Source organism: Salvia splendens, chromosome 5 (genome assembly GCF_004379255.2).
Source record: "Salvia splendens isolate huo1 chromosome 5, SspV2, whole genome shotgun sequence".
Taxonomy (NCBI): Eukaryota; Viridiplantae; Streptophyta; class Magnoliopsida; order Lamiales; family Lamiaceae; genus Salvia; species Salvia splendens.
This window is the reverse complement of record NC_056036.1, coordinates 40024063-40146608: the sequence shown is the minus strand read 5'-3', so window position 1 is coordinate 40146608 and position 122546 is coordinate 40024063. Positions and strand designations below refer to the sequence as shown.

At 37.2% G+C, this 122546-nt stretch overlaps 14 protein-coding genes and 2 pseudogenes across 19 annotated transcripts; 9 read left to right on the top strand and 7 right to left on the bottom strand.

Annotated features, from left to right (window-relative positions):
* The first annotated feature begins 19608 nt into the window (after positions 1–19608).
* On the top strand, positions 19609–23180 carry LOC121801928 (cytochrome P450 734A1-like). The gene is made up of 5 exons (XM_042201399.1): positions 19609–20064; positions 20348–20571; positions 20650–20894; positions 20981–21359; positions 22406–23180. The coding sequence occupies exons 1-5, from the start codon at positions 19782–19784 to the stop codon at positions 22829–22831; spliced, it is 1557 nt and encodes a 518-aa protein (XP_042057333.1). The 5' UTR covers positions 19609–19781; the 3' UTR covers positions 22832–23180.
* A 5511-nt stretch (positions 23181–28691) lies between these two features.
* Positions 28692–32615, top strand: LOC121805970 ((6-4)DNA photolyase-like). 2 transcript variants are annotated; one of them, XM_042206026.1, is made up of 14 exons: positions 28692–29124; positions 29573–29644; positions 29811–29891; positions 29983–30162; positions 30236–30307; positions 30555–30641; positions 30723–30821; positions 30890–30973; positions 31268–31354; positions 31462–31536; positions 31616–31729; positions 31809–31896; positions 31986–32081; positions 32237–32615. In XM_042206026.1, the coding sequence occupies exons 1-14, from the start codon at positions 28786–28788 to the stop codon at positions 32413–32415; spliced, it is 1653 nt and encodes a 550-aa protein (XP_042061960.1). In that variant the 5' UTR covers positions 28692–28785; the 3' UTR covers positions 32416–32615. The 2 variants fall into 2 exon arrangements, with proteins under 2 accessions (XP_042061960.1, XP_042061962.1); XM_042206028.1 differs by having other exon boundaries at positions 28696–29124; positions 31465–31536.
* Positions 32616–33131: 516 nt separating this feature from the next.
* Positions 33132–36816, top strand: LOC121805971 (putative cytochrome c oxidase subunit 5b-like). The gene is made up of 6 exons (XM_042206029.1): positions 33132–33453; positions 33594–33673; positions 33748–33798; positions 35619–35685; positions 35785–35864; positions 36470–36816. The coding sequence occupies exons 1-6, from the start codon at positions 33303–33305 to the stop codon at positions 36536–36538; spliced, it is 498 nt and encodes a 165-aa protein (XP_042061963.1). The 5' UTR covers positions 33132–33302; the 3' UTR covers positions 36539–36816.
* A 5419-nt stretch (positions 36817–42235) lies between these two features.
* On the top strand, positions 42236–42946 carry LOC121803423 (late embryogenesis abundant protein Dc3-like). Its single transcript, XM_042203090.1, has 2 exons — positions 42236–42359; positions 42440–42946. The coding sequence occupies exons 1-2, from the start codon at positions 42306–42308 to the stop codon at positions 42782–42784; spliced, it is 399 nt and encodes a 132-aa protein (XP_042059024.1). The 5' UTR covers positions 42236–42305; the 3' UTR covers positions 42785–42946.
* Positions 42947–48542: 5596 nt separating this feature from the next.
* On the top strand, positions 48543–52025 carry LOC121802522 (biotin carboxyl carrier protein of acetyl-CoA carboxylase-like). 3 transcript variants are annotated; one of them, XM_042202208.1, is made up of 9 exons: positions 48543–48683; positions 48997–49185; positions 49789–49868; positions 50535–50594; positions 50717–50944; positions 51027–51089; positions 51385–51453; positions 51601–51646; positions 51758–52025. In XM_042202208.1, exons 1-9 carry the CDS (start codon positions 48674–48676, stop codon positions 51826–51828), a joined length of 816 nt encoding a protein of 271 aa, XP_042058142.1. In that variant the 5' UTR covers positions 48543–48673; the 3' UTR covers positions 51829–52025. The 3 variants fall into 3 exon arrangements, with proteins under 3 accessions (XP_042058142.1, XP_042058141.1, XP_042058143.1); XM_042202207.1 differs by having other exon boundaries at positions 49786–49868; XM_042202209.1 differs by lacking the exon at positions 48543–48683 and having other exon boundaries at positions 49087–49204.
* Positions 52026–52850: 825 nt separating this feature from the next.
* On the top strand, positions 52851–54447 carry LOC121804288. The gene is made up of 4 exons (XM_042203787.1): positions 52851–53045; positions 53292–53427; positions 53473–53654; positions 53920–54447. The coding sequence occupies exons 1-4, from the start codon at positions 52851–52853 to the stop codon at positions 54445–54447; spliced, it is 1041 nt and encodes a 346-aa protein (XP_042059721.1).
* Positions 54448–56174: 1727 nt separating this feature from the next.
* Positions 56175–57377, bottom strand: LOC121804287. The gene is made up of 3 exons (XM_042203786.1): positions 57283–57377; positions 56554–56764; positions 56175–56456 (listed from the first exon to the last, which is right to left on the bottom strand). The coding sequence occupies exons 1-3, from the start codon at positions 57375–57377 to the stop codon at positions 56175–56177; spliced, it is 588 nt and encodes a 195-aa protein (XP_042059720.1).
* Positions 57378–58554: 1177 nt separating this feature from the next.
* Positions 58555–63396, bottom strand: LOC121802883 (peptidyl serine alpha-galactosyltransferase-like). Its single transcript, XM_042202571.1, has 8 exons — positions 62882–63396; positions 62343–62513; positions 61254–61497; positions 60888–61088; positions 60329–60807; positions 60064–60228; positions 59705–59948; positions 58555–59619 (listed from the first exon to the last, which is right to left on the bottom strand). Exons 1-8 carry the CDS (start codon positions 63184–63186, stop codon positions 58915–58917), a joined length of 2514 nt encoding a protein of 837 aa, XP_042058505.1. The 5' UTR covers positions 63187–63396; the 3' UTR covers positions 58555–58914.
* Positions 63397–64140: 744 nt separating this feature from the next.
* On the bottom strand, positions 64141–66507 carry LOC121802240 (TSET complex member tstD-like). Its single transcript, XM_042201862.1, has 6 exons — positions 66351–66507; positions 66160–66220; positions 65954–66067; positions 65310–65389; positions 64915–65039; positions 64141–64547 (listed from the first exon to the last, which is right to left on the bottom strand). Exons 2-6 carry the CDS (start codon positions 66210–66212, stop codon positions 64476–64478), a joined length of 444 nt encoding a protein of 147 aa, XP_042057796.1. The 5' UTR covers positions 66213–66220; positions 66351–66507; the 3' UTR covers positions 64141–64475.
* Positions 66508–67488: 981 nt separating this feature from the next.
* On the bottom strand, positions 67489–75951 carry LOC121805967. 2 transcript variants are annotated; one of them, XM_042206023.1, is made up of 19 exons: positions 75791–75951; positions 75128–75491; positions 74702–74944; positions 74194–74366; positions 73917–74088; positions 73607–73744; positions 73340–73529; positions 72846–72988; positions 72256–72432; positions 72047–72157; positions 71562–71681; positions 71304–71460; positions 70742–70905; positions 70539–70625; positions 69572–69900; positions 69261–69333; positions 68900–69039; positions 68203–68473; positions 67489–68040 (listed from the first exon to the last, which is right to left on the bottom strand). In XM_042206023.1, exons 2-19 carry the CDS (start codon positions 75440–75442, stop codon positions 67726–67728), a joined length of 3318 nt encoding a protein of 1105 aa, XP_042061957.1. In that variant the 5' UTR covers positions 75443–75491; positions 75791–75951; the 3' UTR covers positions 67489–67725. The 2 variants fall into 2 exon arrangements, with proteins under 2 accessions (XP_042061957.1, XP_042061958.1); XM_042206024.1 differs by having other exon boundaries at positions 68203–68449.
* Positions 75952–78929: 2978 nt separating this feature from the next.
* On the top strand, positions 78930–80996 carry LOC121804285 (serine/threonine-protein phosphatase 7 long form homolog). The gene is made up of 5 exons (XM_042203785.1): positions 78930–79020; positions 79218–79740; positions 79821–79908; positions 79987–80418; positions 80487–80996. Exons 1-5 carry the CDS (start codon positions 78930–78932, stop codon positions 80994–80996), a joined length of 1644 nt encoding a protein of 547 aa, XP_042059719.1.
* A 10786-nt stretch (positions 80997–91782) lies between these two features.
* Positions 91783–95436, bottom strand: LOC121802175 (peptide deformylase 1A, chloroplastic-like). Of its 2 annotated transcripts, none has more exons than XM_042201765.1 (4): positions 94913–95436; positions 92525–92614; positions 92374–92456; positions 91783–92185 (listed from the first exon to the last, which is right to left on the bottom strand). In XM_042201765.1, the coding sequence occupies exons 1-4, from the start codon at positions 95270–95272 to the stop codon at positions 91945–91947; spliced, it is 774 nt and encodes a 257-aa protein (XP_042057699.1). In that variant the 5' UTR covers positions 95273–95436; the 3' UTR covers positions 91783–91944. The 2 variants fall into 2 exon arrangements, with proteins under 2 accessions (XP_042057699.1, XP_042057700.1); XM_042201766.1 differs by having other exon boundaries at positions 92374–92441; positions 94913–95431.
* Positions 95437–100012: 4576 nt separating this feature from the next.
* LOC121804284 lies at positions 100013–101581 on the bottom strand (annotated as a pseudogene).
* Positions 101582–102766: 1185 nt separating this feature from the next.
* Positions 102767–103180, top strand: LOC121804283. Its single transcript, XM_042203784.1, has one exon. The coding sequence runs from the start codon at positions 102767–102769 to the stop codon at positions 103178–103180; it is 414 nt and encodes a 137-aa protein (XP_042059718.1).
* A 5068-nt stretch (positions 103181–108248) lies between these two features.
* On the bottom strand, positions 108249–109319 carry LOC121802266. The gene is made up of 3 exons (XM_042201893.1): positions 109009–109319; positions 108820–108925; positions 108249–108640 (listed from the first exon to the last, which is right to left on the bottom strand). Exons 1-3 carry the CDS (start codon positions 109161–109163, stop codon positions 108395–108397), a joined length of 507 nt encoding a protein of 168 aa, XP_042057827.1. The 5' UTR covers positions 109164–109319; the 3' UTR covers positions 108249–108394.
* A 2790-nt stretch (positions 109320–112109) lies between these two features.
* LOC121804282 lies at positions 112110–117080 on the top strand (annotated as a pseudogene).
* The last annotated feature ends 5466 nt before the right edge of the window (positions 117081–122546 follow it).

The following is a 122546-nucleotide window of genomic DNA, read 5'->3' as shown; positions in this document are numbered from 1 at the left end:
ATAAATTTGCCGCTAAAGAAAACACATCCTATTTAAATTATGAATGCATATCTATTTTTCTTATAATTAAAATTCATTCGACCAATTAGACTATTTCAAATTGCACTCAAGTTGTCTTAAACCAATACATTGGTAATTACATATATTTGAAGTTCAATAAGTATAATGTTTCCATCCCAAGACACATGACATTATAGATAATATTGAATAAAACCGAGAAAATGAGGACATAAAATATGATGCAAGGAGAAAAAGACATAGCCTGAAAAGCAGAGATGTGAAAAAGCAAAACAAAGCATGGTTTTAAAGAGACAAAACATTGGTTTAGTTCAGGGGGTTACCCCTATTTATTTAATTTCCCTTTCACATCTTTTCTGCTCATAAAATAACAAATAATCATGATTAATACTACCAACATTTTATTTTATTTTATTTTATAGTTTTTATATAAAGTACTTAATATTTACATGTGACAACATGCCGCAAAAGTTGTTTTCATAACAGACAAATCCAAGGCTGCTGTTCCCTGCCTTTTTCATTTGAAAATATTTATTTAAATCTTTTTAAGATTGCATTTTATAAATTTTATCCAAATATATAATGGCCACTGTTTTGCTTTTTGCTGTTATCTTCTCGTTGGCTGCTACGAAACATTAATTTGTAGGCTGCTTTATGCTTTATATTTATATATTACTATTACTATTACTATTACTATTACTATTACTCATAAAAGGAATATTATTTTTAGGGCTCGAGATAAATTCACATTTGATGAGCTGCATGACATATAATAATTGAATTAATTAATTAGTTCAATACAATGATTGAGCTAACCTCAGTTATAAACTTATTAATTAATTCCTAACTACCTATCGCATCAAATTAATAGCGTAGATGGCTATATATAGTCACATATTTAAATAGGTTGAGTAGTAAAGTTAAGATTCTCAAAACTGGTTGGTGTGCATTTGGATTGAGAGTTTTGATTGTGAGTTTTATAGTTGAGTTACATTAATTCAGAGATTTAATGAGAAGTCAAAGTTGTTATTAATTTTATTTTGGTTTTCATGAGTTTTTTGTTTCTTTTTTATTTTTTTATTTTAATTCTTATTTTTATCCATGATCGTTAGAAATCGCTTTATATTATGTGTAGTCTGCAATTTACTCTTGGTAAACGACCCAGTAATTGTTCGGTGTTAAATATTGGAACTTCTCATTATGTAGTAGTAATAAAAATCACTACACTTTGGTGGATGAGAATTGACATATAATATCCTAATAAAATTTTCTTATAATTTCTCTATTGGTCTTAGATAGATCACTTACATTATTATTTTTTATTGTTTATACTCTACACTAGATTACTAGCTCATTATCTCTTTTGACTAATATATACTACTTGTCTTCAATTTGCAATTATCTGATTTCACTTCCAAATATTCGTAAATAACTATCCAAAAAAATATTTAATTGAGGTAATCTCTTATGAGTAAGTTATAAATGGACTCTCATATGTTTGCATGTTTATTATACTTCAAAATACTAGTAGTAAAGTTAGTTTATAAAAATATTGTGATGGCACGACATATATTAATATAGCCAAACATGATATAATTTGTAATTAATTTTATGACCTCCAACTAACATGATTATTGTAGATGAGCTTTGTAACCAATTAATTTCATGAAATGCATAGCCACCACTTTCACATCAAATTAAAGGATATGTAACAAAACCGGACCAAACCTTTTGTGGAAATAAAGGAGGAAAATGCATAGCCACCACTTTCCCATTATTATAAGATACTAGTAATAATTATTAATATATATTTATTAATATATGTCGGATCAGAGATTAATTATATTTCTTCGTGGAGTCATTTAGGGAAAACAAACAAAATCGTGATATGCAATTCTAACAACTTTTGCTTGAATCCAAACCCTTGTCATTTCACTTAATTAATAGCACATGGCTACCCATATAAATCACAATTCACAAAATTAAAAAAATATAAAAAATTAAAATATCTATGTCGTCGTTGACATGAAAAAAACAAACAAAGGCCATTGAAAAATTTTCTTTCACAATTTTTATCATTTTTTGTGCTGAAAAGACAATTAATAAAAAATAAAAGGTGTGACAATGGAATAACTGATTGTCAGAGTTTTTGCTGCTATAGCTATGACAAATTGTGGGGCATCTACTGTGATTTTATGCTGCTGTGAGAAATGATTTATTTATTTTTGTAGACATTACTTTTGAAGTAAAGCAATGAGTTGGAGATGGAATGTAAGTTTCATTTTCTTTATTTTATTATTGTGACATAGAATTGGCAGAGCTTTTGTGGCCAATTAATGCATATATCATCATTCAGTTTCTTGGACTTTTACTTGCACATATTCCAATTTATATCTACATAAATACTTATGATGTAAACTCACAATCTCCATGAAAAGTGTGGGCGGAGGTGTGGGGCGCACATGTTAGAAAGTAAAAATAAGTGATAGATTTTTTTAGAAAAAAATTAAATATAAAAAAGGTCCAAAACAGGAATTATGTTCTACGTACAATATAAATTCCACATTCTTGATAAATGAAATAAAATGATAAAGCTATCAAACTCCTTATAAAGAGTATATAGTATGTATGTATTGAAAATGAGAGGTCTCCTAGGCCTAAGATCTTTGGGCTGTGATTAGATGTAAATTTTCTTATTTTATGTGTTATGCAAAGTTCTTTAATTACTTCCCTTTACCATATAAATAGGCTTGAGTTAAAATGGTATGATGACAATGTCAATGACAAATACAATTCGAAACTTCTTCAAGTTCAATAATACCTGATGGATTTAATTTAAAGTGCTTATACATAAGAGGAGAAAGTCGTTTTAACTTTGGAGATAGTACGAAAATCTGAAAGACATAGCTTGAAAGTAAGCTATCTTGCGTAAGGAGGATTAGTGCTTTTCTATCATCATCTCATGATGAACTTTTAATTTACAGGCTATCTAAATGCAAGAGTTTAATAAAACTACTTGAATATCCATTTGAAGTGAACCTTACTTTCAATAAGAGACTATGAAAGAGTAAAACAAGAACTACTAATCATCCAATTGCTATACATTGTTTTTTTTAAGGTGAATTACTATTGTTCTTAGTACTAATTTCCAGTAGTGGAAATACTATAGTAGTATTATTAGTAATGAATTTCCTCAGATTTGATATACAACTAAGTTCAAATAAATATCGATTCATGTATAAGTGGTTTAGTAAAAATACGTAATTGAAAACTAAATCTAAAAAATTGTGGCTTGTCGTATTAGAGCATCCACATCCGTGCTCTTGCCAACGAGCACGGATGTGGGCCCGGCCCCAATTTTTCTGCTTGCTCTTAGGCAAGAGCACAACACTCACATTCGTGCTCTTTCGCAAGGACGAGCACAAGGGTCCCACCATTCCATTATTCAATTTAAATAAAAACATTTCCTCAAAATTAAAATGCATTAAAAATACCCGGAATGATATTACAAAATACATTAAAAAATAAAAATTACATAATTAAAATCCTGAAAAATAAAAATTACATAATTAAAATCCTAAAAATTAAAAATTACTTAATTAAACTCCTAAAAATTAAAAATTACATAATTAAATTCATAAAATTAAAAAACCCACTACTCGTGGCCGAATTTCGCCCACATGTGTTTGATTAGGTATTCTTGTAGCTCAACGTGGGTTCGGGTATCGCGCATTGTGTGTCTTATTTCGATCCTCTCACCCACCGTCGTATGCACACCTCGGCATGGGGGAGACCTCGCGCTTGAGTTTTTGGCTTCATCCTCGTCGTAAAAGCTAGTCGCCCTCGGTCCTTCGTCGGCTATAATCATGTTGTGTAAGATAATACACGTGTACATGATGTCGGCGATATTTTTCACGTACCACAGCCGAGACGGGGCCTTCACAATGTTGAATCGGGCTTGAAGGACCCCAAAGGCTCTTTCTACGTCTTTCCGCGCGGACTCTTGACGCTGCGCAAAAAGAACCCATCTCGGGTCTTGCGGGTTGCTGAGCCTCTTCACGAAAGTCGACCACATTGGGTAGATACCATCGGAGAGATAGTAACCCATGTGGTATACATTTCCGTTGACGGTGAAGTCGATCGCCGGTGCTACACCATTCAACACATCATTGAAGATGGGTGAAGAATAGAGCACGTTCAAGTCGTTGTTGGATCCGGCAACACCGAAATATGCATGCCAAATCCATAGGCGGTAGTCGGCGACCGCTTCAAGGATAAGTGTTGGGTCGCCGCCTTTGTGGCCGCTTAAGTGTTGCCCCGTCCAAGCAGTCGGACAATTCTTCCACCTCCAATGCATGCAGTCAATGCTGCCAAGCATACCGGGAAAGCCATGGACTGTTTCGTGAAGACGAAGCAACCGTTGGCAATCATTCATCGCCGAAAGCTGAACGAACGTCCTCGCACAAATTTTTAAGACAAAGGATTCTAGTAGACTTACCGACGTGCAAATACTCGTCGAAGAGGTCGGTCGTTTGCCCAATAGCGAGTTGTCGGATGGCACACGTACACTTCTGCAACGCCGAGAGACTTTGCCGACCGGCTGCATCTGGACCTGCTTGGAAGTATTCAACACGGGCGGACAATGTGTTGACAATACGCATGAACAAGTGCTTTGACATGCGAAAACGGCACCTAAAGCAATATTCCGGAAACCGCGACTGGTCGGAAAAATAGTCGGCAACGTGCCTTTCGTGGGCTCCCTCCCGGTCACGATGGATGTAGCGGCGAGTTGATCTAGTTGGTTGAGGAGGAGGGGCGGGGGTATTCGCTGCGATATATGCTTCATAAGCGACGCGATGTTGTTCGTAGTATTCTTGTTCTTCGGCTTCCGCAATGAGATGGGTGAAATCCATTTGAGGTTTTGAGTGAGAGATGAAGGTGTAAGGTTGTATGAAAATATGAATGAGAGATGAATGAGAGATGATTTGATGTGAAAAATGGATGATGAATGTGTGTATTTATAGATGATTTTGGGGGAAAAAATAAAAAAATATAAAAAAAATACAGAAAAACGGGCAAAAAACGACCATTTTTTTGGGATTGTGATTTTTTTTGGTATTATTTTTTATTTTTTAAAAAAATGATTTTCCAACGGATATGTCGTTGGCTAATCAGAACGAGCCACGTCGCCTGCTCGCTAGCACGGACGTGCTCGATGCATCGAGTAGCGCCGTGCCAGCGGCAAGAGCGCAGCGGCGGACAGCGGTGCCGCGCCACTGGAACGGACGGACGAGCAATTGCACGCAGTTGTGGATGCTCTTATGACGGCATTGCGTTATAAATTTATGTGACAGAAGGTGTAAGCAACACATGTTTAAATTTATGAAATCGAGGAAACCTAGGTAAATTAGAGTGATAATCATTATTCACACACAGCATCAATAGTGCTATTTTGCCTTTTAGTGAGCCAAGGGTCCCCCATAATCCCTGTAAAATACAAGAGTTTTTTTGTTTATATTTATCATATTAATACTATATACTAAGTGTACTAGTAGTATATTTAATTTTAGCATATCATCGTATGCCTAGTGACTACGATTTCACTTTCATTCAATATATATATACTTATTGCTTTTTCTAATGTTTCATGTGATATGATCATGTCACGACTCACGAGTGAGCATATTGTTTACAAGTTTTTTTTTTCTCGAGATTTTTTAAAGCACATCAAAGAGTTGCAAACGATTCTCAGAAGAAAACATTAAAATAAAACAATTCAACCAAATTACAAAATTGCTTTCTGTAAACTTTGGCACTTTCTTTTAAATGGAGGGATGGGATTATACATTGATTCCTATTCTAACACATATTCAGAAATATATTGTACTTGTAATTAAATCTGTTTTTCAGAATATTCTAACTTAATATAAACTTCTTTTCGTCCCTTTTTTCTTAATAAATCAAGATGCGTACTTTATTTACTTAATTACAAGCTAATTAATCTATAACTAATTCCCATAGACTAATCTCTTCAAGGGTATAATGGTCTACAAACACACTTTGATGGATGCATGTGACGAGACAAGTCCAGAATCTTAGTAGTTAGAAAAATACTAGCAATTGTTATATCAAAAAAGTTGCTAACTAGATGGTGAAGATGCCTACTGAATTATCAATTTAAAAATGAATAATACTCCATCACCAAACTAGTTTTCATGGTGCAGAAAATTGATATAACAAGAGCTGTAGAGAGAGAGAGAGTGACAAAAGAGGCCAAATCTACATGATTGGATGATGCAGCTAGCATAAGATGATGATAAGAATACAAAGACAACAAACAGCCCACAGTGGTCAGCTTTTGAGAAGTTTAATTATATCTTCATATTTTAATTTTTTTGGAAAATGTTGTTAGATTCTTTAATGTTGGAAAGGAACTGAATTTCAGTTGCAGCTTGGCAATATGTAGATGATTGCACTGCAGAAGATAATGATGCATGATTGATCCTTGTTTGTTTTTGAAAAACCATAAAATAATGTAATAGGGCCATTCATTTTTCATCCCCCTTATTTATCCATTTTGCAATACTACAATACATTACAAATGATAACCAAATCATATTTAATAAAATAAAAACAATGGCTCACTTTTGCCACTAGAATTAGACCTTCTGATACGGTACCACAGACCGTAGAGCCGTCGCTGCCGGCTGAACCACGTCGGGCCGAGGGAGCAGAGGAGCGACCGAAGGAGGAAGCCTCTATCGCGACGTTAAAGCCCAAACGGAACGTGAAGCCGCCAAGAAGATGGGCCGACTTCGTGCCTACGTAGTCAGCTCTTCTTAGTAATTTACTTTAGTCTTTAATTGTTTATTTTGAACTCTTAGTATTTTTTATTATTTTCCAGTCGAGTCGGGTTTTCTTTGTTGATTCTTTCCCGATGGATATAGGATTAGGTCGAATCAACCCTAGGGTCCGTAGTCTATAAATAGGGCTTTTGTTCACACATTATGGGAAAAAAATAAAAATTAGTGATTGCCCAAATATTACTTTGTTATCGTGTGAAACAAGTCACGAGCTTGATTGCCTGACGGGGAAGAACTCCCGCACACAATCCGCTCGCTAGCCGACGGACCCGAAGCGGGGCGCCGGCCGATCGAACTCAGCCGAGAGAGAATTCGGCACGGTTAAGGGAAAAGGCCTTAACAAACTGGTGCTTTCATTCAGTACTCATGAAGCGATACAACAACAACTACAACACGAACAACGGCAAGGCCGTATGGGGTTCGGGCCGCCAGGACTCCTTTCCGCCATCAAGATTTGGGGGGCGCGCACCGATGACGGGGGGCCGCCGCGATCAGGGAGGGTTTCAGCGGCCGATTATGGAAACAAGTGAATTCGACGCAAGATTGGTGGATGAGTCAACCACGGAGGATCCGGTTAATATCAAATTGGATCGCTTACTCGAACGATTCGACAAATTGGACGTTTGGCGGGACGAGACGGACCGCCGTTTTGAGAATCTAGAACCGCATGCAGCCCGCGACGCTGAGGCACCGTGGGGCATGGGGGACGGCGAGGATTGGGAGGACGACGGCTACCGTGGGCGCGACACGGGAGACAGAGTCACACGTCCCCGATTCTCTCCCCAAGGCAACCGCGAGAGCGGGATGGAGTATAGGGGTCGCAAGGAGACTAGGAACCGCGCAGGGTTCGAAGGGGACCAATCCGGCGGGTTCGCTCAACCAGGGGATCGGGCGCCATCATGCTGGGACCCCCCCAGCGTTTCCAGGCCGCGGGTTTTGATAAGCAGGAGCGGGTGAAGATGCACCCTCCTCGTTTTGACGGGACAGATGCAGCGACATGGATTTCGAAGGTCCAATATTATTTCAACCACTTGATGATGCCCGAGGCCCAACGTTTGCATTATGCGGTCATGTTGTTCGACCAACCGGCGGCGGAATGGGTTTTCAATTATTGCTCAAACAATGATTTCGTAACTTGGCGCGAATTCTTGGAGGACGTCCGCCACCGTTTCGACCGACAAAGTTTCAAAAATTTCTATGGGTTGATAGCAAAGCTGACACAGACGGGAACGGTGTTGGAATATCATGATACGTTTGAACGCTACCTAAATCGCGTTAAAGGGGTTCCGGAATCTGATCTGTTTACCCTATTTGTCGCGGGCCTTAAACCCGAGTTGCGGGAGAGGCTGGAATTGCACCGACCCCAATCCCTGGCGGCCGCCATGGCCCTAGCGCTAGAGCTGTCCGATACCATGACGGAACGTATACCCCAGCCGGCGACGGGTGCGCGACGCCCCTGGCCGACCCGAGACGCGAGGGGCCGGACGGTCACTGCCCCACCGCAGCAGCAGTCCCAGGCGCCGGGCGCGCCGGCACATCCACAGGGTGGCTCGGGACGGCCGGCCGTCCAGCTCCGATTACCGTTGATCCGTGTTTCGCAGGCGGAAAAGGCAGAGCGGGCACGGTTGGGCCTTTGTTATTATTGCCCCGATAAGTGGGTAATGGGTCATGTGTGCAAGCAACGTTTATTATGCTACGCGGAGGAGGACGGAGACGTTAACACTGACAGTGAATTACTACCGGAGGAAAGTGCGGCAGCGGATATCACCCATATCCAAGCCATGCATGGGGGCCAGAGATCCCGACCCCTCAAGGTGACGGGTTTGATTGCAGACAGAGAGGTCTGCATCTTGATTGACACGGGCAGTGACAGGGACTTCCTACACCCCAGGATTGCGGAGGGACTTCACCTACCTCTATCGCCGATACGGCCTTTTCGAGTGGTAGTCGGGAATGGCGAAGCACTACTATGTACTCATGTTTCACGGCGTACACGATTGGAGGTTCAGGGGACGGTATTCATGGTGGACTTGCATATTCTCCCTATCCACGGTCCGGACGTTATTTTGGGTATGGATTGGTTGGAATCCTTAGGGAAAGTAACGGCCGATTTCGTGGGGAAGACACTCGAGTTCGTTCAAGGGGGCAAGAGTATAGTCTTGAAGGGGATTCTACCCCAACCCAGGCGCGTCAGCCTACATTCACTGCTCGCTTTGTCGTCCTCTCAGGCAGCCTGTGAATTTTATGAAGTGTTGCTTTTGGCCACGGAAGATACTGCCCTAGCAGCCGTCGCAGAGGAGGGGTTCCCGCCAGACCTGCACCCGGGGGTCACGGCCGTGTTGGAGCGTTTTCGGCAGGTCTTCGGAGTGCCGGAGGGACTTCCACCAACGAGACAATTCGATCATCGCGTCCACCTATTGCCAGGAGCGAAACCCGTAAATGTGAGACCTTATCGCTACCCATACTTTCAGAAAAACGAAATAGAGCGGCAGGTTAAGGACATGTTGGAGCAGGGCATTATTCAAAGGAGCAACAGCCCCTTCTCATCGCCGGTCCTCCTAATCCGCAATAAGGATGGGACCTTCCGTTTTTGTATTGATTATCGAGCACTAAACAACGCCACGGTGGCCGACCATTTCCCGATCCCGACGGCAGACGAGCTCTTCGATGAGTTGGGCAGGGCAAGAGTGTTCACTAAATTGGATTTGCGATCGGGGTACCATCAAATCCGGATGAACGACGAGGACGTTTTCAAGACGGCCTTCCACACTCACGACGGCCACTTTGAATTTCTGGTCATGCCGTTCGGTTTGACGAATGCCCCGTCAACGTTTCAGGCTGCAATGAATGCAATTTTCCAACCAATGCTGCGGAAATTCGTGATAGTTTTCTTCGATGACATTTTGGTGTACAGTCCGTCGACAGAGACCCATGAAGAACACTTAGCGGCGGTCCTGTCGGTGTTGCACAGTAACAGCTTCTTCGTTAAACTTTCGAAATGCTCCTTCTGTAGCACGACGGTGGATTACTTGGGCCACTTGATCAGTGACGGGTTACTGAAGGCCGACCCAGCCAAAATTGAAGCAATGACGGCGTGGCCGCAACCGAAGAACGTCAAGCAGCTCCGGGGATTCCTGGGCTTAACAGGGTACTATCGTCGGTTTATCGCAGGTTATGCTATGATTGCTGCCCCATTGACGGAGTTATTCAAAAAGGATGGGTTCGAGTGGACAACCGAGGCCGGGGCGAGTTTCCTAGACCTGAAAACGGCAATGACATCAGCACCGGTCTTGCACCTCCCAGATTTCGACCGACCGTTTTGCATCGAGACGGACGCGTCCGATTTGGGCATAGGAGCGGTGCTTCTGCAGAATAACCACCCCATTGCGTATTTTAGCAAAAAGTTGGGGCCCCGTCGTCGTGCGGTGTCCACCTATCATAAAGAGTTGTACGCAATAGTGGAGGCGGTCCAGAAGTGGCGACAGTACCTACTTGGTCGGGAGTTTGTCATTAGGAGTGATCAAAAGAGTTTAAAGGAATTACTCCAACAGGTTGTCCAAACCCCGGACCAACAACTATATGTCCGGAAGCTCATGGGATACAAATTCACCATCGAGTATAAGACGGGGAGTTCGAACAGGGTGGCGGATGCCCTGTCGCGGCGCGAGGAGCCAGAGATGGAGTCGACCGAGGGCTCCGCGACGCTTGCTGGAGATTCGGCGCCCGAGGCCGCCCACGACGCAGCGCTGTTGGCAGCGGCGGCCCAGCCCGTGCCGAAGCTGCTTGATCTACTTCGCAGGGAAACGACATCCTCCCCAGAGCTAAGGGAAATCACGCGGACCATAAAGGCGGGCACCGCACCAACCCATTTGACTTGGGCGAATGGTCTGGTTTATCACGGGCGCCGGATTTTTGTCGGGTCGCGCTCGTCGGCGAGAACGCCTATCCTTACCGAATACCACAGCTCGCCATCAGCGGGCCAACCGGGGTTTGAGAGGACCTTACGGCGGGTGAGCGGGGATTTCTATTGGCCTAACATGAAGAAGGAGGTAAAGCGTTTTGTGGAGTCGTGTGTCATCTGCCAGACCACGAAATATTCCACGCAGAAACCGGCGGGATTATTACAGCCTCTGCCCATTCCATCGCAGGTATGGGAGGACGTATCCATGGATTTCATCACGGGACTTCCGCCGTCTCGCGGGTACACGGTGATAATGGTGGTGGTGGATAGACTATCCAAATACGCGCATTTCGCGCCCCTACCTACTAAGTTCGACGCCATGAGAGTGGCGCACCTGTTTGTCAACACAGTAGTTCGGCATCACGGGTTTCCTAAAACTTTGGTGTCCGACCGTGATTCGGTATTCGTCAACGACGTCTGGAAGGAGGCAATGCGACTTAGCGGAGCCAAGCTGAATTTCACTACAGCTTACCACCCCCAGTCAGATGGCCAGACGGAGGTCAGAAATCGGGGCCTAGAGCAGTATCTACGAGCCTTCACGGCTGACCGACCCTCAAAATGGACCAACTTCCTTCCGTGGGAAGAGCTGGCCCTCAACTGCTTCCACCATGCAGGACTAGGCGTTTCTCCATTCAAGGCACTATATGGCCGAGAGCCGCCAAGCTTGGTGTTCACGCCCCCTTCGGCTACGACGCCGCCCTCGGTGGCGGAAGTGATCACCCAGCGGAGCGAGCTCCTTGTGGAACTCCGACGCAATCTCGAGCGCGCGCAGCAGCGAATGAGTGCCTCGGCGAATAGGCATCGCCGTCATGTGGAGTACGCGATCGGCGATAAGGTGCTGTTGAAGCTGCAGCCTTATAGGCAGCATTCTGTAGCCCGGCCACTGTCGGCGAAATTAGCACGACGCTACTACGGGCCCTTTGAGATCGTGGAGCGCATTGGGCAAGTAGCATATCGGTTAAGGCTGCCGGAGGGGAGTCGGATACATAATGTGTTTCACGTGAGTTTGTTAAGACCGTTTGTGGCGGGCGACGGCGAGGTGTTGGGCACCGATTTGCCTACAGAGTTCTGTGGGGATAGGCCGTTAGTCTACCCGGTCCGTGTCCTAGATAGGAGAGTGATGTGGTTAGAAGGACGGCCGCAAGACCATGTGCTCGTCCGATGGTCCGACGGGTCGGAGTCGCCAACATGGGAGCCTTTGGAGGTCGTGAGCCGCAAGTTCCCTAATGTGCTCCTTGAGGACAAGGATGTTGCTATCGAGGGGGGAGTTGATACGGTACCACAGACCGTAGAGCTGTCGCTGCCGGCTGAACCACGTCGGGCCGAGGGAGCAGAGGAGCGACCGAAGGAGGAAGCCTCTATCGCGACGTCAAAGCCCAAACGGAACGTGAAGCCGCCAAGAAGATGGGCCGACTTCGTGCCTACGTAGTCAGCTCTTCTTAGTAATTTACTTTAGTCTTTAATTGTTTATTTTGAACTCTTAGTATTTTTTATTATTTTCCAGTCGAGTCGGGTTTTCTTTGTTGATTCTTTCCCGATGGATATAGGATTAGGTCGAATCAACCCTAGGGTCCGTAGTCTATAAATAGGGCTTTTGTTCACACATTATGGGAAAAAAATAAAAATTAGTGATTGCCCAAATATTACTTTGTTATCGTGTGAAACAAGTCACGAGCTTGATTGCCTGACGAGGAAGAACTCCCGCACACAATCCGCTCGCTAGCCGACGGACCCGAAGCGGGGCGCCGGCCGATCGAACTCAGCCGAGAGAGAATTCGGCACGGTTAAGGGAAAAGGCCTTAACACCTTCTCACATTCCCTTTAATTTAATTAATTAAAACATAAGTAATTGAATGAACGATTACGACATGAGTAAAAATTTAGATATGCATAAGAATTAAAAACTTGACTACTATAAATATCTAAGTTAATGCTCAAATATACTCGAATGGGAAATTATTGAAGGAATATTGCTGTTTTTGAAAATCATGTTTGGCGTTCAATGAGTCGATATTCTAAAAAGTACGTACTATATTTATCAAAAAAATTGATAAAATGCAAACTCATATATTGTACAAACTTTATGATCTAATTAAAAACTTGACTACTATAAATATCTAAGTTAATGCTCAAATATACTCGAATGGGAAATTATTGAAGGAATATTGCTGTTTTTGAAAATCATGTTTTTCGTTCAATGAGTCGATATTCTAAAAAAGTACGTACTATATTTATCAAAAAAATTGATAAAATGCAAACTCATATATTGTACAAACTTCAAACTATGATCTGAACTGTTGGAAAATATCAACAGATGATAAAATAGTAGCAACAGAAAATTTCATTAATGCTATGTTGACATCTTTTGTTGCAACTATTTTGTCATCTGTTTACATTTTCTAACGGTCCAGATCATAATTTGAAGTTTGTATAATATTTAGAGTTTGCATTTGATTACATTTCTATTATAATAATAGTTCCCTTCCATGATGATACGACAAACATGCATAATAGTAATAATTAATTTTATTTAAAAATTTCCTAGTTTGGCCGTATGCATAATAGAGACACGGCCTAGCTAGCTAACCAAAAAAATAGAGATTCACTTTTTAATGTGAATTACTAAAATTTAACCAATTAAAATAAAAGGGGCAATGAGTCTATTACTACAATCTTCTCGTATTTATAAATACAAGATATTAAAATAATTACAACAAACCTAGATAATACTATAGACGGAGTATAATATAATAAGGGGGTGTTTGGTTTGTAAGATTGTATCCGATATTAAATTTGTAGTGTGTTTGGTTCATGAGATTCAACCCTTCAACTTAATCCTAGATGGATAGTCTCATGATAATTAGTCATAGTCTCCCCCCTCCAACTAAAATAATCTCACAACTTAATCCTAGATGGATAGTCTCATGATATTAGTCATGGCAACCGAACGCCACCTAAGGAAATTTACCTGGCGAACTATTCGTTAATATTGTCGAATAATAGTAGTATTACCGTAGGTTATTGATGTGATGGAATGAAAGGAATAGGAGGAGTATTTCCATGTTTAATAATCTCATTTCAATGGTGATTTGTAATTTACGTTTATTAAAGATGTTAATTGGTACCCCACCTACATCTTAAAAATCGTCTTAATTCAATTTTGGTGTCCCAACTAAAATTAAAAGGCACAACTCAAAAATGCAAAAGATTTAAGAGTGTAGTGGACAATTTGCATTCTCAATTTAAAAAAAATAAAAATTAATGCAAATAATAATAGTTGTCACTCTTTAATTAAATTGAAAGTATTTCTATCTCGAGAATTGATTCATCCGTCATTTGTGTGAGCTTACCCCCTAGACATTCGTAGCCTTCTAACGATATAAGCTAGATTTCTCAACCTTTATCGAGAAACAAGTATCAAGGACGTACTCAAGAACACATAAAAACATCTTTTGAGATTCTTTTAGATTTACGTTGTGAAATTACAATTGTATGCATCAATCCATTTAGATATATGTTGTGAAATTACAATTTTTCGACCGAACCTTCTATGGTGTTTGAACACTATCTACTATATACAATCAACGTCGTTTTTTAAATAATCAATTAAATAAATAAATAAATGTCCATAGAATAACAACCAAACAAAAAATAATATGATCACCTGCGGATAAGTATTTTCCATGTCATATTAGAGATGACCCACTTTTATGAATTTGTCCCGATGAAGATGATAAAATTTGTTTTTAAATTTATCTCAACGAAGATGATTTACTTTTTCTTCACTTAATATACAAAACAACGCAAAATCTCATATCTTTCCAAAAGGAGGCCATCATCATTAGGATGAAAGGAGTATTAAAATATTTGTAAAAATAAGGATCTCCCATACACAACCAACTTTTCATTCCCCTTTTCGGCGTTCAAAATCTTGTCGATGTAGCATTTAGTTGTAAGACGATGAAATATGTTAATTCCTTAAAAGATAACTTCTTTGTGGAATTATATAAATTTACAAAATTGTGTCAAAGTTGATATCAAAACTATCCATCTTTCAAAGAGACTATTACTATTAAAAAAGTATTAGTACTATTTCAGAAGGGATTAATTGACAAAATATAAGATTATCTGACCTACCAATTTGACATAAATTTCCCAACACCACACCCACTATTCACTAACACACATTAAATTCACCCCCACCAACTTAGTGGTGATTTATTGTTAAAGTGTGTGGACAGAATGTTGCAATTTTAAGCAAAAACTTCAGTTTAGGTGGAAACATTCTTCCGAATCAAACAGCAAATATAATCCAAGTACAAATCAAAGTAACTATTTATAACACACGTCAAATTTAGTGTAGTAGTACAAAATATTTAGAAAGGAAAAGAAAATAGATATAAAGTGTAATTTTAAATCGAGTATTTTTGGTACCAAACTCAATAAAAAAATAAATGAAACAGATGGACAAATGTAACGGATTGGTCAGTTTAATTGCACAACCAACAGGTAGTGGACTGGCAAAGAGTACAATCAAGCAATTCTGTGCTCTCTTCCTTTATAAAAAGCACATGCCATTCACACATCTACCAGACAAACTCTTCACAGGGCTGTACTTATTGTTGCATTTCTATTTATTTTTCCAAAATAATTAGGAGTACAAAAAAAATGAGCTAAGGATAGGGATCAGTCACCTACACTACTACCTCATGGGAGGCCCTCCACCCATCCCATGCTTAATTCTTGTTACTCATTGAATTTACATTCTATCTATGTATGTCTCTTTGCTTTGTCTTCACTTATTCATTGGAGTAACTATATATTCACTACCTACTAGGCAACCTGCCCTCTGTTTAAATAGCTTGGTCCACTTTGTTTTTGGTTAGGTAGTTTCTTTTCAAGTTATCACTCTACCAAGTATTCAATGCTTAGTTACGGACTTGTCCCACGAGCTATCTCACTTGATAGGCCAGTGTAATCGTCGATACATAGCACAGACTGTGAGCGAATCGTACTTAAAAGTTGAAGGAAGCTATGACATCGGACACTTCTAAGATAGGTGACCCAATGATAAGTTTTTCATACGTGATTGTGAACAAATTACATTGTAAAGACTTGAATTGGTATATAAGGATAACCGTCAATTTGGAAGTCGGGTTGTTAATGCCAGTCGTTTGGATGAGTTGTCGTGGTTGGCTAATAAGTTGATGCTTTCATTAATAGGCCCAACGACTTGGAGTGGTGGCCTATGAAATAAGCCAAAGTATGGTGAAAAGATTTGTATTGGTCTGTAAGGACAACTGTCAGTCTGAAAGTCGGATCGCTACATCCAAAAAATTTTAACAAGTTAGTTTGTTTGACTTATAATATTGATGCTTTTATTGAGAGATCCAACAACTTGAATGCCGACTTACGAAATGAGCCGGCATGGCCGATGAGTATTTGACAGCTAACTTAGAATATATATTAGTCAATGTGGCTCATGTTATATAGCAAAGGCACCTTTTGAAGAGTAATGTAACTGAAATAACTGAGCATATATCCATTAAAGCTCACGTTCGAAATATTTATTGATTTATAAAGGGATAGTAGTGTAATTGGGTCTAATCAACCCTAAAATTCACGCTTAACTCATTTATTATCAAATCGAATTTGAAATTTATTTATCACATATTGCAAGGGTGAGCTTATTAAAAACGTTTATCACTCCAGAATAAAAGGGTAAGGGAAGGGGTTTGTTGTTGAGAACTCTAAAGTCGAAAAGAACTTTGAGAATAAGTAAGGTATGGAATTGTAGTCTACATAGGAAAACAAAATTTCAATATTTAATACTACTATAAATTATTTTTAAAATTACTTATTCTGAAAATATATACTCCACTCTGCCTTATACTCATTTACGTACGTAATAACATTTATTATAATTAATTAATTAATTATGAGATTGCAAGGTTAGCAAAAGAGGTAGCACAAGGATTTTACCTACATATAATTAATTTGTTAAATACATGTAGTAGAGACAAGAGACATATTAATATACATATTCTCATTTTTATAGGAAAAGGGAAAAACATATGCTAACCAGTTTTCTAGCACTGCTCTCTATTTCTTGGAAAAGGAGACACCAACTCTGCAACTGTTTTGGAGAATAATGTGTTTATATAATTTGATCTCATATCTTATTCTATCAAAAATTAAATATTAATACATCAACATCTAGAGTGTGTTATATTGCTAACTCATTTTTAAATTGCTAACTACAACTAAATGATAGTCATTGAATCATTAAATTAAGGCACAATATCATACAACCACGAATATCAATACAGTGTACAAAAATGTCAATTAAGAGTATTAATGTCAATTAACAAAAAATTAGTTATAACTATCCTTTAAATAATATCTCAAAACTTTAAATAATTATAACTATCTCAATTTAAATAATTTTTTCACACAACATATATCAAATTAAAGATAATTTTATAAGGATTCCAACGAAATCTTACATGCATATGTTTCGATGTCAAAATTTTAAAAAAAATCGTAAATGTTCATGTTTTCGACAACCAGCTTAATATCAATATAGATAGCATAATATGTCAATATAATATGTGTACAATGTCAATATTAAATTGTGTTGACATATTCAATGCATTGTGTTTATATCTTTAATACACTATATTGACATTGCGATTCAAAACCCTAAATGTGGTAGTTAATCTTATTTTTTTAATATTAACAAAATTACACATGGAAAATTATAGACCATTAGATCTCTTAATTTTTATGGTCTTAAATTAGTTGTAGTTAGCTACTAAGAAGTGAGTTAGTAATTAATCACGCCCCTGAACCTCTATATTAGTAAATTATAGCTTTAGAACAAAAAAAGTACATAAGGGTGGCATGCAGCGTAGTGCCAATCTTTTATATTTTGGTAAAAGTAATTATAAATGAAATAACAAAATAGAACTTATAGAAAACATATCCGAATATAAAAATTACAAAAAGTAGTAAAAAATAGGTGCCCAATGTTCTAAAAAGTTGTGGGCCCCGGGCTGTTGCCTCCAGGCCCATCCAACGCCCCCAACCAAGCAAATAAAAAAAACGTATACCCTCAGTTTTTTTGTTAATTATCTAATCCTCAATAATATTAAGAAAATTAAAAGGTTAACTTACTATTTTATCATAATAAAAATATATGTACAAAATTTTGAAAGCATTAAATAAATATAAAAATGGAAAACATGGCATAATCACATTCTCAAGTTTTGTAACGTGCGATTCTCCAAATAGCATCCGACAGTAGACATTCTTTTTTGTCATTTTAATTTATCTGTTGTTAGAGTCTCATCTCAATCATATTTTGATAAGCAGACTCTACATTTCAGTAACTCATCTCAATCATATTTTGTTTTAAAATATATTATTAAAGTAGTATATAACAGTTGAGTTGTTAACTTTTTCAACCTCATATTAATCCGATACATTGTTGCTGGGTTTTGAGCAAGAAAATAGAGTAGTGAATAGGAGAGAGAGGGAGGAGAGTGGCCCCATGATGTTTTGGGAGTATTAAGACAAGATTAAGAGAAGTGGGGTAGTGATGGTTTGGGACAAGCAAGGCACATCCCCCCGCTAACACAGCAAAAGGGGTGCAATAAAATAGACACCCTTGTTCCCATGTGCATCAATTTAAGAGCATCCTTCCAAAACACAACTCCTCCCTTGCCTCCTTATTTCATTAAACTAACCACTCTCCTCCAAACACCCCGACCTCCTCCTCTTCCTCCTCCTCCTCGTCTTTCCCATCCAACTATTCAATCACGCCCCTTCAAAATTTTTTCAAATCAAACACCATACATACACATCGGCATCGAGTTTTTTCTTCTAAAAAAATATTTATTTTTTAGGCTTCACGCGTAAACATTATTGAAGAATGGGGGCAGATTTGCATGACATATATAATAGAAAAAAAGTGGGGAGGGGATTGATTAGGTTTGAAATCATAATTTTGTGAAACACATAAATAAATGGGAATATATCAAATCAATTGAAAGGGAGTTTTCTCACTTGCGAAATGGATAATTTGTTGTTATAATCTAAATTTCCTGTCATTATATTAGCTAAAACGTTGTGGAGACCCCCTTATATAAACTAGGGTCAAACATGCATGTGCCTCTTCCATTATTTCCTCCCCAAAATATGTCACAAGATAATTTTATATAGAATAAAATAAAAAAGATTGCATCATCTTTTCATTTTAAAATATGAAAGAAGAACACACCAGAAAAAAAGAGGCCAAAATTAAGCATGAAATTTCATTTTCCAAATAATTTTAGTGTAACATATACATTCATAGCAAGGCATGGTATCTATCTGGTGGGAAAATTAAAAGCTTTTCAGGTTGGCCAAAGTGTTGCTTCTGGACTCATGACATGATTAGAGCAATGGCCATAGCCTAATATTAATGTATGTCTCATAAATGAAATTCTCATTTATGATCACTGTTTTCTCAACCCTCTCTTCTCCACAATTCCCAAACCGGAGTATTATTTTTTGTTCCTCTCATTAAATCAGTAAATTAGAAATCAAGAAAAGTCTGCGAGGCCAATCTCGTCTTTCCATTCCATGGAGTAGGACTGACTCGATTGACATCCCTACTAGAAAGTTTTCCCCGGCGAAGGCAAGGCAGGGGTAGTGTTGTCATTGGAAAGAATTAATATAGAATGAGGACACCTCACTTTCATTAATTTCATTTGCTCTCTCAACTAGTTGACCTTAAATTCTTTTAGGTTGCTTCTCCCCTCTGCCTGTTTAAGCCCATCTTCATCCTGTTGTCCTACACAACAGACAAGAAAGCTCTACTTTCTCTTCTCTGTATAAAAACAAACACAATCCATCCAGCCACCAAAACAATATTCTCAACCAACACTTAAAGAAAAATGGAAGATAGCCACTTCCATTTGCTATGGCTTCTTCTCATCTCATACATTCTGTTTGTGGTGGTGCTCAAAGCTGTGGTTCATCTGTGGTGGGCACCAAGGAGAGTTGAGAATTTCTTCATGAAACAAGGAATCAAAGGCCCCAAATACCAGCTCTTCTTGGGGAATTTGAAGGAATTAGCCAGCTTGAATATGATGGCTTCTGCTCAATCCATGCCCCCTCTCTCACACAATATTCTCCCTAGAGTCCTCTCTTTCTACCATCATTGGAAGAAGATATATGGTATGCTTATGCTTCTCTCTCTCCCCCTTCACTTTTTTGCCACCCAAAATCTTCTTTTCCCCTTCACATGTAACATATACATATACATATACATACACCTTTTTTTTCAAAATGCATACACACATTTGCTGAGCCAAATAAGTTGGTGTGAGCTGTGAGGAACATTGTTTGTGTAGGGTCTACACTATCCATTGCCTTGGAGTAATGTGATTTAAATTTTGACCTTTTTTCCCCTCCTCCATGCCTTTCAATTTCCCCATATTAAAATTTAATGAAAATGCAGGCTCCATGTTCCTAGTGTGGTTTGGGCCAACAGCAAGGCTGACAGTGTCTGATCCAGCCCTGATTAGAGAGATCTTCATCTTGAAATCAGAACTGTTTGAGAAGAATGAGTCACCACCACTGGTTAGGAAAATTGAAGGTGATGGCTTGCTCAGCCTCAAGGGGGAGAAATGGTCTCACCACAGGAAGATCATCCAGCCAGCTTTCCACACAGAAAATCTCAAGGTATAACAATTAAATAGTACTACTACTTAAATTTTCATTGAAATAATTAATTAATTTGGAAAAATGAAAATTTGGCAGCTGATGATGCCAATGATGGGGAAGAGCATGGAAGCAGCAATGATGCAATGGAATGAGGAAATGAGCAATGGTGGGAAAGTGGAAGTGGATGTATCAGATTGGTTTGAGAAAGTGGTTGAGGATGTGATCACAAGAGCTACTTTTGGGAGAAGCTATGAGGAAGGAAAAGCCATTTTTGAGCTGCAATCTCAGCAGATGGAACATGCCACTGAGGCCTATCAGAAAGTCTTCATCCCTGGCTACAGGTAAATTCAATTAAATAAATCACGTCAAATTCCTTTTCAAAATCGGAAAATCAAATTTCATTTTGGATATTAATTGAATTGATCAGATTCTTGCCGACGAAAAAGAACAGAATATCTTGGAGACTGGAAAAGGAAATTAGGAAATCGCTGGTGAAGCTGATCGAAGGAAGGAGGAGGTGTCAGGGGGTGTCAGACGAATGTCCGAACGATTTATTGGAAGTGATGATAAAGGCGAGCGAGAGAGACGGAGAGGAATCGGCGATGGCGATGACGGCGAGCGACGTGGTGGAGGAGTGCAAGACGATATTCTTCGCCGGAAAGCACACGACGGCGAATCTGCTGACGTGGACGACGGTGCTGCTGGCCATGCATCCCCAGTGGCAGGAACAGGCACGTGAGGAGGTCCTGAGGGTGTGCGGATCACGTGATTGCCCTACCAAGGATGATCTCCCCAAGCTCAAAACGGTATTAATTCCTTTTCTTGGTCCCCTATATTACTATGATTATGTTATCTGCCTTGATTATTGTGTCCGGAACAATATACTTTTTGAGTTATTAAGAAAAAATTAGTTAATTAATTAGAATGTCCAACACCAAATCTTGGGTTTAAACTTTCCATTTCTTTACTGTCCTAAACAACAGAGACATTTCACAAAAATTCCCACCTCCAACCACGCCTCTTCACGCCTACCTATAAAGCGCACCTACTACTATCCTCTTTATGCATAACTCCTCAAATCATTAACCAATAGATTACTTAATTCATCCTTCATTATTGCACATTACTCTAGTTTCACAAATATAATCACAAAATTACCATTTTAGTTCTATCCACCAAAAATAAATTCTATACAATTTATAAGAAATAACTTATAGCAGTAATTGCTGACATTGTCATTAATGCACACACTAAGAATGGAATAGGAGCTTAAGCCCACATCAATTTCTTTTTTATATTTTTTTTTATATTTTTACATTTGTGAAAATTATCAGAAAGTATCTTTATTAAACTGATGTCTAGAAAGATTAAAAAATTGTTGAGGTATATCAACATTTTTTTCTCTATGTCCATCATTGGCACCAACAACGGACAAAAGAAATTTTTCTGGTAGGAACTATATTTCCTTAATTTGTCTAGTACTGTATTTAATATTTTTAGATGAGTTAGATAAAGGATAGGTAGTTTTGTATGATAATTTACATATGATTTAGTTAAATGTAAAGTCTTTATTAGTAAAAATATGACTTTTAGGTGCTTAACCAATTAGCCCCTTTGAGGTTAACATAAGACATTCTCCACTCACATATCTCAATCACTTTTTATTTAAATTCATATTGCACAAATTGTCTCTTACTTTTAGTGGATGAAGGGAGTAACATAGTAATTTAAGTAAAGGAGGTCGGATCATGAATATTACCAATCATCAAAATCAAATGCATTTTGATAAAATGTAAAATAAATGGATATTTTTTTAATTAGAAAAAGGCTAATCTGGTGGTTGATGGTGCAGCTGGGAATGATCCTCAACGAATCACTGCGGTTGTACCCGCCAGCAGTGGCAATAATCAGACGCGCGAAGCGGGATATGCAGCTGGGTGGGCTCCACATCCCCCGGTCCACGGAGCTCCTAATCCCAATCCTAGCCGTCCATCACGACCCGACCCTGTGGCGCCACGACCCGCACGAGTTCAACCCGGCCCGCTTCTCCAAGGGCGTCGCGCACGCCACCACCCACCCCATGGCCTACATGCCCTTCGGCCTCGGCGCCCGCCGATGCGTCGGCCAGAACCTCGCCATTTTCCAAGCCAAACTCGCCGTCGCGATGATCCTCCAGCGCTTCTCCTTCCACCTCGCGCCCACCTACCAGCACGCGCCCTCCGTGCTCATGCTTTTGCACCCGCAGCACGGCGCGCCCATCGTCTTCACTAAATTATAATACTAGCAATTTTTTATTATTTTTAAAAGTATTGTTATTATTATGAAGAAAAAAAAAAGAATTTTCCGCTAATTAGGGGGGTGTTAATTTCTTCTAACTTGGGATGGGGAGTGTTTGGTAGGATTTCATCTAACCCTTTTTCACGTGTTAATTAGCTCAGCCCTTTAATTTACTGGGGTGATGGCTAATTAAGTTGGTGTTAGGTCATTTTGTCAAGGATTGATGGAGTGATCAAGAAAATCTATATATATAAATGTATCTTCTCTATCTTTTGTATTTCGAATATGTAAATTCTTGGTTGTACACATCTTGATTTTTGGTTATTATATTGGCATTTCAGATGTCTGCATTTTGATTTCTTTTAATTAGGTAGAGATGTTTGGACACTCTAGTTGTCGTTTCAATTGGATATTGGAGGATTTTATTTAAAAATAAATCCAATAATCACTACTAAAAATTTAATGATACGAATATATAATATATTAACACGTAATAAGTCTAGTTAATCATTCTCATAAAAAGATAAATATATTTTTGCTATTATGAGTTTGTGATTGATCAAACTAAATACTACTATCATAATAAGTTCAACTCACTAAATTTTTATTCCCATAATCATATTCATACCTTTGAAGGAGCACATAGTAGTCTGTCCATTTAGTTATGAACTTATGATGTTACTAGAATTTAATCTTTTTAATTAAAAAAAGACTAATAACTTCATATTCTTGATTTTTTTATTGTGGGCCCAGTGGCCCCACTACCATCCTTCTAGGTTCGTCATTTTGCCATGAGTCATAAACTATTAAAAGAATGTTGAAATTTAAAACTTATAAAAAAAAAGTGAGCCTAGCTAATTTGTGATTTCTATTCCTCCTTACAAAGTAAAAAAAATGGGAGCCAATTATAGTCGCAATTTATGAGATTTAAATAAAATGAAAATGAAATATAAAATGCTAACATGGACTAAACTAGTTGTGTTTAAAAATAGTACTACTATGTAGTGTATTACACTTCATACCCTTTGAGGTTATTGACAATTCAAACAAACAAAAAAAAGAAATGAAATAAAATAAAATAAAATAAATAAATAGTTCAAAATAATGACTGGTGTCTCTGTTTCTTTTCCTCTATGAAGTGTCCTTGCTGTCAAGACTATTTCTTGAAGTCTAGAAATCATATTCTTGGATCTGCCTATATTGTACAGTAGATAGCATGAATAAAGAATACGAATACAGCTATATATAATGCCTATAAATATAACTTAGAACCACAGTTTTGTATTTATGAATAGCTGTTCAAGTGTCCCTTTTGTACTAATCTTCGCTTCCATTGCAGTTTATTTTAATTACATTTCATTTTTTCTTCCATAGTTTGCTTAAAATTATGCAATTTAAATTACATTAGGCTTGCTTGTCGGAGCAGTCACAAGGTCTTTGAAATAATTTTGCTGGTGTAAAGGTCAGTTGATGTATAAACAATTAAATAAGGAATTTATGATCTAATGAGATCGCAATTTTGGAATAGAAATTCAACTTCTTTTATGGAGTCTTGTCTTGGTTTCAATACTTTTCTCTTTGTCACACCCTTAAGTATGATGATGTCACAATCTATAATATATATACTGCTCTAATAAATTAGCTAAATCATCTTTGCTTTAAACTTTGTAGAAGCTGCTGTTGATGCTACATATATATGATGCAATTGTTGGATATTTTAGTGTAATTGGATTAACTTGATTGATCAACGTGATTATAATGAGACATCAAATAAGTTGGAAGTGCGGAGTGTATACTTATTTGAATTTCTTATGATTAGATGGAAGTTCGGGGGCAGCGCCCCCGAGTAGCGGGGTCCAAGGGGCAGAGTCCCTGGCTGGGGTCGAGCTGATTAAAGTTGCTGTACAAAAAATTCATTAAAAGACTATTTTGCAATTTCTTATTCCCGCCAAAAACTGTTAAAAACAGTTATGAAATGAAGAGACGCGACTCTTCGTTTTCAGCCTCTTCTTATGATCAATTTATGGGTTCAAAGTTTTTTACAGAATCGATATACGAATATCTTCGAAACCTGAATTGTATCCGATCAAATATTGATAGAACCGCCAAATTGATTTGATCTGAAAGTGTTTCACGCCTTTCATGACATCCGATTTGTTCACATTTTATTTAAACTCCCTTTAGAGGTATGGTTTAATTGTTATTAGCCTCTTCTTAGTTATATGTAGTTATCTAATTTCATTGGTGGTTTGTATGTTATGTCATTTTCTTTCTTTAGTTGGCTTGATTGGGGGATACTTTGACATGCATGATGTGATGTTTCTTGGTTGAATCCGATAGTGCTATGTTGTGATATTTTCTCCTTCATGCTTACCTTCTTCTAGGGGGTCATGTTCTGGTTTCAATGCTTTAATTTTGTCTTTGTCTTCTACATTCATCAATTTCTTTTATTTTAAAAGTATTTTTTGTGGTTATTGTTTACTTCATTATTTTGAGCTTTCTATTCACCATTAGAGGATTTTTACTTCATTCATCATAAAAAAAACATCAAGAGGTCCGTTTGATAGAGAATTTTAGATATTTATGAAATAAATTCTCATCTAATTTCACATAGAATGAAGAATCACCATAAGGTCAGCATGATTAGATAATGATATTCGATATAACATATTGGTAGAATATTATATGGCACTAATATGATAAAAATGAGTGATCATGTGTTATACACATGCACCTTATAATAATGAAACACAATAATATATCAAAGTTGAAAATCCAACTAAATTAGGTATATTTTGCAATATTGTGTCTATACAACACGCATTGACTTATCATGATCGGATTAGATGTATTGTTGTCATATCCTGTGGCATACTACCAACATGCAACCGATGGTTCAATAATTAAAAATTTTACTTCAGAGCTCAGTTTTTTGTTTTATTCGATTTTACATTATTTTGTTCAGAAGAATCCTGGCACAAAATGTAAGTATTTTACAAAGTTTTTATCATTTCCACAAACGATTAAAAAATATACAAATACAATATATCAATATAGTATGTGTATGTGCCGAATTTTGCAAATTTTGATATGCAATGATTATCTTATTTACCGCAAAAATAGATACACAGACAGCCTGTCTAAAGAATATATACAATTTATAATTGGTATTTACATAAATATCGTGGCATTAATTAAGCAATAATTGATCAATAATTTGTTGCAAGGAATTTATCTCCAATAATGCATTACTCATTTAGAGTGAAAAAACATGGGTAGTTGACTCTAATTAATTTATTTCAACTGTATGCTGAGTTATTAATTGTTATATCATGGAATAAATACTATTAAATGAGGTTCTGAAATTATAAAAATTAAATTCGGTTTCCCTCATAGGAACAATTAAATTACTTCTTTTGATCAGTTTTGACCTTGTCTTGCAGAAGAAATTATGCTTGTTTTATGAATACTTTAATTATTCTCCTCCAACGCTACATATATTTTGCTTAATTACATATAATTTCTAGTATTATTATTATTATTTAGTATTTTAAAAGGACGATGATGATATCTTATTTAGTCCGTCAACATTATTCAAATTATACTACTACTAATTTTCTTCAGTATTTATATTTGAGGTAATTTATAGGGAGGATTTGGAGGGAATACATTTTACCAATTATTATACTGTCTTTTATAGGCCAAATTCGAAATATTCATTTTGGATTAGAGGATTTAATTTGGATTTGAATAAATTTCTTTTGTGGAATCTTTTTGCTTTAAAGAAATTGAACCATATACAGAATCTGAGAATAGGAATCTTGAATACTTTACGTACGAAGCCACATTTACTGCCAACCAAACGAAATATAAGTGATTTTACATTCCACAAAATTTTCTACAAAATTCTTTGTATATTTAATTTGAAATTTACTTTCTTGAAATTTTCTGTTCAGAATCATCCAGGCATTTATTTATTTGTTCTGTGTTCTCCCAAAATTATAATTCACACAAAGCATATTTAATATGCAATCATTTACACACAAAGATTATTTAATAAGTGAAGACTTACTTATTTGTGCATAAAAATATCAAGAGACAAATCCCAGTTATAGTGCGATCGAGGTCGGCCAAATGTAGCACAATTCGATCGAAGCAATCAATTTCTAAACAAAGAGGGTAAAAATCGTCATTCTAATTATTTTCCTAATCGGATTCTGCTATTTTTGTTATTAATATTAATATTTATTGTTATCGCATTGCTACACACCCACTCTCTCAGTTTTGATCTTGTCTCAACAATGTTAATATTAATGTCATTGTAGTTATAAGTTACTAAGCAATTTCTTGGAAAGTCGAGTTCCTTATTTAATTTTATCTCAACAATGTTTTTGTACGAACAGAGAAGTTTTATAAGGCATCCCTCCTAGTTTTACCCTAAAGTAAAAAAAAAAAACTTCTAATAATTTTATTTGATGAGCTTAGCAAGTGGTTATTTTCTTTTTCATTTAGACACAATAACTGTATTATGGTCCAATAATTCGACCGTGGGCCTAGTGATTAGTAACTTGTAAATCATACATACGGCTCAATAATTAGTGTTGCACTCTCATACTTTTACAGACATTCATGGATAAATATTAGTGTTGAATAAATTAAATGAATGTAAAATAAATAGGAAAGGGAAGAAAGTAGGAGCTATGAAGAGAGAATAAAACAAATGATGCAATAAAATAAGAGTGATTGAATATTTTATTTTTTTGTTAAAAAAAATATGACTCAATTTTATTAAGACCTCTCAAAAAGAAAAACGTCTCAACTTAATTAGGACGAAAGGAGTTAAAAAAACGTCTTCTATAAGAATTAAAACCAATGTTTTAAAAATCAGACCGGACCGGTCGGTTCGACCGCGAACCGGTAGGCAGTCCGGTCCGGTTCACCCCTAAAACCACTAGCACATTGAACCGCCATGAACCGGTGGAACCGGAAACCGGTTTTTCAATTTTTCAAAATATTTTTTTAAAAAAAATTTATTGTTGCTAGGACTTGAACACATGACCTCATCTCTAAATATCAACTTCTTTACCACTCCACCACATGATCATTTTGAAATATTATGAACATTAATTATCCTTATACATTAAATCTGAAATTCTTTTTCCACCAGAACTAATAATTCATATTAGTTTTGTATTCTTTTAAGATAATTCATTTTAATTTTATATTCTTTTAAGATAATTCATTTTAATTTTATATTCTTTTAAGAAATTGTTAATTATAACATATTTCTTATATTTTAATTATATTTTTACAATCACTAATATTTTACAATATATGAGTTTATAATTATACATAGAGTTTAATACTAGTTTTTATATTGTGTATTATAGTTTATTATTGTATTCAAACTTAACGTCATTAAATATTCTAATATACTAGTATAAGACTTGTTTTCTATAATAATACTATTAAATGTATAATACTATAATATTTATTGATAAAACATTTAATTAAATTTTATTATTTATGACTAAATAAATAAATATATATGTATAAACAGTATTACGGTTCACCAATGGTTCGATCAGTGAACCGGTTGAACCAGTGAACCAGTAACGACGCCGGTTCGCTTGTCGGTCCGGTTTTTAAAACATTGATTAAAACCACCATTTCAAAATCTAGTCATAAATAAATGCTGAAATAGCCATTAATAAAGCGGTAGGCTTTTTGCGCAGACGCTACGTGGCATTTTCTCAGCCAATCCAACAATTTACCTCTCTAGCTCCACTATCCTGCGCCAAGTGCGCATCGGACACGAAAAACACCTCTTTAAACGGCTACTATCGAACCACCTCACTAGGCGCATAATAGTTCAGCCCCCTTCTATAACTTTATGGCGGGAAACAAGTCAACAGTTTAAAAACCGCTCACTTTCCGAATTCCAACTGTCACTAAATGCGCTTCCCCGGTATCCCGCCCCCGACGACAATGGCATCATCCGGGTCGAACTCTCTGATTTGGTTCAGGAAGGGGCTCCGCATTCACGACAACCCGGCGCTGGGGTACGCGGCCAGGGGGTCGACCGCTTTGTACCCGGTTTTCGTGATCGATCCGCGCTACATGGAGCCCGACCCGAGCGCCTTTTCCCCCGGGTCGAATCGGGCCGGGTTGAACCGGATAAGGTTCCTGCTCGAGAGTCTGGCGGATCTCGACCTTAATCTTAAGAAACTAGGATCGCGTTTGCTGGTGCTCAAGGGTGAGCCCACCGACGTCTTGTTTCGCTGCTTGAGTGAGGTACTCAATTTAGCAATTTTCAGATTTTTTTTCAGAAATTGAATCTGAGTTTTGAATTGAAACAGTCGATGCTATATTTGGCGAACAGATAATATTAAGTAGTAGCTTCATCAAAAGTTTGATCTAAGCTGGAGTTAAAATCTGCTTTCTAATCCCTATTGTGGGAATTCTACACTTTGAACTTGTGCATTTGGAGTCAGTGGATGAATATGTAACTACTGCCTGCTTTTCTTGAAGTCTCGTTGATTATGATCATAATTCTGCACCGGGAAGTTATATGTGATATTAAAATTGGGATTTGGGACAAACTGAACAAACAAATTCGTGTTTGTACATCTTAAGTTACCGAGCTCTAGTCGACATGATTAGTCTGCACTGCAGTGTATTTCTAACTTTGTATGTTGTAAGTGTATATCCTAATGTCATTTATTTCATTCTGAAACACCAGTGGAGCATAAAGAAGCTGTGTTTTGAGTTTGACACTGAGCCGTATTACCAGAGTTTGGATGACAAAGTCAGAGTAAGTGTTTTCGGAATCATAATGCATTCTTTGCTAGTCATAATGTTACTTAGGAAATAGCCATAATGTGTTCTTTGAATGCACGAGGATTTAGCAGTGAGGATTTAGCAGTTTTTGACTTTTCATCAATATTCTATAAGAAGAGGTTTAACATTGGTTTGTACAGAAATATGCTACTGCTGCCGGTATAGAGATTTACTCTCCAGTGAGTCATACACTCTTCAATCCTGCAGATATCATAGAGAAGGTTAGTATGCTTTGTTTAAAATTTAGTGGTTTCCTACTGCTCATCTTTAACGTATTGTTTTCATTGACCCCATTTCATTATTTGATCCTAGAACGGTGGAAAGCCACCTTCGACTTATCAGTCTTTTGTCAAGCTAGCTGGGGAGCCCTCTTGGATCTCATCTACACTTCTTAGTGATCTAAACCGGCTCCCATCAGTTGGAAATGTGGGGAATTGCCCTATCATTGAAGTCCCATCAATCAAGGAGCTTGGCTATGAGGACACACCGGAGGTATGCAATGACTTCTTCATTAAAAAGTTTGCCTAATCCAAACTCTTTGTAACAAACAAACACCGATTAACAGGATGAAAATACCCCCTTTAAGGGTGGAGAATCAGAAGGATTGAGAAGGTTGAAAGCTTCTATGGAAAACAAGGTATTCATGAGTACAATCTCCATTCTCCCAACTCTTCTTAAAGTTGCTGTGTTTATGGTGCATATATCTGTCAATCTGTAATAATATATTCTGAAATACTCTTGAGCTATGACTCTGGGCACTAAGCCTGTATTTAAAGGGTTAACCTCGGAATTTGATAAATTTTAGTACTCCATAGTTGAGATTCTGCTGGCTTCCCTTTAGTCTACACATATTGTACATGATATTCCTAATTCTCGTTTTGCAGGAGTGGGTGGCTAATTTTGAGAAACCCAAGGGTGATCCATCTTCATTTATAAAACCAGCAACAACTGTTTTATCACCCTACTTGAAAGTAGGTTATGCATAGTTTTCTCATTTTTTTTTTAATTTTCTTGAATCCCCCTAATCTTTTCTGTTTCCAAATTGTTGGAAGTTTGGCTGTGTTTCTTCCAGGTACTTTTACCAATGTATACAAGAGGTTCAGAGAAATTGCAAAAAGCACACATCTCCCCCAGTTTCCCTTCTTGGACAGGTTAGTTTATTATTTGTATAACAGCCAATGTCATGAATACGTCGAACTGACACTCTGAGTTGTTGTAGCTGTTATGGCGAGATTTCTTCTACACGGTCGCCTTTGGTACTCCTAATTTCGATCAAATGAAGGACAATACAATTTGTAAACAGGTACTGATAATGACTACTACATTTTATGTCTTGAATTAAAAAACATGATATATCCAGGAAGATTGTGTCTCTCTGTTGTATCTTTTGTTCTTTCTTTGAAATTAGACACTCATTTATTTGTTTCCTGCTGTCATTCTTGAAATAATATTCCATGCTTTGTCTCAATCGCTACAACTTCTGAGTGGTAATGGATATAAACATGTTACCGAAAGAAATCTACCACATATAAAGAAATCTCAAGAGTAGACAATGTGTTATATATCGTGGTATTTTAATTTAAATTATTTTGTACAGATACCATGGAAAATTGACGACGAACTGCTGGCTGCTTGGAGAGATGCCAGGACTGGATTTCCTTGGATTGATGCCATAATGATGCAGGTCAGATTTGAAATTTGCCAAAATTTTCAAGTCTTTCGACTTGTCTGCTAGTTCTGTCATGGATTGCTTTGGACAACCTTTACATCTACGCTTACTTTTTGGTCCAGCAGCTTAGGAAGTGGGGCTGGATGCACCATCTCGCCCGACACTGTGTTGCTTGTTTCCTTACCCGTGGAGATCTGGTAAGTAACTTCAGAAACATCGGTAACATCCAGATACATATATAGTGTTCGGTTGACAATGTTGTGGCTATCTTCACAGTTTGTGCATTGGGAAAAAGGACGTGATGTTTTTGAAAGGCTTCTTATTGATTCGGACTGGGCAATCAATAACGCAAACTGGATGTGGTTATCATGCTCATCTTTCTTTTATCAGGTCTGGGAAAAACTCTTACCTATTTTCTACATAGGTGATAAACTGAATTCTGATCATCTTTCTTGTCTTTCTTTCCCAGTATAACCGTATATATTCTCCAATTTCTTTCGGGAAAAAGTATGACCCTAATGGCAATTATATCAGGCAGTTTCTCCCCATACTAAAAGGTATGCCCATACATTGCTCTACGTTCTTCAAATTTTCATGCACGATGGGTTTGAACTTTGGAGCCCACGTTTTTATTGCAAATTTGCAGACATGCCTAAGGAGTATATCTATGAGCCATGGACAGCTCCTATGAGCATACAAGTTAAAGCAAAATGCATAATTGGAAAGGATTATCCAAAGCCAGGTTTGTTGCCATACGATATATTCATACTAAAATGAAATCTTCTCATATTCTGTCATACCAGACCTTTTGGTATAACATGGATCGGCATTTATGGAATTTATACATACTGGTTTTTAGGTTTTATTTAAAAAAAATCTTGCTTTATCTGTATGCAGTGGTAGACCATAATCTTGCTAGTAAAGAATGCAAACAGATATTATATGAAGCATATGAGTTAAACAAAAGGCTCAAGGGGAACTTGAGTGGAGAAGATCTTGAGAATCTGAGGAATAAACATGAGGAAGACAAGAGGCCGCCCAAATCCAAAAGGCTAAAACAGACCACCATCGACTAAGAGGTTCAATCTGTCCTTAATTTGGAGTATTTATTTTTGCATGAAACTTTTGAATATCTTGTATGTCTGTAATCTTGAAGCAGAGGGGAGAGATATATGTGTAGTTCCATACAGTGATAATATATCTATGTAACTTTTGTGGAACTCACGTATGACGGAGCTGTCAATTAATTCGAGCTAGATGATTATGCCGCGCTACATGTTCATCACATCATCAACTAAACAAAATTGTAGTGTCTCAAACACCATAACAGCACTAGGGCAACAACTTGAATCATTATATATGGTTAAAGGGTTTGTTTAATTATCGCTGAGTGTTGTGATACTTAAACGAACAATAAATAGATGTCGTGTACCAGGCTCTTAAAATATGATAACTCACAATTATCGTTAGCTACCAAACACTCGATCAAGATAAATTAACTAATCGAAATTATGATAATTATCACTATTTGTATCATGTATCGTCGAAACATCCAAACAATGCCTAAATGAATAGTTGCAAAAAATTACACGATGATAAGGTACAAGATTTAACAATATGATGATCGTCAAAAGAATTAACAAAACATTTTATTTCAAAAATAATACTGCTACTCTAACTAACACTTCAAGCGGTTACTTTGAATTTTATTTTGGAAAACAAATTTAGTCAAAATATTTGATCCGAGGTTAATGTAGGGGAAAAACACGTGCGACAATCTCCACGCGTGTGAGTCAACCGCTAAAATTGAGCCACCCTACCCCTCTGCCGCCGCCGCTCACTCGTCTCCCAACTTTTACCTTTCTACCACCAACATTTTCTCTTCTAGAGTGAGAAACAAGCTGTCATCAATCAAAGGGGGGTGACCTTCGATCACATCCGAGACCACAATCGGATCCGAATCATGTTCAGACGGCTCGCTGTCCGCCTCCGCACTCTCGCCCCGCCCCGATCCGCTTCTAAAACCGCCCGATTCTCCGTCGGATCTTCCAGAGCATCGGAGAATGTCTTCCGTTCGGCCCCCGTTTTTTCACGCCTCTTCTCTTCTGAATCCGGTGTGCTTCTAAACCCTAATTTCTGCCCTTTTCAGGATCTTATCTATTCGATTTCGGTTCGCATGAATGTTATTTCAAGTGGTTGCGCGTTTTTCCTTTTGGCTGTTTGGTGATTATAAGGCAATGCTGTTTTTGGATAGGGAATGTGCCTAAAAAAGTAGAGGATATAGTGCCGATTGCTACTGGTCATGAGCGTGAAGAGCTTGAGGCCGAGATTGAAGTGCGTCATTTTTGCTGTTTTTGATTGATTGTTGCTTGGTTTTGATTATCTTACCAGAGTTTTGTTTGGTTCAGGGAAGGGACATTCTGGAAATTAACCATCCGTCTGGTCCATTTGGAACAAAGGTCAGTCCATAAATCATATTGTTATAGCTACAGTTTCGGTCGATGTTTTATCTGCTACGAGATTGTCTTAGGCTCTTAATAGTCTAGTAGTAATGAGAAGTTCTGTGGTGTATTAATTTGTTGAGAAGGGTATTTAAAGTGTGACGTGGCAGATCAATGTTGGGTTTAATGGGAAGGCGTCCTATCTTAGCTCGGACTTAACGTGGACTTGTATCAGACACCTGTGCTGTAAGATTATGTTTTGAATTATGAATATAGAGACATGCCACAGGAGCCACAATATAATTGCTGTGCTTATAGCTATTGTGGCTCTTTAAAAGTTAGTAAGTATTGTTTATCTAGGAGTGTTATGTTTGGAAAATCTGCTGTTTAATCTTAATAGATAGGTGCATAAGCAAGAAAAATCTGAAGGACCATCTTGAGTTGCTTTGTGGCCTTTTTACATCAATATATGTCTCATATAATACTCTAGTAAATGATCACAAAAACTCTCTGTGTGTGTGGAGAGAGAGAGATGAATAATCACTTTAGTCCATTTAAAGGTATTTTCAAAGTATTGACTCGCATATTTGCACCTTCTTATTAAACTAGTGTTACATGCATGTGAATGTTGATATGTTTACCTGATGCAAAACAAATGTTTCTAGGCCTTGTCTCATGGTAGTTAGTAGATATATGTGTTTCCTCTTTCAGTTACCCCTCATACCAAAACGAGTAACAATGAATTATGATACTTAAATATTGAATTGAAATTTGGAAGTTCCATATCCGGATGGTAAAAACAAATGTGTTTCTTTCCTCAAATTTACCACCAGTGTGCTGGTTCAGTAGACGAAGTGAAATGCAATTTTGATCCCCAGTCCTACTTTTGGCATGCTGCATTTACCCAGGTTTTCTTGGTTGTGTTGATTAAAGAGGCAATAATCAATGTTCATCCTTCCTACACCTACCCTTTGTCTTTTAGTTGGCTAAGTCTATCTCAGCGAAGTGCAAATCCAAAACAATCGCGTCAAAACACTGAGCTGCCTTATTATGATTGAGAAAGTAACCGTTTTGGGGATAGTTATTGAGTATTGACTTAGTTGAAATCCTGCTAATACCATTCAAATATTGTTGTATGTATTTGTATGATGAATATCTAAGCTCATAAAATTGTGTGCTTCATTATGTGTTTGTATTGTGTATATCTATGGTCATAAAAATGTGTACTTCATTAGCTCTCACATATTTTAGCATGGAAATAATATTTTTAACAAAGATTATAAGTATATGTTTAGTGTAAAAGATTTACATGACTTTGTAAATTTCTATCTGTTATTTATTGTAATTATAGCATTTTTAATGAAGTAATGGTCCTTGTCAGTAACTCTATTGTCTCTTATTTAGAAGATTATGGTGATATGTTTCATTAAATGCATCTTTTATATTCATAAAAATAAAGCAGGTCTAACATATTTCCCAAAAAGGCCTTAACTTGAGTAGGTGATGAACTAAGTCCATCAAAATCTATATGAGAGCCAGATCCCTTCCCTATCCTATTAAGCCAACCTTAAACCCAACCAGTTGTAATTTCTGTGCTTCTATTTTAGTGGTTTGCTCACGGGGAACTAGCAACTAGTCTGGTGACAGGTGATCTCTGGGTAGAAAGCCAGAATTTTGTATTTAGCATCTAATTTGGTAGTTTGTGTTGAGTAGTCCATCCCGATGCATTAAAAAAATATTGGAACAAAGAATTACCTAGGCATTAACCTATGGATGAAGTCTGTGTGTGACTGTGTGTATTAAATTTTATGCTCATCTCAACCTGTGGTTGCTGGCAGGAAGAACCTGCTGTGATCAAGTCTTATTACGACAAAAGAATTGTGGGATGTCCTGGCGGTGAAGGCGGTAAGCCAATATACGTCTATCTTTTGTACTATACAAATATTCTATTTCTGCATGCACCTTGAGTCTCTGACCATATGATCTGCACCTGTAATTTTGCAGAGGATGAGCATGATGTTGTTTGGTTTTGGCTGGAGAAGGGTAAGCCACATGAATGCCCAGTATGCTCACAGTACTTTGTGGTAAGTCCATGGAGCATTAAATTAGTAAATTTACTAGCATATGTGGGGAATATGCCAACCTCATGGACTTGTTAACAATTCATTCATCCTTAGTCGTTGCATGACATATCTACAGTTTTGCAGTTTTGCTATATTTTTTATCTAATGAGCGTAACTATGATTTCATAGCAACAATTTGTTTTACCATTCTTTAGTATCAAACTAGGTGCAGTTTACCTTTCTTGTTCGTTTTCAGACCTGATTAGTCCTCAATGCTGAACCACCTTTGATTTCCGGTGTTTAAATGCTGGGAAGCATGAAAGATTTAATACCCTGCTTTTGCCTCTATTTATTTTATTGTAAATAGCTTGTCTTTTTATGCCATGTGAAAAAGGAGGCCTTGTTAGACATTCGAAGTTCTATAAGGAAACCGTTTGTTAATGTCATTGTTATTTGGAATGCTTTTGCTAATTCTTTGCCTAGTGTGCCCTGGACTTTTAGGAGCATATTGAAACAGAAATTAGAAATTAATGTGTTAAAAGATAAGCCATTTTATTCTTATGTATGCTTTTGGAACTCCACAGTTATTGCCCTAAAAATGTCATGACCCCTTTATTTGTTGACAGCTGGAAGTGGTGGGCCCCGGTGGACCTCCCGATGGACACGGGGATGACGAAGATGATCATCACCACTGAAATTCAATACGGTCATAGATTTTGCTGGTAAAAGAAAGACTTGTTCAGGCGAGAGAATGATGGATCTTGTAATATTATTCAGGACTAGAAATATTATTGATTTTGCTTGGTTTTCTAAAGGATATGTTAGTCTTGGTGTTGCTTTGGCAACAATTGAAGCTGTTTCTCTTGGTTTTGGGGCTTTAAAGCATGATGGCTCATTCTGCCACTCCAAATACACTCAAAATAATTTATGCCAAATATATGTCTTCAAACGTGAAGATATGCATTTAGAGCTACCATGCTTGTGCATTTTCTCTATGTTTTTTGTTTAGAATTAAATAAATTGTCTTATTAATTTCAACTTTATATGTGGAATGATATTACTAATCTGTTTTCAATTTGTTCGATTATTTCAAAAACCTTTCTCAACCTTTTAGTTTTCTAGTTATGCTATTTATCTGCATCTCATTATCGATATTATGCTCATCTCATTGGATAAAATATATTTTGAAGATAATTCGAGTTGTAGAACATAAATCAAAAGGGAAAAAGTTCTAGATATTATTTCTAGCTTAGTAAAAATCTTACATAAAATATCTGGAAATAGTTTAGTCAAAATTTTAACCAAGTAGTAATGATCAATGGATCAATTGTGTTGATGATCTTAGTCATTGACCTAACACGTGTAAGCCTATAAAATGATATCAAATGAATTCAACTTTGTTTAAACAGACTACTTTTATCTAATACTTTCTCCATCTCATGTTACTTGCACTGTTGCTTTTCGGCTCGTCACAAACTCCTTATACTATTTACAATTTAAGTTAGAATTAATGCATTTAATTAATATGTTAGTTTAAGTTAAGAGCTCATTTATTAAGTGATGTCTCATTACACTTAAAATTCTTTTTTAATTACACTAAAAAATCAATCCCAAATTTACGGCCTAAAATTAAAAGTGCGAGTAACATGGGACGGACGAAGTATATTAGTACTACTTATTGCCAATAGTAAAAATTTATATAATAAAAATATATATTACTGCTTATTTTATGAATTTAATAATTGTGCATTGAATAAGAGTAAAACTAGTTTGTATTTTGTTATTGACGTGAATAGTTGAGACATGAATATTAATGTTGGGCCTAGAAGATAATGTTGGATAGCATCCATGAATTAGAGATGAAAATTCTTTGATTGTTTGATTAATATTGGTCAAGAGAATGTTAGGTACCATCTCATTTCGAATTGAATGGTGACTCAGGAACTATCAAGAAACATGTTAATTTGGGGTTGTGGGTAAATTGCAATCAAGTTGTTATTATCGCAATTCTCTAAAGATGCTCATGACATTTTACACCGTCCCAAATGTTGGGTACCTTCCATGACTTGGGGTGAAAAGCTCTTTGATTGTTTTCCATCCTTGATTGTTTTGGGAGTAGTTGATATGTTGTTCGCTTATTTGGTGAATGCAATTTTTTTGGAGTGTTATGGGGAAAATATAAAGTAAGTGACAATTATTTGATTGTTTTGGGAATGGGATCAAGCATCTCGTTTCTTAAATGGTTCTCCAGTTCTGGGTTAATTGGAACCGGCCGGTTAATTGAGGAACCGAGAATCAGAGAATTGGTTCTGACGGATTATTTTTTTATATAATTTAATATACTACTCCATAAATCTAACTTAATAAAATTAATATTGAATTGAAATAAAATAATTTGAATCACTGGCGGATTTTTAGGTCTAAACCGTGTTAAATTTACGAACTCTATTTTCTAAAGTATTTAAAATGTTTACACTTTTATGCTTTGAATGATCTACAATTATTTTCCATTCAATTTGATAAACTAACTACGGAGAGTAATATCGTAAGTTTGTTTTTTCATAAGTACAAGATTATTTGAAATGATAGAAATTTAATTTTTTAACAAATTTGATGTAACAATTCATTTAACATGCGATTAACTTGTTTGTGAATAATTTATTAATTGTTCTGTTTTAAGCAAAAAAGTCACAACAAGATTATTTAGTATTGAAAAATGAAATTTCAATTTAAAAACTTCTTTATATAAAAAATGCCAAATTTTAAAACTTCTGTTTTTTTAAAAAAATTTGCCAACATAAACTACTCTGACATACTAATTGTTAATTCGTTTGATGATTCTTTACGAAACAATACACTTGGTATCACTATTACCTATTAATTAACGACATGAATATTGTTGATTGCAGGTTTGTATTTTTTGTGTTTATTTGAATTTTTAGGTATTAGTATTTGTTTTATTTCTAGATGTTGAATTGTTAAGCTTTTTAATATTTAAATTATTTAAAATTACAAATCGGTTCCACTAATTATGAAAAATTGAAACTGGTGAAATAAGCAAGTCTATCTCTAAGGGAGGCACGAAACATATTTTGCAATAGATTTAACTTTCCAACTGTACTCGAATTCATCCAAACATCTTAACTTAAAAAAAATTGAGGTTACTCTTATTCCTAATCCAGTAGTGGTAAAAAGAAATGTTTTACAAAATCTCTAATAGTAGTAAAATGTGAAATATTTTATACTTCACAACTCTATTCATAATCCATTAATTTAAATTATATTTTAATTTATTAATTAAAGAATAAATAATTTAGCAATTGAAGTGTGAGTAACGGTAATTATGTTTTTCACCAACAGTATTTGACTTTGACAATGCATGATGTACTTGTGATTATGCTTTTAAATTCTCACATATTCTATTGGTTGACATTTGATTATGCAATTATATGCTTTTAACAGTTCAAATGTTTCAGAGTTCATTTGCTAAAACATTGAGGTTTGGACTGCCTCCTCTTCAGGCTTCTACAAATGCTGTTACTGCACTGCATTTCCTGCCTCATAACAACCATTGTCTTCTTAGTGCCTCTCTGGATGGGACTGTTCGTGCTTGGGATTTGTTCTGTTACCGAAACTTTAGAACCTTCGTTACCCCTACGCCTAAGCAATTTGTTTCCCTGGTAGCAGAGCAGAGTGGTGAAGTCATTTGTGCTGGAACTCTTGATTCATTTTGAGGTGTACATATTTGCTATCCATAGATTTCAAAGTTGAAACTTTCTCTGGCATTTCTCTATGATTTACTGATAAGATTACATGTAACATCGACTCCGGTCATTACTCCATCCTCTTGACGTTCAACCTGCACATTTATAAATACATGCAGGGCTGAGTACATGAGTACTCAGTGGACACATGCCAAAAATCAAAACATACATTATATAGTTGTCATCCATCTACAGTATCGCACGAGAGTTTTTCTTAAAAGGCCCGAGCATACTAAATTCTTTTGTGATCTTAAAAGTCCAACTGCAGTCTAAGTTCTTTCAAAACTCTCGCCAAATCTGAGAAACGTGTACCGTGAAGGTGGCCACCTTCAACGGACACCATGGCCGGCCAACCTTGGATGGCTCACAGCACCTGTGCACGTTATTCCGAACAGGATTTGCGGTCCTATTGAGAACCGAATTCGTTAAACTAGGATTGGCATCGCCAAAACCCACATGCATCTAGCCCCTAACAGATAGGCCTCAAAACAAAACATTTTATGGCATGACAACAACTTGAAAATAATCACTGCACCATTTTGAGAAAAAAGGATTTTTCATAATTTCACAAGTATTTGCTTTATATCCACACTATAATGCGGGATATTAAAAGAAAGCCCACATGATATGCTTATTCCTCAACTTAATTACTCGCTTTAGCCTCACTCGCCCTTGAGCAATTTATCATTTGAAAATTAATAGCGTAGCACACTAATTAGTACTTGAACTATTTCTTTTAAGAAAGAATGCATGCATTTCTCTTTTCATCATTTCATATTCTTCCCAATCTCCCAAATTAGGAACCCTAGATTGTGAAGAAGAAACAACGGCGTTTCCTCCGCTGCCTCACCATCACCGACCGGCCTCGCCGGCAATATACCGGCGTTTTCCCCTTATTTCTTTCTCTTTCCTTCCCCATCACTTAACTCCAAAACAAATCCCCAAATTTCCAAATCCCTAACTTGGGAATCGGAGATGCAGCGACGCCTACTCCCCCTCTCCAGCGAATTCCCGAGGCTTTCGACGAGCCCTGCTTCTAACCGGCTACTGCGCCGGTTCTCCCTCTCTGGTGGGGTCACCGCTGGTACTGAGGCGTCGCCTCTCCCCTCCGTTGGCTTCACTGGCATCGACACATTCTCGTTCGAGGAGTTGGGGCTTTCTCCGATCCAGGAGAATCCACCGGCGACAGAGATGGGGGGAGGACAAGGCGGGGGAAGGGCAGGGGACGGGGCGTCCCGGTGTACGCTGCTGACGTGGGGGAAGGATCCAGCGGGACCAAGAGGACCATCTGGAGCACAGACGAGTGCATCGCGGTGGCGAAGGCGTGGATCAGTGTGGTTGAGGATCCATACGTCGGGGCGAACCAGCACATCGACCGGATGTGGTGGCACATTAGCCAGAGCTACCTCCAGTTCAAACCGCCAACGAGGAAGCCCCACAACTCGGAGCAATGCCTGAAACAGTGGGATCGGTTGAAGTCAGCCGATTTGCCGGCATTTACACAAACAACCTCCGCTCGGCAACAAGCTGCATGTCCGCCGAGGATGTGAAGCTCCTGTCTCACCAGCAGTTCCCCGACGCCGAAAAGGGCTTCGGGGAATTCCGCTATTGGGATGTTTATCTCGTGGTGCAGGATTCACCAAAGTTCACTGCGGGTGTGGAATCCGGTTGGCCGAAGCGGACGAGGATCAGCGCATCCGGAGAGTACAGTAGCAGTGCTGGTTCCGCTAAACTCCCCCCCCCTCGCCGAGGCAGAGTTCCCCACTCCCTCGTTGTCGGCCGGCCGCCGTCGCCCGATTGGGCAAAGGTCCGCGACGCGTTTGTCGAGGGGAAGCACCAGCGGTTCCGCCGCCGAGGCCCAATCGGCAGCACCCACCCAAAACGATCCGGATCCAGAGAACCCCTCCCATACCCGCATCGCCACACATGACGCCTTGTTACGTGGGATGCAGGAATGGCGCTAAGCGACCGACCCCCACTACAAGCGGAAGCTTAGACCCCTCATCAACAGTATGCGCCGCGACTTGGGGTTCGACGCGATGTCGGATAGCGATTGCGAGGCGGGCGGCGGCGGGGACGGCGAGAGGGGCGGCAGCGGGGACGGCGAGGGAACTGGCGGCGGGGAATCCGAGGAGTGAGGAGCTGGTTTTTATTTTAAAAATAATGTACTTGTTTTAGTAATTATGTATTTTTTTTAATCAAGTATGTTTTTTTTAAAATAAAGTTGTTGAATTTTCTCCGTATTCGTGTCGAAATTTTTAATTCCGTACATTGTATAAATCCGGAAAGTATTTAATTTGTTAATTTGTGAATTTTGTTTGTTGTGGGAATTCCATCGGAAATTCCGCAGGGAATTCCACCACTGTGCAGTGGAAATTCCGTATGATGTGGCTGAAGAGTGAGAAGTCCTTATGACGTGGCAGGAGGTGTTTTTGGGAATTTCGCGGGGAATTCCACCGGGAAGTCCGCACCACTGCGGATGCCCTAAAGTAGAAACAAAGTAAAAGCTGAGTGCTGAATCACACGTACACGCGTCACACTGTTAAACACGTGGCAGCTCCTTGTTTCCCAGGAAACTCTTTATATGTCCAATGCAATTCCATTCCTTCTTACCTCAATATATTCAACTCTTTTCTTTCCAACAACAAACACCTTCAAATCAAAGTCACACATTTTTTCACTCAAATCATCCAAAAAAATGTCTTCTCACGAGCAAAGCTACAGAGCCGGTGAAGCCAAGGCCCATGCTCAGGCATCTCTCTCTCTCTCTCTCACGATTCCTCGTATCACTATTTTACATTATTTTAATTAAATGTTTATAAATAACTGCAGGAGAAAACCGGGCGTGCGATGGACACGGTGAAGGACAAGGCTCAGGCGGCGAGGGACAAGGCCTCGGAGGCCTCAGACGCAACGAAGGAGCGCGGCCGCGAGACCAAGGAGCAGACGGGGAGCTACGCGCAGGCGGCCAAGGACAAGGCGTCGCAGATGGCGGAATCGGGCAGGGAGACGGCGGCGGCTGGGAAGGATAAGACGGGAGGGTTTCTGCAGAAGACCGGGGAGCAGGTGAAGGGAATGGCACAGGGTGCTGCCGATGCGGTGAAGCACACTTTCGGGATGGCGGAGGAGGATGATGAAGATGTTGTGCTTAAGAAGAGAGATGAGACTAATTATTAAGTTTGGTTTTATGGGGTTTTCTTCTTGCTTTTTTTTAGTAAGAAACCGACTTTGGAAAACTCTCTCCCTCTTGCGTTAGGGGGTGTTTAATGGGAGGTTTATTTTAAGTGTGTTTGAAATAAAACCTGATTCTTCTCTTTTGTTTTTGTTCTGATTTAATTTTAATTTGTATTCAACTTTATTAAATGGCATGTGATCACTTAAACAGTTGAATCAATTAGTTGTCATGTTAAAATGCATGTCACTTTAATAGTTGAATCAATAGGGATAATAGGATCATATGTTCATAGATGTTGGCATATGTTGCAATGCGTGTTATCATTAATTTATTTTTTTATTGATACATAATATTTTTCTTCATCAAAAATTGATTTTGTCAATATAGGGATGTATTCAATTTTTTTTTACTTTTGTTCTTTTTTTTTTCTTTTTAATCTCAGTCCCACGATTTTATCATTCGGGTGCCACGTGTCATTTAATAATACAGATTTTTAGTTGAATAGTGCACCCCGATTTTCTTTTTTCTTTTTTCTTTTTTCTTTTTAATCTTAGTCCCACGATTTTGTCATTCGGGTGCCACGTGTCATTTAATAATGCAGATTTTTAGTTGAATAATGCACACCGACTAATAATGTACCATTACAGTGTAATAATGCAGATTTTTAATTAAATAATGTACATCGACTAATAATGTACCATTATAGTGTAATATTGTAAATCATCTGGACCGTTGATGAATGAGATCTAACGGTCCATATTAAAAAAAATAAATGATCTAAGGGATGAATAAGAGAATAACGCTCCCCTATCAATATATCCTTTAATTGTTACTAGGACTTAATTTTATAGTAAGTGATTAATCGAAAAATAAATATGAATGATTAAATATTTATTAAAAATATTCTAAAATAAGAGTAAAGGATATTTATATGGAGGAAATTTTAAGAATGTATGAAATTGAAATATTGAAGGAGGCAACGAAAGTGGAATAAAGCCATATATCTATATTCAGCAATAAATAGGATTACGTATTTCTTGAACGTTGGCAACTTGGCATCATGGTTGGTGAAATTTGTTTCTTCAATATGAAGTTCCTTTCTTGATTTGACGACTGTCAAAAGTCGCGGACCATCTCTACCCAATAAAGAAGATGACAAAATCGTTTAATCTTATCCAAAATGTTACTCGCACACCTTTCATTTTAGGTAACCCGTAAATTTGTGATTGATTTTTTAGTCTAATTAAATTAGAATTAATTTTTTAGTCTAATTAAATTAGAATTTTAAGTGTAATGAGACATATTAATTAAATCAGAAACTCTTAATTTAAACTAAGATATTAATTAAATACATTAATTCTAACTTAAACTAGAAACATTGTACGTAGTTTGTGACAAGCCGAAATGGAACAGTGCAAATAACATGAGACGAAGGGAATAATGCAAGTAACATGAGACGGAAGGAGTAGTACAATATGAGTTCGAGCACACATGTTACTTATTGAGTCCTCCCACATGTGTCGTTTTCATTTTTAGTACATCCAATGAAGATATGTCACACTTCATTTTGTGAAAAGAGCCATCACTAAAATTTTATTATCTCTCTACATATTTAAATGCATACTCCTATCATCTCATCTCATCTCATCTCATCTCATCTCATTCAATAAGTGAGACATCATTTTTTTCTTTCTAGATTTAACTATTTGTCGATATTTAACAAATTAGACATCTTAGTCAGTCTTGATTTTGATTTGATTGAATTTGTCACATGTCTAAATTCTAATACGATGGATTTTTTTTTAAATTTGGTTTGTTTTAGTCTAAATGACTACTCCTTCCGTTTTTTAAAAATAGGGAACATTTTTTTAGATCCACAAACTTTGCTAAAGTATCATTTTAGATCCGTGAACTTTAAAAATATCATTTTAAGTCCATCAACTACAAGTAATATCATTTGAGGTATTTTGAACTTTTTTCGGACGAAAATGCCCTTTATGCATTTAAAGGGCTACTTGGACAATTCTTTCTCCACTCATCTTGACGGTAAATTTTTATATTTAAATTTAATTTGGATAGTAATTGATCTCCATTCTGAAATTCATATAAATAATACTCCAAATGACAATCCAAATTAATGTAGCTATCTAATTCCAAAAAATTATCTCCATTCTGAAATTCATATAAATAATACTCCAAATGACAATCCAAATTAATGTAGCTATCTAATTCCAAAATAAATAAACTAAATATAATTCACAAATCCATATAAATAATACTCCAAATGACAATCCAAATTAATATAGCTATCTAATTCCAAAATAAATAAACTAAATATAATTCGCAAATCACCTATAGTAAGTTCTTAAAATGCAGTTTAAATTGAAAAAATAAAATAAAGTATCAAGTCCCAATTCACTATCCATAAATAATTGGTCATCTAATAATTGAAAAATTAACACATATTTTTTAAGGCAAATTTTAATTATATTTAAATTCAATTTGGATGGTAATTGAATCAAATAATAGTAAAAAAATTGTTGGACTCTAGGTTTTTGATGCAAGATGAGTGACAAAAGAATTGTCCAAATTGCCCTTTGAAGGCCTTAAGGGTATTTTCGTCCGAAAAAAGTTCAAAATACCTCAAATGATATTAACTTGTAGTTGACGGACCTAAAATGATATTTTCAAAGTTCACAGGCCTAAAATGATACATTGGCAAAGTTCATGGACCTAAAAAGATGTTCCCTCTTTTAAAAATAGCAATTATTTCTATTTTGGGTCATTCCTTAAAAATAGAAACTTTAGAATCTTTTTATTTTAGGGCATGGACCCACAATCCACTAATTCTACTTTCACTACTTTTTCTCTTCCTCTCTCTTAATTTACTTATTTTTTTTTCTTCCCACTTACTTTATCAATTTTTCTCATTTACTTTGCCAACTGTGCATTAAAACTCGTGTCGTTTCAAATATTTCTATTTTTTTAATACGGAGGGAGTATATGTCTATTATTTTCCTTTTGTTCAAGGAATACTCAACCGAACTTTTTTTTGAATTCCCATCTCTGTTTATTACTCTTATTTTGTCAGTGTTTACTGTTTAATTAATCACAAAAACAATTTGCTGAATAATAGGCCCGCATAGAAGTTGTTTATTAAAGTCATACTAATGTTTTTTTAATTAAAAATATTAGTACTATGTGAAGTCTACTCCTTAATGTAAGAGCATCAACAGTGGCGCGGAATTCCCAAAAACACTTCCTGCCACTTCATACGGACTTCCCACTGCACTGTCACGTCATAAGGAATTCTCACTGCACAGTAGCGGACATCCCCAAGGACTTCCCACAATTAAAAAAATTCACAAATTCACAAATTAAACAATTTTCGGAAGTAAGAAATTTACGGAATTAAATAGTCGACACGAATACGGAGAAAATGCAACCACTTTATTTAAAAAAAACATACTTCATTATAAAAAATACATAATTACTAAAAAAAATTACATTATTAAAATAAAAACCGGCTTCTCACTCCTCGGATTTCCCGTCGCCGTCCCAGCCGCCGTCACCCCCCTCGCCGTCACCATCCGACATGTCTCTGAACCCCAAATCGGTTTAAGCGACCGCTTGTAATGTGGGTCGGTCGATTGACGCCATTCAATAATTGCACGTAACAAGGTTTCATGTGTCGCGATGCGGGCGAATTAAGGGTTCTCGGGATCGTTTTGGGTGGGTGCTGCCGATTGGGCCTCGGCGGATCCGATGGTGCTTCCCCTCGCCCAATCGGGCGATGGCGGCGGACCGACAATGTGGGTGTCGGGAACTCTGCCTCGGCGGGGGGAGTTCTGCCGAACCGGCACTGCTACTGTACTCTCCGGAGTCGCTGATCTTCGTCCGCTTCGGCCAGCCAGATTCAACGCCCGCAGTGAACTTGGCCGAAGACTGCACCACAAGATACACCGCCCAATATTTGAATTCCCCGAAGCCCAATTGAGTGTCGGGGAACTGCTGATGAGACATGAGCTTCACATCCTCGGCAGACATGCCACTGGTTGCCGAGCGGAGGTTGTTTGTGTAAATGCCGGCAAATCGGCTGAGCTGCCTATTCAGCAGATCCCACTGTTTCTGGCATTGCTCTCCGTTGTGAGGCTTCCCCCCTAGCGGTTTGAACTGGAGGTAGCTTTGGCTAATGCGCCACCACATCCGGTCGATGTGCTGGTTCGCCCCGACGCATTCGCCAACGCGACACACTCGTCCATGATCCAGACGGTCCTCCTGTTCCTGTTGGATCCCTCCCCCACCTCAGCGGCCCCCTCCTCACCACCGTACATCGGGACGCCCCGTCCCCTGCCCCTCCTTCGCCCTGTCCTCCCCCTCCTCACTGTCGCCGGTGGTGCGTCGGTGGGAGAATACCGGATCGGAGAAAGCCCCAACTCCTCGAGCGAGAACATGTCATTGCGCCAGTGAACTGAGTCTCGAGATGAGAACTCGTCGGGTTGTCCGTCGATAGTATATCCATATAGGGCCGATAGACGTTGTCCACCGGCGATTGGGGGACCCCCTGCCTACTCCCCCCGCAGCGACATGCGATCCCTGCATCATCCCGGGCATCATCATCCCCGGCATTTGGGGCATCATTCCGGGCATCATTCCCGACATTCCGGGCATCATCCCCGGCATTTCGGCACTCGCCCCGGGATTCTGGGGCATCATCCCATACCACTGCGGGTACATGTTGTAGTACCCGGGCATCATTCCCGATGACATTTGAGATTGGGGCATCATCCCCGACATTCCAGCACTCCCGCCGACGGGAAAATAAGGCGCCGGTGAACTGCGGTGTCTTCGGCTGAATTCCGTATCCGTGCATACCATGCACAATGGGGGACGTCCGCCGCGGAATTCCACCGGGACGGGCGCCATTGCTGATGCTCTAAATAAAAGAAAAAAGAGGGTTTTAATTGAGTATCCACAATAGCGGCGAGCGCACCAGCTCGCCGATTTTTGGCGCTCGCCGATTTTTGGCGCTCGCCGAACTATTGCAACCGGCGAGCGCCAAATCAACGAGAATTTCGGCGAGCGCACGCCAATTCTCGGGCGCTCGCCGTTCGGCTTGGCGCTATTGCAGCCTCCCGATCGGCGAGCGACCGGCGAGCGGATTTTTAATTTTTTTATTTAATGTTTTTTTTATGAAACTCATTCTTGGTTGTTTCTCTTTTATAGAGACATCTGTGAATGTTTTATGTTCCACTTTCGATGTGGGACAAACTCATTCTTGGTTGTTTCTCTTTTATAGAGACATCCTTGAATGTTTTATGTTCCACTTTCGATGTGGGATAAAATCATTCTTGGTTGTTTCTCTTTTATAGAGACATTCTTGAATGTTTTATATTCCACTTTCGATGTGGGACAAACTCATTAATGAGGATGTTGTAATGTTATTTTAATTTTAATGAAGTGTGTTTTTTTAATTAATGTACTTTTTAAAATTTTAATATTATTATTGAATTTTCCCGTATCTGTGTCGTAAATTTAATTCCGTATTTTGTATGATTGTCAATTATTATTTGTTTTATATAATTAGGAGTGATGTGGCTAGGCTATTGTTAGGCTATTGCTGAGCTATTTGCTTGTCTTGATGATGTGGCATGAGAAGTTTGTGGCTGGGATATGGCTGAGCGAAAACCACTGTGGATGCTCTTATTCAAAGCCAAGTCAGGAAGGGAAAGAAGTCAATAGAAAAGCATTCTAAAAACAGATAACCAAATCAAGAAATTGGCCCACTATATATTGCAGCTAAGCTATGGCTCTCTTCTTCGTTAACGTCGTCCACTGCTCCTATACTGTTTCTCCGCCACCACGATTCTCTCTCTTTTCTCAATTTTCCAATGGCTGCGTGTAAGCTTTCTCTCCCTCTCTCAACTCCCACCGCTTCTCCATCTATGCTGTTAATGTTTAATGCTGTTACATCTCATGCCGTGCCGATTCCTTTCCAGCTATGTCAATCCTTTGTTTATGGATCGTGTTATTGTAAAATTTGTATAAATAGGTTTTCTCTACTATCGTGCATTTAATTACTTCCTTGAATTTTGTTTTTTTCGGCAGTTTTAGTGTGTATTTCTTGTTAATTGTTGAATTTGATTATTATCGTGCATTGGGGAGAAAAAAGATTTAATTTTTTGCTGAATTTTGTGGTGGTTAATTGTTGCAGGTGGTATTGGGCCTTCAGGTATTAAAATAAAGAACTTGGATTTTGGCTGTGAAAGGCCAAAATTGACAACTCTGCAACTATTGCATGGTTTAAGAACGCCCAGAATTCTTCAAGTTGATGGTTTAATGTTGTTGAATAGACCGAAGAAGTCAGTCGATGCATTTCGAACTTCAGCTATTGAGGATGGTTGTGAGTACATTTTATATTGGTATTTCAAGATCTATTTGTGGTGGCATTAGCCTCTCTGATTTGAATTTAAGTTTCATTGTTGATGCATCTTTGTTATGTATGGCCTCGTGTTGACACTAGTGGGAGAATTTACTAATTGTAATGTACTCAGTGTAAATAGTAGGTTGTTTTTTAGTGAATTGGAAAGGGCTTGTCATTGATAGATGAATTCTCCATAAACTCAGCCAATCATCTCATATCTACTGATTGTTTCTTGGACATGCTTTTATCACAAGGATTTAGGGAATTATGTTCTTTTCTTCTTGAGAATTGACTAGTTATATATATTACATCAACACAATTGCCAACTTGATATTTTAGCCTATCAAGTACACTCTAATCAAATGGAGTGACATATTTAAAGTAAGAGAACTCAGATTCAAGTTCAGTTGATTGTAAGCATAAACAGAAGTAGTAATGCATATGTTTGGAAGAAATAAGGTAAAATCCTTCTGTATTCATTTGACATCTGCTGGTCCAAATAAACATTTTGTTGCACAGCACTATATATGTTGCACCCTTCACTTTCTCTTTCTAATGCAGCTTCTCTTTCATTGACAGCAGTAAAAGCCAGTGTGGGAGATGATTCTAAAGAAACTGTAGCAACTGATGCAGTCAGCCCTCTTATTCCAAATGCATTTGAGGTAAGTTGCTCAAGATTTATACTTATATACATCAGCTTTATTTAGCCTTTTCCTGAATGTTGAGGTATTTTCCATGCTGTGGCTTTATTGATTACTAAGATCTGATATCATTGAAAGAGAGATTTTAATAATTTGTCTGTACCATCTGCTGTGAATACAATCAACCATCTACATTTTGTAGTCTTCTGAAGAAATATCTAAGAAGTCAGATACTATGTATTTTCTCAAACATTTTTAATATGGAAGCAGCCTCCTAGGAGGAGTAAGATAAAGTGAAATAGGAAAACCAGCTTCTAACTGATTCAAGATTCATTGCATACTAATTGGTAGTAAGCTAAGAACATTGAATCAGCTAGGAAAACCAGCTGCTAACTCATCAGCTAGGAGAATAAGGTGAATGTTGTCAACTTTTTTCTGCATCTTTTATTTTACTTTTCTTTTAACAGCTAATGGTGGATTTATATCGTCTAAATTTCATATGCTATTGTTAAGGCTCATTGAAAGGGTCAACTAACCTTTAGTTCTTTCCAAAGTACATACTAGATGAAATGACTGTTATGTATAAATGGCAGTTTTTTTATGCTGCTCATGAAAATTTGTAATGTCTGGTCATTAGTCCTCATCACTGGTTGGTTGCAGCCATCTTATTGAAATCTCATTTTCCAGGTGGAATCTCTTTTGACGATACTATGTGACACAACATCAATTGCGGAATTTGAGCTTAAAGTAAGCTATTTGGCCTATTTCTCATATGCTAATTTTGTTGTTGTCTATGGTTAGCTTGGCAAATCCTTTAGGCTTGTAGTTTACCCTTACTGTTTTGATTTATCCTGTATTTTAATGATCAGCTTGGGGGATTCCGGTTATATGTCTCAAGAGACCTGGCCGAACAAAGTGCACCTCCACAGATTCCTGCTCCTGTTACTGCTCATGCAGTCGTTGAGACATCTGCTGCAAATGGCTCAGCCTCATCACCATCGTTGGCACTCTCGGTACCAGCTTCTGCCCAAGGTGGAGGCCAATCTCTGCTTGATAAGGCAGCAGATGATGGCTTGGTGATACTTCAATCTCCTAGGGTAAATATCCAATGGTTATTTTCTGTGAAGAATGATGGAATTTCCTCGGTGTTTGCATCACTAACTATATATTTGGATGCAGGTTGGGAATTTTAAAAGATCCAGGACCATTAAAGGGAAGAAGGCTCCTCCTTCTTGCAAAGAGGTAGCTGTGTGTGTGTGTGTGTTTTCCTTTATGGAGTTGGTAGTATTTGTCTCATGTGTTTGTGAAATGGTGGCTTTTATAATGATTTTGTGACTCTTGCTTCTAGAAAGTGTGCAATTTATTTCATTTTCTCAAAATATTCTCACAATTTTATTCATTTGTAGCTTACACATGTCGTTTTTTAACTCGATGATATGGAATCAGTGTCACAAAGAAGATCTAATCTGTAGTTGGAGATATTTGCATTCCCTATTGAGTATTGACTTGATCGGTTGTCATTGTTGTTGCATAACAGAAAGACGAGGTAAAGGAGGGACAGGTGCTGTGCTATATTGAACAGCTAGGCGGAGAGATCCCCATTGAGGTTTGTGTCATCTTTACTCACATGGTTGAGTTCAAACACCATCATGTTCATTTTTTTTATTTCAACACCATTAGTTACAAATAATGCAGTTAGGATGAGATGTTGAGAGCTGACCTGTTTCGATTCTCTCTCTTTATTTTTGATCAGTCGGACATATCTGGAGAGGTGGTCAAGATACTTAAAAAGGATGGCGGTATGCATCTTCCTTCCTTTTTGCTTTAGTTGATGAAAGAGTTGGGCATTTTTATTCTTCACATATGACATAGTATGATAATAATCTGAGTGTAACTCTTGACATTCGCAGAACCTGTTGGGTACGGTGATGCCCTTATCGCTGTCCTTCCTTCCTTCCCCGGAATTAAAAAGCTTCAATAGGTTGACATACGGTCCTTGCAGCACTACTTCTCTTGTTCCATTCCGTTCCATTCCATTCCATTCCATTCCATTCCGTTCTCTCTCTCTCTATTCTATGTGTGAATGATATTCTGTGATGTGGATATTGTTGAGAAATCATTTTGGTAGAATCTCAGATTATTTGAACTTGGAAATGAAATAGAATATTTATTTTCTCATGCTGCCTGATGCCTTCATTTTTGTTAACATGTTAGAGGCATGGGCTTTATTTATGCATTCCAATTTCCATATATTTTTTTAATCAATTCAAGAAAAATATTATAAATCGATGAGCCACAAGTTGTTCTATTATCAACAATATTTCTTTTGTCAATATAATTTGGACATGGAGTGATGTTTTAATTTGAATCAAAATAAGATATACATATACTAACGTTAAAAATGATACTCCCTCCGTTTCACTATAGTTGAGGTGGAACTTTTCGGCACGGAGTCTAAGAAAGGGATGTTTAGTGGATTAAGTGGGTAGATGATAAAGTAGATGAAGTAGGTGGACTTTTTAAATGTGAATTTCAATTTTGATTTGATTTATTATTTGAACTCAACTTACATAATTCTTTTTTTAAATGATTTATTTATTTGCTAATTATTCACAATAAATATTTAAATTCTGTAAATAAAAAAGAAATAGACATGGAAATTGAATTCTGTAAATTTTCGAGCAATACAATAAAAAAGCACTGAATAATCAAACAAGTTCCTTTATTCATTCACATTGAAGTAATCAAACAAGTTCCTTAATCAAAGCATGAGGAGTTACACTTTTCAAACACTTAACAAAATTTTTACTCCAAAATGAGGCGCCACTTTTCATTTAAATGTGGCGCCACTTTCTATTCACATTAATAAAAGTCCATTCCCAACCACTGCCATTCCCAACCAAATGGAGTAAATGCTCTCTTTCCAAAAATTGCTTGAATGCTCTATACACAGCCACAACCACAGCCACAGCCACTGCTCCACCACTGCATTGAATGCTCATAATGGGGCATCAAGAGTACTCCTCAGAATTCAAGAACCAAGTGGTTCAATTCATCATTGGAAGGTGCGTCGGCATTGTTCCTCCTCGCGGCACACTTAAGGAGGCACAACTCAAATTCAGAATCTCCCTTCAAACATGTACACGATGGTGGAATGCTGCAAAGAAACAACAACAAAGAGGACAATCAATGCAATTGGTAAGTCTAAAAAAAGTGAGAACTTACCCCAGAAGGTTGCATCTTGATGTTGAGGTACTCAAGAGTATGCATTTCTCAAAGAGATGCAACCTCTTAAGTGTGGCAGCCGGTTTAGGTTGTTCAAAAGCCACAGTTTGGAGGTGGGTTAAGGCTGGCCTAATTAGGCCACACACATCAGCCATTAAGCCCAGCTTAACAGCTGCAAATAAGTTGTTGAGACTGAGATTCACAGTTGAATCTTTACAGCTAGACAGGATCTTGAACAAGATCAAGTTCAGGAACATGTACAACACCATACACATTGATGAAAAGTGGTTCTACATGACAAAAGGAGCTCAAAGATTCTATCTTGCTCCAGGAGAGGAAGAACCTCATAGAACATGTAAAAATAAACAGTTCATATAAAAAATTATGTTCATGTGTGCAGTGTGTAGGCCCTTGTTTGGTGTTAATGGTGAAGTCTTGTTTGATGAAAAAATTGGAATTTTTCCATTTACCAAACAAGTTCCTGCCAAAAGGTCAAGCAAGAACAGAATGGCAGGCACTTTGGAGACAAAATCCATAGAGAGTATCACAAAAGATGTGACCAGGGACTGCTTGATCAACAAGGTAATGTTTGCATCTCTTTAATGCAATTAATTTGTGCACATCAGCCATTACATACTAGTGTATCTACATACTCATGATACACTAGTAAAATCAGCTTTGTAATGTTGTGCAAATGAGGTAATGTTTGCATCTCTGTAATGCAATAAATGTGTGCACATCAGCCATTACATACTAGTGTATCTACATACTCATGATACACTAGTAAAATCAACTTTGTAATGTTGTGCAAATGATGATATCATGCATGGCTACTTGTTGGGAACAGATATTACCTGCCATCAAAGCCAAGTGGCCCGATGGGGCAACTAAAGTTCTCAAGATACAACAAGACAATGCAAGACCACACATCAAAGACAATGATCCAGCTTTCAAAGAAGCTGCACAACAAAGTGGTTTCTCAATATCACTTGTGCAACAACCACCTAACTCACCTGACACTAATGTCAATGATTTGGGTTGGTTCCGAGCAATACAATCACTGCAAACTCAGACTGCATGCAAAAATGTGGATGATTTAGTGAATGCAGTGGTGCAATCATTCAATGAATTACAGCCACAGACTTTGGACAATGTTTTCCTAAGTCTTCAAGGATGTTTCATGGAAATCATGAAAGTTCAGGGGCATAACACATACAAACTGCCCCACATGGGGAAAGCACATTTAAGGAGGACTAATCAACTTCCAAAGGATCTAGAAGTTCCAGTGGAGCTGGCTATGCAAACAATTGCTTACCTGCGGGACCAAGGGAGCAACGAGGGATTGGAGCTGATTGCTCAGTCATTAGGATTATGAAGGTATAGTAGAAGCTTTTTTGTTTTTTGGATAGGCTGCCTTTGTGCATGAATGATGCATTGAGTGAATACACATGAATGCACATATCATGCTAGTGTTTTGAATAGGCAGTCAATAGGCTGAAATGATGCATTTTGTGTTTGAACAATGTTGTATCTGTGCATAAATCATGGATGCTGTTTATCTAAATGCATGTAACTATCACAACAGCACCATCACCACCAAAATCAACAACACCATCACCACCACAAACAACGACCCCATCACCACCAAATTCACAACATCAAAACCACCCCATAACCATCACCAACCATTATGCACAACATCAACAGGTCCATCAACAACCAAAGACAAATCACAGATCACACAGACATAACAAAAGATCACATATCAAAACACAAATGACAGCCCACTTACTATAGTCAGCATACACAAAGATCTCACCAACCAAATTACGGATCCAAGCAATTTTCACCGAAGAGTACCTTCACCTCCCTTTCTGCCTCGGCCTTGTTTCTCTCCCATGCTTCCTTGTCAGCCTCGGTGATGACATATCGCCTTACAAACTCTTCATCAGACATTACCGGGCTGTCAGTCACCTCATAGGAGGCGTCGCCTTCACCACTAGCAAGAACTCCGGTCGGGGTGGCGCGGCCTTCACCTCCAGATACGCAACCAGTCGGTGAGGCTTCGTCTTCACCAATAGCAACACCTCCGGTAAGGGAGGCGCGGCCTTCACCGCCAGGTACGCCACCAGTCTGGGAGGCGCTGCCTACACCTCCAAATATGCAACCGACCGGAGTTCGGTTGCGGTCGACACCACCAGCAAGGCCTCCGGTTAGGGGAGAGGCCTTCACCGATGTGGGAACGGCCGGAGTTTCGGCGAGTTCGCCGATGTGGGAACGGCATATGAACGAGAATAGATGGTGGATTAAGCCTTCATCATCTCGGGCCGATTGTCGAGATCTACGGCGGGAATTGCTCAAAATACGACCTCTCCCCCGGGAACTCGCCGAGATACGACCTCTTCTCCGGCAAGCGGACGAAATCAACCCTCTCCCGCGCGACCCGGCTGGAACGCGGGTGATGCGAGGGTTAATCCATCCCTCGCCATCGGGGTGGTTCAATCGGTCCATTGTGTGTGTCGGCGAAATCAGCGAGGATGAAAGCGGCGGATCTAGGGTTTGAGAATTGGGGAAGAGAGAAGGAGGAGTAGTTTAGATGAGAGAGAGAAAGCAGACGCGTAAATGACCCACACCAAAATAGGCGATTTGTTTCTCCATTTAATTACACTAATTAAGTGTCATTAGGGAAGTTAAATAAAATGCCTAAATCACCATTAAATCTCCTAATTCTTTCCTTTTTTGGAAACGACTCAACTATGAAGAAACTTCCCGAAATTGTAAAATGACTCAACTATGGCGAAACGGAGGGAGTACTAATCAAGGTAATAATAGAATAGTTAAAGAATCTCAACTATTGTATGAGCCATCTTCATTATGGTTTTATCGATTCCTACAAGAATAATTACTCCCATCGTGACAATCGAGTTTTATACTATGAAGTTGAAAATGTACGTTTCTAAGTACTAACACTGTATCAGTAAAATTGACAAAAATCTGTTATGAAAATACAGAAACTGCAACAACAAAAAATATGCATATTTTGCTCAAAGCAGAGCAGTACATCACTACAAAAAGTGAGGAGTTTTAACCAAAACACAAGACTCAACTATATTTGGCTTTGGACCGATTCTTGAGACGTCTAGCAAAGCGGCCGGGCTTGCAACATTTGAGAAGCTTCCTCACGTCCCGTCTCATAGACAAGAACGCGATAACCATAGTCATAACCATCTCCGGAAATAGGCAAGCACCTGATGCATGTTTACCACCAAACATTTCCTTCGCAATGCCCCATAGGACGAGGATTAGGCCGAAGTAACTCATTCTCCCGTGCCTCAGCAGCCCTAGAAAGGCCCCCGTGACAGAGAGGTAGCTACCTGCAATAACCTGTGGTGAAAGTGAAATGAATCCACACATCACAAAACATTTAATCATAATCCCAAATTTCCAAGATTTAACAAAATATGATAGAATGTACACAAACCTCCAACTGTTTGAGATCAGTTGGTTTACCCTTCTTAAATTTGTAAGGATGCAGCAGTTGATCAGGGCTTGGAACGGCTGCGCCCTTCATCAGAGACCGTTTAACTGCTCTGGGGTAGAGAAGGGCCTTCACCACAAATTCGGGGAGAAATCCACCCGCGCAGGCCATCACCTCCACCGGTGTTTGGCAAGTGCCTATTCTACATGGAACTCTGAGAATCCATAAAAGATAACTATCAACCATTCTTCAATCATACTACTCAATAAGCTGTAAAACTTCATCACAAATTCATGTATAAAATCTTCACAATAGTAACTCAAAATGCATCATTTTCTTCCCAGCCTTAGTCAATTAAACATTTTAACATCATATAAATTTGTCAATACATATTAAACATTACATTTTATCAAGAGTGATAAATGCCACAAAATTGAAAATCATGATTCTACCAATTCTAACCCAATTCCCAGCTATTTCTAAGGTCAAGATTATTCTATAAAAATGAATCATAATAATGATAGAAAGCATATGCTTCAAGGGATTAATTAAGAAATTTCAACGTTAGAAAAAGGGTTAGAATCATAATCAATGAGCCACATTGCCAAATTCAGAACCCTAATCTATAAATACTGAATTTTTAATCTTGGAAGATCTTGTAATCCCCTTTATAGTTCATATCATAACATTCATAAACACTTTCGTTGAAAAATACACAGATAAATAACGTACCTGAAAAGTGGGACTTGAACAATAATTATGAAAAAGTACAAAATGGAGGCGAAATTAGATATGATATGTGCCCATTTTTTTGATGAGAATCCCATGTTGCAGAAGAATTGGAATGTATAAAACCTAATACTTTTTCTTTTTTTGACAGTTCCACTAATATTGATTATTTGATTATTGATAGAGTTAAGATTAAAGAAGATAATACAAATATGCAACGTGGTTAAGATAATACAAATATGCAACGTGGCGACGTTGCATGGCCTCTGTGAAGAGATCCCAAACAGAATTGGGAATCTCTTGTGGTCCTTCATGGACGGTTAGCATTGCTGTCACTTTCTAGATCCTTCTTTCATCTTGTATAAATTCCTAATGTATTATTGAACAAATGAGCAATGAAATAGATAATATTTGTCTCTTTCTCTGCTTCCATTTATGGAGTCTATCTCTAAAGCTTTCAATTATATAGTGTGATACGTTATAAAAGGAAATAATTATATTATGCGATCCTCGTTAATTTCACACCATTGCACAAAAATTGTTCTAGAGAATTTTTTAGGTACATAGGTGAATATAGTAGGAGTAATATATTGTTCATGATTAATTCTTACGTATGTAAAGAAAAAATATTTAATGTTATTTGGAAAATGTAATTGTATGCCATTGTTCCATATTGTTCTTATTTATTGTGTATATATTTACTTCACAAATTATTAAACAAGAATATTTAGTAAAATAAGATTTTTATGATAATTCAAATAAAGAAAGTGAAGTATAACGTGAAATTTTTCAATATATAAAACGTTGTACAATGCCCAATTCTGTAACCCTGATTGGACAAAATTTCAAGCTATAATATTTATATTAAATGGGCCAAATGTAACCCTTGGTAAAAGAAAAATAAAAACTTCATTAGTTTTGGAGTTTCAAGGGTTAATTTCTTAAATGTTAGTTAAACTAAACAAAATTTTGTATCAAATCGGTACTAATATTTCATTTTCACTCAATAGTAAAATGTTTACCCATTTTTTAACCTTATAAAAATCTCACTTATCATCAAACTCTCAAATGAAAAAACATTCAATATATAAATTATAATAACAATAATTTTCAGTAGGCTCACAAAATGAGACCAATCAAACTAAATATACCGTTCTATTGAATATGACTCTGGGTTTGTTTAATGCTCACTAAAGATAGTTGTTGCTGTTTTTAATGAAAAAAATATCATAGTTTATGCATCTCCAATTTTTAGCTTTTTTTCCAAAAAATATGTTTGGACACAAATTTTTTCACGTTTTATTTCCAAAATCCTCGACAAAAAAGTTTGATATAAATGACAATTGGAAAAAAAGCAAGAAAGTTTCTCACATTCACATTTTATTCATTCTGTATAAATATCTTTCCCGCAAAGAATTAAACTCCGGGTATACTGTGGTTTCAAGATCATTAAAACTTGGATTGTAACAATGGAGCACAAATCACACCCTTCGAGCAACCGGATAGACGAGCCCGCCATGGACGCCCGTCCTTTGCCACGCTTCAGATACAAGCGCGTTGCTCCACTCGGCTTCTCTGCAAGCAAGAAGTGCGCATTAGCAAGCGATGAGTCGTCGATCACAATATACCAAGGGGCTATGCCATGTCAGCATTCCGATCCCACAGTCCCATATACGAGCTTCGTCTCTTGATCTTATACGGTTTCCCACGCTTCCTCTGCCCTCTTCGACTCCAGACCATCACATACATGACTACTACAAAACCCGCGATGGAGAATGCCCAGAGGCACATCATCCAGACTCTCACCGAAGTGAAGGCCTGGTTCGTCTCTGCTGGCGGAGACAACTCATTTGTTTCGTTATTCACCTCCGAATCCTTCCTCGAGACATCAATTTTCTCGACATTCCCAATCTTCTCCCTGGTTGTTATTTCACCAGCACTCTCGGTAGGAGGATCTGGCGCCTTCTGAGTCGTAATTGTCAAGGAAGGAGGACGACGTGCTTCTCGTGTTGGAGGGGGCAAGGAATTGGGATCGGGGCATTTCTTTCTATAATAAGCACGTAGACCCTGGTTTAAGGAATTTGCACACTCTATGCTAAGCAAGTCGCGCTGCAATGAATCCTCGTTAGACTGGTCGAGCGCTGATGCATCCGGAGGGTCTGGAAACGTAGCCCAACATTTGTCAGCAACGTCCATATGTCGCCATTTAGCTTTGTCGAAGCTCCAGTTACCAACCCTAAACTCCAGGCCGTAGTGAAATACTCTGTAGCTCACACCGCGTTCTGGAACGTATCCCGGGTATATCAGGATGCCGTTGCTTATGACATGCCGTATATTCAACTGTGTCGAGAAATTAACCACACACGTTTAAAACGTTATCGTAAAATAAATCTGCATTTAACAATTTAAGAAGTGTTTGAATTACCTCCGCTGCAGCAAAGGAGTAACCATACATCTCACTGATCCAACCAGCTTCATAAATATCGCCCGTGAACTTTTTAGGCCAATGGCCCATATCAGCTCTGACTTCCTCCGTTTTGTGCAACCAACGCAGCGCAAATTTTCTGAGATCCGCTATGTGCATTATGATCACACCTCCGACCTTGTCACAAAGTTGAGGATTGCGAGTGTGGACCTTGGCAAGCTCATTGTCACAGCCAATAAGGTAGCTGTTATTGCATCCAACAAAATTCAAGTAAAATTGAGTAATCCTTCGTTCTTATAGAAATTTTTTAAAGGTTGATCGAGCAATTCATGGCTAATATGCAACAGACGAAGTCTTACTCATAGGGAGTTGAAACTGGTCTGCCCTTCGCTGCTTTGAACTCCCACGGTGTGATTGGTCCTCTCATTATCATGTCGGCATCCAGGATCACAATGTATTCTGCATCGGTCTTTACATGGTTAATCCAATGCACGACCGCAGCTGGTTTATTGATTGCTGGATACCTGCATGAGCATTTTACGCATCAAATATTTGTCGAATTTTTCATTCATCAGTAGCTCTCAGCATATTTTCGAACCAATGTTATTTTTAAGAAGGCATTACCAGTCTCCTGTTAATGGATGCCGGCTCATAGATGGGACATAATGAGTGGGAGCTAGATCGCGTCCTTTGTATTGCTTCAAGTCCTCGTCTGTACAACTTAGAAGCCTCGTGATTTCCCCTGGCTGGCCGCTCTGGTTGAAACTATGGACAAGACCCAAAGTTTGCCAATCGAAGTAAGGAGTGCATTCTGTTGAGAAAATAGTATGTATTTTTGGGTGAGGCTTTTCCGGCTCACTAATGTCTTGCTTCTCTTCGTGAACATCCTCCATCATCTGAAGGCTTTCCCGAGTCAGTTTTTTTGGTTGTGTTAGTTCTGCGAACGTTTTGCTCTTCAAGAAACTCAAATATTTCGACCACTTTGGCTTCTTACAGCCATGTTTTTCATGGTTCAACAATAGGCCCTCATTTATGGTATTTATGCATTCTAAATTAAGAAATAGAGCCCGTCGTTTGTGTGCATCCCTTTCCATTTCTTTCACCTGCAAGAGAAATATTATGAATTAGACATCGCAGAGCAGAAATCAAGTTACGTAGCTTGGTTTATGAAATGCGAGCATACCTCTCTAGGATAAGGAGGTTCGGGAAAGAGGCGCCCACAGTCGTACACAATACTGTCTTCGTGATGTTCTAATTTACTAAACGACCAATTTCCAACGCTAAAAGGTAAGCCATAGTGCATGAGGATGGGCTCAACACCCTCTCTAGGAACATAGCCTGGATAAATCATCAAGTTATCATTTATCTTGTGACGAAGTCCCACCTGATGAAGCAATTCACAAAGTCATCTATATACATATTTATGTATAAATGTAATAAAAATAACACATTTATAGGCATGAAGTAAAGATGGGTAATATTAGCATCCGTGAGGACGAAATCAATGAAACGCCTTTCAATAATTGATATATATAGGATTAAAAGTTACCTCCGCAGCACCGAATGAATATCCATACATTTCACTGATCCACCCTGTTCCATATATATCACCAGTGATATTGGTAGACCAATGAGCTTTATCTTCCCGTACTTCTTCAGTTTTCGATAACCACATGGGGGCAAAAACTCGAAGATCATCAATGTGAAAGGCTAGAAGCCCACCAACCTTGTCACAGAGTTCAGGATGCTTTGTGTGTAACTTAGCAAGAATATTGTCACATCCAATCAAGTACCTGCTCAAGGTATGTTACATGACAAAACTGGAGAAGTTTATTCGGAAGAAAATCTTTGTACGTGGTAAATGAACAACAAATAAAAAAATGTCATATTTTTTGTGTTGTTGATCTGTTTATGATTCGTCAAAATATGTAAACTAAATAATGATTGCAATGCACCATAAGATATGTAACCTGCCTTGGCAAAGTTGTACTTAGGGAAACACAACCTTCGGTAATTAAGTTGAAATGAATAAATTACCATATGAATATCAAAAAGGTAACAACAGATTTAAAATTGATGGCAGATTTTGATCAAGTCTGAAAGCTTACGATAAAGAACAAAGAAAATACCATTGCTAAACTATATTTTCTCAATCTTCTAGCAATATGATAGGCTAATAACTTTCAATTTGACATCCAGCTTGATGAATGAACATCCTAATTATGAAAACTTAACTACAAATATATAGAACAGAACATCTGTCTTCTAGTCAAAATAGAAGCTTAGATCATAACTTGATGGAAAGAGTGTGAAACTTATCAGTCATGTAATTTTTTATTTGTGGGATCTTACATCGTAAATATTTCTACCAGATAAAATCCAAAGGTGTGAGATTAGGAATATACAAGTTGCGTACGACAGCAAATAGCTGCTCTCCGAGACATATAACATGGTTAACGAGGGATGCCCAAGAGAGGACGAAAGATAGAGAAGATAAGTATGGGAATGAAGGGGGGAAATTCCATTTTAAGAGCAAGTTTAATCATTTCACCTATATAATGGAATTTCAAAACAAAATAACCGACGATTAAATGACTATAACCATGAAACAGTTACTAATATGAGTTACTACAATTACCCATAATATGCAGCCACTGGTCTGCCTTTCTCAGCACCAAGCTCCCAGGGCAAGATTGGACCTCGAACGATCATATCAGCATCTAATATAACCACCCAATCAACGTTTTCCTCTTCTTTGCTATGTTTAAGCCAGTGGGATACACCGGCTGGTTTGTTGATCGCCGGATACCTGCCATAAGAACCGAATAATACAAATCAATCATTAACAATGCCTACATTATGTTCTTTCCTCTCTACTAGGTATGTGTAGCTATTCCTCCACTTAAACATTCTGATTTTCTTGAATCTATCAACATAAAAATGAAATCCAATACCTTAATAAAATCTACAAAGATGAGCAATAAAAGAAACAAAAATCCCACTTCTCAATATCAAGAATCCAACCCCAAACTAAGCAATAAAAGAAACAAAATACATAACATGCAAGCTGATGGAGAAATTAAACTCGTGATGATAGAAAAGATGACATTTTGATGGACTCAAACTCACACATATATGTGTGCAAGCAAAGACACATTGGAAAAAAATGGAACTGACCAATCACCAGTCTTGGGGTGCAAACTCATGGAAGGGACCTCAAAGGTGGGAGCCAAGTCCATGCCTTTGTAATTCATCCTCTCTTGCTCAGTGCAGCTCAGCAGCCGGGTAATCGGGCCGGGCTGCCCGGCCTTGCGGAAGCTGTGCATGAGCCCCACCGTCTGCCAATCGAAGTAATTCTGACACTCCACCGAGAACAGACTGTGGATTCTGTACGGCGCAGTCCCAGCCACCACCGCCTCCGCTGCTCCGCCTCCGATCGCCGCCGCGACCAACGCATAATACAGAAATCTAACGACTGACATTGTCGCATTGCCGAGAATCGAAATGGGCTTTTTCTAAAAGGATCTGAATTGTTAATTTTTGCAAAAGTTAGCTACCTCTCTCATAATTTTTTTTCTACGTGTAATTAATGTGGGAGATTAAATAGGGACGAAATTTGCAGTGATCAATAGTTGAAGAAATGCAAATTTTGGTGGTGAAGGTGATCTAGTTTTTGCTGACACAGTGTGAAGCAGAGAGGGGATCATTATTCTCGTTGACTAATCGAACGACGCCGTTTTGTCCGATTATTACCTGCAATTTGTTGCTACATAAATATCCGGTCTAAACATGATTTTATCATTGTATTTTATTTGGAAAATACTAGCTTACAGACTTACAGAGTGATTATGATAAAATGATGATATGCTATGATATTTTTAATAAGAAATTGAAACGAAATTGGAACATCTCTTTTATTTTTATTTATTTTTGGTTCAAACAATTATTTTGTCCTTAAATAGAGGCCGAGCCTTGGATATTTCCATCCCGACGATGTTGAACTTAAAAATTTGAATCACAAAATGCAATGTTGGGTTTATTTGATTTTTCACATAAAATTAAATTATCCAAATTCAAGTCTGAAACGGTCTATGTGATTTTGGGGTAATTTGGTTTTTGTGGATATTAAATAAGCGAAATCCAACGTGTATTATAGTTCAAAATTTTAAGTTTGGCAGAAAAATTAGTATATTTACATATAAATAACCCATATAAATTTGATGAGTTAGACTAAAAAATAATTGGGATCAAAACGGTATTAATCCAAATTGTACAATACACTATACTAATCGATGTATAGAGCACGTCATTTCTAAAAGATGCAAAGCATAAAGGTATCAACATTACACCCCCTCCTTTTAATTGGAATAGTGAATTCTAAACAACGTGTTTTCAATAAATAAAAAATTGTCTTGGATAGATAAGGCAACGTATCATTCAGCTCTTAAATCATAGATATATATATGTAGCTGCGAATAGATAAATGTAACAATACAAGGCAATCAAAAGCACGCCCAAACACTTAAAATGCCAGTAAATTTTCGAAGAAACTTGCAAGCCTCCACAAAATCTAAAGGTATGGCAAGAGTAAACTAATACTAGAACACGGAATTAATATGCAACAACAGCTACAAGTCTACAACCACACGAATACAGACCGAATAGCCAAATAAACAATCTGTAGAGAGCATTACGAGACAAACCCATGAGTGTGCATCCACGCAGCAATTGTAGCAAGAAGGCAGGCCCTTTTCTTTTGAACACCAGGAGATTAGAAGTCAGTTGGTGGTTTCAACCGTATAAGTCTCTTGATTCTGTCTTTATCCGTGTTCTCCAGCAGACCCTTCGAGAATGGAAAATATGTTAATTGCACCATTCATGACTGTCGCTCTTAATTTGCAAACTATGAGAATATTTGCAACACAGATCAAAGAATATATGAAGATTCAGTTACTGATAATCTTGGATCATAACTTGGTACACATATAGTTATCTATCATAGCTATCTTAATAAGATGGAACCTCAAAAAAGATCTTAACAATGCTAATAGCTAGATATCAAGATTCAAGGCCGCTTCAATAAAGTTTGTTTTCTCCGGAAAAAAGCTAAAAAAGTGGTAACTGACAATAGTTGCATATAGATTTCCCAGTATTTCCACTAGAAAGTATAACAAATGATTGTAAACCAGAAAAAGGTCAAAGAGCCTCACCTTCCAGACAATCTCATCCAGGCACAAGCATATTTTACCGTATTTGTCAAGGAAAAGGCGTTCAGTTGGAGGTTTTCCACATACATCCTTAAGAGCTGAGGTTATTACAAAGATAGCTTCTGACACTAGAAGAAGAAAAATACAATGTCAAGATAGAATTACAAGGAAATGGATATGCCTGACACTCTGAAAACTCTGTGGTGGGATGTATCGAACTGAGTGGCATATGAAACATACACACAACATCCAGAAAAGTAGATGCGTACACATGGAGTATTGAATTGTTTAGTAAGGGTATATTTATCATAGAATAAGAAGGAAAATAGTCCATCTATAGGCCATGCCTCTTAATAGAACATTGTATAGAACCCTGCCTAGCTGAATGAATTACTCACAGGCAAGTTCGTCATATTCGTCCTTGCCAACAACGAATATACTGACATCACCAAGCACTGTGTATACAATATACACCGACCTGTATAACAGAAAACTCAGAGATTATACAAATAGCAAAATAGTTGGAATATCTAGGTAGTAATAGTATATTCTAAATTGCACATTGTCTCTAAATTAAATTACAAAAGCAGCAGGATGTCACTAAACAGATACTTATCCAGCTGAGTAAAGTAGGCCCGCTAAAATAATTTCATTATCCAACTTCTCATCTTCAATTAGATAGTAATATCTAACCGAAGATAAGTCCAAACAGAGAATGTTTTCTATAACCATAGCTACAAAAAGTAACTTGAGTTGAAATTTGGAGGGGGAAATGAAGCACAATATAATTATGGAGCAATAAAACTAAAGACAACAACAATAGTATAATACTATAACTTCAGGTATTTCAGATGTTAATGACATACTAAAACAATAAACTGTACACTGTGCCAAGGCATGAATGTTCAGATATACACTGCTAGTAGGGTTCTTTCAGGAACACGAGATAATTCAGGTTCAAAAATCAACAACAAAATTTTTAGCATTTAACGGTTAAGTTTGACAAGAAAAATGATAAGAAGATACATCACGTTTCACATACTTGTGATTAGCAACAAGGAGCTCCTCATTCTTGACTCCTCTAAGATTATCCACACCCAGTTTCACTAAGAAAGATCTCCAATGCAAACGCTCCTCTGCTGGAACACCGTTAAAACTAGGACATCCAACAATCCAAAAAAACCAATCAAAAAAACAAAGAGCAACAACAAACTGATGGCAGCCGATCTAGTTTGTAGGTTTTCGTACCGTTCGACAAGAATATTGCCTTCCGAATTCGCGATCAGGACCGCGAGCAACATTTTCTTCTCTGCAGGTAGTCGATCAAATGATTAATTTCAAATTTCAAACTGTATAGTGCTGAATTCTGCTTGTGAATGAAGTTACGATTTGATTGCATCAAATAAAAATTGAAAATAGCAGAGCGAGTCCTGAGTTACCGTATTTTGTGTGTGAGAAGATGAATCTAGTAGCACGAGCTGGATTTGGTTATGGAGGGGAAAAAATGAAAGGGGATCCCGCCGAAGCAAAGAGGAATGCTTGTTTTCGGAGAAAGACGAATGCTTGTATTTTCTTTTTCCGGATATTGGTCCCAAAATTCATAAACTTTAGGCAAATTTTAGAATTTCTCACTAACTATTAAAAAAAAATTGGTCTAAAAATATCATAAACTTGACATTGTTTGTTAAGTATTTCTCAATCCAACTCAAATAAACTTATTCTACGCGGATAACTGTTATAATGTTTGTGATATTTTAGATTGTTTTTTAAGTTCGTGGCAAATAGAATAAAAAGCCACATAAAAAACTACGTTGATTTAATAATACCAAGTAGATAAAAAAAATATACGTAAATTAGTCGGTAATTAACATGTCATGGGAAATGATAAACAAAATGTAAACCTTGTGATATTTTTGACGAATTTTAAAGTCCGTGGAAAATACCAATATCTGACCAAAGTTTACGGTTTTAGACACCAATATCTCTTTTTTTCATGTTTTCCTTTTAGTAATAAAATTATTCTTCTTTTTTAGTTATGTAATTATTTGATTGTTTTAATTTTTAATTCTACACACTATTATTTTTATTGTTTTGTGTACTATCCTCAAATAAAAAGAATCCTTCATATTTTAAATTGTTTTGATTTTTAATATTTTTTCATGTTTTCTTTTTAGTTATATAAGTAATCTTCTTTTTAGTAATGTAACTATTTGATTCTCAAATAAAAATATCCTTGGTATTTTAAATTGATTTCATTTTTATTATCTTATTCTTATTGATGTTTTACTATTTTAAAATTGTTTTAGTAATTTTTAATATTATCCTTTTATTGTTTTATGCAATATCCTCAAATAAAAAAAAACTTGCTAATTCTAATTGTTTTAATTTTTAGTTAATTTTAATTTTATAGTTTATGTATAATTATTTCTGTACAATTAGTACCCCAAATAAAAAAATTTCTAGATCCACCATTGCCTATGTAGATATATTGAGAGTAATATGATGTAGAATAGTATAGAAAATGAAAATTAACTAATTTTTATAGAGTACAAATAGCCAAAGCAGGGGATGTGAAAATAAGTGACAAATGAAAACAAATCAAACTATAGAATTAGTGACAATCCAAAAAGTTTCTAAATTAGTTCAAAACTTTTCTGCCAATAAGAGACTAGAGACAAGAATGGCTAAGGAGTTAATTTCTATCAAAATTTAATCATGTACCAACAAATACACATTTCTACAACATCACAAACTCAAAGTTCTCAGTTGCGTACAACAGGTAAGAACTAATCCCTCAACCGCAGAAGAACTGAATCAATGTCTGTGGGAATGTTTTCTGTTGCGGTGATATGCCTCGCCGTTCTTCCTCTGTATGACTCTGAAAGCGAAGGAGACGACTCCAATTCCAGCCATTGCGTAAAACACTCTGTAGGGAGCTAATGCCAAGGCTGAAAAATAGGAAAAATATCCAGCAACAAGATAAGCAAAGCTCAGTCGGATTTCCCAGGATCCAATGGGAAAGAGATAGAAACTGAATTCGGGCTTGGAATTGCATAAACCATGCAGTACGACCCCAATACTGAGTATAGAATCCCAGAACCACGGAAGATTTTGACCAATACCAATCCGCTGCATATGTAAAAGCACTGGGTCAGCAGTATAGACTAGAATGTGATTGTTCTAAAACTTAAGCTTGAAGTCCAAATCACACAGAGACACGAGGAACTAGGATTTAAAGATGAGCAAGCGATGTATATTTTTCAGGTGAAGATCTTGTGTTGATTATCATACCTGAAGCCAGGCCACAAGTGAAGGAACAAACATCAATACTGCAAGCAAATGTAAAACAAGCAACCCATGCCGGTGGTGGAAAATCTCTAATTGTGCATCACCATAGCTTTTTGTGTATTTGGGGCTATCTCTACGTGTCTCATTTGTCGGGAACAGCTTGCTATTGTTATCATAACTGGAGTTATGTAGCATTTCAGTACCTTCACCTTCACTCCCAGATTCGTAAAATTCCTTGGTCTGGACATGGCTGCGAAATGAAGCCATCAAAAAACTGTTTACAAAGACACAACAAAACTTAGATTGTATTAGTAATGGATAAATGTAATAATCCATTACACCACTACAAGAAGAAAACAAGGATGTATCCAAACATAATAATCAATGGCTAAAATATTTTGGGGCACTAATTTAGCCACTAAACACCGAAAAAAAACGTGTTGTATGTTCACGATTTCTCTAGCACTAAAATCTTGACCCATTGAATACTCAAAACCTTTTCCTAACATTCTCGATATGTGAGCTTTCTCTTAGGCTATTAAGTATTAACATGGAAGTAAAGAGCTTGCTGGACAATCATCACACATAGCAAGCAACTTTCTTGTACTAGCATTACATGTCCTCATCATGTATACACTACCACAAGAAAATTTCAAAATAAAGTATTACTGTTATATGAAAATAAGGACAGTTTAGAAACCTGGATAGAGCGCTGTGGCAGCCCGGAACGTGTGATAAGAGCAATACAAACAGGCCTAGTGCTGGATGCACAAGACACACCAACGTAATAGCAAGCAATGATGTGATAAGCAGAGCATTCGCCATCAAAATCCTTATCACCTGCCCCGTGGAGGATTGAACAAGGAATACAAAAGTAACACTTAATAGTTCTATCTCGGATCAAACTAAAGATGTTTGGGTTTTAAAAAGAAAACAGTACCAATTGTCAAGACTAATAAGCGATGTGGTTACAGGTTTAAGAAATGTCAGGGGTGGGGAGGAGGCAACTCAAATTCAAATCACAAATTACAGCATATACGAAGTGAAACATCAAATATTACCCTGGTAGATGCAAAGCTGGAGGAGATCCGTTGGAGAAAATGAAAGGAGAAGTTCCTTTCACAAACTTGCCACCTGAAATATTATTTTGGTTTAGCTTATGGTAAATATAACAGTGTCCCCATATTAGTTGCTTCTAGAACAGAAAGTTTGAGATGAAATTGCTAACGGTTATATAGGGACTCCATAACAAAATGAGATATGACTATCTATACAACTACAACTTTGAATAAAGTGTTTATGGGTAAGCACATCATTTGCATGCAAGTGAGAGAATGTATATGCAGGCACACAAATAAAAAGAATTACTAACCATTTCTTGACAGCTACATGTAGAATGCCGGCTACATAGAAAAGCATTTGGGAAAGTAATATCAAGAGAACTATCGCGCCATTTGCAAAAACATAACAAAGGATTGCGACAACAGTGAAACTTATAATTGGGGGAAGGACTTTAGAGCTTAGGCAAGACAAGAGGACAGCAAAGCAAATAGGCAATATGGCGAGGAAGAAAAACGCCCTAGGGATTCGCAAGTTTGATTCAACAGCAGATAACAGCGATGGTATAGGCTGGTCAAGTTCCCATGCATATGCTTGCCGCATCAGAGCAAAAAATGCAACAGCGAAGCATAGACCACTGATCTGCATGAATAGGTTACAATTAGAGCAAAAACTGTAAGCAATGTGAAAAAAGCTTAATGAATAAATGTGATGGATAAACTGTAATAAGCAGCATCAACTGATCAACTAATATATTTAAATGACAAATGTCAAATTTCAGTGATATATCCAGATTAATAAAAATCTTCATTATTATGAACCAAGCATTATTGTAATAGATAAAAGAGTTAAGTAGCAAAACCACCCTAACATTTTCCGCAAAAAAAAACAAATAGATTCATAAAGTTGTTCTATGCAACTTGTCACTAACATTAACATCGATAAGTAAATAGATTCTCTAACGCTCACAAATTGTGGAAAATAAGTTCCTCCATCTAACAAATTAGGGGTATTTTTGCTACTTAATTTATATATATAAAGATATTATTATGTCTATATATATTAATAAATATAAATATTAAATTATAGTATAATTTTTCAAATCAAAAATTTGATTGTAATGTGTCTTCTTAATTTCATACTACTAATTCTAATAATTTTATGAATTTATTGCATTAGGCATAATATGTGCATTTACTCAAGATAATTTATGTATAAATGCATAAAAACCATCTGAAAGTTCCGAGTTCGAAAAATATAGATGCTAAGAACAAATGTACCTGAGAGAAGTATAAAAGCAAGAATCTACCAGCACTAGCAGTAACGGAAACACCAATAGTGCTTGTGTAAGAGCAATGTGGGTCTATCTGAAAAGAATATAAAAAAACGTTAAATAACAAAAGTAAATGAAGAATACCTCTAAAGTACCCAAAACAAATTTCAGACAGCAAGTTCCCATAAGTATCATTTTCAGTCACAATACCAGTAACAAAACATTTGTCTTGTCAGAATTTTGAGAAGAACTCCAGAGTGATGGAGAAGAATCCACAACAATTGTTTCAGAATACAGATTAGGGAATACGTGCAGGCCAGATATCGCATCCCAAGCAAGTGCCACAGGTGGGAAACAGCGTCTCTTACAAAGTCCTGCATTCACGAATTAATTCAATACAAGAACAAAAACAGATGAAGCAACAAGATTGAGTTCTATCTAGAGAAGGCAGTAAGATATTTTTTAAAGAATATAGCAAAGCTGTCAAGTACAGAGATTCTAAGTAATTAATCTAGATGGAGGATTTTAGAATGAAACTGATGTCCAATATGTGTCTTGCAACCAAAAAGTCAATTTAAAATAATGCACAGATTACACAAGACGCGCGTGAAGCCCCTGCTGAGTCAGAGGATCCACTTTCTCTCAGTTATTAGGGTGGGTAGATGGGCAACTGTAATAAGAGTTTAACAGACTGGGCGAGCTCAAAGATTAAGTTCAAAAAATAACCTATGGAAATTGTGATCCGTGATAGGGGGTATGAACAAACACTTACTACTTGTTTCCTCGTCTCCAGACTCTTCAATGGGAAATTCTGATTTTTTAATCCCACAGCCAGTTGTTTTGATAGATAAAGAAACAGGAAGAAGACCTAAGCTAGCAGAGAATGTAAGACTGACAGCAAGAGGATGATCTTCCTTCAAAGTCATATCCTGTTAAACAACCAAGTTATGAATATCAAGAAAATTGCTACCCAGGATTTGCTGAATTACCTACCATCTTCAGTTATTAAGCTATATATCAGAATCTTAACCTGTTCTGTGTATAATGAACTGATCAACTGGTATGAGGAGAAAATTTTCTCTCCATCCTTTGGATTGAAAAATTGTCCGACTCCCATGGATGCAGCTGGTGGGGGTCTCCCTGAAACAGTCTGAGAACAGGTAGTTTCTCAATGTAAACATACAAAAATAAAAAATACTCCTTCCGTCCCCAAAAAATAGACTAGTTTTACCATTTTGGGCCGTCCCCCAAAATTAGACTAAGTCTAAACATGGAAAGTTTTCAACAAATAATAATCCTACACATCATTTATAATGTGGACCCCACAGTCTACTAACACTCATTCCACTACTTTTTCCCTCTCTCCCTCTTACTTTTTCCCATCTCTCTCTTACTTTACCAATTGCACATTAAAACCAGAGCCATTTATAAGTTTGTCTATTTATCGGGGACGGAGGGAGTATTATAAAGGGGGATCTTATTGCTACTTATTACAAGTTGTAAGATAGTACGTACAGGGCGGGGAGCCACAGAAACTGTCAGAAACCGAAAGCCATGCATATCTTGAGGACCCAACCAAAATATTGCAGATGGAGGAGCTTGTTCAGTTTGACTTCCTGGCTCAATCTTACAGGACAAATGGATATGTTCAGAATGGGAATATATAAATATGGGTTCACCGCTCATTAGCAAATGCTCTGGCCAAAATAAAGACAACATAATACCTGCCTTGGAGCTGGTCCAGATGGAACATGCACCATTTTAGCTGTTACTTCAACAACCCGTTTGTTCATAGAAACTTCTGAAGCTGAAGTTTCCTTCTCTCGCCAAAGATGTAGTCTCACACCAGAACAAGGTGAAAGATTTGTGACGAAAACAAAGTGGTTTTTTCCATCCTCACCCTGAAATTCAAAAGAGTTCTATCAATCCTGATCGACAGTTATATTACCATTTAATGAGGTACCAATTTTATCAACAATCCCTACTATAGCTACCAATTTTCCTTATCTGTTTCTCTCTATAGCTATTTGTAATGATATACACTCCACTATGTACAAATTTTCTTAAACGGTGAACCCATTAATAATAAGAGAATACTAAAGAACCAAGCCATATAATTTCTTATACTTATACAGGGTAACATGACAAACATATGAAAAGTTTACAACCCTGGCAGAGTTCTAGATTTATGAAGCTATGGAAAAGCCCTATATAACAGGGGAGATCAAGTTATCTCAATTTCAGACCCTTTCATCCCTATAACCTTCCTCATAGATCCAAATAGGAGTAGTTCCTAAAGTCCTTTAAAGCTAACCAGTTTTTGAATGTCCAACCATCGTCTTCTCCCATCCATAGCTAAAACAGTGATGGTACTGGTTTGGATGTAGAGGTCTCTTTCAAGTCCATCTTCACTCCATTGGCTACTACTTGGGCAGCCAGATACTCCAGAACTCAGTCCTTATTCATCAAAAGCAATTTAGAAGCATTATTTACACCAGAAGATCAAGAATAACACTACCAAGAGCTTATTCCTTGCGCAAGTACCATAGAAAAAATCAAAAATGATAATGGATAAACTTAATACTAAATAATTTACGCAACTAAGGTTATTTTAGGAGATAATATAATTTTTCATGAGTGCCTATATGCTAAACAAATAGTTAAGATAAATAAAAACTGTCTGGGGCCATTGAAATAGTTAATAGCTATTGTTTCTGACACAAAGTATAATTGACTAATGAAGCAAAAAAATTTAAGCCGGGTGATTCAACCAGCTTCTGCATAAAACCATGGGAAAAAAGGAAGTACCAGGATTCACTTTCTTCTTTTTATCAGGAATATGGTCAGATTTATGTGCTTGTTGCAGTTGTGTCGATGCAAAGAAGTTCTTCGGAATGCCACTATCGAGCATTTTTTTGAATATTCCAAGTCTTTGCTGTACATCATTTAAAGGTTGGCCTGTCTTCGTGTCTATCAGACTGAGGAGAGTGTGGGACATCTACAAAAGAAATTTTGGAATTTAGGGCCCCTTACACTGTGATAGTACTCCAGTATATCATTATCAATATGACTTACTTGCACAACTAGCTGATTACACCATAAGATAACCTGGTGCTCCATTGATAACCACACGTTTCTCATGCCAGTACTACTTATGAAAAAGCCATGTGTGTGAGGAACAATGCCATCAAGGGACTCTAATTTCGAGCGTACCTGGAATTGGAGAGTAAAAATATGCAGGGAAAGTAGGATAACGAAATACTAAGACAGGTCTATGACATGATCCCACAATAGAAAAGCTCTCGTCTGAATGTGAGTTCACACGTTTCAATGAATCAAACCTCAAGTAGGCCAATATAATATATGCAAGGACACATTTATTTACCTGGTAATCATTGTATCCACCAGATACAGAGATGATGACAACATGGGAAAGCAAAGGATCTGACAAGTAGTGCCCAGTTCGAGAGGTTTGGACCTCATATCCTTTCCTCCATTCCTCATTTACTTGTGCATAATAGTGTCCCAAGGATGGCTGTAATGCCACAGGAGGAGACCTGGAAAAAATTGATACATTGCTGACAACTGTATAAACTATCTAAGATTTTTTTTTAAATACAAAAAGAACTTCAGGGAACACATTAAAGAGATTATAAATTTACTGATGGGGCGTAGAGAGCGTCAGAATAGTTTCAACAGCAAACTTTCTCAAATGGGGGTGCACTACTGCAGCCCTAGCAACAAAACCACCCATAGAGTGACCAACCAATATCACGCTTTTAGGGAGACCGCCTTTCGCATGCACAGCATGCGATTCTTTATATAGATCCAAAATCTGCAATAATAAACAAAATAGCCATTTACGGAAGTATAAGATAAATTAATGTTATATGTTTTCATTGTATAAATAGAGATAGTATGGCCAGTTTGAGCCTAAGTCAAGAAGTAAATTATTTTCTACATCAGGCTGCAGCTGTTTTGAGAATTAGAACCACCAAGTACCACAAAAATAGGTATATGAAATATGTCCAGTTAAAGTTGAAGTGAATATTTTAAAGCTAAAATAGGTATGTTAATATGTATGCCTGTATTGATTAAGGTTGCAACTTTTATCCAGACTCGGCATGCCTGCCTAATCGTAATTCATGCAATTAGCGACGAAAGCGGTACCGTGTGAATGGCATATACTACATATTCTGCGTGTTCTTGAAGAATCCGACCATCCATTGCAGAATGTTCACCTTCAAGATCCACAGCGTACCAATCAAGCATGGAAGTATATTGACTAGGTAACAAAATGTTAGTCAAATCAATATCAATGCCCTCTCCAAAAATTGGATAAGCGTGGTTAGAGTCCCATTCAAGTGGACCTCCTCGATAAGCCCTATCAGACTCTGCACCAAGGGATCTGACCTGTATAGACACGGGAAAACATCCATATGTAAGAAGCCAATAAGGTATATAAATCTCTGCTGCATAAGCAGAAAAACTTAAATCATGGTATATGGCTAATCAAAATGACAAAAATGTCTGATATGTCGGGATGGCATAGTACAATTGTACAAAAAGAAACACCAGTTGAAATAAGAGGCTCGCCTGTTTGTAGCTTCCACCATTGCCTGGGATAAAAAGAACTGGCACACCATTTATATTCTTAAGGTGATCATTATAATCAATCTTTCTCCAGCCTTCATGGTACAAGAATAAGCCATATTTATTAGTCGACACATTCTTGGGCGTGGGAAGAGGAATGTATGTCGGATACATATACGTCATGACACAACCATTTTCTACTGGCTTCAGCAGATGATACACTCCCGGAAGCCCAATCCATATGGATACTATAACCACAGTTGCTACTCTAAACTTCGCCCTCAGCGCTTTCATGTCTACACTATCTCTAAGCCCCATCCTCCAAAATCCAATCTCCAATCACCAGCATCAGTAAGAAGCTTCCATCCTGAACCATCAGGAGTACAAAACAAAACATCATGCCAGAAGTAAATAGCAGATTCAATCAAATTACGCTACCAACGAGCAATCCAAAGGATCGCTACTAAACATCCTAACTAACTAATTTGTAACCAGCAACTCCGAATCCAATAGATGCAAAACTTTGAAATCATTATATTCGAAGCTCGCACCCTAGAAATTAAACAAATCAAGCGTAATGAAGACAAATCCGCAGCTCGAACACATTTTCTACCCAAAAATAAAAGACAAAAGACAGAAAAAGGAAAAAACGGAGAGTTAGTTTACCTCAAAGTGCGAGATCCAGCTGAGAAGTATTGGAGAACAGAACGTTGTGTGGGGATGGGGGGAAGCGAGCTGATCGGAATTCAAATGAAGAGATTTTCGCTCAGTTACGGAAGTAATTGAGTTTGAATCGTTACAAAGATCAAAAAACAGCGTTTCAAAGATTAAATGTTTAAGAATTAAGGTCATCCACTACGCTGTCTCTATACCGTCCCTTAAATACTATTTGACTACTATTTGAGGGCCCTACTATCCTTTTTTCCTTCATCCCTTAACTAAGGGACGGAACCTGCAACGCTCCGTCCCTTAACCGTCTCTTAATTACTATTCATTCAATTTCATTTTTTATTTTTTTTCTCAACCTAATTCAATTAAAACAAACACACTTTATTAAAAACACACTTTATTAAAAAACACACAACATAAAAAAACACACAACATAAAAAACACACAACATAATTTAAAATACAAATTTAAAGAAAAATAAAAAAACTACTCCGCCGGCTAATCATCCTCCGGAGGCGGTCAAGGTTGAGGGGGAGTCGGAAGGCCAACTTGTGCTGCCATATACACAATTCCGTTCCACCAGGCCGTGAATTGGGCGTACGAGACGCGGGAAGTGTCCGCCATTGTGGCGGTCATGTACGCCACCATAAGTGTGTCCGAGCCTCCCCGCGAGCCCGATCCCGAGGCCGGCTGGCTTGATTCGCCTCGGCCCTTCCTTGCTCTAGCCGCTTTCGCCGTCTTCGTCCCTTGCGGCCGACGGCGCCCACTCGCGGATCCTCCAGCATAATCGACCGTACCCGCAAACTCCTGGGATTCAGCCTCAGGTTGGCTGATGCCCTCAGCGGTGTCACCACCAGACGAGTATTGGCCACTCGCCGTATGCTTCGTGCGCTTCGAGGTTGAGCCCGAGCTGGAGCGAAAACCGCCGGCCCACCGTTCCTCGTCCTTGACAGCCTGCCAAACATCAACAAATCTGAATTGATGACGTTCGTCCTGGTAGTATACGCGCAAAGCGGACGTCAAAATGTCGGTTGCCGTTGCGCCGCTTTGGTAGCGCGCCTCTTCGGCCGAGTCGATGCCGCAGAATTTTTTGACCTGTCGGTCGACTCGGTCAAAGTGAGAGCGGAGCATTTTAAATTTGCGCTTGCGGGAGCCTTTCGGCTTTATCTGGTGGTAGACCTCGCAGACCTTTTCCCAGAAACACTTCCGAGATTGTTGATTCCCGACGATGGGATCGTACGAGACGGTGATCCAAGCATTGTACACCGCCAGCGTTTCGAGGTTGTTGTACGGATGCCGGCCTAGATCCTCTTCCTCTTCTTCCTCTTCCTCCTCGTCCTCGCCCGCCTGGGGTTGTACACCGCCTCGGCCACCTCCACCGCCTCGGCCACCTCCCGGCGCGGGATCAACGGGAAAATCCTCCCGGATCTGGGATAATCCCTGCGAATACCGCGGGGCGGAGGGACGGACATATGCATCAAGGTCAAAATTGGGTGGTTGGTACCCCCCTGGCGTCGCCGAACCCTGGGTCCCCGGCGTTGACGAACCGGAACCGCCCAATGTGTTGATCATGGTCTCCCAATCGCCGAACGCGTTGAGATCCCACCCGCCGGAGCCGGAACCGCCGTAGTTGCCGTCGCCGTCGCCGGACATCTTGAGTTGTTATATGAAAATTTGAGAGAAAATTTAGATGATAGGAAGAATAGATGTGTAGTTGTGTGTGAAATGAGGATGAGTTTAGGAGTATTTATAGAGTAAAAAAATTAATTAAAAATAAAAAAAATTAAAAAAAAAACAAAAAAACGGTATTATTACCGTTACAATTTTTTTTTTCTTTTATTTTTTTTTTATTTTTTTTAAAATTCGAATTTTAAAAAAAATATTTATTGCGACAGCACGTGACGACGCCCACTCGCGGGCCGGCGAGTGGGCGTCACGCACGACGCCGGGTCGCGCCACGTCGCTTAGGCGCGTGGCGAGACAGCCCGTCTCGTGGCTCGATGGGACGCGACGCGGGATGAGACGCGGGACGGCGCGGGACAGGACGGAGAGCTGTAATGCGTCGCGCCGGGGTCCCGTCTCTCCGGGACGGGACGCGAGACGCCGGTGAGACGCGTAGTGGATGGTCTAAGAGCCCAGAGGAAAATTTAAAAAAAATATACAACTAAAGAAAAGGGATTTAATAGTTGGTCCAATAGAGAATTGACACGCGTACTACTTCTTTGGTGGGTGATGTGATGGCGGATTCAGAGTTATTGGGAAAATCGGGTTTCTAGGCCAGTTGGCCTCAGAAATAATGGAAATGTACCCATTTTATTATCTGTTCCATTTATGGGAAACACGCCAACCGCATAGGCGTTTACACGCCAACAACAGTGGCGTGTTTAACGTAAAGACGCCAACAAAGTTGGCGTCTTTTAATTTCATCGTATTTTAGTCGTATTTTTTAAAAATACAGTTTTGAGAGTAACACGCCAATGGGATTGGCGTTTATACTTATAAAAGACGCCAACGAGGTCGGCGGGTTTAAGAGAAGACGCCAATACCAGTGGCGGCTTTATACAGATATGATATATCCCCTTCTCCTCCCCCAAATCGCGAAAAACTCAGCCACAACACACACACAATGGCGATTTTATCTGCTCCACGTGAATTCGCCCTCCATCCATCTATCGGTGATATTTTCCCCCAAATTTGTATATTATTTTCGGTTAGTATGCTTATCTTTTACATTATTTGAGTAATTGTTGGATAGTTAGCTAGGGTTTGTAATTGGTTGTGAATTGAGTTGAAATATTGTGTTGAAATATTGTGTAGATTTATTATTTAGCATATTTGATTGTTTGGATGACATTATTGTTGCTTAATAGTTGAGATATTGGTGTTGAGTTAGGGTATAAATATGGATTAACAACCTAAACCCTAGTGTTGTTCTTGCTTAAAATTCGGGCAACTTGTTATGATTTATATGAGTTTTAAAGTGTATTGCATTATTTGGGTTCAATATTGACAAATTATTGAAATTGTTTATGTCGATGTATTATTGTGTAGGCGAATTGTTATTAATTTTGCGTAACTTTGTGTAGGCGAATTATGACATCATCTTCTAGTGCTCGCAGAAGACTATTATGTGGTCATGAGGACCCATCTGTACTATATTTTCAGAGACAACACGTCTCTAACAATATATGGGCTGGAGAACCCTCACAAGACCTACGCTGCAGAAGGTACGAAGGTATCATTTGGGATGTTCCCATACATCCTCGTGTCTTAGCGATTGTAGACAGGATGGGGTTTGGCGGGATGTTGAGGTGTGGTAAACCGAAAGATATTGACCACCATCTCATCACCGCTTTGATTGAACGTTGGAGGCCAGAGACGCACACGTTTCACTTTCCAGTCGGTGAAGCGACTGTGACATTAGAAGACGTGGAGGTCTTGTGGGGCCTCAACACTGACGGTGAAGCTCTGACGGGTTACATCCCCACTAATGATGTAAACCATTGGAAGGAGGTTTGTCTGGATTTTCTTGGCTTTATTCCAGATCAAGTTGATTTGAAAGAAATGAACTGGAAGCAGACAGCCTTATCAGCTCAATTGAGGATTGGGTTGAGTGATGATCACGAAGAGTACATGTACGCGCAACGTGCTCGTGTGTATTGTCTGTTGTTACTTGGCGGTCTGTTGATCCCTAACGCATCTGGTAATAAAATTCCATTTTTCTACATTCAATTTTTCATGGATATAGAACGATGTAGTACCTATAGCTGGGGTGGTGTGACTCTTGCATGCTTGTACCATAATTTATGTGAAGCTGCACTTGGTAAGAGGACCGATGTTGGGGGTGCTCTTACATTGTTACATTTGTGGGCTTGGGAGAGAATCCCAATTATTAGGCCGACAATGCTAAATCCTGTGCCTATAGACTACCTACCATGTGCAATCGCGTAAGTTGTTAACTAATTAATTTTTAAATCATATTTTTTAATAATTGCCGTATTATTCGCTCATAATTTATTTTTTGTAGATGGACTGGTCCGGCCTCTTATGTAAAAGCACCCGGGCATTGCGTTGAAACTTTCAGAGAGCAGTTCTCTAGAATGCATGCCGACCAAGTAATTTACGTAACCTAAATTGGTGTTTGTATGACGTTTTGGTTGAACTTGTTTTGACTAAATTTGTGTCTTATGTAGTTTATTTGGAGGCCGTATGTCCACCGAAACCTGCCGGATGTTTGTGTTGCCGATCGTCCTATATGGACGTCGAGCACAACCATTATTTGCTGGAATCTGGTTGAGCCATACGTGCCAGAGCGAGTGTTGCGACAATTTGGGATTGTCCAACCCTATATCCCGCTTGTCAACAGGTTCCACGGTGCTGATTTTTTGAAACAGGATCGACGTGGCAAAGCTGGACGGAATTGGGTTGACTGGCACGCCAATCATTTACAGGCTTGGGATAATATGCACGACACGGTGTACGTGGATTTGGAGTACTCAATGGAGCCTATTGCACTTGATGAGTACATGGATTGGTTTCGCCGGATAACTGTGGTGTACATAACAAAACCTGACGTGCATGCTCAGGAGGGCTTGCAGCAAACGGCAGCCTCTCATAACTACGCGGTAAATTGAAACAACTATTCATTACTTTATTTCATATGATGAAATATATTTAACTTAAAAAATTGTAGGTGGAGACGCTGCATAGAATATGCCACTATCTTAATCAGCAAGACATGTCAGGACATCCGGCTTTGTACACTATTTCGAGGATGGTTGAAGACGGCCTGCACATATCTGGGGAACCTGAGATGATGGACTGTCGTCCTTCCCAGCGGTCTGAGCTGGACATTGACATGCCCGTGAGGCAAAAAGGGAAGCGGCGTGGTAAGAAGAAAACGGGTGAAGAGTCGTCATCCGCAAGGATGGTAGTGTATTCCGATGACGACTTTATGCCTCCACCTCCACCAAGCTCCGTCGTTCTAGGACGGCATTCAGTTAGCCACACTGGTGGAACCGGTGAAGATATCGGTCTAAGTGATGTCCCCCAATCTCCACCTCGTTCTTCTGTACGAGACGACTTCTTTGGCGCTGATTTACAGAACATGGTTGTGCAAGATACTCCTCCGTCTCGTCTCCCTACCTCCAGAATCGGGAAGGGAATCCGTGGTTTGTTTATTCGGAAAAGGCGAGACGATTGAACATTTAACAAGTATTTAGTTGAATTGATCATTATAGCTTTATAACAATTTTTGTGTTCATTTCTCCAGTTGAACATTGTTATGGTTTATTAAAAACGACACTCTCCCTGACGTCTGAACTTTTTATATTAGGAATTTGATACATTCTCTTGATATTGGTGTTTTTTCATTGTTTTGGATAAATGAAATTAGTACTCCCTAATTATAATGAAAAAAAGAGAATAAAGAGATAGAGGAAAGGGCCTCTTGAATCGGACATTCTGTAAAAACGCGCCAGCCACATTGGCGTGTTTCATAACACGCCAACTATATTGGCGTTTTTGTAGAAAAACGCCAATCTTATTGGCGTCTCTAAGATGGAGTCGACATTATTGTAGAAAAACGCTCAAGTGAGAAGTCTATACATAACTCGACTGTTTTCATGGTTTTAGCATCTGCTTATCATTTCATTCTTAGTAATTCCAGTTTTAACTTAGCGCGGTGTATCAGTTAGAGCTGATGCATTGTAGTGTATCAATCCATTTGTTCAAATAAGCAATTCAAATTGTCATTATTCTTGTAATATCTGTGCCTAAGATAAAGTGTGAAGTCTGGATCTAACTAGACTGTTTTCACTGCCTTGCATCTGTTTGTCATTTGGTGTTGGTTGTTGGAGGAGTCATATGAAGTGTGAAGTCTAAGATAAAGTGCTGGTTGTTGGAGGAGTCATATTTGGTGTCTCTCTTCCAAATTTCATTGGTTCACTTTTTTACTACAAAATCCAGGTATTGATGAATATTTGTATCATGTGGAAAAACGCCAATCACATTGGCGTCTCTAAGATGGATAAATTTTTGCCAATTTTTTCGACGAAAGAACCAGACATTCTGTAAAAACTCGCCGATCACATTGGCGTTTTTTATAACACGCCAATCACATTGGCGTCTCTAAGATGGATAAATTTTTGCCAATTTTTTCGACGAAAGAACCAGACATTCTGAAAAAACTCGCCGATCACATTGGCGTTTTTTATAACACGCCAATCACATTGACGTCTTCTTTGAAACCCGCCGACCACATTGGCGTATTTCATCAAAACGACATTCTACCCGGCGTTTCTACTTGCATAAACACGCCAACTTAAAAGGCGTTTTATATGTATACACGCCAATGCGAATGGCGTTTTACACTCAATACTGTATTTATAAAAAATACGACTAAAATACGTTGAAATTAAAAGACGCCAACGTAGTTGCCGTTTTAAATTAAAAACCGCCAATGATGTTGGCGTTTTTACTTATAGAAACGCCTATGCGGTTGGAGTGTTTCCCATAAATGGAACAGATAACAAAACAGGTACATTTCCGTTATTTCTAAGGCCAACTGGCCTAGAAACCCGATTTTCCCCAGAGTTATTTATCCAGTTCATATTAAACCTTCATTCCTTAAGAACGGAAACTGCAACATCACCGCCAACTTCCGGCAAATCCTACCCACCGGATAATACTGTCTATAATTCTTCCCAGTTTCAGACTCCAAATTCATTTTTATCAATTATGTGATCATCAATCCAATCCAAATTACGAATGGAAATGGATGTAGAGGATTGGTATGTGAATGAATGAAGGAATGGTTTGGAAAATGCAGTGTGCAATCCGAATCCAGTGCTTGGCATTTCCGAATCCAGTGCTTGGCATTTCACGACTTAAAATTAGATAACGAATTCCACGATTCTTCGCGCATCGGAAGGATTGACGGAAATCGAATCACACAATGATAGTGATATATCAATATTCGGGTTATCTTTTAGCAATCAACAAGGATGAATACATCGAGAAAAGACAATATTCTAAAGAGGGAATTTTTTTTTTCCACGAACTTTGCCAAAGTATCATTTTAGGTCCGTGAACTTTAAAAATATCATTTTAGGTCAGGGAACTTTGAGTTAATATCATTTGAGACACTTTTTACTATTTCCAAGTTTTTTGGACGAAAATACCATCAATACCTTAAAGTGTATATAATTTTAATAAATGAGGGAACATCTTTTTTGGTCCACGAACTTTGCCAAAGTATCATTTTAGGTCCTTGAACTTTGAAAATGTCATTTTAGGTACGTGAACTTTGAGTTAGTATCATTTGAGGTACTTTTTACTATTTCCAAGTTTTTTTGGACGAAAATACCCTCAATACCTTAAAGTGTATATATTTTTAATAAATTTATCATATACTCATATTTTTTATAAATATCTTTACAATATATTTTGACAAATTTTCTAAATATAATTTGACCTTAAATATTATCACTTAATTTTGTGACATTCAAGTAAAATTGCTTCTTCAATTTTTTATATTAATTTTTTTTAAAATTGAATAAAGAACTTTTCTTTAATAATAAAAAATTGAATAAAGATCTTTTTATAAATACAATATATTTTTGACAAATTTTCTAAATATAATTTGACCTTCAATATTATCATTTAATTTTGTGACATGCAAGAAAATATTTTTATTCAATTATTTATTATTAAAGAAAAGTTCATTATTCAATTTTTAAAAAAATTAATATAAAAAATTGAAGAAGCAATTTTACTTGCATGTCACAAAATTAAGTGATAATATTTAAGGTCAAATTATATTTAGAAAATTTGTCAAAAATATATTGTAAAGATATTTATAAAAAAATATGAGTATATGATAAATTTATTAAAAATATATACACTTTAAGGTATTGAGGGTATTTTTGTCCAAAAAACTTGGAAATAGTAAAAAGTACCTCAAATAATACTAACTCAAAGTTTACGGACCTAAAATGATATTTTCAAAGTTCACGGACCTAAAATGATATTTTGGCAAAGTTCGTGGACCAAAAAATATGTTCCCTCTTAATAAATTTATCATATACTCATATTTTTAATAAATATCTTTACAATATATTTTTGACAAATTTTCTAAATATAATTTGACCTTAAATATTATCACTTAATTTTGTGACATGCAAGTAAAATTGCTTCTTCAATTTTTTATATTAATTTTTTTAAAATTGAATAAAAATCTTTTCTTGCATGTCACAAAATTAAATGATAATATTGAAGGTCAAATTATATTTAGAAAATTTGTCAAAAATATATTGTAATGATATTTATAAAAAGATCTTTATTCAAATTTTTATTATTAAAGAAAAGTTCTTTATTCAATTTTTAAAAAAATTAATATAAAAAATTGAAGAAGCAATTTTACTTGTATGTCACAAAATTAAGTGATAATATTTAAGATCAAATTATATTTAGAAAATTTATCAAAAATATATTGTAAAGATATTTATAAAAAAATATTAGTATATGATAAATTTATTAAAAATATATACACTTTAAGGTATTGAGGGTATTTTCGTCCAAAAAAACTTGGAAATAGTAAAAAATACCTCAAATGATACTAACTCAAAGTCCACAGACCTAAAATGATATTTTCAAAGTTCACGGACCTAAAATGATACTTTGGCAAAGTTCGTGGACCAAAAAGGATGTTCCCTCTATTCTAAATTATCCCTCACTCCTTGAATAGAAATTTCATTTTTCTATTTTGGCATGTCTGATTGATTCATTTTTATCAAAAATGATAATGGACCCCACATTTCATACTTCTATCAACTCTTTCTACTCACTTTATTTATAAAACAAAAAAGATAATAAATAGTTAGAGTGAAAAAAAAAATATCATCTTCACACGGCCGAAAAGAAATAAGTATCTCATTTATAGTGGAATAGGGTAAGTATATACAAATGAGACTCATATACCACTAACTTTTTTACACCCATAAAAAGTGCCCAATGGATCCACCTACAATAATTTATACTCTATCTCCTAATATGTATTAGGAGATAGAGTATGAATTGTTGTAGGTGATCCTTATTGAATAAAGTGTTAACGAAACGTATAACTTTGTACAAATCTTTTCATTTTCCAAGTCCATAAAATTTCTTAACGATTCTTAACACCCATAGATGGAGTATCAAATACTTCAGCGAAGGAAAGAGTAGTATATTTTTATTAGATGTGCGTATTTGGAAATTCAACGTACTACTACTAGTTTGTTAGTAATTAATTAATGGCTTTAATGGTTTCAAACTTTCAATCATAATTATGGAACATCTTCCTGGTACATTGGACCACAAAATTACAACAGACGTCATTTTCTTTCGAACCATTATGTTGGTGACATTTTTTATTTCATTTTTTGTGCTGAAATAACTGAAACTTACTGAGTTGAATTGGAGAAAATCAACAGCATCATATTTTACCTCCACCAATATTTAGACACAGTTTATAATTTTACGTGTATCAATCACATTTACCATTTAATCAGTGCTGTAAAACCAGTTTAATTTCTACTACAGCTCAAAACAAAGAACGATTTTAATACTAGGACCTCCAATCAAGTCAGTCAGTGAGCTCTTCCATTTGGCCCTGTTCATATCAAGTCAGTTTCAGTCCAATTGCCACAGAAGAAGTGATTAACAGATAAGTTGCAGAGCTACCTGAGTGATGTATTGCTCAGCATCAGTTCGTCATCAATTTTATGTATAGGTGAAAGGAACAATGCAGATAAGAAATGCTCTTAGACACTCGGTTGAGCATTACCGTGACCAAATATCTCTGATTAGACCTGGCCAGGTGAATATTATTTCGGTTTAGACTTCATTTATGAACTTAGTATGGAATTAATTTGGCATTTGCATTACTGTTTTGTAGTTTACCTGGACGTCATACGCACATTGCATACTATCTGACTACTGCATTGATGTGAATGGATGCTCTTTGTGCGAAACCTACTTGGTATGTTGGGCCTATGTCGAGGCACATGAGCCTGGACGAGTGCGGCGACAGTTCAATCGGTATCAGGATATACCTCAGTATGTAGACATGATGCTAAGGAACGCCGATCATTTGGGCAAAAATGATCGGCGTAGTAAGAAGGGCAACAACTGGGCAAACACGCATCAGTTCTACATTGGGGAGTGAGACATGTGGTACGAAAGGTTCCAAGTTGCCGAATACGCAGCACCGATGTCCATGAATAGTCCCATGAGCCCGGGGTATATGGCGTGGTATAACAGGATTACCGTGACATACCTGACTCAGCCTGGGGCACGGGCCACTGCTGGGATGAACGAGTCGGCTGCTTCGATGAGACTATTTGTAAATTTGTTATATTAAACTATATGCTTTCATGTGATATAGATTGTTTCGTATTGAGGGTTTTATCAATTTTTTGTCTAGGTTGAGGGTTTTCAGCAGGTTTTCCATTTAATTACGGAAGACGAAATGGACCCACGAGTGCGCCAGATTCGAGAAATTGTTAGGAATGTCCTCGAATCTACGAACAACGCTGATGTCATGGAGTACCCAGCTTCTCAACATCAGAATGTGGTCATGCCTTATCAACCAGAAGTAGTTCCACGGCGTTGTGGAGTGCCTGGTGTTCGGACTGGGGGATACGGCTACACAAAGCAGTTTAGGATGTCCCAGCCGCATCCCGATTATGTAGCACCAGAGCCGCAGTATCAAGAGCATGACCCACCCCAGTGGTATTCATACCCGGCGCATGAGTCTCAGTCACAGTGGGAGCGTCCCCTGTATTCTTCTAGCCAGCCTGAGCCCGATTGGAATCGTCGCCCATATTCACAAAGCCAAGACGTGCCGCAATGGAGTGGGGCCCGAGCGTCGGTCGATTCCTTCTTCCAGAATTATCAGATCGTGCCTCCTGTACAAGCTGAAGAAGAGGACGATGATGAAGGAGAAGAAGAAAGTGACAACATTGTCGAGGCACATGAGGAAGAAGACGTTGTTCAGAGCATCCATGTCCAACCTCGACCAATTGCGGAGGGTTCATCACGCGGCGGGGTTGAGAAGCTCGTGAGCAAAGTGTACAAGAGACTGTCAACGAGGAAGAACAAGGGGATTGAACCGTCTAAATACACTCTGTCGTCGTATAAGTAGCATGCAATGGATAATAGTGTATGAACAATTGTGGTTGTTTTTGCTGACTTTTCAGTGAATGGACTTCAAGATTATAATTGTGATTGTTGCCTACTAATTAATCAGGGAGCTTACTTTGTTAAAATTTTTTAATTATCATTATTTATTTGTGACATGCAACAGTAATGCAAAATGCATCATTTGTCCATATAGTTAATAGTTTAAAATCGGAGCTTAACACAAGTTATTACCCAATCACTTTTGTTATTTAATATTAAGCAAGTTATTACCCGGATGAAATGTGTAACCCGTGTGGACTCCAGAACTAACACCCGGCCGGGTGAATTTTCAGTTGCAAAACACCCGGCCGGGTGAAATGTGTAAGCCGTGTGAACTCCAGAACTAACACCGGGCCGGGTGAATTTTCAGTTGCAAAACACCCGGCCGGGTAAAACGTTTAAGTCATTCGTGAAATTTAAAAAAAATAAAAGACGCATGAGAGAGATGCGTCTCTCCCTAATACGCATGACCCTCATGCGTCGTTTAAAAAAAAGGAAAAAAAAGAGAGACGCATTACCCTCATGCGTCTTTATGAAAGACACATAATCGTCATCCGTCTCATTAAAAGGAGACGCATGAGGGTCATGCGTCTCTCCCAAACCCGGAACAAAAAAAAAGTCTAGTACAAACACGGAATGATATCTCTATTCTAGCGCAAAAAAAAAGAAAAAACCCGCTGAAACCGCTGTGTGTGTCCATTTTTACCCTTTGGAATTCTCCAATCGAAGCAACCTTCGCTCCCGATTGATGGTGTGGAACTCTGGTTCGACACAAATTCAGGTGGTGTATACCCGATCGAAGCAACCGTCGCCCCCTTCCGTGCACAAGGTAAAGTGCACTTCTCCGACAGATGCAATTTCGATCTGTGGAGTTTTACCTGGATTAGGGTCCAATTCCCGCTCCAGTTGGTGATGTTGTGTTTGGCGACGGCTTCTTCGAGGGTCTGGAGGAGGACCAGCTCTGAGAGCTCAGTGTAGTGTGAGTCTAGGAGGCGACGAGGACGGAGTTGTTGGAATTGATCTGGGCGGTGGAGTTGGAGGGCTTGGCGAGGGTGAGATTGAGAAGGAAGAAGAGGGTTAGTTTAGTCATGGCCTAAGGCTTCTCAAGTCGAATCAAACGAGCTTAACCATCAACTTTGGAAAAGCCCATTTCCCTGAAAATAATTATGTGAGCTACCAGACAGGCCCTAAGAATTAGTTATCATACATATTTATATACTTATCACATACATTTATATGGCTACCACATCATTATTAGGAAATTTTAATTGACAACTTTAGGTATTCCCCGTATTATATTGGAATCAATTTTTACGATTAATAATCTATTCTTTTTTACTAACTTGTTCTGTTCAACGATCGAATAAATAAAAAAATTATCAAAATAAAAAACAAAGAACTTAGTTTAAATAGTACAGTAGTATACTGAAGAGTACACACACTATATATAAATACATTTACACAGAATCAATCAGACAGTTTTAAGTTTTAAACAAGAAGCCGAAGCTGAAGGCTCTAAAGAAAGAATCTCAGCCTCCGGCCGAGATAGAGAGAAGGTAGCGAGAGATGGCTCGACTTGTAATTTTGTCATTGTACAAAAATGAATCATTTTTTTCGTGAAAAATATACCATGCTATTTTAATTTTCAGAACGCCTAGGCAATTAATGTTCAGTGACAAGTGACTTTTTATGAAGATCATCGTAGTTTTGGTGATTTTTTTAGAGTTTTATGGCAAGATGCACAACTACGAGCTAACTTTCTCAATCCTTGATACAATCATATCTCTTAGGATCTTCTAATTATTTAGTTTTCCCTTATTCACCATATCTTTCCCATATTTGTTTAGATATTTGTTTCTTGTTCATTAAGTTAGGGTAGTAGTATTCTAGTATTATAAATATGAGAGCTTGTTATCATTTTATTAATTCAATGAATATATTATTTTCCACAAACTTGTCTTGAGTAACAAGAATATCATATTTCGTTTCCAAATTGTTGTTCATCGGAGAACGTCCGAAAATCAGCAATTCGTGAGCTTTCCTTCGAGCACGTCGAAGGTTCGATCACCTTATCTCTCCGAGAAGTTAGCCATCCGGCCTCGTTACGGAGAACGTCCGTAACAACTGGTGCTTTCATCCCGTACTCATCCTCCATATAAAAAAAACAGCCGCAGCACCACCATCACCGCCACGCCTAATCCTCCACCTTCTTCCTCCATAGCCCATATTTCACCAACCAAAAAAAAAATACCACCGAACCCTCCACTCCAACTTCATTTTTTCCCTTATTAGTTATGGATACTTACCACCAATATCAGCCCCCTCACCAGATACACTCAATGTTTGCAAAATTTGATCGCCTATTGGACATGATGGAATCCCGTATGGACGCAGTAGATCGGCGCGTGGAAAATCTTCATCGGAAACAATACCCCAGCCCACACCAATCTGGGCGGTCACGCAACATCTCCGACGGTTTTTTCAGCCGCCATCCGGAGGATGCAACCAATCGCTGCATTGGCTACCCTCGTGCACCTCCGCTGCGGGAGCCACCGCCACAGCGAACCCGCCGCAGCTATCTGCCCCTCAGTCAGCCGCCGCTCGCGCGCTCTAGTTCCAGCGGGTATACCGCCCGACAGTATGCCCACCAGCTGCCTCTCAACGCCTCCACCCCTGGGGACCAGTTCGTGGAGCAGGAACAGCCACCCCGATAGACGCATTGCGTGCGCAAAAGCCCTAAACCGGGTTGGTTTTCGCAGGAATCACACCAGCAGAGGTTTCTGCCTCCGAAAAAGCAGACTTGCTGGGACCTGCCAATCCCGAGACAGTATGTGGGGTCTCCAGTCTCTGACGCTCCACCGGCGCGCCAAACCTGGCGTTGGGATCAGCGTGAAACCCGCATTCGGCAGCGAGTGTTGGCTTACGAACCACCGCCCCCGACCGGCTGGCCTCCGCAACCACAACCGTCGTCCGTGCGCCAGCCCACCTGCTGGGACCCACAGGAACAGCAAGGATACCCACCACATGAACCACCACCACGGGTGGAACCCCTTGATCATGAGTGTGCCAAATTTCAACCTTTGTCGCAGCAACTGCAACCACATCGCTACGGGAATGAGGTTGATAAGGACAGGTGTTATGGAGAGGTCATTACTCACACATATTCCCCAACACTTGACGTGAGTTTGGGTAGCTATGTGAGTGGGTATGCAAATGAATTGACGGGCCACAAAGAAGTCGATTCTTATTTATCGAGTTTGGATGTTCAGATTGCATATTCATATTCAGACTGCGTTGATGATCGTGGTAAGGGTGAAGAGGAGCTTTGTGATTCAAAGGATTCCATATTCGAGACAACAGTCAAAGAAGCCATGGATCGTGGCTTGCCTAGTGAGAATAAGAGATCTAGGGAAAGTAGAGATGGCAGACCCGAAGACCAACAAGTTTCATCTTTTGTGAAAATCTTCATGTCTTGCAGCCTCGATATGAGTACAGAGAAGGAAGTAAAGACACTGTTGAAGGATGAAGAGGAGGACGATTACAATAATGAAGTGAAGAAGGTCGTCGCCTCACTCAGTGTTGTTCAAGTTCCATCCAAAAATGTTGTTGGAAATTGTTGGAGCAAGAAAGGATATGATGCTTACATCGGTTTGCGCATAATTGCTGGTGTCTATGGGGATTTGATTATCAGTGATGTTACAAGTATGATTCATCGATCAACCTCGCTCGATACCGATGCAAGGTTGATCCCTCCGCGCAATGACACGCTAGATCCGAACATTCTTGGAGGCGTGGACAAGCTTTTGCTTTCAACTCTCGTCAATGGTTCGTGGTTCCCACCTTGAGGACAAGGTGGATTTCAACCGTGGGGGAGTTGATACGATCATATCTATCATATCTCTTAGGATCTTCTAATTATTTAGTTTTCCCTTATTCACCATATCTTTCCCATATTTGTTTAGATATTTGTTTCTTGTTCATTAAGTTAGGGTAGTAGTATTCTAGTATTATAAATAGGAGAGCTTGTTATCATTTTATTAATTCAATGAATATATTATTTTCCACAAACTTGTCTTGAGTAACAAGAATATCATATTTCGTTTCCAAATTGTTGTTCATCGGAGAACGTCCGAAAATCAGCAATTCGTGAGCTTTCCTTCGAACACGTCGAAGGTTCGATCACCTTATCTCTCCGAGAAGTTAGCCATCCGGCCTCGTTACGGAGAACGTTCGTAACAATCCCACACACATGTTTAGTAACTGCGAGCGGACATCCTCGATAACTGCAATTCCGAGAACGTCTGGTCGTGCACTAGAGTGATAGAAGTCCATGGGTTCCATCCTAAAACCAATTGGTGATAGGAGGAGGGGCCCATGAGACTTATATACTATTTTCAGTTTTATCTTGACACCGATGTGAGACAGTTATATGTTATATTTTTAGTTTTAATTGCCAACATAGAGTACTATGGACAACTCATACCAGTCTGAACCAACATGAGTAATGTTTTTTTTTTCACGTTCAAGCATGTGATACTCTAGCTATTTGGCGAACTCGATTATTGCATTTGGATTCACGGAAGCGATTAAAATTTAAGTTATCTCTCAAATGTTTACAAAGAAAGATGGCATAAGGATTAAGATGGCATAAGCGATTAACTGCACATTTTCAGGATCCGCTGGAATAATTTCATGTTTACAAATAACGATGTCATGATCAACCAATGCTAGTCAAAATTTGAGTAAACAATTAATGAACCCCCAAAAAATTCACATAACATGTCAAAAATATCATCAATGAGCATGTCTGTCACAATCAAATTGGGCTTAGCTTTTACTCTTCGGCATACATCATTTTGCTGAAGCAATGGTACAAAAAGAAGAAAAAACAATTTCCAATAGATTTATGTTGAGTTTCTTCAAGCAAATGGTTAGCGAGCACCTAATTTAGGGCAACCAGCAGCGAGTGGCAAATCCAAATTTTCTACAGTTCGGAATGTTCTTGGCACCATCTTGTCGACGTAGAGTGTTCCATCTAGATGATCGCATTCGTGTTGAAAAATCCTAGCTTGCCACCCCGAAGCATCAACTTTGATTGCTTGGCCAAATCGGTCAAAACCTGTAACCTCGACCTCTGAGTGTCGTTCCACTATCGCTCTGAACCCATCAACGCTGCATATAAATGAATCCATCACATTTGAGCAAGACAAGGAAACGAAGACCTATGACTCTAGCATGTTTCAAGTAATATGTGGTGCGGACTGTCTATCAAGGTTCGAGCAAAATAAAATTGTCGAGTTCCAGCTGATGATGTCGCAAGTACACAAATAACGTAAGTATAATGTTCCCTTTTGTCTTACCTCAAACAGCCTTCGAAGAAGAAAGCACTTTGGTTGCCCTTCTTTTTCAACTTGGGGTTGATCAGAACCTGCACTAAAAGAGCCTTGGACTTCACCCTAAAATTGAGTCTCATAATCATATCAGCAGATGCTCGATTTGATATCTACATACCAGAAGATCAAAAGGTTGTCTGTTTTGTGCCTTGATCTCTTCCTTTGTTGTATATCTCATGTACCCTATTGTATCTTCCAGAACAATTATCTGTTTGCAGACAAACAGAAAAGGACTTTCAACTCTACCAATTCAACAAATGCAAACACAATTACGAGGAAAGATTAGTCCAATATTAGCTTATTAATCTGGACCAGACAATGTTATCTGACTTAGTGTTCGGTAGAAGTAACTGATAAGACGCGAGCACTCTCAACCCGTCTCTGGTTCATTATTCCTCCAATGCTTATAAATCTCGTCTCGGCCTTTTTGTAAGATTTTGATTTTGGTATTTGGTTCGATTTTTATTTGTATGTTCGGCAGGGGAAGAGGTAGCTGCGCTAAAGCGAAGTGGAAGCTGTGGCAGCCTATCGCACACAGCTCTCGGCTGTGTGTGTGAGCACGGCAGCAGTAGTGGCAGGTGGACAGGGCGAGTGTCCGGAAAGGACAAAAAACGTAATTATACGGCTTAATCTACTAAACAATCAAGGCTACAAAACACCTCACTAATTCTATAGTAGTATTCCTTGTTTTCAATTTTATCTATCAAACCAGCAGCATACTTTTTATATCTTGGTTTTAGCTCACCAGGGCTACCAAATGAGCCATTAGTAAAATCATGATTTTTCATATTTCTTCAACAATATGGAGAGATTAGAATAAAAGTGAATGTAATTGATGAACTATAACAGTTCAAAAATTTAAGGGATGAGAGGAAATCACAGCAAATGGTGCTGTGGTTGAAACGCACAATTTTGTGAATGAAACGCAAATAGTGCTGCATGTCTTTTTTATTCGTTTTTTATATGGTATGTTTAGTTAAGGGTTTACTTTTTATTATTTTCTTTCTATAACCATATTTTTGTTATATCATGTATATATAATATGTTTCTTTTTTATTATATACTATATTATAATATTAGATATTATGTTTAATAAGTTTATATTATGGGGTATGTAATATTTTTTATTTAAAAATTCAAAATACTTTAAAATTTAGTTAGAGCTTTAAATTAAAATGCTTATTATATATGTATATATAATATATGAGTTTCACTATATGCAAATTCACTCCTTATTGTAGAATCGCAGAATTAGACAACATTAGGTTTTTAGATCTAGTTTTTTATGGATGAGATGCGCAAATGTATAAATTATTTCCGCCTTCATCACAAGCCTATTTTACTTCAGCCTATGGCAAATAAGTCATAAATATTATGAGGATTTAACTTCATAACAGAATATATTACTTCATATATTACTTCATTCAAGTAGGTTTTTACTTCATTCCAATATGATTATTACTTCATTCCAGTACATACAGGTTGTTTCGCGGACGGAGACGTCAAGATAATCCCGTCGACGTTGTGATAGTCCCGAAATTCCACTATGACTACAAAATGAAGTGATAGCCTAATTGAAAGGTGTAATAAGCACATTGAATGATCTAATAAACTATTTGAATAAAGTATGTGTAGAAACATCTGAAGTCCTACTGGAATGAAGTAAATATCTTATCCAATGAAGTAATAACATTTTTAATGAATTAATAAACCTAATGGAATGGATTGTATTTTTTTAAAGTGAATAAAGTAAAAACCCAGTTCAATGAATTCAAATGAAGCATGTGTTGAATCATTTTAAAACCTATTGGAAGTAAGTAAAAACATAATGTAGTTTCAAGGTTTTACGTACTGGAATGAAGTAATAAACCGACTACAATGAAGTTGGGCTTGTAATGAAGGCCGAAATAATTGCGTATCTTATCAAAAAATTTGTTCGGTCTCTAAATTAGTTCGACATTAATCACAACTCTATAATATACTATCTATATTATGTAATCAATTATTTTGTTTAAATAATTTTATTTTTACACATACTTAATATCTAATCTTAATATAATAAATAAAAATATATAAAAAAAGAAAAGAAACATAGTATTAGTATATATTGAATAATACGTCGGAAAGCAAAACTATGCTTTATTGGCGTTTGATTAAAGGTTTGATAAACAGATCATATAAAAAAGAATAAAAAGGACATAGCATTATTTGCGTTTCATTCACAAAATTGAGCGTTTCAACCATAGCACCAAATGCTGTGATTTCCTCAACAGCAGCATATCTCATCCCAAACCGTACCTAATTTCTGCTCCAATTCAATCGAAGTCGTCCAATCCTACTAACTAACCTTTTCAAAACATATAATTCCATATTGTCACTACCTAGCTTAACAATTCCAATCAAATCACAAATTCACCCCCAATCTGAACAGCATTTTACTAAAATTTCAAATCATATCAATTTCATAAAAGAGGTGATTGAATTAATTCAGATGAAAAATGAGTACCTTCAAAGGGATGCCAATTTGCGGAGCAGCGAGGCCAACCCCAGGCGCCGCTCTCATCACCTTCACCATCGCATCTATAATCTTCTGGATCCGATCCGACCCGATTTCCTCGGGTCGAACCTCCTGAGCCGGTTCGTGGAGGACCGGGTCGCCGGCTTTCACTATCTCCGGCAGCACATCCTTCTTCTCGCGCATGCCCAGGAACCATCCGGCTCCGGCTTCCCAACCGGAGCTCCGGTTTCTGACAGGAGGTCCGAATGCGCCGGGTCGGGTCAGAATAGGCATCCGCGAAATGGGTTTGAAGTAGTGATGAGTTAAGGGAAGAATGCGGTGAGTGAATCTTTGAATGGATAATTCCATTGCCAAGCCAATTTCGCAGTTCTTTGGTTTGCATTTTATTTTATTGTTAAAAAATAAAAAATATATATATATTAGTACTACTATTCCATTTTTTGTGGGCTTTAGTTTCTTTTTAAACAAATCTTGTTTTCGCACTTGAATTTGAAATTACATTTTGATCTTGAGTTTCTTTCTAAAAAAATCTTATTTTTCCCACTATGATTAATCATTCAACTTATATTGTTACTTTGAATGAAGTTTTTGTATTGATCCTCGACCAATAATAAGTCATACCTCAGTAATATAATTTGTCCAATTTTCATACTGAAAATACCAGACCCATACGCTCAATTAGTCAATTAATTGTTACTAAATACTTTATTTAGTTGTTACTTGTTAGACCAAAGGTCCCATGCTAATTTTTGGACACTTCAACAAATAAGATAATTAAGTTAAAGATTTAAAATTATTCTATACTCAAAAATAGGATTAAATCATTGACCATTTAATGAAAATTGGATGAGTCACATATTACTTGATACTACCGTTTATTGTTATTCATTACTCATACAATATAGGAGTACTACTAGTATATTAAATTTTGTTATCTAAAAAAATTATATTTGTCGGGAAATTACACGTATTATGTTAAGATCGAGCGCCCAACGCGTTGGGTCGGCGATTGATCCGGCGGGGGGCGGCTGAGCGCGAGAATGATCTCGTCGGCAGCCTTAAGAGGGTTTCTTGAATCACAAATATATGAGTCAATTTCACGATAATTTCATATATTTATTGACTGAATAAAATGATAACAACCTATCCCTATTTATAATACTAGAATACTAGCTTATGGAACAAGAAAACAATATATAAAAAGATACTATGAATCAAAAGATAACTAAATAAAAGATATGGAAGATATGACATTATTGTCTCGAATCAACTCCCCCACGGTTAAAATTCACCTTGTCCTCAAGGTGGGAACCACGAAGCAACAAAGAGAGTTGAAAGCCGACTTTGGCGAGACATCTCCTCCTGGATCAAACACACACCGAACAGTTGAGCGTCTCTCTTCATCACCTCCGTAAAAAATCAACAAAGGCGGACTGATGTGGTCATCCAAATTCAATGCTAAAATGGAAAGCTCTGCCACACATCCCTGAATGCGCAAACACGGCTTGTTATTTCGCGGAGGAATCAACCTAGCATCGGTGTCGAGCGATGTTGGTCGATGAATCATACTTGTAACATCACCTACATTCAAATCCATATAGACACAAGCCATTATGGGAAAACTCGTGTAAGGACCATCTCCCTTCTTACCCAATTCTTTAGACTTTAATCTCAGCTCATCCATTTCTACTATAAGGTCCGATTTTGTTGTCTCAATTGCAGCCTTATACTCAACTATAATATTCTCAATCTCCATCATCTCTTCTCCTTCTTGTATATTCGTTACCCATTTTTTCTTCATTGAGCTCGGGATAACAGCTTGTGGATGCAGATTAGACACCGAAAATGGTGCTGTCACGGCCAGTGAGTGCAAGGGCTGGAAAGGTCCCGGAGCGGTGCAGGGTAGCAGCTCCAAAGGCGGTGAAGGACTAGGCCGCTGCGGCTGGCGATCTGATTGGGGCAGCGGCGGCGGCGGTTGGTAATTTTGGTCGGGCTGCTTTGCGGCAATGGTTGCTGTTAGAGGTGATTCCAAACATTAAGGCTGGCGAGTTGTAGGTTGATCCGATTGCTGAAATACGAGCGACCGTCGCTGGATAGATGGGTTTCCCTGAGGTGGTTGGAAATCCGGCCTAAGATTTGTAGACTCGGTGGTGCTGTGTCGCGGTGGAGCTAATGAGACATTGGGGTATAAACCCGACTGCCCACGAGAAGCCATACTATTTCTCGATGGAGGGTATTCTAGCGTCCGGCGCGACGAAGAAACATCTGGCTGATCGGGCCGCAATAATGATCGGAATTTGCTCACCCGGTGATCTGTGGCATCGACATGAGTTGCCTTCCTGTCCCATACCTCCAACAAGTGACCTGACTGCATTAATCGGGCCCTCTAACGGAATACCTTCTAAGAAAGGTGTGCAGCGGCGCCGCTGTGTCACGCGTCGTGTAAGGTTGATTCCGACGTGAGTTAGGGACAGGGGTCAACGGTTGATCATACACCGAGACCTCGTTGAAGGGGCGTTGCCTTGGTGTCTCTCGATAGACAGGTGGGTCCCAACAGGTAGGTCGGCGCTTGGGCGGTGATGGCGAGTACATATCTAGCTCATAGGATGAAGAATGTTGATATGCAGTGGTCCGACGGGTCCATGGTGGGTCCCAACAAGTGGGCTGTCGGGTGTGGCAGGGGTGAAACGGCTGCACGGGTTGAGGGAAATTGTATTTACGATAGTGGTATCCGGTGTAGTCGTAGGACATGTTGGCGACAAAGGCGTGGTTGTGGTTCAAGGTTGCTACAAATTTGCTTGCAAGGGCACCGACGAAAATTGTTGGTTATACTGAAATCAAGAGTCGATGACTTCTCACTTCGATAGAAAGCTATATTCCGCAGGCAAGAGGGGGCAGATTCTTAAACGGAGCTGTGTGCAGAATAATTCCGGCAGGCAGCGGTGTGGCTAGTTGTTGTGCGCGGGTGGATTTCCGTTGGGCAGCGACGTAGCTGTGGCTCGATCGATGTGGCTAGTTGCTGTGCGCGGTGGATTCCCGTCGGGCAGCGACGTAGCTGTGGAGGATGAGTTCACGATGAAAGCACCAGTTGTTAAGGATCGTCCTCCTTAACGTTGAATTCCAGTTACAATCAAGAAACGAGTGCCGAAGGTATCGAGCGCCCAACGCGTTGGGTCGGCGATTGCTTCGGTGGAGGGCGGCTGAGCGCGAGAATGATCTCGTCGGTAGCCTTAAGAGGGTTTTTTGAAGCACAAATATTTGAGCCAATTTCACGATAATTTCATATATTCATTGACTGAATAAAATGATAACAACTCATCCCTATTTATGATACTAGCTTAGGGAACAAGAAAACAATATATAAAAAGATACTATGAATCAATAGATAACTAAATAAAATATATGAAAAATATGACATTATTGTCTCGTATCATATTAACACCTGCTCAAAATTTTCAAGTTTTAATTAATGGCTACTTAATTTGATCCAATCATAAGATATTGACGAGTCGTTTACGATTTAAAAAAAACATGATTAATGATCAGACTAAAAACTAAAGAAATAATCATACCTAGAGGAATTTAATCCTAGAAGCAATTGGAAGCACAAACACGTAAAGCTAAAAACTAGGTAATCCAACGTGCATTTGAATCGACAAACAACGCAAAATGTGGTGATAAGTTTGCAGCTTTCGGCTAATTAGCATGGATTAAGCCGCAAGATTTACTTTTCTCAGTTGTTCTAAATCACATTCGTGTGGATAATTCTTACTTTAAAATTCTAGTTATCTTCTACCCAAATATCTCAAACTCAACTTCTTTGACTTTTAACTTATCACTATATCAATATAATTCAACTAATATATTTTGAAAAAATATATATTCTGATCATCCGGATGATGGGATGGGCATTGCTATAAAATTACATTAATAATAATTGATGCAACTGATTTTGCATTGGCACCAATCAATTTACATTTAATACGCCATTTCTTTGAGATTTAAGCCCATCCTTTCAAAATTAAAGCGATCGCGTGACATTCAATGCGTGCATGCATGATTTGAAAAATAAACGGCTTCATGTACAAATAAATTGAAAGGACAAGAATAAAAAATGAAAGACTACATTTTTTAATTTTTGTTAACGTCGGCAAAAAACGCAACTTCAATTTCACGTCTATAAATAGAGACAGCCATCCCAATTGAATCAAACAATTACAAATCATCATCCAAGAAAGAAAGCACCAAAAAAGCTAAAATGAAGAGTTCCATAAAATCAGCCTTTCCCTACCCAAAAATCAATGAAAATGGAGAAGAAGAAAGATCATGTGGCGAGGAAGGTGTGAGAAAAGTGGCGCCGCCGCCACCAAAGAAGCTGGAGAGGAAGCCAACAGAAGATATCAACGCAAGCGCGGAAGCGTTCATTAGGAAATTCAAGCAGCAGCTGCATCTTCAGAGGCTCGAGTCTCTTGAAAACTTTGAGCAAATGCTTAAGAGGGGAGCTTAGATATTAACTTCTAAATTTCCCATAATTATTGCCTCATCCTAAGATCTACTTCAATTTTTATTTGTTATTCTACTTATGTAATGCAATTTATATGTGTTATAATGCTTATTTTGGACTGTGGTTGGTTTCTTAGCCAACTATTGTTGATCTGCATTTTATCATGATAGTACTTATTAGATTGGAAAATATGTCGTACTAGTGTGCTATTTTTTTTAGTTGATCCAATTTCTGGATTTATCCTACTTTTGAATGGACAATAGCTTGCTTGGATGTAGGTTTGGTAATTCAGTTGTTTCGATTATTAATTGTATTGATTCGAGTGTCTTAATTAACCTTAAGAGTACTACTGTCTCATCCGTGCAATGCACTACTCATTTTATTTTCTTCACTCTTTTATACCGTGAAATAATTTTATCAAATGATAAACAATATTACCATCATACGATCTCTAAAATTATAAATATATGTAACAAAAATTTATCATAAAAACATAATCAAATAACTTTCGAAAAAAAAATGTGCATGTTTTTGTTGATATTATGATCATCTAAATTAAAGTGTTTATGGAGTACTATTTGTTTTAAGAATATTCGAATTTACAATATTAATAAATTAATATAATATTAGTTTTAGTGAAAGAAAAATAAAGAGTGTTGATATATAAATTGGAGTATGTCTAGGTGTGATAATGCAACTAATGAAAATTATATATTTGGAAAGTTAAGGTTTGCAAATAAATTTTTGTTAGGTATGAAAAAATAAGAAAACATGTTATGAGCTATCTTCTTTGTAAATAAACCGCCTCCATCTCTTATTTTCTGCTCCAAGCTCTGCTGTCAACCTCCATCTATCTCGGTAGTCTTCATATTCTCCGGCCATCGTCTCCAGCATGTTCATTGTTGAGTCTCTATATGCAGGAAGGCCAAATTTCAACCATATATTTGTAGGCTTATTCATTGGAATGCAGCAGGCCTGGTTTTCTTTTCTTATACGAATGGCATTCATCCTCTGGTGTCTACCACCACTCATCACATATCCCAGAGTCTCAAACTTGGAAATTTCATCAGCACAAAGCCCCACTTCTCCCTTGCTGAACATACTGTGCAGTAGCATCACCTTCACCAGGCCTAATGTGCCCTTCCGCCCTCGTCCAACCTCGTCTTCCAAGTTTTGTTTCTTTCGTGACTCCATTTCTTTAAACTTAAGTATCTCTTCATTAACATATCATCATCAGCAACTATGACCTCACTTGCCTTCCTTCTCTGTTAAGTCCTCTGCACCCTCACTTGAATGTGAAATCTCAATATCCGTCTCTTTCTTCTTCTTGCTTCCTTTCGAGGATGATCTCCGACTGCGCTTCTTCAACTTCACATCATCACTCATATCAGAATCCTCATCTCCGCTCTCACTTTCACTTGTTTTGCCTTCTTCCTGTGACTTCTCTTACTGCTTTTTCTTCTCCCACTCTTTCTTATCCGTTCTTCCTCAGAGTCATCCGAGCTCGATTCTTCCTCGGACTCACTTCCACTCTCGGATAACCAAGGCGATCTCTTCCTAGATACACGTTTCCTACCCTTCCTCGACCTAGAATCATCGGATTCGGATGCGGACTAGCTTCCACTCTCAGATAACGATGGTGATCTCCTGGAGACAGATTTCCTACCCTTCCTCGACCTAGAATCATCGGATTCAAATGCAGAACCATCCGATTTAGACTGACTCTCTCTCGGCTTTTTAACTTCCGCTTTCTCATCTTCACCTCCAAAATCCTCTTCCGGATCTGGTCCCTTAGGGGGGCTAGGAGTGCAATTCCAAATACAATTTTTCAGAGACTTTCTCAGTTTTTGGCGCTGCGGTGCTCTTCGTAAGGGAGGCCTTTCAATTCCTCATCAAAACTGGCAATACATACAAATTGCTTCCTGGAGAGGAGACGGTTTGTCATGAACTTCCTGGTCCTGATAGTAACGAAGAGGAAATATTAACATAATTCACCTCGATTTGATTTCCAACAGAATGGAGAAGACTATCCTACGTACTATTTAACAATGCAATATTAAAAGAAAAATCTGAGCGACAAAGAATTCGAGAATGTTCAAGCAGATAGCCGAATGCCGCTGCTCTTGATAAGCTGAGATGCGTCGATTTCTGCTAGCGAGGCGTCTCTGCGTTGAATGAAGGCGAGAGCTTTAACCCTTCATCTATATTGGTTCTGGGCTCAATTAGGCCCAATTGATGGGATATGGAGTTATATTTTTAATATGGGCTTTAGATGTAGCCCAATTTCAACATTGTTGGTCATAAACTTTTTTTGCGTTGGTAACCTAATGGTAAAAGGAAACGTAAATATAGTGGTTTAGTGCAGTATTATAATTTGATTTTTATAGTCATTTTAGTTTAATAAATTATTGAGGTATATTATTCAACCTCAATAAATTATGGACTACTACATTTGTCCCATTTAAGTGGAGTATTTTTATTCTGATACAAAATTTTATATAGTATAGGTTAAATTAGTTTTGTGTGTTAAAGTGAAAAAAATAATTAGACTAACCTAAATATTCATATGGAACTTGATTTGATTTCCAATGCCGCATTAATTTCGAACTGAAAATCATTTTTTTGAAATAAAATTGATACGCACCATTTTGTTATAATGTGTGTAATCAATTTGATTTAACTACCATAATATTTTAAAGGGATAACTGCCTTCAAAGTCACAAACTTTGCCCGAATTCCGGTTTTTCCCATGAGCTTTAAAATTGGCGTATAAAGTCACGAACTTTGCATTTAGTCTGGTATTTCCCAACCCGACCCGACCCTGTGTTTTCCGGCAACTCAAAATCCTATGTGGCATGCCTGAATATTGACGTGTCCGGCATCGGAAAATCGTAAAACGACGTCGTTTCTAACACCTAAAACGACGTCGTTTTCCCAGCTGCTTCCTCCCTTCCTCCGCCAGCCCTCTTCCTCCGCCGCCCCAGCACCGCCACCAGCTCCATCGTCGACAACGCCACCACCAGCTCCGCAACGCCTGAAACCTCTCTCCCTGTGTCGCCAAGTCCCCCACCGCAGTCTGAATCCTCCCAGCCACGTTCCTCAGCCAATCGTACCTCCGGACTCCCGCTCGTAGCCAAGGTGTAAACATTATCGTAACATAATCACGACATCTTCACCATTCGCTTTAACTCCATATTTACATATTTCTCTCTCTATAAAAGCTTCATCAGTCTTCTTCTATTCCAACACTCTCTCTCTCAAAATTTCTACTAGAATCAGTAAAAACAAATTAGAGACAGACACAATTTTGAATTCAGCGGGAAATCGGAATCGCGGAAATGGTGAATATTCCGGCGAGGTTCGGAAGGATGGCGGCGGCCTTCGACGAGATGTCGACAGATAGGTCGTTCGAGAGTGGCAGCAGTGAGCACTCCGCCGATTTGTCCGATCTCGTCAATTCCTTCTTCGAGAGAGAAATTAGGGAGCAGAGAATCGGCGGAGATGGCGATCGAAACGGAAATCCAGTTGAGATCGACGATGATGAATTTGAGAGTGATTCGCAGGATTCCGGGTTTCATGATTGTTTGAGTAAATTGTTTGATCGCGACGACAGTGTAGGGATAAGCATTTCTACTGCGGTGGAGAAGGCGATGGAAGTCGTCGGCGGCGAGGATTCGTCGCCGGAATTCAATCGGCGGCTAATGGCGCGATTGCGAAGTAGTGGCTTTGATGCTGGTGAGTTTTTTCATTAATCTTACTTCAATCTATAAAAATTGAAAACAATATAGTACTGTATGATTCTTTGTGTTTTAAGTTTTTTAAAATTTTATGTTTTTTAATTTTTTTATTTTGTGTTTTAAGTTTTTTTTAAGTTTTTTAATTTTGTGTTTTAAGTTTTTTAAAGTTTTTTCTATTTTTTGAATTTTGCTTTTTAAATTTATTTCTTTAATTTTTTTCAGAGTCACTACATGATGCCCATGTAAGCTGCCACGAGATGCCACATCATTTAAAAACGGCACGTCAGCTCAACATTTCGCCGGAAAAACAATCATGGGAAATCGGCGACTAAATGCAAAGTTTGTGACTTTATACGCCAATTTTAAAGCTCGTGGGAAAAACCGGAATTCGGACAAAGTTGGTGACTTTTAAGGCAGTTATCCCTATTTTAAATGGAAGCTAAATAGTGTGCGCATAAAAACACATGTAAAAATTGACAAATGACAACTATAACCAAATCTCCAATAATTGATTCTAAAATTCACCACGTATTGTATCTCTGTCAATATCTAATTTAATAAAGGCTAAAGTCCAATTTTGATCCCTTACATTTGCCCTAAAATTCTTTTTGGTCTCATACATTAAGTTTGTGACGTTTTGGTCCCTAACATATTGTTTTGGTACATTTTGGTCTCAAACAAGGTCGCAAACTTAATGTATGAGACCCGAAAAGAATTTTATGAAAAATGTATGGGATCAAAATTGGACTTTAGTCCTAGATTATAATTAAGTTATTAAATTGATCAAACATTTTGACGGTTAATTTTAACAAAAAATGGTTATTTTGGACCAAAACAATATGTTTGAGGCCAAAAGGTACCAAAACAATGTGTTAGGGACCAAAAGGTCACAAACTTAATGTAAGGGACCAAAAAGAATTATAGGACAAATGTAAGGGACCAAAATTGGACTTTAGTCTTTAATAAAATCCAGCCAACTAACCAACAAAAATGCGCATATGTAAAATAAAAATATGAAATTAGTATTATAGCAACTTGTTTCTGAGATATCATCGCAAATTCTGTACTCCAGTAACATTACTAAGATCAAACAAAACAAACTACTAAAATATAGAAAAATTTAACTAGTATTAAGCATTTGAATGCATCTAAGTAAAATTTGCATCCGAATCAACCAGCAGCGTCCACAGTGCGTGCACGTCTTCGCACGAACACGACTTCACATCCTCGTACAATACATATATCCCTCGCCCTAAAACAAGAAACACACTTTTCAGTTTGTTACAAGAAGCTAGTAGTACAGAAGCAGTTTAGAATATAACCATCAACGAAGAAATAAGAAAAAAAACATTGTAAACCCGATCATAACAAACACAATGTATACGAGAGGAGGAAAATAATGATTTTTCAGTAAACTTACGCGTTCTTCGGTTCTCCCGGAATCTGCCCCAGAATTTCTTCAATGGAGAAAGAAGAGAATGAAACCATGCCATCACTATAAGGTGAGGAGAGACCCGTTTTCTTCTCCACTTTTGTTTCAAAGTTTGGAAGGAAAAATAGAATGGGGTTTAATTTAAGACTGTAGGTTTCCTCATGAGATTAAAAATAAATTTGGACATCACCACTGTTTCATTAAATCTACTTTTTTCCACTAATGTTGCAGCCAAGAATGTTGTAATAAAATCATACTACTATCCCTTTTCTTTAATAAATCTTTTTTTTTGTCTTGGTGTGATGTCCCTATCACAACAACAGATATTATTTATTCTCTAATTATGGGAGGTGGTAAAGTCTAATTAAAATAGTAGTCAATTGAAAATTTTGATACTCTATTGCCTAGCTTGATTAGTGTAAATTGTAATCATGCCCATCTTTTTAATTTTTTTCTTAAATCAAAAGACACTTTCTTTGCTTTGATTTGAGAGGCCATATCATTATACTTCATGAATTTAGTATTTCTTGATTTGTTTGATGATGGCCTTTTTCTTTCTTTCTTTTTTTGTTTAATTTCCTAAGACCTATTTGTAGTTATCTTCTTATTGACATTTGAATTAAGTGGAGTGTGGATTAGGAGGTAGTTATGAGTGATGGTGTTCCAAGACCCAAGTAAAGATGGCCTAATTAACTAAAATATTAAGTTTTGGATGAAAATTGCCACTTGTAATTACTTCAAGAATGGCTTCTTCTTAAAGCATTGGGCAAGAGCAATCTTCACAAGACAAGATATTGTTTGGCTTTCTTTATTCAATAGGATAAATTTAGGCAGGATGGAGTCATGGATGGAATTTATTAGACTGAATTTTAACTAAATAAAAGATGTATTAATGATGAAAAAAATATATGGTTTTAATTCAAATTAATTGGTGATAAGTGGACTAGTTGCGATGAAATACGGTGAACTCAGTTAATTCTTTAAATCGAGATGCGATATTTTATTACTTCATATGTCAATAATTGATAAGATAGATAATTCATATAAGTGCACCAAAAAAAAACTACGTAATCAGTTTAAACCTTAGCTAAAAAAGGGAAAAAAAGAAATCAGTCATAATTTTAGGGAAAAAAAGGTCAGAAAACCATGTGTTCTTTGTAAATAAAGTGTGTGCAATTTCCACTTATAGCAGAAATAATTTCTGCATCTTCAGAGGCTCGAGTCTCTTGAAAACTTTGAGCAAATGCTTAAGAGAGGAGCTTAGAATTAAATTCTAAATTTCCCCTAATTATTGCTTCATCCTAAGATTTACTTCATTTTTTATTTGTTATTCTACTTAAGTAATGTAATTATATGTGTTTTAATGCTTATTTTTGGACTGTGCTTGGTTTCTTAGCCAACTATTGTTGATCTGCATTTTTATCATGATATATACTTATTAGATTGGAAAAGTTGAGTCGTACTATTGTGTTATTTTTTTGAGTTGATCCAATTTCTGGATTTATCCTACTTTAGAATGGACATTAATTGAATTGATTCGAGTATTTTAAACTTAAGGTGATGTTCGGTTTCCAAGATAAAATAATACTAAGATACGATCTAGGATTGAATTGTGAGATTATTTTAGTCTTAGGGGGTTAGCTATGACTAATTATCCCATGATTATCCATCTAGGATTGAGTTGTGGGGTTGAATCTCATGAACCAAACACACTGCAATGCACAACATTTTATTTTCTTCACTCTTTTATAATGTGTAATAATTTTATCAAACGATAAACAATATCATCATACGAACTCTAAAATTCTAAATATATATAACAAAAATTTATCATAAAAAATATAATCAAATAACTTTCGAAATAAAAATGTACACAAATATATTGATTAATGAATTTGGCAAAAAAAAGTGCATATTTTGTTGATATTATGATCATGTAAATTAAAGTATTTATATTTGTTCATTGTTCAGTCTCTATCGTCCAATTTGTTGGATTTGCAGGAAGGCCAAATTTCAACCATATATTTTTATGGATCAATAGCCCAAGTTCAAAAATAAGACATCGTGCTTTAAAGCTCCAAAACCAAGAGAAACAGAATATTACTCCAAGATCTATCATTCTCTAATCGTTAAAAGTCTTTATTCACCAACAATTTAACCCAATGTTAATAACTATTGTTACATCCCAATTACCAAGTGGGCCTGGTTGAATTGATTTAACATTTATCAACGGAAACAAAGCCCAACTTAATCCACTTCAGAAGTGGGTCTGGATCAACCCAAACCTCAAACTTATCGTCCCCAGATGGGCCTATGCTAGACTGGACTGGCCCGACCCACTTTCCAACTCTAACTAAGTGCAGAAAATAAAACGACTCTATTAAGGCGAAACAGAGGGAGTACTTACTCCATTTGATAAGATTTTTTCAAGTGCCATAGGTATGGCATATTCGCACTACAGCAACAAAAAAAAACCACTAAAGACATTGTTTAATGCAATTAAAAATGATAATTTGTGTTTCGAAATATATCATCAACGTTTCAAAAGTCGTCTTTATTGTTGGCATCCCAACTAAAATTAGAGGATGCAAATGAAAACGTACTAAAAAAACAAAAGATTAAGTTAACTTGTCCTTAATTTAAGAACTTTCTTTTGCGTCATAAAATTGTTGCTATTTTTAAAAATTTTCTAACGCTAGTAATTGCGTCTTGATTTTTGTGCCCTTAAAAGATACAGTAAGTTTTTTGTAGCATCCATATGATGCCTATTCATTAGTACTTTCAACCATTTAAAAAATTGATCAATAATAATCATTATTTATCATTATGTAGCGTGTGTTCACTGCAAAATACATGAAATATCTTTTAAGGATATAAAAATTGAGACACAATTATTAGTATTTGAATTTTTTTAAAAAATAATCGCAATTTAAGACACAAAAAAAACATCCCTAAGTTGAGGGTAAATTATCTTAGTTTTTTTTATCTTTTTAGAACACTTTTACTTATGTCATCTAATTTTAGGTGGGACACCAACAATAAGAACATATTATAAAGCGCTGGTAGTATAATTAGAAACGTTAATAAACATCCTTAATTGGACCAAAAAAATATTCTTAGTTATTTGTATTGTTGTAGTGGTTGTTATTATTATTAGAACTCATCATAAATTGATCGATGAATAAGTCGCGACTAGAACAATATATTTGGTATGATAATGATGGTACTATTTTCTTAACTCCCATTAGTTACACACCCATTCACATGTAGAATATTTTATACTATAATGTTTTTCTCAATTAATATGTATGTGTAAAACTAATCATAAATAAATGACCGATTGACTAGACCAACATATTTTTACTTTATTTGTTTATTTTAATTATTTATTAGTAGTTAGTATAAAAAAAGTGTAATAGTATCTTTTATGAAACTGAGGAAATATTATTTTTCTATCTATGTTCATCCATATACACAATACATATTTTTCCTTTCTTTCAAAATGTGTTCCAAAAACCCATCATAGAGTAATAAAGATAAACTAAAGTGTGATCAAAAGGTTAGAAAAAGCACAATTAAATAATGTAATCAAGTTGAGTTACTAGATAAACTAATTGTGCCAAATTGAAAAGCTATGAAGTAGTAGTAAAATTAAAATGGAATTCCCAAACGGTTAAAGCATCTTATTACGACAAGAACAAAGTGAAGAAGATAACAAGCAGACAAAAAAAATAGAGTTGGCCAAATCGAATTTCTAGTGTTGTTATGACGTACAAGTCCAAACAACCCCCAGCTTCCTACGGTTGTACCACGGGGAGATGGATCTGCTGCGGCTCCAGATTGATCCTCGAGCACGAGCGTACTACTTCCCCAGCCAATGGTACCATCGGGATGTTGTCGCAATTGCATATCTCGATCATGAACCCATCCGGATCGTGGAAGAATAGCTGGTCCACGTACACCCCGCCTTCCTCTACTCTCTGCCGCACCAGATCAATCCCCATTTCTACTAGCTTCTTCTCCACCATCGCCATGTTCTCGCACTGTCATCAAATTTCATTTCTATTGTGATTTAAACTGCTAAATAGATATTGCTCTGTTCAATTAATTAATTAATTAATAGTAATTCAGATGAAGAAACTCAGAAATTTTTTTTATCATCGTAACCCTCAACCTCAAATTAAGTATTTTTATAAGAATTTTCTAGAAATTGAGTAGCTACCTGAAAAGAAATATGATTATCTTTGGGATTAATCACAGTTTTCTTGGGCATTTTTTGTGGATCATCTGATTGCAGCAGATGTATCCCAATCCCGTGACCAAACAGCCTGCAAAAAATGAGAGATTAAGTTAATCAACAGGAAAAAATGATGATAGTAATTATTTTAATTTAAGATGAATTAATTATTACCATGCGCCATCAAAATCAAATGAACCAGGCCTTCTAACTGGCACAAAGCCAAGAACATTCTGATAAAAATCAGCAGATTCTTCAACTGATTTGCAAACGTGGGAGATATGATTCAAAGAAGAGAGACGTAATGGGTTTCCCTTGTTATCCTTCATCTTCAACAAAAATATTAATTAATTTCTAAATTCTTAATTTTGTTCAACCCAAAATCTTAATCAAATCAAATGAAGATTTTGGGGAAATAATCAAATGAGAGAAATAGATTGATAAGAACAAGGGAGAAGCGATGGACCGGTAGAAATTAATGGAGGAATGAGAAGCAATTTATAGAGCAGTTTTGAGCTCTGTTTGGACAAGTGTAGGGTGTTTCTTACATGTGACACGTAGATCCCACGTTGCTGACTGAGATTGTGAGTTAATGGATTGTATTTTTGGTAACAACTTGGATTAAACCAAACTATTCTAAAGAGATCATTGTCAGTGATTACAGCTAATCACCTATCAAATTGTTGGGTTAGGTCCCAAATTTGTCGGCGTGTGGGCCAGAAAGATAAAATGGTTTCACCTGACATAGCATTTTCAAGAAAAAAATAGAAACATTTTTTGGTTTTGGAAACCTCTAGAACCACAAAAGTTAGTTCTTGCCTGATTTTAATTAGATTGATTTGGAGGGAGGTTTTGGAAATTAGTTTCATGCTTTGATTATAGTTTGTTTCCTGTTACTTTCAATCTCCTCTTTTTATTTCAACTAGAAAATTACTCGCATAAATATACAAACGAGTGAAGTATTTGAAGGTTTGATATGTTATAAAGACAGTCAGGATCCATTTATTTTAAAAGTAGTCTATACATTGTGTGCGCGTGCACGACGAGCTCATGGTTTTTCGGAGGAGGAAAGGGTGTACATGTGCAGTGAGAGAGTGCGTGTAAGGAAAAAAAATTACCTTTAGTATTCTAAAAAATTAGGAATTATAGTACTATATAATTTTATATTTTTTTTGTCTCACTTGACCTATTTGCGAGGATATATCTTGATTTGAAAGGTAAAAAATGAACCATGCACTTGTAGTTAATGTACAGTTGTGCTCATGTCTCTTAGTATACAAAATTTTGTTTGATTTCAAATTGTTTGAAAATGTTTGTTGGGCTTACTAGGATGCTTATCTTGATTGTTGAATAAATGAGTGAAATAACTCTTCCAAACACGGAACTAGTAAATCTTAGTTTATCTATCGTTTGACGTTTTTTTGTTTTGATATTTCTTCATATTTGAATTATCCCAATTGCACATTCAAATAATGTCTCAAGTTATAGATGCATGGATACAACATGACATAAAAGGTTAAAAACATTATTTGATCAGTTGACTATATAAAAATAATAATCTTATTACGTAATCCATAAAATTATTCGTAGAGTAAAAAACTGAAATACTTATATTAATAAATCACCAACTGCATTTTTCACGTTAATTAAGTGGAATTATTTAATAATTATATTATTTATTTTATTACGAAGGGACGATGAATTATTATTAATTAATCTCATAAGAAGCATATTTCTGTTATGCACATGAAGAACAAAGCAGCTGTCTGTGACGTAAAAAATACAGAAGCAGCAAACACAAAATGATAAGAGTGAAATGATTCGGTAGCCACTTGTTTAACACTTTAACTAATCAAAATCATAATTAATTAACCTTAGGTGTCTATAATTGCACTTTACTTAATTTGCATGGTCGAGCTGGCTTCACATCGCACTGATGCAAGTAAAGAAAAATATTAATGAAAGACTATATTATTTATATATATAGAGAAAGAAAAAACGAACTAACAAAAGGCTAATAGATTTAAGTGAGCTCAAAAGCCTCATTGTGTGTTCATCACTTCAAAAGCTTACTAGTGTAAATCAAAACTTTAGATTCATTTCTTGTCAAAGTTGGTATATAGTTGTACCCTATATTTTGAAGTGTGATAATTAATGTTAAGAATTTGGGTGTTGTCATTGTCACACACTCTATAGTGTAAAATTGATACGTGTATTACCACTCCTTTGTGGGTAAAGTAAAAAGTAAAAGGTTAAAGAAAAAGGCGGTGTAGCACTATGCATTTAACTTAGTGAAATGAAATTTTGATTCGTCACTATGCATTTAAGATTTAACTTAATGAAGTACTATGTAATTATCATCACCAGTTTTCCGGTAAACTTAGCACGTGGAGTATTACCAAACAGAATGCCGATCAAATAAGTTCTAATTAATCGTCAAAATGATTAATAATAGTAAACGGGAACCGTTATACTCCCTCCGATCTCCATTAAATATTCCATATTTCCTTATTTGGACGATACTTAATAAATGTCTCTTTTCACTTCAATTAAATTTAAATCATAAATTTGTAAGTTCTAAAATTTGACTAATAATCTGATTAATAACATTATTACTAATCGAAATTTAACCCCCATTGCTTTCAAGACGTGCATGGTTTCTTGATTCCGTAAACGTCAAATTGATCAAATGATTGAAGCCTCGAGCGGCGACGCTCGTAGAAATTTATAGAATTATATAGCTAATGATTTCAATAATGAAATTGATTCTCATTTTGACCTTTTAAAATAATTTTTGTGCATGAACATTATATATTAGTCGAATTAAATTATGTTGATGTCCTTTTCATGTTTCACCTTCTCCAGAGGCAACATACATTATGAAGTGGCAACATATTGAAAAACATTAAGAAATCGCTTAAGTAACCTGCTCATTACTCATTAGTAATATAATATCACTAAATTTCAAGCGAAATTCATCATCACTTTGACAAATCGTATCTTTTGGTAGGAACTAATTATATAAGTATGTATATCTAAGCATTACCTATACTGAAACTATCATAGGTTAAACTAAAGCAATTTTCAATTCCAAATTCCATTTAAAATTCAATGTGGGTTACATTATACTAGTATATTAATTTTTGGCCCAGTAACAACCATATTCTTATCTTGTCCTAGTGTTTTTTATTAAAAAAAAACATCACTCAAATAAAATCAATTTTTTTGTATCGATATGAAATAATAGTAGTACTACTATATTATTTTTTAGCTAAATGAAACAACGACGGATAACTTTAGGTAAAAACACCTTAAATTAAACCCCTCCGATGTGCTCTTCCGCCTCTACCGCGCCAAAGCCAAATCCTCCATAAACGGCCTTGACGAATCACGATTCACCCCATCACCACCAACCCTCACCAAATTCAGCAGCACCTGTACCACTTCGAGATCGACGATGAGGACTGCCCGCGGTTCTCTACAGACGGAACGGCGCCGTCTCGCATTTGGAATACGGCACCACTCTCGAGAGCTTGGGCTTAGAAAAGGAGATTTTCCTGACGGAGGAAGGAGGAGTTGAGACTGGATGGAATCGTTCGAACCGTCATTGCTCTCAATTGCAATAGGTAACTCTTTATTTGGTGCTTTTCTAGATTGGTTTTGTGGTATACATGAATTTTGGGAGGTTTGTGTCGTGTGATGTACTATTTGCTTGCTTCTGTGGACTTGTGCAACAAGATAGGATGCTAAGAGTAGTGGATTGATCGGAAATTCTAGCATGTTTGCAGATTTTCAAGTGTTGAATTGGTTTCTAACTTATTTTCATCCAATCTAATGATCCTAAAATATAGAAGGAATAGATTAGTTTTGCATATAATAGTTTAAAACCACTTAAAATCATGTGAATTGTTGAATTAGGAAATGACATACTGCGTTTTCAGGGAGGTAGAGTAGATGATCTTGTTGTTTTGGACTTAAGCATCATTGGCCCAAGGTTGAGCATATTTTTTTTATTAATAGATGAAGAATCTAGATAGAACTATATTTTGTTCTTACTGAATATGAATTTGTTACAATTTGAATCCTTTTCTGCTTACTTGCAAACCGCAAGTATGTATTTTTGACACTGTTTATGATCTTAGGGCCCTTTTCAGTAATGGTGTCTAGTGATACACATCTTTTCAACTAGCATAGAATCTCTAGATATGCTTCTCTTGCTGTAGAATTTGATATTTCATGGTTATGCTTCTCTATTTGCTTTCAGACATTTAGAAATATTCTTACTCTTTAAATTTGTGAACCTATAATATCAAGTACTCCTAATCTTCACATCTTCAGATATGAGTGGGAGAACTGATGCATTGTGAATTGTGATTCCAACGCTCACCCGAAATTTTAGCTTATATTGCAATATGCATCATACTATATGTTATGAAAAAGATTCACTTGACATCAAGGTTACCCAGACGGCCAGACCTAGTCCATGTTTGAATATTTAGGGAGTTTTTGCTTGAGCATATTTGGAGTTGGACAAATGTTGTGTGATTGGTTTTCTTATAACTGTGCACAGATATGACTACAAATATCTTGTGCCTTGGGGCGATAGAGGGTTGTTTTGGAAGGAAATGTTCTTAGGATTATGATGTATGTATCATTTCATTTTTTTTGCTAAGATTGGAGGATTGGAAAAGTAAATAACATTGTGCTAAAATTTTCTAAAGCCTGACAGGTTTATCAGATTTGTCCTCTATCAAATAAAATATGGTCTCCACAATTTTGAAAATCTAATTCCCGTAATCGTTCAATGATATGCTACATATCAAGCCTAAGATAGCATTTGAACGATTCCATACCAGTCATGTCATTTGGTTCTCCAAAATGATGAGAAACTTAGCCTACTCATGGCTCCATTTGGGAGTGAGAAAATGAGTGGTTTGATAAAGAACAAAATATAATCCGCAAAAATTGAAAAATCAAAATTTTATATTTTGAAAACTGAACCGACCATGACTTGTATCAGAAACAAATTGAACCATACTAAAATTTATGTGAGGTTTTGACAGTATTTTCTGAAGGTGGGAGAAGGCAAAGATAACTACCAGCCTAATAGGCAACCTAAAAGAAACAAGCTCCACAGAACAGTGGATAGACTGTTTAATAAGCAACTTAAAATATTTGATGAGATGCAGCCAGTTCTATTTTTTTCACTAATTTTTACCAATGTTATCAATCCCGTATGGCGGCTTATGGCGGTTTGCCTAAAAACCGCCACAGGGATATGGCGTATTAGTATGGCGGATATGGCAGTCAAAAATTAAATAAATAAAATAATACTTACATATTTATATATAATTCAAAAATTTAAAAATATTAAAAATATAACATCTAAAACACTTTAAACAATTAATAAAGCATAATATACCACTCTAACCACCATGTTTCTTGCATAATGCCCTATTCCTAAATGCAGTACACACGCAATGTTGTCAAATGTCGGATATGGCGGTGCTATGGCAGCGACATGGTGCTATGACGTTTCCACCACCGAACGCCATGCCATAGCGCCATGGCGCCGCCATATCCGCTATTTGATAACATTGATTTTTACTATGAAAAAACTGAATCAACAGAATTCTTATTTGGTTTTGGCTAGGTTTCGCTCCACCCCATTCCTTTCCATTGTTATTATATATCGAAATGTTAAGTTTGAGGTTGTGGAAGCTTGCTCTACTGAATATTTTGGAACAAGTCTTGTGGTACAAGGCTGGACAGAAGTGTAATATATGCTGGGCTATAACAAAATAAAACAAAACAAATTTCTTTTAAAATTTTTGGTGATTTGCTATTTGGACCAATTCGTTTTGAAGTAAGCAGGTTGTAACCCCTTTTTTCAATTGAAATATATATAAAATTAATTGTTTTAGTTACAGATTTGGCATAAATGCTCCCTTTTATTTTAAATAATTCTGACAACTTAATCTTAAAATGACATTTAACATACGAATACTTCTAAATATATCTTGTGAGATAAGCTCATAAGCTCTTCTAAATGAGTTTGTGCCTAACACCCTTTTAAGTCCCTCATGCTTTCACCAATTTGGTTAATTTGTCACTTTGGTAAAATTGAGATAGTTAAGTCTGCAACAACATACAAGATATACAATCTATTTTAAGAATTTACATGGTTTTATTGATGATACATTAGGTGATGGGCACTCAATGTTAGTATTCACCATCATAATTGAGAAACACACACATATCACTTGTACATATGCAAATGGACAATAGGCACTGGTCCTTTTGTAAAATTTAAAGTATAACATATTGACGTATGAGTCTAGTGTTGGTAAATTTTAGATGACAGGAAGTTCCAGTCTTTCATAATTATCAATGTATCTTATATCATTGTCCCCGTCATTGATATCTACGTGATATCAATGTTATCAATCTCGTATGGCGGCTTATGGCGGTTTGCCTAAAAACCGCCACAGGGATATGGCGTATTAGTATGGCGGATATGGCGGTCAAAAATTAAATAAATAAAATAATACTTATATATTTATATATAATTCAAAATTTTAAAAATATTAAAAATATAACATCTAAAACACTTTAAACAATTAATAAAGCATAATATACCACTCTAACCACCATGTTTCTTGCATAATGCCCTATTCCTAAAAGCAGTACACACCCAATGTTGTCAAATGTCGGATATGGCGGTGCTATGGCAGTGACATGGTGCTATGGCGTTTCCACCACCGAACGCCATGCCATAGCGTCACGGCGCCGCCATATCCGCTATTTGATAACATTGCCTGATATATTATCTAAACTGCACTGGATTGGCAAATTCATGTTTAGATCAACAATTTATCTAGAATCTGCCTCGAGGTTGTAGGTTTTTTTGGGCGACTAAAGCTTTATCTTAACTACAATCCTTTTCATGAATTTTAGTACTGAAGTTGAATGACTATTGACTAAAAATCCACATGGGGAGGTTTCCATAGAGACTTCAGATGTGAGGGACATTCGTTGTACAGTTGTCAAGTTTTCAGAGGTGCTATGTTTCATATCTTATCAGTATACTCCAATGAACATGCCGTTCCTTGAAAGATCGCTCTTTGACAATTTAAATGCTTATGAATGACATGACCCCTGTACTTGATTTACCCTGATAATCTCCCTCCCTCTCTCACAACCACCTACTTTTCATCTACAAGCTTTTCTGTACTTTTCACAATTGGTTTGAAGATTGAAGCTAGTTGACTGTATAGTTTTATATCAAATGGTATCAATTGTTGGCAATAAAATCAGTTCTGGAAGAAAAAGTAGGATTTGATTGACTGTAAAAGGTTACTTTATTGGTGAAAAGAATTTAAAGATGGTATTTTCTGTCTTTTACACTGCAAAATGCTCCCATCTCTATCTTTCTCTGGCTTTCATATGATTTAAGTCCTTCGTGTCATTCTTGGTGGTCCAAATTTAGTGAGCATGATGGGATATGTCTCATACTATTTCTGGTTTCATGACTTGTCTTTAGCACCCTTTATTTGATTTTACGTCAAGGGGCGCTTTACTAGATTTACAATACATAGGAGATTGAGTGTATGAAGTATTACACGATTAAACAAGCTTAAAATGTTCGATCCATAAAATTAAGTGGTGGATTAGTTTTTAAATAAATCTTAAGTGATAAATTCCCGAGTGGTCGTTTGTTTTCCATTCATGATCTTACTAATGCATGGTTGTAATTAATTTTCGGACAATGAAGGTGTGGCGAGCCAGCTGCGCAGAGTGTCTACTCAAACTTCACACTTTTGCTGTGTGAAGAGCCCATAGCCGAACCAGAGACCATAAACATGGTTATGATGTTTGGAGAAGAGAAGTTTAAAACTTTTAAAGCAGGGGAAGATGATGATGCTTCAGTTGTGTTTTCCTCCGGAAGAGAAAGTCATTGGCATCTCAAAGAACGTACGGGATCTCATACACGTTGAGATCACCATTAGCGCCGTGTGTGATCCTAACTGCTGAGGTTTGTGTCTGAAATGTGGTGCCAATCTCAACAATAGCAAGTGCTCATGTAGGCAGCACAAGGTTAAGGGAAAAGTTCATGGATCCCTTGGGAATTTACGAAAACAAATGCAGCTAACATGATTTGTTTGCTCTGTAAATGGAACAGGGGTGTAGTTGAAAATCCAAAAATGAATTTGAATTTACATTAAATTTCATGTTCATATTTCAAATGCACATTTGTAATTTGGTTGAGTTACAAATATGACATTGCAATATAGGTATAGGGATCTTAAATCCGTTTTGCTATAAGATGCTTTGATTTATAAAATTCAAAATAAAGTTTGAGAGGTCGAGCTAATATGTACTTATTAATCATAATATGAATGGATTATTATAAATGGTTTGAGCTTGTAAGGATGTTTTTGACAAAACTAGGAAACTAATCGAGCCCTTACATAGTGCACTTTCAGTCCGTTATTAATTATCATAAGTGACCTAGGTCAGGTTTAAAAAATATAAGGGAAAATAATGAAAAAAATTAGTTGAATGTGATCCATATTTATACAAATATCTTTATAATAAAAATTAGTATAATAAGAAGGTGGGTAACAATATAAAAATAATGGTTTCTTGTCTCTAGTTTCTTTTTTGGTCAACTGACCAAAAATGAAACAAGTGACAACTAATGACAGATGAGGGAGTAAAGAATAGATTCTAAAAATGTTTTTCTTGTAATATTTCGACCTTGATATTTTTCTTTATCTTCTCTACATTATTCCTAACAATAATCATTTTCAACAATTTAATTTTCCTATAAGAATAATAAGTTAAAGATGACTCGTGACTCAGATAAAATATTTATAACTAGCAAATAACAAAAAAAAATAAAATACAGATTTTTTCTACCAAGTAACGATGAAATAACAATTGGCAAATAGAAACAATAAAATTCATATCTAACCTACTTTTTAGGTCTTCCCCACTTGAAATAACATTTAGCCCATGGTAAAGCTAAGTGAAAGGGGCTGGATTTGATTCAGAGAAATCTACACCACATGGCTTTCTTATCCTAATTCTGCAACTTTTCTTCAAATACTTTGATAGCTCCAATTACCAATTTTTCTCAGCTTAGTGAATGACTTATTATATTATACAGATAGGCACCACGTTACTTTTAATTCCTACCATTTTAATGAACTTAGCATTCAAGACACTCAAAAATCTCACTTTCTTTCTGCTAATTTAGCTGATCGTGACACCACACTTTATCATGCTTTTTTTTAAAATAGTACTTGCACTAAAATATCAATCACATACATTTTATATATCTGTGTTGTGATTATGTCTTATGTGTATTTTGTATAGTTATTAATTGCATCATAATTATTCTCGATCGTGTATATGGCAGTTAGAGATTTGTAACCACTTAATTTTTTATTTAGAGAAAGATTTGTGACAGCTTTGACAAAATTGCAACATCGGAAAATTGATCTTTGTATGATTTCTCCATCGGTTTGGGGACTGAATATCGGTTATTGGATGTGAATTTTAGACTGCCTTGACCGAGACATGTGGCAAAACTACATAATTAACTGGAGAGGTTGTGGGAAATTTATAAAATATGATGTCTTGTTGTATATTATTATTCAAAAATATGATTAATTGTTATGTTGAAATAAGATAATTTATTGTTGCTCTAAATTATGTTTTAAATTGTTGATGATAGTACTGATTCATTTTTGAAGACAACTGAAATTTTATTGTACCGACTATATATCCTACTAATTAAATATCTCAAGGCTTTATTAAATATAACTCTCTCGATTTCGATTAATTTTTACACGCCATATTTCACACTAAATGCAATCTTCTGAGGTTCAACGAGATTCAAACGAAATTCATTCAAATAAAATCTTATTTGAATATTCACATGAACAAATGTGCACAAAAAAAAATGTAAGAATCCCGTTGCATTTTCAACATGCAATAAATCATATTTCGGCACAACTACTATATATATATAGGGTTGTATTATATACCAAATTAGTTTTAAACACTAAACGCCAAACACATCATTATATAATAATGCGAAGTTCATTACAACTTTATTAGTAGTTCATTATAGGGAATTCTGAGATTTAAAAACAATGATATCATCATGCATAATTTAGAAATCTGAAGTTCATTATATGTTTGTTATTAGTTCATTATAATGAACTCCATGTTATCATATAATGATGTTGTTCGGCGTTTAAGGTTTAAGAGTGGTTCGGTATTGATCACAATCATATATATATATATATATATAGTTGTGATCAAATACAAACTCTCATTTATCATGCAAACTACAAACTACAATCACACACCATCTTTGTATCTAATCTACGGCTGGTAAGGGGTTACTAAGTCAATGTCACCGGGTAGTTCAATTTATGTCAGCGGGGGGTGTATATGGAAATCTTTTTGTGCCAGCAGTTACATACATCCTCATTTCACTCCAATCTGGTATAATCATAACTAGAATTATTTGTAACCGTTCCTAGGCGTGATCACACCATGATGACTCCCTAATTTATCTCCATTCTCCCAAACTACTATTAGTATCATTTTTTGGAAAGTTATTACATTACTCATTCAGCCACAAAACGTAACATATCTTAATTATTCAATATAGCAATATAAACTTTGATCTCATGTTGAAAGTCATATCCAAAATCTTCTCCGGCGTGCTTTTTAGTGTTCTTCTCCGGCATAAGGTCAACGTCCTCGTTTGTGTGGAAATGGAAATGTCCTACGAAGCTCAAGGTAGATTCTCTGTCGTGTGTACAGTATTCTGCCAATTTGGTCGCTGACATTCCGTGATGACATTCTTGGATGATGCTTCTCTATCGTGTGTACAGTTGTAGTTAGATTTCGAAATGGTTAATGTCCCTATGCTGAATTTTCTGGCATTTTTTTTGTTAAAAATTGTTGAATATATAGTATAGAAGTTGTTGTGCTTGACTGAAGAAGACATAGTACGTAGAGTATATTATGCATATGCATTAGGTTATATTCCGAAATGGTTGATGAATGTGTTTTCGAAATGTAGACTTTGTGTAAGATTATCTAATTTTTTATGCTTGTTCTGATGGTGTATATATAATCTGTCAGCAATGTGTTTTGTCTGATATAGTGTGCAATGATATTATGCCAATGTGTTTTAATCCCCCCATTTGGGAAACCAAAAACAAGCTCGACGTCTTTCGTGTCAACCTCTAACTCAACATCATTAGGCAGCATAAGACTGCACCGTAGGTGGTCAAAATGCTCCAAAAGCCAATACGCTAAGGTTCTTGGAACAGAGGTAACGTCAAAATCGAGAAGTCCTCCGAAGCCGAGCTGCCATAAAGCATTTTTCTGCCTTTCGTTCAGAGACTTCAGAATGCGCAAAAAAAAACGAGTAGTTCTCTTGATCCTTAACCGAGGCCTCTTGGTTTGTGCAGGGACGCCCCCCACAGATTTCCGCTTCCCACTTGACTCACCATCGGCTACAGCTTTTCCTTTTGCTAGACGTCTCGCTGATCAAGTTGCAACCATCAATAAGTTAAGTCAATGACCAAAAAACAAAAAAAATAAATAATGTCCATAACACATTCTGCCGCTCATAGGCAAACTTTCACTCTGCATGAAAACATACAACAAAACTAGATGTTATTGACAAAGTTAAGGAATGGTTGGAGTGAAATGAGGGCTTTTTGTAACCGATGCATGAATCACATTCCATAAACACCCCCAGTGACATAATTTGTGTTAAGCGTTGACATCCCCATATGCATCCCAAACGCGAACCGTTGATCAATTACAAGGAGTGTGTAGGATTAAAGTTTGTAGTTTGTATTATAAATATGAGTTTGTATTTGATCACACACCTATATATATATATATATATATATATATATATATATATATATATATATATATATATATATATATAGGGTTTTGATCTATGCAAAACTAGATTTAAATACAGAAACGCAGAACAATATCATAATTAGGTCACTTTTAGGTCATAATTAGGTAATTTTTAGGTCATGCTAACAAAGCATGACCTAAAACGATCTTAGCATGACATTAAACCCAAATATTATAATATGACCTAAAATTGCTTAATTATGACCTTCCGTATTTTTGGTTAATTATTGACCATTAGATCATCTAATCCTAGGGCCAAGATTTGGTCTGCATTTCTGGATTTAAACACATACTTATTTTGATCATCTCCCTATATATATATATATATATATATATATTATCATGTTTCATTTGTGCTGATTCATGATTTTGTGTTGTGTGAAAATATGATTCATTGGAGAAAGTGAAGAGAGACAACTGAAGTGAGAAGGAGAGAAGGATAACTGACTGTAATTAAATTTTAATGTACTACTATAATAATCCATATGATGTTGTATCAATGCAAGCTACGCCGCTATAAGTATTTAAAATCATCTCATCAATCTTGCGCTACAATTTTGTATCGTTGATCCAAGTTTATGCTGATTTTGACATAAGAAGGTGGTCTGATACAACTCTATCCATATTTTTATTAATGATTTGTCACACATTGCATATATTTGGGTCTCTATATATCTAATATCTCTATTTTTATTTATTAGTACTCCCTCCGTCCCGCACTACTTGCACTTATTTCCTTTCTGGGCGTCCCAAGTTATTTGCACTCTTGCCATTTTTAGTAACAATTTATACCTACAGCCGTAATTGTTGACTTTGTCTATCACTCATTCCTTAATCTCCGTGCTCAAAAGGAAAGGTGCGAGTAGCCCGGGACGGAGGGAGTATTATATTAGTATCTAAAGTCATTTTAAAAATGCTATACTTAAGAACACAGTGAACAACGTTTTACAGCAAACATCTAGAACAATTCGAAATTTGAATGAGTAAGATTATCACTATTGTGATGATCATTTTATTGTAATTAGCACTACTATATTGGGGCGAGTTAAGAGATTTGCTATTGGTCAAGAAATAATTTTGAAATCATTGGCTAGTTTGTAAGGAACTATTTCAACCGGAATCTAACGCTAACTTATTATAGTACTACTATTAATTTAATAAGTCATATCTAGCTAGCTGCCTCCTTAGATAATTGTTTCTAGCTTTGGAGAATCTGTTTAAATAAGCAATAAGTGAAGAAACTTTTGAATTATGTAGAATAATCTTGCACACAATTATTAGTAGTAGTGGTCAGAATGAGAGCTAATTGTCAGAGACGTTTTTGTTCAACTTTATATGATTTAATTTCATCTTCCTAATTATTTTACCAGAGATGGCATTAACTAGGTGGGGAACGATCTAGCTAGTGTTCTAATTAGAGTTTAATTAATAGTAGTATGCTTTAATTTGTTGAATAATAGTACATCATTTCAAAAGCATATCAATATAAATGAATTTATGTCATTTACAACTTCCACTATTAACCTTAGATAATACTATCGCTACAATGAAAATAGACGATAAAATCATAAAGTATGAATTCTTATATACAGATTTTGAGATACGTAAAATATTCCTATTTTAGAATCTAAAGAGAGTTTCGTAATTTAATATTTTAATATATATGGTGCTGTTTTAATGAAAACTCTCATTTGCAAAATTATTTGTAGCTTTTGTATGTCTTGAATGAAAATCTATATTGG

Excerpts from the sequence above, each read along its gene's own strand:
- LOC121801928 (XM_042201399.1), top strand. The coding sequence starts at position 19,782 with ATGGAAGATAGCCACTTCCATTTGCTATGGCTTCTTCTCATCTCATAC. Across the intron at positions 20,065-20,347 it reads TCATTGGAAGAAGATATATG|GCTCCATGTTCCTAGTGTGG; the intron begins GTATGCTTATGC and ends ATGAAAATGCAG. Across the intron at positions 20,572-20,649 it reads TCCACACAGAAAATCTCAAG|CTGATGATGCCAATGATGGG; the intron begins GTATAACAATTA and ends AAAATTTGGCAG.
- LOC121805970 (XM_042206026.1), top strand. The coding sequence starts at position 28,786 with ATGCGCTTCCCCGGTATCCCGCCCCCGACGACAATGGCATCATCCGGG. Across the intron at positions 29,892-29,982 it reads CTGCAGATATCATAGAGAAG|AACGGTGGAAAGCCACCTTC; the intron begins GTTAGTATGCTT and ends ATTTGATCCTAG. Across the intron at positions 30,163-30,235 it reads GCTATGAGGACACACCGGAG|GATGAAAATACCCCCTTTAA; the intron begins GTATGCAATGAC and ends ACCGATTAACAG.
- LOC121805971 (XM_042206029.1), top strand. The coding sequence starts at position 33,303 with ATGTTCAGACGGCTCGCTGTCCGCCTCCGCACTCTCGCCCCGCCCCGA. Across the intron at positions 33,454-33,593 it reads CCTCTTCTCTTCTGAATCCG|GGAATGTGCCTAAAAAAGTA; the intron begins GTGTGCTTCTAA and ends GTTTTTGGATAG. Across the intron at positions 35,865-36,469 it reads TATGCTCACAGTACTTTGTG|CTGGAAGTGGTGGGCCCCGG; the intron begins GTAAGTCCATGG and ends ATTTGTTGACAG.
- LOC121803423 (XM_042203090.1), top strand. The coding sequence starts at position 42,306 with ATGTCTTCTCACGAGCAAAGCTACAGAGCCGGTGAAGCCAAGGCCCAT. Across the intron at positions 42,360-42,439 it reads AAGCCAAGGCCCATGCTCAG|GAGAAAACCGGGCGTGCGAT; the intron begins GCATCTCTCTCT and ends AAATAACTGCAG.
- LOC121802522 (XM_042202207.1), top strand. Across the intron at positions 50,595-50,716 it reads TTGCGGAATTTGAGCTTAAA|CTTGGGGGATTCCGGTTATA; the intron begins GTAAGCTATTTG and ends TTTAATGATCAG. Across the intron at positions 51,647-51,757 it reads GATACTTAAAAAGGATGGCG|AACCTGTTGGGTACGGTGAT; the intron begins GTATGCATCTTC and ends TGACATTCGCAG.
- LOC121804288 (XM_042203787.1), top strand. The coding sequence starts at position 52,851 with ATGGGGCATCAAGAGTACTCCTCAGAATTCAAGAACCAAGTGGTTCAA. Across the intron at positions 53,428-53,472 it reads GGAAGAACCTCATAGAACAT|TGTGTAGGCCCTTGTTTGGT; the intron begins GTAAAAATAAAC and ends TCATGTGTGCAG. Across the intron at positions 53,655-53,919 it reads GGGACTGCTTGATCAACAAG|ATATTACCTGCCATCAAAGC; the intron begins GTAATGTTTGCA and ends TGTTGGGAACAG.
- LOC121804287 (XM_042203786.1), bottom strand. The coding sequence starts at position 57,377 with ATGGGATTCTCATCAAAAAAATGGGCACATATCATATCTAATTTCGCC. Across the intron at positions 56,765-57,282 it reads GTTCAAGTCCCACTTTTCAG|AGTTCCATGTAGAATAGGCA; the intron begins GTACGTTATTTA and ends ATGGATTCTCAG. Across the intron at positions 56,457-56,553 it reads CTGATCTCAAACAGTTGGAG|GTTATTGCAGGTAGCTACCT; the intron begins GTTTGTGTACAT and ends CTTTCACCACAG.
- LOC121802883 (XM_042202571.1), bottom strand. The coding sequence starts at position 63,186 with ATGTCAGTCGTTAGATTTCTGTATTATGCGTTGGTCGCGGCGGCGATC. Across the intron at positions 62,514-62,881 it reads CACCCCAAGACTGGTGATTG|GTATCCGGCGATCAACAAAC; the intron begins GTCAGTTCCATT and ends TTCTTATGGCAG. Across the intron at positions 59,620-59,704 it reads ACTCCTTTGCTGCAGCGGAG|TTGAATATACGGCATGTCAT; the intron begins GTAATTCAAACA and ends TTCTCGACACAG.
- LOC121802240 (XM_042201862.1), bottom strand. The coding sequence starts at position 66,212 with ATGTTGCTCGCGGTCCTGATCGCGAATTCGGAAGGCAATATTCTTGTC. Across the intron at positions 66,068-66,159 it reads GGCAATATTCTTGTCGAACG|TTTTAACGGTGTTCCAGCAG; the intron begins GTACGAAAACCT and ends TGGATGTCCTAG. Across the intron at positions 64,548-64,914 it reads TGGATGAGATTGTCTGGAAG|GGTCTGCTGGAGAACACGGA; the intron begins GTGAGGCTCTTT and ends CCATTCTCGAAG.
- LOC121805967 (XM_042206023.1), bottom strand. The coding sequence starts at position 75,442 with ATGGGGCTTAGAGATAGTGTAGACATGAAAGCGCTGAGGGCGAAGTTT. Across the intron at positions 74,089-74,193 it reads ACGCTCTCTACGCCCCATCA|GTCTCCTCCTGTGGCATTAC; the intron begins GTAAATTTATAA and ends AATTTTTTCCAG. Across the intron at positions 69,334-69,571 it reads CATGTAGCTGTCAAGAAATG|GTGGCAAGTTTGTGAAAGGA; the intron begins GTTAGTAATTCT and ends ATAATATTTCAG.
- LOC121804285 (XM_042203785.1), top strand. The coding sequence starts at position 78,930 with ATGAGGACCCATCTGTACTATATTTTCAGAGACAACACGTCTCTAACA. Across the intron at positions 79,741-79,820 it reads TACCTACCATGTGCAATCGC|ATGGACTGGTCCGGCCTCTT; the intron begins GTAAGTTGTTAA and ends TATTTTTTGTAG. Across the intron at positions 80,419-80,486 it reads CAGCCTCTCATAACTACGCG|GTGGAGACGCTGCATAGAAT; the intron begins GTAAATTGAAAC and ends AAAAAATTGTAG.
- LOC121802175 (XM_042201765.1), bottom strand. The coding sequence starts at position 95,272 with ATGGAATTATCCATTCAAAGATTCACTCACCGCATTCTTCCCTTAACT. Across the intron at positions 92,615-94,912 it reads AAATTGGCATCCCTTTGAAG|ATAATTGTTCTGGAAGATAC; the intron begins GTACTCATTTTT and ends GTCTGCAAACAG. Across the intron at positions 92,457-92,524 it reads GACAACCTTTTGATCTTCTG|GCTCTTTTAGTGCAGGTTCT; the intron begins GTATGTAGATAT and ends GTGAAGTCCAAG.
- LOC121804283 (XM_042203784.1), top strand. The coding sequence starts at position 102,767 with ATGGTGAATATTCCGGCGAGGTTCGGAAGGATGGCGGCGGCCTTCGAC.
- LOC121802266 (XM_042201893.1), bottom strand. The coding sequence starts at position 109,163 with ATGAAGGATAACAAGGGAAACCCATTACGTCTCTCTTCTTTGAATCAT. Across the intron at positions 108,926-109,008 it reads TTTGATTTTGATGGCGCATG|GCTGTTTGGTCACGGGATTG; the intron begins GTAATAATTAAT and ends CATTTTTTGCAG. Across the intron at positions 108,641-108,819 it reads ATAATCATATTTCTTTTCAG|TGCGAGAACATGGCGATGGT; the intron begins GTAGCTACTCAA and ends ATTTGATGACAG.